The sequence below is a fragment of the Sphaerodactylus townsendi genome, linkage group LG11 (genome assembly GCF_021028975.2).
Source record: "Sphaerodactylus townsendi isolate TG3544 linkage group LG11, MPM_Stown_v2.3, whole genome shotgun sequence".
NCBI classification, from domain to species: Eukaryota; Metazoa; Chordata; class Lepidosauria; order Squamata; family Sphaerodactylidae; genus Sphaerodactylus; species Sphaerodactylus townsendi.
This window is the reverse complement of record NC_059435.1, coordinates 9,483,830-9,628,008: the sequence shown is the minus strand read 5'-3', so window position 1 is coordinate 9,628,008 and position 144,179 is coordinate 9,483,830. Positions and strand designations below refer to the sequence as shown.

Here is a 144,179-nt window from a genome sequence, read left to right as displayed (position 1 = left end):
TTCAGGATAGATTAGGAATTGCCTGCTGCATTTACATAACATTAAAATCACTGTCTAGATACGCAAAATAAAATGAATACCATCGTGATTCTCTGGCATGGGCTTGCATAAAAACCATTTTACCTTTCGGGTTTTTTAAAAAAAAATGCTAAAATCTGTCTGTCGCTCTTTCTCTTTATTTCCACGGTAGATTTAGGAAAAGACTTGTTGGTTGCGAGAGGGAGACAAACCATGCAGAACATCTGAACTGTAAAGTTTCAACGGCAGTCTCGTAGCGCACCCGTTAAAACAAATGCAGTGTTAAGTTTGAGGATGCAAAATAATTCCAGGAATCCTCTCTGATTCCCCCATAATTCCTTGCAACAGCAGAAGGATGTTTGTCCATCTTTCCAAACAATGTTCCCCTCCTGCCCTAAATTCTTTCGATGTGATTTTCCCCGTTTATATAATTCAGTGAGAAAAACAAATCTCAAAAGAGTGTGCGTAACACACTGATCACACGTTTATTTATTTATATCCCATCTTTCTCCTAAACCAGTGATCGCGAACCTTTTCAAGACCGAGTGCCCAAATTGCAACCCAAAACCCACTTATTTATTTACCACCTTTGGGGGAGGGCAGTATATAAATATGATAGATAGATAGATAGATAGATAGATAGATAGATAGATAGATAGATAGATAGATAGATAGATAGATAGATAGATAGATAGATAGATAGATAGATAGATAGATAGATAGATAGATAGATAGATAGATAGATAGATAGATAGATAGATAGATAGATAGATAGATAGATAGATAGATAGATATGGCAATTTAACCTGAATACTGAAGTTTCAGTTTAGAAAAAAACAGTTGGCTCCAAGGCGTGCGTTACTTGGGAGTAAGCTTGGTGGTAGTCGGTGGCTTTACTTTGAAGCAACCATGCAACTCTTCCAATGGGTGAATCATGACCCTAGGAGGGTTTACTCAGAAGCAAGCCCCATTGACAGCAACTGAGCTTACTCCCACGTAAAGGATCGCACTTTAGTCCTTTGCATGAAAATCAGTGGGGTTTAACAGCTCTTAACAGGGTTACCTACACTGCTTCCCCAAAACTAGGTTTTAGGAATAATAATCGAGCCCAGTGGCCCAGGCCAGCCTAGAAGTGTGGTTGTGTGTGTGGGGGGGGCGATTTCCCCCTCACATGACAAACTCTGTTTGCGCGTGCCCACAGAGAGGGCTCTGAGTGCCACCTCTGGCACCCGTGCCATAAGTTCGCCACCACTGCCCTAAACAGTGACCCGAAATGAATTACGTTCTTCTCCTCTTTCCCATGTTATCCTCACAACAAGCCTTTGAGATAAATTAATCTGAGAGTGTGTAACTGATCCAAGGTCCCCCAGCGAGCTTCAGAGGCATGAATGGGGTTTCAAACCCATATCTCTAAGATGCTAGCCCAACACTCTTAACCGCTACACCGCTGTAGTTACCTACCCTGTTTTGCCATTTGGTGATCCTTGCCAGCCAGGAAAATTGGGCCTGTCAAGAGCTGGTATGATGCAGTGATGCTTTGAATGAGAACTAAATTTAGCAGAATGGCTGAGAAGCTGGACTACCTGTTACACTTACACATACCATATGTAAATACAGGCTCTTGACCACTGAGACTCCTAAAGGACCCCATACAACAGGTCAAGAAGTTGGAGGGGAAGACGGGTATCTTAGGTTGCCTTTTCCTAGGAATTTGGAGCAGCAGGAAAAATAAACTGTTCCTGAGAGATAAGATAAGTATAAAGTAACAAGCTAGACAAAGAAAGATAACCAAAGGATCTGTGTTCCCCTCCAGCTTTTTCTCCAGAATTCAGAGTTTTCGGAATCCTCCGGAGTCAGAGTTTGGTTTCTCTGACAGCATTTGACAGGATGTAGACAAGTTCTAAAAGATCTTTCATCTGCCAGGAAATAGACTCTCCCTCAATCTTTAGTCTCAATCTGTAGGGGAAATACTAATTGCTTATTTACTTCATTTTTAACCCAACTTTTCTCCTCAGGAGAGCCGCCATGGTGTAGGGGTTAAGAGCAGGTGCGCTCTAATATGGAGAACCGGATTTGGTTCCGCACTCCTCCATATGAGCGGTGACTCTTATCTGTTTCCCCACTCCTGCGTTCCTGCTGGGTGATCTTGGGCGAGTCACAGTTCTCTCAGAACTCTCTCAGCCCCACCTACCTCACAAGGTGTCTGTTGTGGGGAGAAGAAGGGAAAGGAGTTTGTAAGCCCCTTTGAGTCTTCTTACAGGAGAAAAAATGGGGTATCGATCCAAACACTTCTCATCTTCCTCATTTGGGACCCCAAGTGCTTTATGACATAATTCTCCCCTCCTCCATTTTAACCTTGTAACAACCATCCTTTGAGGCTAAGAAAGAGTGACTAGCACAGGGTCACCTCACAAGCTTTCATGGCAGAGTAGGGGTTTGAATCAGAGACCCCTTCCGTGCACGCAAAATAATGTGTTTTCAAACCACTTTCACAACTGTTTGCAAGTGGATTTTGCTATTCCGCACAGCTTTAAAGAGCACTGAAAGCAGTTTGAAAGTGCATTATTCTGCATGTGTGGAATGAACCTGAGTCTCCCAGATCCTAGCCCCAAAACGTTGTATCCTATTGGATCCCATGACATACTATATGTATTTATTGATGTATTTGAAGCCCCTGGAATGCTTTAAAATGCTTCATAAATATACATACATTATAAAAACATTTTTATTTTTAATAAAAACACATACACAAAAATACATTACAGAAGACGCCCAAGCAGTGGTGGGATTCGGCCGGTTCGCACCACTTCGGCAGAACCGGTTGTTAAAATGGTGTTTGTAAACAACCAGTTGTTAAATTATTTGAATCCCACCACCGGAACTGGTTGTAAAATTTGTTCAATCCCACCACTGTGTCCAAGCAATATTTTACTATCAATAATATTCACATAAATGAACATATTAAGTACTGATAATTGTGGCAGTTAAAGATCAGAATTTAAATTCTGGCTCTGAGATAATGTACAAGCTGCAGCCACATCTATGATATTCCTCTATCAAGTTTTCCAGAAGTTTACTTGCTGCAATGTATGAATGTATCCCATCTTAAGTAGAGTTACATCTTGGGTAAGGTGACCAGATGGTCACCTTTGTGAACCGGGACAAGGGGTAGGCGGCCGTGCGCGTGCTCGTACATGTGCGCGCAGCCATGGGAGTGCACTGCCTTCTGGGGTGCTGCTGTTTCCCGCCCTGTGACAGGGCGGGAAATGGCAAGCCCCAGAAGGCCGTGCTCCTGTGGCCGCACATGCAGGAGGCTGCCGTACTGCCTTGCACCCCAGGAGGCAGTGTGGCAGCTTCCCAAAAATCGGGACAATTTAAATAACCCGTAGGACGCGGGACAAATTGTTTGAAGGTGGGACTGTCCCCGCCAAAAGCGGGACGTCTGGTCAGCCTGATCTTGCGGTCTTTGTCCACCCCTAACCCATCCCCAAATCTTCAGGAGTTTTCATGGCTACCCTACCCCCACCCCCACCCCCATCTCAACAATGGCTAGGGGGACCTGGAAACCCTACCAGTGGCTTAAAAGAGGGTAACTTTGCTTATCAACGCACTGTTACTGTGCAGGGAATTGCTAGCACATTATGCATCTTTGTGTCACCAAGTCTCAGGAACATGAGCACTCTGAACAAACAATAAAGAGGTACAGCTAATGACAAACTAGGAAGAGCAGACAGATAACACTGGTGCCCTCATGTTTTCTCCAGCCCCTCCCAGGCCTCCACCCTCCAGATACAAATGCCCAACTTTGGGCCCCTCCCACACATGCAGGATGCACTTTGCAGCTGGATTTTACTGAGCGGAATAGCAAAACCCACTTGTAAACAATTGTGAAAGTGGATTAAAAGTGCCTTATTTTGCATGGTGTCGTGCTTAAATAAAAGAAGACACAGTTGATTAACATTAAAAATAATACAACACAGAATAGAAAACAATATTAGATAAATGCATATATTATATATTTTACAATACCTAGATTAACACTTATTCCTAAAAACGTAAAGTTTCATAGCACCCTGAAGGAAACTAGCTACCTTCTCACATAAATCTGCGGAACGCAGTGGTAGGATCCAAACATTTTAGTAACAGGTTCCCCTGGTGGTGGGATTCAAACTGTGGCGTAGCGCCAATGGGGCTGGGCGGAACATGACGGGGGCGTGGCCGGGCATTCCGGGGGCGGGGCATTGCTGGGCGGGATGTGGCAAGGATGCAGCCGCTGCGCCGGTCCTCGGGCGGGAAACGAATGCACGCAGGCGCAGGCTGCCACGCACGCCGGTGCACCTCCTGCTAGACTGCTTCAAGTTCTGCGCGCTACTGCTGAGAGGAGGGGCGTAACTAAGGCAAAAATCACGTGGCAAAATCACCAATTCGTAACCCCCTCTCGGCACACACAAATAATTAGTAACCTACTCTCAGGAACCTGTGAGAACCTGCTGGATCCCACCTCTGGCGGAACGGCTATTTCATAAAAAGGACGTCAAAGCTGCAACAGAGGAGTCTGCTCTCAGTGCAAGAATAGGGGTTAAGAACTTAGCCCGAATCTCAGCATAGAGAGAGCAGAAGATAAAATACGTCGTACTGTTTCAAGAGTGCCTGAATCACAAGGGCAGAATCATTCTGCATGTGGTACTCTCTGGAATCTTCCAGAGGGTAGGGCAGGTGGCACAGCATTAAAGCACGCGAGAGAATAAACTCTGCGCTGAACAAATAATTTTTAAAGTGTTTTGAGGGGGCTTCACCATTTGAAATTATACTGATCCAAACGGAGGGGTAATGGTGCATCCTGGCTCAAATTGTTTGCTGCGAAAGGTATATTGGAACTATATGTAGGTCAGACTTTTGCTTCCAGTGTGTTTTGGACTTCTCTTCACAATTGGCCAGCTTTTGGAGCGAGTCACGGGGGAAGCTCAAGAACCATAGCAGAGAAGGATTTGGGCGTCTTAGTTGATAGTTCCATGGGAATGTCAACTCAACACATGGCAGCTGTGAAAAAGGCAAACTCTATGCTGGGGATAATTAGGAAAGGAGTTGATAATAAAACTGCAAGGATTGTCATGCCCTTATATAAAGCAGTGGTGCAACCGCACTTGGAGTACTGTGTCCAGTTCTGGTCACCACATCTCAAAAAGGATATTGAAGAGATAGAAAAAGTGCAGAGAAGGGCAACGAGGATGATTGAAGGATTGGAGCACCTTCCTTATGAGGAGATGCTGCAGCGTTTGGGACTCTTTAGTTTGGAGAGGAGACGTCTGAGGGGGGATACGATTGAAGTCTATAAAATTATGCATGGGGTAGAAAATGTTGACAGAGAGACATTTTTCTCTCTTTCTCACAATACTAGAACCAGGGGGACATTCATTGAAAATGCTGGGGGAAAGAATTAGGACTAATAAAAGGAAACACTTCTTCACGCAACATGCGATTGGTGTTTGGAATATGCTGCCACAGGAGGTGGTGATGGCCACTAACCTGGATAGCTTTAAAAGTGGCTTGGACAGATTTATGGAGGAGAAGTCGATTTATGGCTACCAATCTTGATCTGCCTTGATCTCAGATTGCAAATGCCTTAGCAGACCAGGTGCTCAGGAGCAGCAGCAGCAGAAGGCCATTGCTTTCACCTCCTGCATGTGAGCTCCCCAAGGCACCTGGTGGGCCACTGCAAGTAGCAGAGTGCTGGACTAGATGGACTCTGGTCTGAACCAGCAGGCTAGTTCTTATGTTCTTATGTTCTTATGTAGAAGCTTAGTCTACCAATACTGAAGGATGAAGTTGGAATGAATGATAGAACGGGCTGTGCCACTTGACATTAAGGCTGAAAATATCAAGTTTTTCACTGCTCTCTAAAAAAACAACAACAGTAGAAGCAGTGTAGGCAGGGTTGGAACATTTATCTCTGATGTGCTAAGTTTTCACTTGAAGGGCGCTCTTAAACAGGAGAATATTAAAGAAACAGCATCCCATGAAGTTGGTAGAGTACACTGTTTTTCTTCAGTGTTCTGTCATTTCATTATTTCGTGGGTATACCTACCAGAGAGCAAGAGAGAAGCTATAGTAGCTTTGTCGTGTGGACAAATACTTAATTAGCAGAGTTAACGTAATAATGAGGCAGAGACCAGTTGCTTTACTGAAATAAAGTTTACTTACTGCAGGGAAGGGAAACTTGGAAGAAAAACAATAAACATCTTTCTTACTAGCTAGCACCAACAGCCAGCTTGCTGCTTAGGCTATTACATGGCTACTACTATGGATCGACTGAACTGAACTGGAACTGACCACGTGCAGAGTGCAACACAAAGAAGATACATCTAAAGGCTACGTGCAGACCTGAATGTAGCCCACCCAACCAATAGGTATCAATTACCTGGTCACTGACTTCTGACCTCACTTACTAATTAGCATGCAACAATTAACTCCTTCATTACTGGACTGTGTGACTGGCACTTGCCAAATCCCATCAAGCTTTCTTCACATAACGGCTTAAGCCTTCACTAAACGTTGCAGGATAATAAAAGTACCAGCTTTTTTGCCCAGTTACTACAGTAGCAACTTCTCCCCTCCAGCATTCCTACTAGCATCCTAACAACTGGAATGCCATGTTGAACAATGAAACCAGAGCACAGTATGAGTAGCATTGTAGGACACACTGGATGTCAAAATACCCCAAACTCATTTTTGGAACGCTACTCAGAAACGAGCGATTGTGCGAAAACCATCTCCGGAAACAACCTGAGGACAAACACCTCTCAATATATATCTCTCCCTCTGGTTTCCTGGCTGTTATTTCGACAGGATGGCAGGAGACGGAGAGGTTTAAGACATACGGACATCTCAAACGCAAGCGTTTCCTCAGGATAATTATCTGATCCTGACAGCAGTGATTAAAATGTTGGCTTCCTGGCAGGAGGCTCTTCATGCCGTTGCTGTAGGGATGGGTTAGTTTTGGGGAAACCATAAAACACCTGGTTTTCTCAGGGCTGCCAAGAGCTATCAGAGGCCCTCAGACAAAGATCCTTACTCCCAACCTCCCTCCCTCCCTCCCTCCCTCCCTCCCTCCCTCCCTCACTCACTCACTCACTCACTCACTCACCAGTGGTGGTATCCAAAAATTTTAGTAACAGGTTCCCCTGGTGGTGGGATTCAAACTGTGGCGTAGCGCCAATGGGGCTGGGTGGGGCACGATGGGGGCGTGGCCGGGCATTCCGGGGGCAGGGCATTCCTGGGCGGGGCTGTGGCAAGGACGCAGCCGCTGCGCTGGTCCTTGGGTGGGAAACAAATGCATGCAGGCGCAGGCTGCCACTCACACCAGTGCACCTCCTGCTAGACTGCTTCAAGTTCTGCGTGCTACTGCCGAGAGGAGGGGCGTGACTAAGGCAAAAATCACGTGGCAAAATCACCCATTAGTCACCCCCTCTCGGCACACACAAATCATTAGTCACCTACTCTCGGGAACCTGTGAGAACCTGCTGGACCCCACCTCTGTCACTCACTCAGAAACATACACATACACACACCCCATCCGGACCTTACACCATCCGGACCTTACCCAAACATCAAAATTGCATCATTTCCCAGCTCCCAGAGCCCCAGATTGAGGGGAACTTTGGCCCCCTAGGCCGGTTTTCTTAGCAGCTCTGAGTTTCCTTGGTTCCAAGTTCTGGAAGAAACAACTGATATAATGGCTTGTGATCATATATCAAAACTTGCTAGAGCAGCGGCCGCTAGGCACCATGACCTTTTCCCTAGGTAGAGTTTTTGCCCAGCAAGGCTTCTGATGGGCCATTCAAGATTTGATTGGCTGTGCCCATTTTTAGAAAATGTTGTTTTGGCAGCAGCTGCCACCCCAACCCAAGGACCTTTGATGTGAGGCTGAAGGCAAGCAGTGGCAGCCATTTTGTGGCTGTCTTTGCCTCCTGTGGCAGCCATTTTGCCACAACTATTTTGTGGCGACTCCCACCCCTCTGTGATAGAATTCCAAAGGTCTCCACATGCTGCAAAAGGTTGGGGGACCCCTGTACAACTGAACAGTGTGCTCTCTAAATGAAGTCAGTACACCTTCAGACCCACCAAGCCAGTCTAGATGTGTACTTTGGGCGGTCTGGTCCTCAATAATGCCCAGATCTGTGAAGTATAGGTCTATCTGCAGCTATTAGCCATGGGTACTAAAGGGAACATCCATTTTCGGAGGCAGTAAACTTCAGAACAAGAATCTCAGAAGGCAATACCAAGGGAAAACTTCAACCTCCATGCCCTGCTGTTGGACCTCCGGAAGAACTGGTTGGCCACTGTGTGGGACAGGATGCCAGACTAGGGTCGATTCCGCACTTGGGTTATCGACCTAAGTTCGAGCTGCGTTCGACCTAAGTGCTCCGCACAACCACTGGGATCGAGGTGGTTTTGTACCAGCTTCGCCCCGTGTAACGGTCAAATTTCCGACTCCAGTTGGGAACTACTACTTTTTCAGGGAACCACGCTCGAACTCAGCTCAATTCCAGTAAAGTGCGGAATCTCTGGTGCCAGGAGTCCCCCATTCAGCCAATCACAGCTGAGTGTTTCAGGCACGCGTACAGCTGGCCAATCAAAAAACGCCACCTTCGTCCCTCCATTCCTGTGGCAGTTTTTTTATAACGTGTGTGGGGATAGACGGAACATGGCCGTAGAACAGTAGCCAATCGGAACGGAGTGGCGAAGAGGCACAGGATGATCCCGCCCTCCGAGCTGGGATCAAGCTGGTTGCAGTGGGGAACAACAATGGCTTCGACCTAGGTTAGTACCCTTCTCAGGGAACTGGGTCGAACCTATTTTACTTGTGTGTGGAATCGCCCTAGATGGACCTGATCCAGCAGGGATCTTCTTATGTTCTTAGGTGGCCTAACCTTAAAGGGTCTTCTACAAACCAAGAGCTTCAACACATCAACTGAATAGTCCGTTATGGGCTTCCATGTAAATTCCTCACAATGAATGAAACCTAACCCTCTAGAAAGGTGGTCTTAAAGGCAAAAGGTATCCCAGACTAAGATAACGCGTTGTTTGGGTGAGACATATAAAGAAGCAAAAAAAAAAATCCTGCTTTGTACTTCAAACCACAAACTGTCGTTTCAAACTTCTGGTGTGTGTGTGTTTTTTTATTATTATTATTATTCTATCTTGCACACAGGAAGATGAAGTCAGAGAAACAGGAGAAATAATTACTATTCACGACTCTTGAGATGAATAATATTTTTCACTGAATTCAGCTGTGGTCTGTCAAGAGGCATTTGTCAGCAAATACGGGGTGGGAAGGTAGCCTCGACGTTATTGGCTTGTCACAAGGTAAGTCCAGAATCTGACTAGCTTCATTCTCATGTGATTTATCCAGTCAGCCACGTGTAGTGTTCCTCTCATATAAATGGCACTGAAATAAGCCTGAATTATATAAACTAATTATAGTGTAATGGGGCAGTTGTGGTATACATATTTTTTTCCTGACATTTACTCTCTGTATTCTAATAGTCCTAACACTACATTACTCATTCTCGGGAGATTTTCTCTTTATGGCTAATTTCCTCTCTCACAACACCTATCTCCTCCATCTTAGATACATCTGAAGCTGTAGCCTTGTGGGAAAGGACACCCACAGGAACTCAAAACCGCCACTCCTCCGTGAGCTGCCAGGAACAGATATTTGTTCTTGATAGAATAAAGGTGCTTAGACTGTTTCCCCGAAAATAAGTCAAAGTAAAGTTTCCCCTTTCAGTCGTGGCCGACCCTGGGGTACCACTGCAAGCAGTGATTCCATAGGCAAGCCGTTTTTGTGGGGTAGTTTGCCATTGATTTCCCCGGCTATTCTTTACCCCCTAGCTATGTGCTAGGTACTCATTTACCGACCAAGGAACGGATGGCTGGCTGAGTTGACCATGAGCCAGCTGCCAGGATATCTGACCCACAGGGGGCTCGAACTCCTGACCGTGTGAGTGGCAGTGCAAGCACTTAACCACTACGCCACGCGGCTCCTCCGAAAATAAGACCTAACCTGAAAATAAGCCCTAGCATGACTTTTCAGGATTTTTGGAGCATGCTTGAAATATAAGCCCTACTCCAAAAATAAGCCCTAGTTACAGATTCCCAGGCGCAGCTGATCTGATCATGTGGGGAGCGCAAAATCATGGGGAAAAATAAGACATCCCCTGAAAATAAGCCCTAATGCATCTTTTGGACCAAAAATTAATATAAGACCCTGTCTTATTTTCAGGGAAACATGGTATTCACACTGATACTGTGGGCACTCACAGCCAGATTATCCACATGGGGGGGGGGGATTCGCTATGCTTTCCTGAGTATCCTCTCATGCTCACCTGCCCTCCCACACCCCATAACAACACTGGAGGGCTTTGTGTTGGCTTTTAAAAAACATATTGTGTATATAGTAGCTATAGTGCTTTAATGTACTATATAGCAAGTACTAATATTTCAAGAAGCTAGCAAAAAGAGTCATTCTAGGCCAGGGGTAGGGAACCTGCGGCTCTCCAGATGTTCAGGAACTACAATTCCCATCAGCCCCTACCAGCATGGCCAATTGGCCATGCTGACAGACTTTTGGGATAGGGCGGTATACGAAATCAAATAATAAATAAAATAAATAAATAAAATAATGATAATGATAATGATAATGATGGTGATGGTGATGGTGATATTCTTTCCTCTTTCTCCAAAAAATGTGAAAGTTTTGCCTCCCAGCCTCTGCATTTGGATCGACATTTCCCTTCTTGTGCCTGTTGTGTCTTTTGCACCGTTTCTCCCGCCCCCAGGCTGGAAACTGAAGCCTCCGCTGAGCTCCCCTCCCCCACTGGTGACACACTGAGGCTAAAACCCGTCAGAAACTCTTTCTCCTTCTGCAGGTGTTCTAAACGTCAATGGGGGGGGGGAAGCAGGGCGGGTGCAGATGGGGATTTCCTGTGGAACATTTTGCAGGGAGGAAGGGGTGGTGGAACGGCTGCGCAAAACTGTTGGGATGTGCACGTAGAGATACTTAATTAGCAGAGTTAGGAAATGCTAAGAAAAGAGCTACACGCTCTGAGTTGCTTTATTTAGACGTTTACTAGCTAGAAAGGGTAGGGTTGGAGATAAATACTGTAGTGCTCTGTTAGCATTTTTACAGTACTAACTATACACTTAAGACTACCTCTTGCCTACCCGTCCGACTTCTCTGCGTTCCTGTGCTCTAGTCTCTTCTGCTAGAAAAAAAGAAAACAAGTGAACTTTGTCACTCCTAATGCTAACATGTAAGCAAGGGCTATCTGACTGACCGGTAGAAACTAATGGGCCACAATCTGAGGTGAGGCTGTAGCTCAGGAGCAGAGAGCCTCCGCTTTGCATCCAGAAGGTCCCAGGTTCAATGCCCAGCATCACCAGTTAAAAGGACCAGGCAAGAGGAGATGCAAAAGATTTCAGCAAAAGACCTTGGGGAGCTGCTGCTAGTCTGAGCAGACAATATTGATTCGGATGGGCCAGTTGTCTGATTCCGCCCAAGGCAGCGTTATGCGTCTATGTCTTCGCAACCCCCTGGCCGGCTTCCCTGGGACTTACATCAATAGAACAGGATTTGCTCATTTCCTCCAACTGCAGCCCAAAACGATTACGGAAATGTTCTTCCTAAGGGGCAGAATGGAATGAGGGGGGATTCGGGGGTCCACAGAGACTGGCAAGAAAGCGCTTTCCCTTTCCACCAGAGGAAATGTTCCACAGGATCCAACCCTGTTGCTCAGGCTCCAAACGATGGGGCCTCCTCTAAAAATTAGCCCCCTCCTTCTGGGGTCAGCCTGCTGCTGGGGTAGCTCTGGCCTCCAGCAGCTATGCAAAGCACAACTGCACAGGAGTCAGGACCCTCATCCGGGAGACCCTACTGCAGTGATGGTGAACCTATGGCACAGGTGCCAGAAGTGGCTCTCGGAGCCCTCTCTGTGGGCACGTGCACACAGAGTTCGTTATGTGGGGGCGGAAAATCACACACACACCCACACACACATATCTAGGCTGGCCTGGGCAACTGAGCACGACGTGCACGCACCGCGGTGAGCAGGGAGGACTCGGCTGGCGGGCCTGGTGCCTGTGCTCCGGGTGGTTGCTGCCTGAGGGGGGGGGGTGGTGCAGAGGAGGCAGAGATGCCAGAGAGGCACAGAGCGGTGCACATGGGACGTGCTGGAGGCTTGAGCAGGCTGGCCCCTGCTCGAGCGGGTGGGGTGGAGGAAGAGGGAGCCAACCATTTTTTTCTAAACTAAAACCTCAGCATTCAGGTTAAATTGCTGGATTGACACTTTGTGATAAATAAGTGGGGTTTGGCTTGCAATTTCGGCACTCGGTCTCAAAAAGGTTCGCCATCACTGCCCTACTGCGTGCCGTTGCCATCTTAAAGCAGGGGTGTGAATCTGTTCTTGTCTCATCCCATTTCCAAAAAGAAAGCAGCCGGCGACACTCGTCAGCGTCCAGGTTTGCACGCTCTAAAGGTCAGGCCGTTTTACAAATAAAAAATTCTTTGCAGTGTGTAATGAGAATTCAGATGTCCCCGTCCTTACACAGTCGTTAGATGTGCGTTAATTTCCAATATCGCTGGATATATTGCAAGGCATAATGGAATTTCATGCAGTGGATCCTCCTCGTCCATTCTTTGGGCTAAGTTGTTGGTTCCACCTGACTTGGCAAGTTTTCTTATAAGTGAGGCCACTCTGCTGATTAATTTAAGATATATGAGGAGAAAACATTTCTGTTCCACCTCCTAGCAACTGCTCGAAATTGCCTCCCCTAAAGTGCATGCACAACCATGGCACAATAGTCCATATGAGATTTCAACATAGGAGTTCAAATTCTCTCTGAACCGTGACATGGCCTAGCCCAGTGATGGCGACCCTTTTAGAGACCGAGTGCCCAAATTGCAACCCAAACCCCACTTATTTATCACAAAGTGCCAACCCGGCAATTTAACCTGAATGCTGAGGTTTTAGTTTAGAAAAAAATGGTTGGCTTTCTCTTCCTCCGCCCCACCCGCTCGATCAGGGGCCAGCCTGCTGTAGGATCCAGCAAGTCCCATGCACACTGCTCTGTGCCTCTCTAGCATCTCTGCCCCCTCTGCCCCCCCAGGCAGCAGCCACCCAGAGCACTGGCACCAGGCCCGCCAGCCGAGTCCTCCCTGCTCACCGCAGTGCGTACACGTAGTGCTCAGTGGCCCAGGCCAGCTTAGATGGGTGTGTGTGTGTGTGGGGGGGTGATTTCCCCCCCACATGATGAACTCTATGTGTGCGTGCCCACAGAGAGGGCTCCGAGTGCCACCTTTGGCACCCGTGCCATAGGTTCGCCATCACTGTATTAGGGTCTGTATTTCAGATTCCTTGTGGTACTGCTGTATTATTTTGGTTTGGGAAACATGTTATAGTTGTAACAAAGAAGAAGAGATTGGATTTATACCCCCCCCCGTAGGAGTCTCAAAGGGGCTTACAATCTCCTTTCCCTTACCCCCTCCCCCCACAACAAACACCCTGTGAGGTGGGTGGGGCCGAGAAAACTCCGTAGAACTGTGACTAGCCCAAGGTCATCCAGCCAGTGTGTGCTGGAGTGCACAAGCTAATCTAGTTCCCCAGATAAGCCTCCACAGCTCAAGTGGCAGAGCGGGGAATCAAACCCAGTTCTCCAGATTAGAGTGCACCTGCTCTTAACCACTGCTGCTTCATTTGAAAGTAGGCAGCAATTGCTGCAAGCCCTCTTCAGTGTCATTTCTATTGGGTTGAACTGTGTGCACTGATCCCCACTTAATTCAAATAAGGAATCACCTGTCAGGACCGGGAGAACTGGGCGCAAGCCTTCTCTGTTTCCCGTTCTGAAGCCAGCCCCTCCCAACCCGACCGGGACCACAGCAAGTCAGGTGTGGGGGGCTGTGGGAGGGGTGACTGTCCCCCCAGGAGCACCTCAGATTCAGGCTTTTTCTGGAGTCCCCAAAAGCCACAACTTGCTCCGCAGATACTCACAAAGTGGGATGGACACGAGCTGTCAAGAGTCGTGGCCTCGCAAACCAGTAGATCTAGCAAGGCTTATTTTCCAGGCCCCAGCTTAAGTAGGATGCAGGGTGTGTGTGTAAATATACCCCAGCTGTATTGCCACCAGATGTTGGGGTTCCTCAGGCGACACTATATACTGGCCGAGAACCTGCAAGGACTCACCCTAAATGCTAGGATTGGCAGGTCCCCCTTGGCCACCAGCAGAGGATGGGAGGAGGGTACAGGTACCCCATCCAAGTTAGAAAACCTGGAGATTTGTGCTTGGAGCCTGCAGAGAATAAGGAGCACATTGGGACACTGGGATAAGTTTCATGGGACATTGTTTTAAAACGTAACTGTTTTAAATTGTATGTACGTTTTTATGTGTCATATTTTATATTGTTCACCGCCCTGAGCCCTTCGGGGATAGGGCGGTATATTAAATCCATCAAATATTAATAACAACAACAACAACAACAACAACAACAATAATGCCATAGAGCAGTGGTGGCAAACCTATGGCATGGGTACAGAGTTCGTCATGTGATAATAGTATAATTATTTCAGGGAGATTATTAGCATTAAACCCAAGACCTAGTTTTGGGGAAGCAGTGTAGGTAACCCTGTTAAGTGCTGTTAAACTCTACTGATTTTCATGGGAAGAATGAAAGTGTGATCCTTTACCTGGGAGTAAGCACGGTTGCTGGCATTGGGGTTTGCTTCTGAGTAAACCCTCCTAGGGTCGTGATTCACCCGTTTGAAGCGTTGCACAGTTGCTTCAAAGCAAAGCCACCGACTGCTCCTGAGTAACGCGCGCCTTGGAGCCAACCGTTTTTTCTATACTAAAAGTTCAGTATTCAGGTTAAATTGCCGTGTTGGCACTTTGCGATAAATAAGTGGGTTTTGGGTTGCAGTTTGGGCACTCTGTCTCAAAAAGGTTCGCCATCACTGCCATAGAGTCTGTGCTCTGAAGCATCCATTTTTCCCAGGGCAACCGATTTCTGGCCAAATCCCTGCTGAAAATTAAATACAGATACAACCAGGTTTCAAAATAAACTGCACCTTTTCATCAAGGTATCAACCTCCCCGCTGCAGCATGTTTCTAGTGAAGGCATTTATGCCGATCTCAGTTTCAAACAGTGTGACAATCCCCATTTACACACAATCGGCTTGGAGGGTCTATCTTGATTGGCTGTTGTGCTGTGTAGGGGCGGTTTTTTTTGTCGCAACAGTACATGGTAACATGAGCATGTAAACGCACACGCGCGATATGCAGCTTTTTTGACACATGTACCCACGTTTGACCGGTTCCCATTCTCTTGTGCCCACGTTAGAGCAGTTCTCGCTCCCTCGTGCCCACATTTCAACAATAGCCTCAGTCGAGCGAAACAGGAAAAGTCAAGTGAAACGAAAAAAGGCGGCGCGCACATCGCATACAGCCCGCCGCACGGAAATTAGACCACATTAGACCCCCCCCCCCCGAACCTCCCCACCAATCTGGATTGGAGACGTGTTTTTTTTAAGGTTCACATTCATGCAGGTTCGGGAAAACACGGGATGGGGGGGGGGGATGCCAGAACTGTGATGAATCTGTGTTTGGCGGTTCAGCTGTGGGAAGTTCTTCGTGAACCTGGATATTTCGGGTCAGTATCCCAGGATTAATCGGCAGTGGGGATATCGCCTGTACTCTGGAGGGGAACTATAATTTCAGGGGATCCTCAGGCTCCACCTGAGGGGATCCTCAGCACCTGCTGGCACCTGTACACTCAGGACACTGCTGCCCAGGTCAGCGTGGCATAGTGGTTAAGAGTGGTGGACTTTAGTCTGAAGAAGTGGGATTGAGTCCTCACAGGACTCTGTTCTGGTGAATTGGGTTTGTTTCATCTGGCATAGGAGCAGCAGTGGCGTAGGAGGTTAAGAGCTCGTGTATCTAATCTGGAGGAGCCGGGTTTGATTCCCAGCTCTGCCGCCTGAGCCGTGGAGGCTTATCTGGGGGATTCAGATTAGCCTGTACGCTCCCACACACGCCAGCTGGGTGACCTTGGGCTAGTCACAGCTTCTCAGAGCTCTCTCAGTCCCACCTACCTCACAGGGTGTTCGTTGTGAGTCTCCTGCAGGAGAGAAAGGGGGGATATAAATCCAAACTCTTCTTCTTCTCTTCATAGTTTGGGTATTTTTTTGCTAGCTTAGAAAAATGCAGGTAAGTGGAGATATGATAGAGCAGTGTTTCCCAACCTTTTCGACGTCACGGCACCCTTGACCTCGCTCTTCATATCTCAGGGAACCCTTGAGGTTCGTTTGATTTTTTTGATTTTTTGCATTTTAAGGGTTTTTTTCTGTTTCGGGCCTGTAGGTGGGGGGAGAGGCAAGCAGGGGGAGGAGGGAAAGCAGTGTTGACAGCCACATTGTTTGTTTGCCTAAATTCAGCATGGATTGGGGGGTAGATTTAAAGGGAGCTCTCCAAATTTAGGCAAATAAAACAATGCTGTTTTTCAGTGTTGTTTACAGGGAGCCCATGAGGCTCCCCCCCCTTCAAAATCCATTTGATTCTGGTGTGGGGGGAGGTATCTTGTCACTGTACCCCTGGGGCGTGCTCATGGCACCCCAGGGTACCACGGACCCCTGGTTGGGAATCACTGTGATAGAGGATTGTAAAATGAGGCATTAAGCAGGGGTGTCCAACTCTGGTGCTTCAGATGGCCAATTGGCCACACAGCAGGGGCTGATGGGAATTGTGGTCCATGAACATCTGAAGTGTCCGAGTTGGACACCTCTGGTGTAGAGGGAGCAGACTGAGAAGTTTTTTTGCCCCTTCTCTCATAATACTGGAACATGGAGACATCTGCTAAAGCTGAAGAATGAGAGAATCAAAACAGGCAAAAGGAAGTATTTCTTCACACAGCTTCAAAGAGCACTGAAAGCAGTTTGAAAGAGAATTATTCTGCATGTGCGGAATGAAGAAGAAGAAGAAGAAGAAGAAGAAGAAGAAGAAGAAGAAGAAGAAGAAGAAGAAGAAGAAGAAGAAGAAGAAGAAGAAGAAGAAGAAGAAGAAGAAGAAGAAGAAGAGCACTGAAAACAGTTTGAAGGGTATTCTGCATGTCTTGAGATAGAGAGAGAAGAGAAGAGAGAAGAAGAGAAGAGAAGAGAAGAGAGAGAAGAGAAGAGAAAGGAAAGAGAAAGAGAAAGAGAAGAGAAGAGAAGAGAGAGAGAGAAAGAGAGGAGAGAGAGAGGAAAGAGAAAGAGAGAAAGAGAAGAAGAAGAAGAAGAAGAAGAAGAAGAAGAGGAGGAGGAGGAGGAGGAGGAGGAGGAGGAGCAGCAGCAGCAGCAGCAGCAGCAGCAGCAGCAGCAGCAGCAGCAGCAGGAGGAGGAGGAGGAGGAAGAAGAGGAGGAGGAGGAGGAGTTTGGATTTATATCCCCCCTTTCTCTCCTGCAGGAGACTCAAAGGGGCCAACAATCTCCTTGCCCTTCCCCCCTCACAACAAACACCCTGTGAGGTGGGTGGGGCTGAGAAAGCTCCAAAAAGCTGTGACTAGCCCAAGGTCACCCAGCTGGCGTGTGTGGGAGTGTACAGATAAGCCTCCACAGCTCAGGTGGCAGAGCTGGGAATCAAACCCGGTTCCTCCAGATAAGATACACAAGCTCTTAACCTCCTACGCCACTGCTGCATAGTTAAATTGTGGAACTCCCTGCCCCTGGATGTGCTGATGGACACCAACTTGGAAGGCTTTAAGAGGTGAGTGGCAGTTTGTCTCAGAAAAAAAGATTTAAGTAGGGTTGTATATTCCTCCACCGCAGAAAGTAATGTGATGGACCTTCTTTGTTGCCTGGGTCCTAGTGCCTACCTAGGTCTGCTCCTCCTCCCAAAAGAGGCAAATGTTGGTGATAGTCATTAAATGAACTACAAATGCTCTTGTATCGAAGTACAGTGTTCAATAATGCACAAAATAATGGTTTTGACAGAGGCAGGGCACAAAAACAAATAATTCTCATATTTGTTTAGGACTATATTCTAATGCGGAAGCATACAATTTTCTGAACTGCTGCACCTCAACTGACTGTACTAATATACGTTTCTGAGACAGTTTCCAGTACCAGAGGAGCGTGCCAATTGTATTAGATCCTGTGGAACAGATAATTCTGTATTTGTTTGCGGACTTCCCAAAGGCAGCTGGTTGGCCACCGTGTGAACAGGATGCCGGACCTCATCGGTCTGATTTAGCATGGCGTTTCTTACACCCTTTTAAGTATTCTGTAATCTATACGCTTATGATGCCCAGCTCTGTATTTCTTTATTCAAATCAGCTGTTGATTCTGTAGAGTGTCAGGCTGACGAACGTGGAAATAACAGAGACCGTAGGAAAGTCCTAAAGCAGTTTATTTCTACAATGCGTACAGTAACAGAGAAAGCTGAATCTAAGCTCTCCCGCTTAGATCCAGCGAATATATCCTTCAATCCCCCCCCCCCATTTGTTTCCCACCAAATGTGTTACCAAAGTGTATACCATTTGCACTACAGAGCTTCAAGAGACCTGGGAACGTTCGCACCGTCCCGCAGGAGGGCCGGCGCCAGGGAATTGCCAGGGAGGGGAGAGGGAAACAGGAAAGCAGTTACAGGAAACATTTGCAATTCCCACACAGCAAGCCATCTAAGCACTGACAGGCATGGACCTGACATAGAGGTCCGTTGCTAAACCAGTCCATTGCTGTCTTCATTGAGTAAGGGCAAAAGCTGAAACTGAGAGAGGAAATGTTGGTTGGGAAGGCTGTGCTTCCATTTTTGATGGGGTCCAGCTCACCCTTACTGACTTAGTTAAGAGACTGGAGGTTGTTCTGATCTGCCATTGCAGCTGGAGAAGCAAGTAAGGTAAGCACGCACAAAAGAAGTGAGTTCTTCCACAGGGGCGTACCAGCCATGGGGACATGCGGGGCCTCATGTCCCTGGGCGCCAGCAATTTAGTCATGTGGGGGTGCAAAATCGCCCCCACGCCCCCTCCTTCCCCCGCTGCGCCCACCCCGACCGTCGCACGAAGCACGTGCCCTTGGGGCACTGGGTGGGCCCACGGCATGTCCCCACCAGTCTGCTCCTTCAGCCAGTAGAGCCTCCAAGGGGTGCACACCGAGGGGCACGTGGCAGGCCCGTGGCTGGCTCCTGGTCTGAAGGAGCAGCCAGGCAGGGCCGGACTGGGCAGAGGGGACACACGCCCCTTGGCTTGGCCTTGCTAGGCCCAGTTCCGCCAGACTGCCTGGGACCACCACCACTGGCTAAGGTAAGTGGGGCGCAGGGGCAGTGGGGGGTTGGGGTGGGAACCCGAAGCAGGTGTTGCCCTAAGCACTATTTTGCCCCAATGTGCCTTCGCCATCTTCATTTAGAAGATGGCTGCATGATCTGGCCACATGGTTATCTTGAGGCTGGACTACTGTTAAGGCACTCTACAAGGGTCTGCCCTTGAAGCTGAATAGGAAAGTCCTGTTGATACAGTATGCCTCTGCCCAGTTGTCAGGTCCATGCCTGTCAGTGCATAGATGTCTTGCTGTGTGGGAATTGCAAATGTTTCCTGTAAATGCTTTCCTGTTTCCCTCTCCCCTCCCTGGAAATTCCCTGGCGCCAGCCCTCCTGCGGGAAGGTGCGGACGTTCCCAGGTTTCTTGTAGCTCTGTAGTGCAAATGTTATACGCTTTGGTAACACATTTGGTGGGAAACAAATGGGTGGGGGGATTGAAGGATATAATCGCTGGATCTAAGCGGGAGAGCTTAGATTCAGCTTTCTCTGTTACTCTATGTGTTGTAGAAATAAACTGCTTTAGGACTTTCCTACGGTCTCTGTTATTTCCACGTTCGAGAGCCTGACACAGTTTCTGTGGGCACCAGACGGGATACGTATGACATGCCCATTGACCACTGGTTACCAATCAGGTATCAGGTTCAATTTAAGGTTTTAATTGTTGCCCTCAAAGCCCTTGATGTCCTTAGACCCACATGCCTGCAGGACGGCCTTTCCTGCTATTCTGCAAAATCTTTGTTTGCTTTGTCCATTGTCGCACCTGACCTATGGTGACCCCATAGGGTTTTCAAGGCAAGAGACATTCAGAGGTGGTTTGCCATTGCCTGCCTCTGCATAGCAACTCGGGGCTTCCTTGGTGGTCCCCCATTCAAATAGTAACCGGGGCTAACCCTGTTTAGCTTCTGAGATTTGACGAGATTGGGCTAATCTAGACCGTCTGGCAAGTACCTCTCTGCCATGTTGAAGCTTGTAATGGCCTCTATAGGTGAATTCTCTGTTATGAGCTGAACCTTGTGGAATGGCCAGCTGGAGGAAGGTCCCTCATTTCTATAATTTTGCAGAATGTGCAAAACAGAAATGATTAGAGGGAACACTGGTTGTGGTGGGCTTTCCGGGCTGGGTGGCCATGGTCTGGTAGATCTTGTTCCTAACGTTTCGCCTGCATCGATGGCTGGCATCTTCAAAGGTATCACCAGGTATCACCTCTGAAGATGCCAGCCACAGACCAATGGCGAAACGTCTTTGATCCAAGGCTAACTTCCAGAACCCGCGATTCCACAACCCGAGAAAGCAGCAGGCTAACTGGACAAAGAAACTGTGCCGAGGCTGACCTCTGTGTTTTCTGTCCCCCATGGCCCCCCCGCGCCCTCACTTACCTTATCCTGCAGGCTGCAGGTATAATGATGTGTGGGGGAGGCTGTGGCTGTGGCGCACGGGGACCCATGCGGGGGCAGGAAATGCAGAGGTCGCCATCCCCCTCTGCCCCACAGAGCGCCTTCTCCATGGGGCAGAGGGGGTTTCCATGCCCAGTGCTGCCAGCTCCCGTGGCGTGAGAGCCGGCGGCACTGAGTAGGCTGCAGCCGCCATCTCCTCCTCCAGGCACTTTTGGCTCCCTTGGCGAGCCCCTGCCTGAGGGGCCAGCTTTGCGCCTGTCAGGCAGAGGCGCGCCCTGCCTCTCAGGCGGGGGCCAGTTGAGGGGAGCCGGAGGAAGCGGCAGGATCGCCACCGTCTGCAGTTCAACCAGGGGTGTGCGAGGGCACAGGTGACCTGGCGGGAAAGCCCACAACAACCAGTTGAGTCAGGCTGTGAAAGCCTTTGACAGTACAGAGGGGACATTGTTTTAAAAGGAGTAGACCTGTAGCCTAATGGGATTGCTCAGAAGGTCACTTTTAGAAGGGAATAGGTCAGTGATGGCGAACCTTTTCGAGACCAAGTGTCCAAACTGCAACCCCAAACCCACTTATTTTTCGCAAAGTGCCAACACGGCAATTTTACCTGAATACTGAGGTTTTAGTTTAGAAAAAAATGGTTGGCTCAGAGGCGTGCATTACTCAGGAGTAAGCTTGGTGGTAGTCGGTGGCTTTGCTTTGAAGCAACCGTGCAACTGTTCCAACAGGTGAATCACGACCCTAGGAGGGTTTACTCAGAAGCAAGCCCCATTGCCAGCAACCGAGCTTACTCACAGGTAAAGGATTGCACTTTAGTTCTTCGCATGAAAATCAGTGGGGTTTAACAGCGCTTAACAGGGTTACCTACACTGCTTCCCCAAAACTAGGTCTTAGGTTTAATGCTAATAGAGCCCAGCGGTCCAAGCCAGCCTAGATGTGTGTGTGAGTGGGGGGGGGGACTCTGTTTGCGCGTGCCCACAGAGAGGGCTCTGAGTGCCACCTCTGGCACCCGTGCCATAGGTTCGCCATCACTGGAATAGGGCCATAATCTATGGCAATCTTCATTGCTGATATAATCTTGATTTCACTCCATTGACTTCTGTCTTTGCAAACCCACTTTCCACATTATGGTATGTCAGGCTTTAGACGTTTTGCTGGTTGGTTTGCATCATTTTCTTTTATTTATTTATTTATTTATTTGTTTGTTTATTTATTTCTAAGTTTTGTATACCGCCCTACCCCCAAAGGGCTCTGGGCGGTGAACAACATAAAGTTAAAACATATACAGTTAATCCTGTTGTCCTGGTCATTTTGCATTCTTGATTGGACGTCTTATGCCAACTGATAGAATTTTTCAAAAGTATTTCATCATCTGCTTTGAGTCTCAGTCAGGAAGGCCTGCTATAAAGGAAGTAAATAAATGAATATTCCCTATGGAGGAGTAGATTTGCATCTCCATCTGCAGCTCATGTCAAACACCGTCCTGTCCTGTGTATGTGCTCTTCAACTGGGAAGGCAGCAGCATCCAAATCAAGCAAGCTCAATGCAAATCTTCATCCACGTTCCTGCCAGCCCAAAGTACTTCTATCTCACTTTGATGGAGCTTCAAATGATGCGCCCTCAACTAGTTCATTTCTGTTTCCAAGCACTGTTTTAGGACATCTATAGTCCTACGAAAATTGAAGCAGTTGTGCTTAATTTGAAGAATGTAGATTCAGGATAACAGGACTAATTTACAGACACAAAAAAATGTTTAGGGTTTATTTATTTAATTCCTGTATAGCCTTTCTCACAAAGACTCAAGAATAGGGTTGTCGATTGTCGCTGTGGACCACTGCTGCTGGGAGAAACATTTTTTTTTTTTTAAAAAAAAACACACTGCCAGCCTCTGCATCGTACATCACTTTCAAGTACAACTCAGAAGTGACAATAGATAGTTCTAGGAATTGCTGGAAACGCTTTAGTTTTACCATAGAGTTTCCAGCACTTCCTAGAGCTACTTGTTGTCACTCCTGGGTCAAGAAATAGTGATGCGATTGATGTCCCAGGCCTTCTATTTCCCTATTCCTCAGATCTCTTGCTGGTTGCTGGGCACCTTAAACCTGGCAACCTTAAATCAAGAAAGGTTATAAAAGTTAAAACCGTGCGATAGCAGTCTAAAAAATTAGCTAGATCCTGTGGTGCAAACTGATTTTTTCTGCTAAAATTGGACCTTATCTCTATAACTTGATTAGCAAGTAAAACTTTATGAAGTACTGTAGTTTTGTTGCAGTGTTGGGCATGCCCTAGGTAAACTGCTTAGGGGGAGAAGCAGGATAGAAATCTACTCTACCTAGAGGAACTGGGTAGGCAAATAACCTAACTAGGGTGAATCTCACATGCTCAGTGCTAGCAAACCCTAGGGCAGTGATGGTGAACCTTTTTGAGGCCGAGTGCCCAAATTGCAACTCAAACCCCACTTATTTACCGCAAAGTGCCAACCCGGCAATTTAACCTGAATACTGAGGTTTTAGTTTAGAAAAAACGGTTGGCTCCGAGGCACGCGTTACTCAGGAGTAAGCTTGGTGATAGTCGGTGGCTTTGCTTTGAAGCAACTGTGCAACTCTTCGAACGGGTGAATCATGACCCTAGGAGGGTTTACTCAGAAGCAAGCCCCATTGCAAGCAACTGAGCTTACTCTCAGGTAAAGGATCGCGCTTTAGTTCTTCCCGTGAAAATCAGTGGGATTTAACAGTGCTTCCCCCCCCCATATGACGCACTCTGTGCACACGTGCCCACAGAAAGGGCTCTGAGTGCCACCTCTGGCACCTGTGCCATAGGTTCGCCACCACTGCCCTAGGGCAAAAGTGAAGAGGCATAGCAGTCATTCAAAAATCCAGAGTCAAGGATGTACAGGAAAATGTTCTTGGCTATCGGAAAACTCTCTCATATTGTATTGTAATGCAGCAAAGGATGTTAAGTCTGGCTGCATGTTACAGCTGTAACATTTCATGGCAAAAGGTTTCAGCATTAGTAAGTTCAAGACACTTTTCTACAGTTTTGCTGACCTTGTTTTCTGCTTCCAGGCAGCAGTGGGTTCTTCAAACATTGCCTCATGAGCCAAGAGTTTGCGTTAGGACCAAAGAGGAAAAAAAAAGATGTCTTTATTTTGTTGAAATCCCCCAAAAGTGAAACAGAAGAGGCCGTAACTGAGAGCATTTCCCCACTTACTCATAGCCCCCTATGCCGCGCGCTACTCTCAGCGCGCGTCATTTCTGGTGCGCGCCCGGGCTTCAGGGTCATCAAAAGGCGCCGTTTTGAAGAGCGCCAGGAATGGCCAGCCAGCTTGGCAGAAGCTGACAGCGGCACAGCGTCAGGGCAGCTAACTGGTTGTCACCGGTCCTGTAGTGGCAGAGGCGTACCTCCCATTGGGCAAAGTGGGCAGCTGCCCTGGGCGCCACAACTTGTGAATTCCAGGCGACAAAAATTGCAGGTTTGTGAGGGATTTTGTATTTTCAGTGTTTTTCCGTTTTTGGCCTGCAGGGGGCGCAGATTTTAGGCTAGCAGCACCAAAATTTCAGGGATTGTTTGGGAGACTCTCCTGATGATGTCACCCAGGTTTGGTGAGGTTTGGTTTAGGGAGTCCAAAGTTATGGACTCCCAAAGGGAGTGCCCCATCCCCCATTGTTTCCAATACAGGAGCATGGTAGGAGATGGGGGGCTACACCTTTGAGGGTCCATAACTTTGGACCCCCCTGAACTCAAACCTCACCCAAATCTGGTGTTGTCATCAGTAGGGTTCTCACGAAGACCTCTGAAATTTTGGTGGTGCATATCTTAATAATTGCACCCCTGACAACCGAGCACTGCCTAAATTTCCCCAGATTCTCTTTTTAAATTCACTCCCTTCCCACTGTCCTTGTTTTTTCTTTCTTTCTTTTAGTCTCTCAGTGCCTAATAGAGGTGGTGAGTGTGGTTGTTGTTGTTGTTGTTGTTAAATCCTACCCCCTTAGGCATGGATTTCAAAGGGAGAATCTGAGGTCCCCAGTTTAAACAACATTTAAAATGATGCTGTTTGGGGGTGGATTCCAGCATCACTTGTTTAAACCAGGGAGCCCAGATTCTCCTTTTAAATCCACCTTAAAGGGAGAGTCTGGGCCCCCCCAGTTTAAATAACATTGAAAGTGATGCTGTTTCCCCCAACTGGGGGGACTGGATACAACACCATAAAATGTTTTCATAGCATTTTGAAAATGTTTTCCAAATATTATTTCGGCTGTGTGGCATGGCCCATTGCTATGTTCAGATTTGTGAGTTGGGGGATGTTCTATAATGTGATGGTGACTTTGAAACGACCTGGTGGAAAAAATTATTGTTTGGTCATGGTGGGGGCCACCCGTGGGGGGGGGCATCAAACTCAGGTTTTGCCCAGGGCTCAAGTTTGCCTAGGTACGCCCCTGTGTAGTGGTGAGTGCCGGGGGACCCGGCGCTACTTGGGTACAGTAGCGCGGGGCAGAAGGTAAGTGGGAAAACGCCCTGAAACTCAGTAATGAGCCTGAATACTAAATTATAACAATGATTTTTGAGAGTCGGTGTGGTGTAATAGTTAAGAGCAGGTAGATCAGAGGTGTCCAACTCTGGCACTTCAGATGTTCATGGCCATGCCAGTAGGGGCTGATGGGAATTGTAGTCCATGAACATCTGAAGCCCCAGAGTTAGACCCCCCTGAGGTAGATTCTAATCTGGAGAGCTGGGTTTGATTCCCCACTCTTACACATGAGCAGCAGAGTCTTATCTGGTGAACTGGGTTTGTTTCCCTACTCTTACATATGAAGTCTGCTGGGTGATCTTGGACCAGGCATAGTTCTTTTAGGACTCTCTCAGCCCCACCTACCTCACAAGGGGTCTGTTGTGGAGAGGGGAAGAGACAGCGATTGTAACCCACTTTGACACCCCTCATTGTTGAGAAAAGTGAGGAATAAATGCAAACTCTCCCTCTCCTTTATACAATCAAGGAATTCAATACACAAGTTTATTTTTAAGGAACAAAAATCACAAAATGTTGATACAAAATAGAAGATTTTTAAAAACCAATGCCAGAACTTTGACAATGATTTTCTTAAGTTCAAAAGGTCTGAAAAACCCTCCTAAGCTTAAACACCATGAAGTCCATGGACTGGATCTAACGCAGTGATGGCGAACCTTTTTGAGACCGAGTGCCCAAATTGCAACCCAAACCCCACTTATTTATCGCAAAGGGCCAACCCGGCAATTTAACCGGAATGCTGAGGTTTTAGTTTAGAAAAAACCGGTTGGCTCCCTCTTCCTCCGCCCCACCCGTTCGAGCAGCGACCAGCCTGCTCTAGCCTCCAGCAAGTCCCGCGCGCACCACTCTGTGCCCCTCAAGCATCTCTGCCTCCTCTGCACCACCCGCCCCCCTCGGGCAGCAACCACCCAGAGCACAGGCACCAGGCACGCCAGCCAAGTCCTCCTTGCTCACCGCAATGCGTGCACGTCGTGCTCAGTGCCCCAGGCCAGCCTAGATATGTGTGTGTGTGTGTGGGTGATTTTCCACACCCACATAACTAACTCTGTGTGCGCGTGCCCACAGAGAGGGCTCCGAGTGCCACCTCTGGCACCCGTGCCATAGGTTCGCCATCACTGATCTAACATTTCAATGGATAAGACCCCAGGCAACATTGTAGGAAGGGTTTTTTTTTAATGCTCAAAACCACAGTTTCCGTAGGCAACTTGTTTCCATTGCCCAACTATTCTTGCAATTAGGACTTTTTCCTGATCTTCAACTTGAATCTTCCTTTCTGCAGCCTGAACCCAATTTCCTCTTGCTTTGTCCGCAGTGGCGAAGAGTGAAGAACGGCTTGTTACCTTCTTCTGAAGGCAGTTGCCCTATCTCCCCTGAACATGCTTTTGAAGAGTATAAATATGGCCGGTTTTTCAGCCTTTCCTCACGGGCTGTGTTTCTTTCAAAGTGGGTTCCCCACCTCTGAACATTTGCCAACTTGTTAACATCCTTCCTAAACTGTGGCAATCCAAGCCGCGCTCCGTTGCACAATTCTGCAATTTTCCTCAGAAGATTCCACGTTGCTGTGCAGCCGATGACTCAGAACATTTCGTAACCTCTGGGAGTGCCCCGGCCACAACAGAGCCCCGAACCAATGTTTACTCTAGAAGGTCCCAAAGATTAACCTCTGCTTACCTCACAAGGTCCCTGAAGGTCTCAGAAGTCCCTCCGGGCGGACTCAGTGCCACCTTTCCAGAGATTCAGGCTCCATATAAGTCACCCATCAGACATGCAGCCGAAGGGCAGATATTACCTTGAGCAAACAAGTGCCCAACAGAATGATACCAAGATGCATGTCAAAGTCAGGAGAAGTTTGGTGGCACACAGGGAGGAAATAACATCTGCAACGGGTTGCTCAGGAAAGGTTACAGAGAAACTAGGAGTTTTGCAATAGGCGTCAAATTGGCTCTGGATTCGGCAGACTTGCAGGACTTCGGAGGGTTTGTGAGCCTCTCTGATAAACCTCTCTTGTATTTCATTGTAGCGAGCCAGTATGGTGTAGTGGTTAACTCTAATCTAGAGAACCGGGTTTGATTCCCCATTCCTTCACATGAGCAGCGGACTTATCTGGTGAACTGGATTTGTTTCCTCGTTCCTACACATAAAGCCTGTTGGGTGACATTGGGCTAGTCCTTGGTCTCTCAGAATTCTCTCAGCCCCACCTACCACACAAGGGGCCTGTTGTGGGGAGAGGAAGGGAAAGGAGTGTGTACCTGCCTTGAGTCTCCTTAAAGGAGTGAAAGGCGGGATATAAATCTGACTCTTTTTCTTATTTCCATCTTCCCTACCAGTCCTGATACAGGGAACTTGTCCCAAATCTGGAGCAGTCCTGGGATCCAAATCTGGAGCCGTTTACAGCTTTCTCTTTCTGCCAGTGGGCATCTTATTCTGCTCTAAGATCCCATTGCCCGTATCCCATGAAGGCAGAAATATGTACATGAGTGCGTACTTCCGGTCAGGAACAGGTGCATTCCCCTTATAATAAATCTTATTATGTATCTTGAAGTAAAGGAGCAGCAGTGGCGTAGGAGGTTAAGAGCTCGTGTATCTAATCTGGAGTAACCGGGTTTGATTCCCAGCTCGGCCGCCTGAGCTGTGGAGGCTTATCTGGGGAATTCAGATGAGCCTGTACACTCCCACACACGCCAGCTGGGTGACCTTGGGCTAGTCACAGCTTCTCGGAGCTCTCTCAGCCCCACCTACCTCACAGGGTGTTTGTTGTGAGGGGGGAAGGGCAAGGAGATTGTAAGCCCCTTTGAGAGTCTCCTGCAGGAGAGAAAGGGGGGATATCAATCCAAACTCTTCTTCTTCTAAATAAAAATGAATTCATTGCACACATTTGGGTGTGCGCATCAGCACATAAAAAAAATAAAAATAAACCCCAAACGCCCTGTTCTTCAATACAGTTATTTATGAGAGTGTGTTCACAGATTCTTCTTTAGATTGTAGCACACTTTAGATGGTGAGACATTTAAGAGAGTGTTGCAACTGGTTATTTATTTTACAAAGTTAATACCCTGCCTCTCTGCCCTCTTAGGGGCCACCAGCAGCTCCCAAATCAAAACCTGCGTGACAAAACCGCACTTGAAAAACCGTTAAAGCCGACAAAAGCATCAAAACAATCAAAGCCGCAGCTAAAATACACACAAAAACAAAAAAACCACAATGACAAAATAGGGTGTTGTGAGATCACGAAGGGAATGCCGAACGAAACGAAAATGAAGTCTCCGCCATCGGGCAGAAGGCGGAAGCCATATCTAGGGCCCAAGTCAGCTAACAACATCAGGTGAAGTTAACAAGAAATTCAGAGTAGATTTCAGGATTGGGGGGGGGTGTTCCCTGGGTGTCCGCACCCCCTCTGCTCACCCCAGGGCTTCTTCTCACCCCCTCCTTCTCGCCCACCTATCTGCAAGCCTCCTACTAGCCGTGTGTCCTTCCCCTGATCACCAGAGAGCTCTCTTATCTCCAGGGCTCAGAGTGTCTTGCTCTGCCTGTAGCCCAGCGGTTTTCAACCTGTGGGTCGCGACCCCTTTGGGGCAGTGGTTCCCATGGTGGTGGGATTCAAACAGTGGCGTAGCGCCAATAGGGCTGGGCAGGGCACGACGAGGGCGTGGCCGGGCATTCCGGGGGCGGGGCATTAATAATTTCTCTGTTACTGTAAAAAAAACTCTTACTGTAAAAAAAAAGTTCCTAATTTCCAGCTGGTATCTTTCTGTCCATAATTTAAACTCATTATAGCAAGTCCTATCGTCTACTGCCAACAGAAACAACTACTTCTCCTCTTAGTGACTGCCTGTCAAATGCTGAATACTTTCAAATACTTAATTTTGTTTCTAGAAATCAAAAGAAGGAGACTTTCCTTAAACAAGGAACTTGACCATATTTCTAAAACATGTTTTTAAAACAGCCCAACAGGGAGAATTATCCCGTTTTCTACCTTCGCTAACCAGCCACATAGGAAACAACAGGACTTTATGATTTTTGGACCTAATGGGATTTCTAACGGAAAAGCAGACCCAATTAGTAACCCCCTCTCGGCACACACAAATAACTAGTAACCCACTCTTGGGAACTGGTGAGAACCTGCTGGATCCCACCTCTGCTTTGGGGGTCAAACGACCTTTTCACAGGGGTCGCCTAAGACTCTCTGCATCAGTGTTCTCCATCTGTAAAATGGATAAGGGTTGTAACTGTAAAATGTTAGGCTTGGGGGTCACCACAACATGAGGAACTGTATTAAAGGGTCGCGGCATTAGGAAGGTTGAGAACCACTGCTGTAGCCCCTTCCTCAGTGGCATTACCAATAAGAGAATCTGCTGAAGTGTAGCAAGGAAGGAGGGGTTACAATAGCAGGTCTTGCTGGCCAGCCAGAGAGCCAGCATGATGTAGTAATTAAGAGCAGTTGATCCGGAGAACTGAGTTTGATTCCCTACTCCTCCACCTGAGTGGCAGACTCTTATCTGGTGAACTGGGTTTGCTTCCCCACTCCTACATTCTTGCTGGATGACCTTGGGCTAGTCTCAGAACTCTCTCAGCCCCACCTACCTCACAAGGTGTCTGTTGTTGGGAGAGGAAGGGACAGGAGTTTGTAAGCCAACTGGAGGGAAAGATGAGGTATCAATCTAAACTCCTCCTCCTCCTCTTCTTCTGAAGCCCTGGGCCATGATATCTGCCCTACCTCTGTGCTAGCACTAAAGCAACTCCATTTAAGAAACCCCATGTCCGCTTCACTGGTACTACAAAACCCTCGCATCCACCACACTAGCATGAACCAAGGCAGAAATTGATGTCAGATGAAGACAAACACGCTACAAGGGTCAGTGCTATCAGTCACAGACCAGGAAAGGGATTTGGGCGTCTTAGTGGATAGTTCCATGGGAATGTCAACTCAACGCATGGCAGCTGTGAAAAAGGCAAACTCTATGCTGGGGATCATTAGGAAAGGAATTGAGAATAAAGGCACTGCAAAGATTGTGTCATGCCTCTTATATAAAAGCAGTGCAGTGAATTCGACAGCATGGAGTTACTGAAATGTGTTCAGTTCTGAGTTCGCCACATCTCAAAAAGGATATCGAGAAGAGAGATAGAAAAAAGTTCTGCAAGAAAGAAGGGCAACGAGGATGATTGAAGGATTGGAGCACCTTCCTTATGAGGAGAGGCTGCAGTGTTTGGGACTCTTTAGTTTGGAGAGGAGACGTCTGAGGGGGGATATGATTGAAGTCTATAAAATTATGCATGGGGTAGAAAATGTTGACACAGATAAATTTTTCTCTCTTTCTCACAATACTTGAACCAGGGGGCATTCATTGAAAATGCTGGGGGGAAGAATTAGGACTAATAAAAGGAAACACTTCTTCCATAGCGATGTACGATTGGTGTTTGGAATATGCTGCCACAGGAGGTGGTGATGGCCACTAACCTGGATAGCTTTAAAAAGGGCTTGGACAGATTTATGGAGGAGAAGTCGATCTATGGCTACCAATCTTGATCCACCTTGATCTCAGAGTGCAAAAGCCTTAGCTGACCAGGTGCTCGGGAGCAGCAACAGCCGCAGAAGGCCATTGCTTTCACCTCCTGCACGTGAGCTCCCAAAGGCACCTGGTGGGCCACTGCGAGTAGCAGAGTGCTGGACTAGATGGACTCTGGTCTGATCCAGCAGGCTAGTTCTTATGTTCTTAAGACATGTCTGGAACTGGGCTAGAAATCAGCCTATGATGTTTCTTGTCTGTTATGTTCATGCAGGAGCATCTGTAACCCAGGATTTTGCAAAACGATCACTAGTTTCACGGTTTTTGAAAAACCCAGGTTGAGAGGAATATAACAGGCTTAAGTTGTTTTGGGGGAGAGACCTGTGCGAAGTTCTTCCCCCAATGTCTTCTGATGGCTTAGCATTTTACTGAAAAGCCGTCTCAGAGGCTACAAATGAGGTCATATGTTGCTTAACCCTTTCATTTTCTGTTATTTGTCCAGTTTGAATCCCAGTCTCTTTGCCTCCACGCACACAAGCACAATGTTTTTGTGGGCTTTCCGGGCAGTGCAGCTGTGGTCTGGCAGATCTTGTTCCTAACGTTTCCCTGCATCTGTGGCTGGCATATTCAGAGGTATATCACAGAGAGAAGTATGCTCTTCTCTCTGTGATATACCTCTAAAGATGCCAGTCACAGATGCAGGGAAACATTAGGAACAAGATCTACCAGACCACAGCTGCACTGCCCGGAAAGCCCAGAACAATCAGTTGAGTCCGGCCGTGAAAGCCTTTGAGGGCGATTCCGCACACGAGTAAAATAGGTTTGACCCAGTTCCCTGAGAAGGGTACTGACCTAGGTCGAAGCCATTGTTGTTCCCCACTGCAACCAGCTTGATCCCAGCTCGGAGGGCGGAATCATCCTGTGCCTCTTCGCCGCTCCATTCCGATTGGCTACTGTTCTACGGCCATGTTCCGTCTATCCCCACGCACATTATAAAAAAAAACTGCCACAGGAATGGAGGGACGAAGGTGGCATTTTTTGATTGGCCAGCTGTACGCATGCCCGAAACACTCAGCTGTGATTGGCTGAATGGGGGACTCCTGGCACAGGAGATTCCGCACTTTACTGGAATCGAGCTGAGTTCGAGCGTGGTTCCCTGAAAAAGTAGTAGTTCCCAACTGGAGTCGGAAATTTGACCGTTACACGGGGCAAAGCTGGTACAAAACCACGTCGATCCCAGTGGCTGTGCGGAGCACTTAGGTCGAACGCAGCTCGAACTTAGGTCGATAACGCAAGTGCGGAATCGACTTGACAATACACAGAGTTTTCCCATGCATGACGGGTGGGGATAAAAGGCCATTCCTCTATCTTTCCTCTGCGAGGAAAAAAATAACCGTCTGACTCTAACTTGCTTCCACAGCTTGAACCAACTGTTGCTCAGTATAGACTCTGCTCTCTATTTGCCTGGTCTGGAGGCCCACCGGCTCCCATAGGTGATCACAGAAAACGTTTCCTCAGAAACAGTATTGTGCAGGCTTTCTTTCACAGCTCCCTCGCCTCACTAGACTCCCTTCGGCAGCTTGGCCCATCCACATTCCTTAATCCGCTCCACCAGCTTGTTCCGGTTTGGTACAAGATGGTAACTTTCCATCGAAGCGTCACCTGACGCGCCATCTTAAATGAACCTGTGAGCCTCTTCCGAGGTGAAGGATCTGAGGAACTTCAAGAAACACCTGAAAAAGTGAACGCAGTCGCAGAATTTCCTCGGGCAACCTTAAAGCAGTTGCAGGATTTTGCCAAAAGTGACTTTTGGGGGAAGGAACCTCTTGAGTGAAATTTCTGGAGAATGTCAAGAGAAGTAAAAACAAACCAACAAACTGTGATTTGTGCTATTAAAATTGTACAGAGGGGACAATTATTCCTAGGCATTGGCAGAGGCCTTTAATTGCCAAAGACAAGCTGGGTCTTTCCTTCCTTGTAGCTTTCAAACCAGACTTGAACAAGACTTTCGACTGTCGATCCAAACAGAAGGTCGGAAGGCTTTGTCCAAATGCTTCCGGTGCACATATTATCCTTGTGTTTTGGGCCCTGTGGTGAATTAGTGCATTTGTTTCACTCTTGGATGAAAACCAGTGGAAAAGGGGTGTGTGTTGGGGGAGAACCAGAGGCGGGATGCAGCCTATTCGCACCTATTCGGTAGAACCGGTTACTAAAATGTTCTCAGTTCGGAGAACCGGTTATTAATGATTAACTCCAGTAGGGGCAAGGGGACAATCTCTGTCCCTGGGTACAACAAATCTCATCAAGTGGGGGATGCAAAATTGCCCCCAGGGCCCCTGCCCCCCCCATGGCACACACCCCCCACACATGTGTATGATCTGTATGAAATAATACAATATATAGTAATTCTGTTTTTTTTGTTCATTGGTATAAAGGTTGGGAAAGTATTATAGGTAAAGATTTTTCATTTTCTTTTTTTGTCCCTTGAAATTTATATTGGAAAGAGAGGAGTTTAAACTACTCTTTTAGATTAAGGATTTTGGATCTCTCTCCCCGTCGTGCCCCGCCCAGCCCCATTGGCACTACGCCACTGTTTGAATCCCACCACCATCGGAACCTGTTACTAAAATTTTTAAATCCCACCACTGGGGAGAACGCTCTGTGTTGGGGCGTTTGTTTTTATAAGCTCGGCGTTGTGGCCCTGTCCCTAAGGTTATAAAAGCAAAGGTCCCAGCCCGGAGCCTTCCCGTTGCTTCTGTCCTCCCCCGAAGGGAGGTAGAAGGGACTGCCGGCTGCCGACTTGGATCCAGCAGCCGGGAGGGGGCGGGGCTCGGGGTGGGGCCGGGGTGGGCCCCGCCCCAGGCATGGCGGGGGGCACCCAGAAAACGGATGTCTCCTGGAGCCGTTTTCCCCCATACGCCTCTGGCCTTTTGCACTACAGTTCGCTTGCGCTGGTGGAAAAGCTAATCGGACAGACTTCACAATTACGGAAGCCTCCCAGCGACCGAGCCGTCTGCTCCAGGCGCTTGTAGGAACTTTTTTCTTTGGTCGATTCCCCAACCACCATTAGATGCGCGCTCCTCATGGCAAACACCCCGGGGTCCTGCAGCACTCCCCACTACACCAGCAGCGACAACGCAGCGACAACGCGGTCACCCCGATTCACCCCGATTCCCACCCCGCAGTGCGCGTCATTTCGGATCCTGGTCGGAAGTACACCTTTTTGAAACCGTGCGCCGAACACGGAGCGGGGGTCCCCTCCACGTTCTCTTTTGAAGTGGGGAAAAGCCCTTTGAGGTATTTAAGAAAAATCTGGACCGGCAATTGTGACAGGATGCTTCAGAGAAAGGACACCCTATTTTAGGTAAAGGACACCCTATTTTACTGATGAAGTCAAAACAGGACTACAGCTGAACATCAAGAAGGCTACTGGGGAATTACGCAGCATTGAGGCTGACATAAAGATGCACGCTCCTCACGGCAAACAACCCGGGGTCCTGCAGTACTCCCCACTACACCAGCAGCGACAACGCAGTCACCCCGATTCCCCCCCCCCTCAGCGCACATCATTTCGGATCCTGGTCGGAAGTACACCTTTTTGAAACCGCGCGCCGACCACAGAGCGGGGGTGCCCCCCACTTTCACTTTTGAAGTGAGGAAAAGCCCTTTGAGGTATTTAAGAAAAGTCTGGACCGGCAACTGTGAAGCGATGCTTCAGAGAAAGGACACCCTATCTTAGATAAAGGACACCCTATTTTACTGATGAAGTCAAAACAGGACTACAGCTGAACATCAAGAAGGCTACTGGGCAATTACACAGCGTTGAGGCTGACATAAAGACACTGAAATAGCTAGTAAATGAAACTGAAATGGACCAACCGAAACAGAAAGTGACCAACCAATTACTCTGAGGGTCAACAGCAGGGCATAGAGGCACAAAGTGTTCCCCGGATGTTGCCCCTGGAACTGGGCTAGAGAGGTTGACTGCCTCTGAATATGGAGGCTTTCATTAGTCACCATGGATAGCAGTCACTGATAGATCTATCACACACGTATTTCTCTGCATGGGCGTGAGGTGTGTGTCCACTAGTGAGGTACAGCTAATTGCAGCCTCTTACCCGATGAGTAGTAGTGTGTGCACCGTAAACACACGCATGCATAAGCTCACCAGCTTTGACAGCCTACGCATGGTTTTGACAGTTATTCCTAAACAGGAAGTCCTGCCACGTTGGCATTCTATATCTCAGGAACTGACACTTAAGTCGTACAGGTCCAGATCCCACCTAGTCAGAATGGATCAGGGACCAGATCCAAATCATAGCGCTTAATAGCGCTACATCACTTCCAAGTAAAGACACTTTGGATCAGGATCCCAGCAGGTGAAGGAAAGGAAGACCAGATGAATTGTTTTGACCAAGGAGGCTCCGTCCACTCTATCCCTGCAGGAAAACGTACGCATCTTGAATTACTATTATTTTAAAACACGCCTAAAACTTGTCCCATCCCATGGGAAGCCTGCCATCCCTGCAAGGCACACCTGTGACTTGAGGGCAAAAAAAGTCACTGTCAGGTACACTGCCTGGAACCAAGGAGGCTCTGTCCGCTCTATTCCCTGCAGGAAAACGTATGCACCTGGAATTACTGTTATTTGAAATCCCCCCTGACACCTGTCCCATCCCGTGGCAAGCCAGGCTCCCCTTCCCCCTTTCCAAGGAATAGCTGTAACTTAAGGGCAAAAAAGTCACTGTCAGGTACACACCTAATACCTGACTCATCCCATGGGTCCCAAAAAGTCACTGTCAGTTATATTGCCTCGGACCAAGGAGGCTCTGTCCGCTTTATCCCTGATGGAAACCTTACCCCCTTTGAATGACCATTCTTTGAAATCCCACCTGATACCTGTCCCCTCCCAAGCCTGCCATCCATCCAAGGCGCAGCTGTGACCTGAGGGCTCCCCTTCCCCCTTTTTAAGGAATAGCTGTAATTTAAGCGCAAAAAAGTCACCTAATACTTGACCCATCCCATGGGAAGCCCTCCACCCCTTCAAGGAGCAGCTGCGACTCGAGGGCACAAAAAGTCACCATCAGGTACACTGCCTCTGACCAAGGAGGCTCCGTCCGCTCCACGTCACCCGGCAACCTCCTCCCCTTTGCATTATTCTCCTTGGAAACCCCACCTGACACCTGTCCCCTCCCGTGCAGCCGGGCTCCCCTTCCCCCCCTCTTGCCGGGAGGGGGTGTCGCCGCCCCCCCCCCCCCCCCGTCATCTGACCGCGGCGGCCAGTCGGCCGGCTCGCCGGGGCTCTCTCCCGCCCTCCCCCCCCACCCCCCCCGTCGCCCGGCTCCGGTGCGCGCCTGCAAAAGCGGCGCGTAAAGGTGCGCGGGGCCGAGCTGCGGTGCGGAGCGTCCGGCGACGATGTTGCACTGGAATGAGGAAGTGGGGCGGCCGGGGGAGGTCCTGCCGCCCGCCGCCGCCGCCGCCTTCGCGCTCCTGGGCCGGGGAGCAGCCGCCGCCGCCGCCGCCGCCGCCGCGGCACATGGAGCTGGCCAGCAGTGGCGCCCCGACCTCCACCCCGCGACCGCCCGACCAGGTACCGCCGCCCGCCCGTCCCCCGCCGGCACCTGCCGCTGCTGCTGCTGCTGGCGCCCCGCCGGCAAACTTCCCCGCGAGTTCTGACGCTGCGCCTCCCAGCCAGTGGCCGGGAGTTCCGCCGTCTCTTCTGGCCCGGGGGGGTCCTCTCGGCCAAAACCCGCCCTCCAGACCCAGAAAGACCCTCTTCCTGAATCCAATTGCACAGATCATATTTGCGGGGGGGGGGGGGCAGGGGAAGCGGGGGTTTTGGCGCGCCCAACTTCAGGCTGGGCATTATTGTTATTTTAAATGGTGTCTGGTTTGCTACTTTTTTAAAGTTATTTTTACTGGCTTTATTGACTTATTGACTTATTGACTTATTTATTTATTTATTTATTTATTTAGTTAGTTAGTTAGTTAGTTAGTTAGTTAGTTAGTTAGTTAGTTCTTTAATTGATGCACTTTTATTTACTTTACCCCCACCCCCCCACCCCCCCAAAAAACTCCACCTCTAGGGAATTGCTGTCTTGGGATCTGTAAAAAGGGGCCTGGGGAGTTTTTTGTCTTCTTCTTCTGCTGCTGCTGCTGCTGTTTCAGGATTTGGGAAGGCGTGAGGCGTCTCCAAGTGCGTGCAGGTTGAAAAAGTTGAAGGGAAACTAGAAGGAACTGTAAACAAGCATAAAACTGGACTGGGGGGTGGGGGAGGGAGGTGGAGGATGAGAAGGGAATACATTTCAGGAAGCTGCGACAGAAGACGAGGAAGCAACTCCTTTAGGTTGCAGTTGAAGGTAATGTCACCATGGTTTCTAAATACTTTTGAAAAACAAAAGTTAGGCTGAATGAAAAAAAAGAGAGGCTGAGATGGAAGATTGTCCCGTGCATTTTCGGGAACCTCAGAAAGAAAGAAAAAAGTGGACGTTTTGCAAAAGGGAAAGAGGTCCTCAAAAGATCCCAAATAGTTCATCCGGAGAAGCATGCAAAACTGGGTGGGCAGTTTGGAGCAAATGCCAAAGAGACCTGTGGCGTCCCAAAGGCTGACATGTTTCTGATGGCATGCATGTATGTAGGCAAGAGCCTGCTTTTGCTAAGCGCATGGTGCTTGGGAAGGCTCATATCACAGGGGGGCGGGGGGGGGGATGGGACACCCATAGCCATGTTCCTTCTGTGAATTGTGGCATATCCGCCCAGAATCCAACTTCTCCAGAATCACACTTTGAAACTTGGAGCATTCAAGAGCGTGGTGGTCAGGGCTGAGCAGACCAGTTTTTGCGTTGGACGTCCTGGCAGGTGTCCGGATGAGCTTGCTTTGAACAGCTGTGCTTGAATCTTCCAGGTAGAGTTTTAAGTTTTGTTGTTGTGTTTGAAGAACTATGGCAAGTTAGCCTGATCCCGAATACGTCCTGCAGAGGCAGAGCAAGGCGGTTATCATGAGAGAAAATGATCTCTGTTCCGTTTCAGGGGATAGACCCGTGGGTCTGCAGTAGAACAGGTAGAGTGGAGCTTTAGTAGCCCCTCCATCAAAAAATTCAGGCTGGGAGCTTTCCAGAGGCCGAGATCCCTTCATCAGACAGGGAGCTTCGACCCCCAAGCTTTTACCCTGAAAATCTTGTTCCATTTCTAAGGTGATATTAGATTCCAATCTAACTGATCTTCTCTGGCGTCTCCAGCAAGTTTGTGTCTTGTTAGCCTTTTCCGGTTGCGAAGTTAATGCTCATTATGGTAGATGCCGTGAGGTTGATAAGCCGGGGGGGGGGGGGCCTGCTATGGAGGGGGTAGCTTTGAAATTGTATGAACTACGCAAAAAGAACCCCACAACCCTGCTTGGGAAGGCTGAAAGTTTTCTCCTTTTTTTGCTGTTGTTGCCGTTCTCTCTGTTGTGCCAAAAAGCAGTCTTATTGTGTGCTGCACAATACGGTGCTGCAGATCTTTTTTTCCGATAAGTTTATGTGTGGAAACGGAAAGGAAGAATGAGGAAATCCATTTCGCTTGTCAACAAGATACCCAGTGCTGTATCATTAACTGCGTGCCACATGGGTTTACTTCCACGGGGTAAACCTTGTAAAAAAATCAAAGAGTGGGGAAAATGCATTTGGGGGCCAGTCAAAATCTAAAAGCCAGCTAGCCTTGAGCACGCAGATAGGGAAAGATTTAAACTAGATCCTGGCCGACGTTTCTTAAAACTGACCCTGTTTTTTTTTAATCTTTTTTTATAGCAATGCATCTATTTCAATCCACAGTGACCATGCAGGTGATCTAAACTATTTTATTCTTGCAATAGGTATTTGGGGAAATTAAATAATCATCAGGTAAACTAAGGACATGCCTGCTCAGCAATAAGTCTCATGATCTCAGTAGGACATTTCCAAGTAAATATACTCAGAATTGGGTAGCACAATGAAGACCACACACTTAGGTTGCAATCCTAAAAGCAGTGTTCTGGGACTCAACGGAATTTTTCATGCAGTCGTGTCAATTAAAATCAGCGTGGCGTGGTGTCCATAATGCTCATGAGGGTGCCGAAGGGATTTGGATTTTCTTTTTTGTAACAACTGTGAGTGTTCCGGCCACAGTTAAGTTTGATTACAGATCCCAAGGCGAAGTGTTAAAGCCGGGTCTGAAATCTTCCATCGGTCAACTGAACTGAAGGCTACAACAGGAAACAAACTATTGGAAGCGAATCCCATCAAGATGGGAAGTTACTTCTGATTCAACATGCGTGAGATCAGGTTGTAAGCATGTCAGACTAAAGCAAATCTGACCAAAAAAAAAAAAGATTTAAAATGTTGCCTAGTTTTGGTTCAAATGAAATGAGGAAGTTCTAGCAAATGTAGGAACCCCGGTGTACATCCTTGAGCTACAGTATTAAAACGATCTCTTTTTTGTGAAGAAATATCATTTGCTATACAAAACAATGTAAACCAAAATTGAAGCGATCCCATTACAAACACCCCCACCAAGTACTTGGCAGGCACATATATTTATTCATTATCATATGTGTATGATATAATTATTACATTAAATAGGGGAAATCAATGCATTCAACAGGGTTTTTATTGGTTCCTCTGTTTCTGGTCCTGGACTCAGAATATTTTGCTTCATGAAGAGCGAAGATTCTTAAGAAGTAAGGTTAAAAACTTTGCGGGTCATTCATACTTTCAAATTGAGATACATATGTGGGAAAATAGAAAAGTATTTGTTTTAGGTCAGGGTGCCTTTCAAATTAAACTGTAGGCACAAATGTTTATTTCAAGCGAAGTATAACATGTAAGGTAGTGGACAGTGCTTTCAAAATAGCATTCATGAATGTTAGACGTGTGGGTTGAAAACTAATCTCAAATACTATACATATTTCAGAAAAAACCACAATTCACCTTAGCATATGCTATTAGGGGAAGACTTAGGTCTTTTGGAAAATATTTGTGTGTTGTTTAGTAACAACAGTTTCTAGTTGTATAGTATTTAACATTTAGAGTGAGCTGGCTACATATTAACTTCCAGTAATGCTTTTGGTAATTTTAATTTTAACAGAAACTTGATTTTTAATCCAACTATTTTCAATAAAGCTTTCAAATGTCAATATTTAATCAACATGTAAAGTTATTTTTTAAATCCCCAAACTAGAATGAACCATTTTTATATTGTTTGAGAGCCGGGTCAAAGTCGGCAACCTAAACTGATACAATATAATATTGTCTGGAGCTACATACTTAAATTATCCGGGGTAGGACCTGCTGTTTCTGTCAATCTATCCGGTGCGTATACCAACATGATTTCTACATTTTGAGGATTATTGACTAGTTTAATAATATCTAGTTGGTTAATGATCTCTTCCAGTTATTTTTAAATAAATGTTCATTCCACTAGCATTTCATAGCTATTTGGGATACTAAAGAATTTGGAAAAACAAAAAGGTTTTATTATGATTCGTTGTTGGAAGGGAAAAAATATTTTTTTTTGCAATTCCTAGTACAGTAACACACCAGAACCAAAATAAGCTTTAAAAATAACCAACAATTACCTTAGAAGCTCAGCCCTTCCCCTTAAAATTGTCTCACACTTGTTAGAATCAGCACTCGTGATTGATTGGATCCACCAATTTAATGCATTTAAACTTGCAACTCTAGATATGTTTAGAAGTGTAAATCAACAGTATGTATTTTAACCTGAGCAGTGCGGGAATATTTACTGGGAAAGCTCACCAAAAGCTCACCAAAAGGTCTGACTTCTTTTGGGGATGTTTGTGAAGTGCCAGTGTGACAAATAAAGTTGCATAGTTTAGCGACTTCACAAGAAGACAGTAAAACAGGCATTGAAATACTTTATTCTTGCTCGGAAGTTTTGAAATCAAGGGTGGGAGGCTCTTTTAATGAACTATTTCTAGAAGTGGAGCAACCGTCCCTCTCTTTATGCAGAAAAATGGCAGGGGATTCAAGATCTGAGATTGATCTTACTATTGGTTTACTTGAGAATTCTGCAAAGTTGCTGTGTACCCCAAGGTATTATCGAAAGAACATACAGAAACTTGCCTTTTCGTTACTCGTCTTTAAAATCTCGTGCTTCACAGTGAAATGTGCAGTGACAATTTGATTTTTGTGTGGAGGTAGTTTTGGATTATTTCTCCATCAATCGAAAAACAAAACAAAAAAATAGCCACTGATTCAAAGGCATGTTGATAGAGAAAATCATACATATGAACTCCTTTGCAAGCTGGAATAGATGTGGTCAGTTTTTTCACTCTGGGAAGATGGATCTCTAGATTCTAAAAAGTGAGAAATTGGATACACGTCATATTAAGGCAAGGGTGGCCAACCTATGGTGCTCCAGATGCTCATGGACTACAATTCCCATCAGCCCCTGCCAGCACGGTCAATTGGGTTGGCCACCCGAATAGTAAGGTTACTTCCTGTTATTTGGAGGCATTGCATTTATTAATACATGCAAGCTGTATGTTATGCATAATCCACACAATTCCAAATGAGCCTTTAGCTACACAACAGTACTGTGAGATAGTCTAGGCTGACAGAACATGATTGACCATTGAAGATAAAGAAGGACTCTGATTATTTAGACAAGGAATCCATTCATTTTGGCTAATGGCCACTGGGCAGTATGACTCTGGGACTTTATTGTGATGTCCCACACAGAAATCTGTTGCTGTAGTTCTGATACACCCCTGGCTGTTTGAATGGATAGCCACAAAGTGAAAACTTTGTTTTTCGTGACAGGATTATGGAATAATTGATGAATGATCCCTACAATTTACACACGAGTAGAAGTTTGACCCAAAGGCACCACGTTATCCTTGCATAAAGAGCATGAAGTCCTCAGGAGTAATTTTAGAGTCAGGTTTTTTTCCCCCAAAAAATTTCTCATCCATTTGGAATATTCTCATACTGGTAAAGTAATGTGAAGCTGCGTTTCAGATTATCAATCGTAATTAAACCATGCATGACTGCATTTCTGTAAATTGAACCTGACCTTGTTTGGGAAGGGGGGGAGGGGTAAAAAATTCTAATAAATAAATAAACAAACGCCAGGTGAATTCTAGTTGAGGTCTATGACCTGATGTTAAGTTATGAAGAAGAAGAAGGAGGAGGAGGAGGAGGAGGAGGAGGAGCCCCCATTCTCTCCCATAGGAGACTCAAAGGGGCTTACAATCTCCTTGCCCTTCCCCCCTCACAACAAACACCCTGTGAGGTAGGTGGGGCTGAGAGAGCTCCGAAGAACCGTGACTAGCCCAAGGTCACAGCTGGCGTGTGTGGGAGTGTACAGGCTAATCTGAATTCCCCAGATAAGCCTCCACAGCTCAGGCGGCAGAGCTGGGAATCAAACCCGGTTCCTCCAGATTAGATACACGAGCTCTTAACCTCCTATACCACTAACTGGACAGAGTTGCCAGTTTTGAGTAGCTTGTGGATCATGCCAATGCTGATATTTAGCAATGAACAACGCTTAGCATTTGGTAAGCTTGGCACTAAATAAAGACCTTACTGATAAGAGTAATTATATGATGTAGGTCTCTATGGATTCTTTTTATCCTATAGTAAAGTCAAGCCTGCCTCTGAAAGATTGCGTGACAGGGAAAAACCCAGAGTTTCCTCATTTTGCTTCCCATTGGTATATCGGCAACAGCAAGGAGCGTTATTTGTTGTGTCCAAGTTTGTGTGGAAGCAAATCAGATTGGGCAGAGCCACTGTTTGTGACCCTCCGTTGCCTGATCTAAAATATGGCTGCCATTAAAGAATAGGCAGGATCTATTTTGTCCCATGGGTGACCAGTTCCTTATAAGGGACATCAGGTAACTTTCCACACAACCATCCCTGACCTCAGGGACAAAAAAGGAAGAACAAAGGCACAGTTGGACAACTATAATTATTGCATATGATGGAATGCAATAACGCTTTAGCTTGCTTTCCATTGTGACAAAATTCCTAGAACAGCTGCTGGAACTTTTTAGCTCTCTTCTTTAACACATGCAACGTGGGTTTCCTCCCCCTCCTTCCTATTGGTCAATGGAATAATTATATATAAACGCCTTTTAAGTGTTTTCTTTACTTTGTCTCTAGGGGAAAAAAATGTTGAAAATACCTCCCATAGTAACCATCAGTTCCAAATCAAAACCAGTCGGGGGCTGTTATTTGCTTAAGGGTCCCAGATCACCAGTCTTCTTGGATGTGGGTTGAGTAGTCTCCAAAGAAAAAACAGAAAACCCACCAAAAACCCACGTTTTTCTAACCCTGACTTGGCAACACTTCCCATTACTACCACTAGAATTGATCACTCAAACTAAGGGGTCAGGTGGTGTGTTCGGCCCCGTTATTTATCCCTTCAGAGTGTCATTAATATCTTAAGTTCATACTGTTGGCACTCAGCAAAGGCCCTGATCTGTCTGATCTGGTCACTTCCTGAAACAGACAAGGAGGTGGAACGCAAGGGAAATTCTCCTTCCCAGTTTTTGAGTCATCGGTCCTTTGAATGAGTTCTAATGACACAAGGCTGCTTGGGGCTTAGCCAGAGGTGAGTAAAAGGGGTTGATCCACAAGCAAACGTCAACAGTCACAGCATCGCTCATTCACGCCACAACCTCGGCAGTCACGTTGCGTTTTGACCGTAGCTCGCTGGAGCGGGACTGCAATGGGTGTGACATGAAGGGCTTTAGAAGACACATGTTTGTGTTCAGGGCGGCCTTGTCAAAAACAAAACGAAACCTGAAAAGTTACTGGCCTGCCGGAAAAAAAATACTGCTTCCTGGTATATTTGTATGTTGGCTTAAAAGACAGATGATATAAACAGAAAGGCAAATAAAGGCAAGATTTCCTTGTCTGTTTGGAGGAAATTCTTTCCTCGGGTGACCAGTGGCTGTTTTTTTAAGTGTGTGTGTTTTGCGTGTGGTGGCTGTGGGCAACCAAAAGTGTGTTGTTTTATGTTGTTGGGTCGTTTTGGCAGGTGTTCTATGGATATGGCTCTGTTCTCTGGGGTTTTACAGATAACTGGCCGATATAAGTGTATGTATTTATTTATCCCCCACTTTTCTCCTCAGTGATGATCCAAAGCGACTTACAATATGGCTCTCATCTTTTCCATTGTATCCTTTCAATAATAACCCTGTAAAATGTATTTTTCTTTTATGTACACTGAGAGCATATGCACCGGAGACAAATTCCTTGTGTGTCCAATCACACTTGGCCAATAAAGATTCTATTCTATTCTATTCTATTCTATTCTATTCTAAAGTATGTTAGCTCTCAGGGAAAGTGACTTACCTGAAGTCACCCAGTCCGTTCCCATGGCAGAGTGGGAATTTGAACCTGAAGAGCCAGCATTCTGTAGTGAAGAGCGGTAGACTCTCATCTCGAGAACCTGGTTTGATTCCCCACTCCTCCACATGGGTCATTCCGCACATGCAGAATAATGCCCTTTCAAACTGCTTTCAGTGCTCTTTGAAGCTGTGCGGAATGGCAAAATCCACTTGCAAACCGTTGTGAAAGTGGTTTGAAAACGCATTCTTTTGCGTGCGCGGAAGGGGCCCGTGAGTGGTGGACTCTTATCTGGTGAACTGGATTTTTCCCCCTGTTCTTACACATGATGCCTGCTGGGTGACCTTGGGCCCTTCACAGTTCTCTCAGAACTCTATAAGCCCCACCTACCTCACAAGGTGTCTGTTGTGGAGAAGGGAACAGAAGGGTGTTTGTAAGCTGCTTTGAGACTCCTTATGGTTGGAAAAAGAGGGGTATAAAATCCAAACTCCTCTTTTTCTTCTTTATGGTTCAAAACTCTGTTTATTGCAGTGTCTGGGCTAGAACTTTGAAATTGAGGTTTGCTGGGTATTCTTCAGCACCTGAGTATCCAGAAATATTTGGCTCTAATAACCTCTTTGTTGGTCCTGGCCCGCTCACCTTGAGATACTTACTACGATCGGCCTTCAGACAAGCCTCCTTTATCTCATCCACAACACCCATTCCTGCTAACCAAGTGGAAAACAACTCACACAATATTTGTAGCAGGAAGGTGACCATTGATTGCCTCTGTGTTTGCCACATATCTCCCCCATTCCAATATTCACATTGATACTCTACCTTTACCCCAAGGAGCTCAGCCTGTGTCGATGACCTTTCCCCACTTATTCTATGACATAGGTTAGTCTGAGGTACTCTTTCTGGCCCAAAATCACAATTCCGCCTTCCTTAAGGTGATTAACTTCCAGGTGAGACCAGGAGGGCTTGCAGAATTCAATTGATCTCCAGATGACAGTTACCCTGGAGTAAACAACAACTTTGGAAGGTGGGCTCTCTGAGCTTCCTCCTCTCCCCAGGCCTCACCTCCCCAAATATACCCACAGTTCTGCAGGAATTCCCTAGCTCAATGCTGGCAACCCTATTCCTCAATAAAAAAGTTGGGAATTTATGGGTGAACACTAGGGGCACTACGCTCAGCTCTCTGGACCCCTGTGGTGAGCAAGAACTCTTCTTTCCCCTCCACCTTGGACAGCTGCCCTGGTTACAGGCAAATTATGGCTCCTAAACCTGTTGTTGCCTGCAGGCAGGTACGTAGAATTTGGTTCACTTGAGTGTTTCAAGAGCCCCCGAAGAAGAAGAAGAAGAAGAAGAAGAAGAAGAAGAAGAAGAAGAAGAAGAAGAAGAAGAAGAAGAAGAAGAAGAAGAAGAAGAAGAAGAAGGAGAAGGAGGAGAAGAAGAAGAAGAAGAAGAAGAAGGAGAAGGAGGAGAAGAAGAAGAAGAAGAAGAAGAAGAAGAAGAAGAAGAAGAAGGAGAAGGAGGAGAAGAAGAAGAAGAAGAAGAAGAAGAAGAAGGAGAAGAAGAAGAAGAAGGAGAAGGAGGAGAAGAGAAGGAGGAGCAGAAGAAGAAGAAGAGGAGGAGAGAGAAGGAGGGAGGGAGGGAGGAGAAGAAGAAGAAGAAGGAGAAGGAGGAGGAGAAGAAGAAGAAGAAGAAGAAGAAGAAGAAGAAGAAGGAGAAGGAGGAGGAGAAGAAGAAGAAGAAGAAGAAGAAGAAGAAGAAGAAGAAGAAGAAGAAGAAGAAGAAGAAGAAGAAGAAGAAGAAGAAGAAGAAGAAGAAGAAGAAGAAGAAGAAGAAGAAGAAGAAAGAAGAGCCTTTCATTTGATGATTGTTTTTAAGGGGGGGAAAAGGGGTCCTTATAATTTTTTTTGCCTCCTTCGTTTGTCTTACAACAAAATCATTCAAAGCAAAACAGGAGCCTCATGCTTTACAAGTTTCCTCAGCTACCCAAGGGTTGAAGCTGCTTAACTTTTATGTTGGGAAAAAAAAGATAATAAAATAGCCAAGGCCTCTCTCCCTTTCCTTTTCAATTGTGAACTCCCTCTGCTGAAAACTAAACAAACCGGTTAATTGAAATAGTGCAACGAGTTGTCGGTGTAACAAACCAGGTCAGGGGACAACTGCATTAATCATTTTAATCTGCCCCATTGAAATTAATGGGATGTCAGTTGTTGAAAACGGGCACCGGCGGGCAGGTAAAGAAGGCCTGTCAGATGCTCCGGGAAGCAGGCTGAGGCGGCGGCCGGAGTCGTTTGAGAAATCCCTGTTTGAGGCACAAAAACGTGTCTGGCATTTCAGGTTGACGGGCTCCCTTTATGATCTGAAATGCCTTCAGTAACCCCAGATAAATTAGGAAGCTGAACACTTGAACACAAGTTTCGGAAATGGCAGAGAATAAAAAAAAACTAAATGGACTCCTGGGGATTCTTATTCTTCTTTGGGGGTTTTTTTACGTCGGGTTCTGTTTTGCATGCTCTGTAAAAGTATATGCGTGTTTGATCACACTTCAGGGCCAAATTTGGCCTTTTCACGTGGGCAGGATCTCCACACCTGGTACTCTCTCTCCACTAGTACGATATGTAGGTTTCCTCGATCCAGACACGAGGAGGATTTGCTCAAGATATGACTCCTTCCTGTCTTTGGCAAAAATTTGAAGGTTTTTTAAAATGTGAGACAAGACTGCCAAAATGGTACCTTTCCACCAAGTATAGAAAGACTTCAGATTTTCCACCAATCCTTTGGTTTCTTTATTGGGAGGCGAGTTCAGTGGGATGCCGGTATGTCTGGGTTGTTAGCTTGTGATAAATCAATTTGCCGGGCAAAAGGCAGGAAAACAGAAGAGAAATACAAGGACGAGCTTTACTCGGTATCCGGATTCCTTGCGTTGATTTTTTTTTTATTTTATGGTATGCATATAACTGAATGATTAATTCCTGTAAGTGGATAGAGGCTGTGACTAAAGTTTCTCTGGATTCTATAGAAAAGTTCCTTATAGATGTGTAGACAGAGAAGAGGCGGAAATGAATTGATCTTAATTATACAGTTTGTTTCATACTCATCTTGATAGTCCTGGGGTTTGAGGGGTGGGGACATAGCTGAATGGAGATTCGAGAAAGCCTAGTTCGCGTCTCCCGTTTTTTGTTTCTAGGATAGACTTTTTTTGTTAGTTATTATTTGTCGTGTGCTGAAGAGGAAATTAAAAATAGAATTAAAATGGTTCTAAAGTAGAGTCTTTCATAGGGATTGAGAGGTCTACTTTATTAAATTCAAATAATAAAGTTAATTATCAGTTGCTGGAAGAGATATTGAACACTTTTAATTAAAGCTAGTTTGCAATTCTGGACAAGATTTCCAAGACATCTATCCATAAGAAACTTTTTTTTTTCAGTTCAAGGAAAAATGGTACTCTGTATATTTTAAAAAAATTATCTCCAGTTAAATGTTGGTTTGGACCAAAGTTCCATCTAATCTGCCAATCTGGGCTTTTCATTAGAGTCGCTAATCCCTCTTTCCCTATCAGAAGCATATAGCTGCTTGAAAACTAAGCTATTAGAACAAGAGTATGGGGATATGATAATGGCTGCAAGGAATACGTGTTCCCCCCCCTGACCATGCTTATTCCAATTGAACAAGGACACATGGCCAATTATTTGCATTGGATCACCAACCCTAAATTAAGTAGAGCCTTAACACTGGCCAGATTCAATCTAATGCCTTCTATGCTGCTCTATGGCAGATATCAACAAATTGATAAACAGAGGAGGCTATGTCCATGCAATATGGGTCAGGTGGAGACACTCGATCATACCCTCTTTCATTGTGTAAGGTTTGCAAAAATCAGAATGTTGCAATCTGCACTTATCCCATTTCTGTATAACAATCTAACCGATGCTCTTAAGATACCTATGCTTTTGAACAACATGGATCCCACAGTGTGCGAGAATGTAGCAAAATTTCTGCAAACGATAATAGACGTAAGTCTAGATGAATACCAATCAATGTCTATGTATTATGACCACATATAGCCAGCTTCTGTCAGTATCCGATGACGTTTAAGTGAGTCAACTTAGCTGAAGGAATGTCCTATAGTTACAGAAGGACCATGTATATATTTTAGTTCCAGTGCCTATAATTGTGAGCAATAATGGGCAAATTTTGTATGCTTATTTTGTATGTTTATTTTTATGCCAATAAAGGCTTGTTACTGTTACTGTTAATCTGCCAATCTGTGTCCAGCACTGACCGGAAGTCACTTCTAAGTGACCCACAGATGGGAATGTAAGCAATAGACCACAATTGTTGTAGGTCTGTCTTCAGAGGTACACTGCCCCTGAAAATGGTATTTCCATTTCCCCATCCAGTAGTCCCACAAAGAGTTTGTCTATTTCTTTTAAAAAGCCATCTAAATAGATGGGCATTTCCTGAATTTCGTGACTCCCATTGCCATCAATTAACAATGCGCGTGTGAAATAGTATTTTGGTCAAGCTAGAGAGTACTGCTGGTCAGTTTCATTGAGTGCCTTGTTGGCTTGGTCTTAGCCTTGACCTTTCCAAGTGAAGAGGACACAACTCAGAACAGTTTTTTATTTCATGAACCAATGAAGTTATAGTTCTCTAAGGGTATGCTAACTGCAAAACTTTTCTTCCTTCTGCAATAACCCGTGTATCTAGGAGGCAAAACTGTGAACTGACAATAAAAGGCAGAAACTAATATTATTCATTAGCAAGTATTTGCTACTTGTTTTCAGTTTGAACAGCCCTGGTTAAGGGAAATTTTGCCCAATTTTCTGATTAAGGAGCTACTTGTTTTCGGTTTGAACAGCCCTGGTTAAGGGAAATTTTGCCCAATTTTCTGATTAAGGAGCTAACCTTTGGCTGGTATCCATGTACCATGTTTCCCCGAAAATAAGACAGTGTCTTATATTAATTTTTGCTCCCAAAGATGCGCTACGTCTTATTTTCAGGGGATGTCTTATTTTTCTGTGTTCTGCTCGTCGGGCATGCTTCCAAACAAAAACTTTGCTACGTCTTACTTTCGGGGGATGCCTTATATTTCGCACTTCAGCAAAACCTCTACTGCGTCTTATTTTCAGGGGATGTCTTATATTCGGGGAAACAGGGTAGCAGATACTGCATTTTTTAAAAAAAGCTTATAAGGATGCAGTCCTATGTGGAGTTGACTGTAGGTGGGCTCCATTAAGACACTTGAGTGTCCACGTAGCTTGGATTGGGATTTGGAAGTAACTTTCACTGAAATTCAGGCGGTGGAGGATGCAGAGGCCTCACCTGCCCTGGTACAAGCCCAAATTTAAACCTCTCTCTCTAAAACCCATGGCCTTTATATTGCTTGACTTTGTCCAGATATGAAAAGATTGGTGCTTGAAATTGCGTCTTGCTAACTAGTCTTTCCTCATTGAGCCCCCCAAAATGCTTCCTTCAAAATTATTAGCGCTCAAACAATGTACTGCTGCCCGAGGGTGGATCACTTCTTGTGCGAGACCCCTCTATAATGACACACATCACACCATTGCTGGGGTAATAAATTGGCCATAGCCATTTTATTGGGCAGAAGCGTGAGGCTAAGCATGGGTCTGGATCTGGTCATGGGGGTACGTGCCACAGCTCAGCAGGGCGGGTGCCCGGTCCCGAGCTTCGATCTACTGTGGGGCTCTGCCGGGCGGCCCCTCCTGGCCAGAGATGTTCCCCCTTTCAGCCCGGTTCAACAGGGCGGTCGCCTCTTGTCGCTGTTGCCATTCCCAAGAGGAAGGCGCGGCTCCCTAGCCCCCTTCCCCTTGCCCTTCCAGATCGATACCCATGCGCCAAACCGCCGCGAGCTAGGCTATGACATAACAGCAGGCATTAACATATAAAAGTAGGGTGAGGTGGGCGGGCAAATCGTCGGCCGGAGAGCACATGGCCTGAACAAAGGAGGGCAAGCCCCTTTAAAGCCTCGGCTCGCTCCTCCTTTCATCCGGTGACGCTGCCCCTTCCCACGGTGGCTCCCTTTCCAGTTCCGCCCTTGCCTGGGCAGTGCCAGCTGGGCTCGTTCCAATCCCCCACCCCGATCAGCAACTCCGCCTCGTGGTTATTCACAGGCGCCTTTTAAAGCAATCAAAGCAGTAAATGATGGGATATTCTACAACAGAAATGGCAGCTGGCGTATATAAACACCTTTTGCCATAAATAAAATTGTTATGGTCCTCCTAAAAGCCAGCTTAGCAGAGCTCCTGTGGACCTCCAAAGAGAATTGGTTCTACAGTGGTGAAAAAGTCTCAGAAATGGTTGGTGGTGGGCCGCCCCACTCGTAGAGGGTGCCCTTAATCAGGAATTTTATCAGTTGTTTAGAAGAGAAGAATAATTGAGACGGTAGGAAAACAAAACAGACCTTTTCGTAATTATAGCTTCCTGGGGTAGTGGAATGGCCCAGGGAGGAACAAAGCCCCGAAGCAGGTTTTATCACCAAATTCCACCAGAGTAAATAAAAACAAGATGAGTTCATAGGTGCCAGGTAAATTTCCTTTCTGGGATCCTGCTTTGCCTCAGCTCATCTAATTCCCCCTGATAGAAAGAACAGGTGGAGATACCTGGTCAAAGGGTGCAGAAATCTGTAGCGAGTGGTAATCAGTATAGGGCATGCTTCAGTCAGTTGAGCGATGGAGGATAATCCTAAATGGGCCTACTCAAAGGTAAGTTCCATTTTATTCGTAGGAGGTTAAGCGCTCACGTATCTAATCTGGAAGAACCGGGTTTGATTCCCCGCTCTGCTGCCTGAGCTGTGGAGGCTTATCTGGGGAATTCAGATTAGCCTGTACACTCCCACACACGCCAGCTGGGTGACGTTGGGCTAGTCACAGCTTCTTGGAGCTCTCTCAGCCCCACCTACCTCACAGGGTGTTTGTTGTGAGGGGGGAAGGGCAAGGAGATTGTCAGCCCCTTTGAGTCTCCTGCAGGAGAGAAAGGGGGGATATAAATCCAAATTCCTCCTCCTCCTCCTCCTCCTCCTCCTCCTCCTCCTCCTCCTCCTTCTTCTTCTTCTTCTTCTTCTTCTTCTTCTTCTTCTTCTTCTTCTTCTTCTTCTTCTTCTTCTTCTTCTTCTTCTTCTTCTTCTTCTTCTTCAGCGGGGTTTACTTCCAGGAATGTGTTTTTAGGGCTGTAACCTTTAAGTCCCCTTTATTGATTAGTGGTACCTAATGTCACATGTCACATGTCACATGGAATATACTTCCTTCCTGTTTCAGTCTTCCCTCAATAGTGATATGTGTGAAGAGGGGAACTTTGCCAATGGGGCCAGTTACATGGGTCTTTCCAACCCAATCATCAGCCAACTAGGGGGAGGATAATTATCCAGCAAGAGATGTCACATAGTCGTCATAGTCTAGGTGGCCACTGTAATGTATTTAGAGTGTACTGTATTTTTCTTGTAATGCAGAACATTCCTTGTAATGCAGAGTTAAGTCACTGCCTTAGTTGTGGTCTATTTACTGCATTTGAAGAGCATTAGATGCAGGATTGGTCTCATAATTAATAATAAACTATCCACAAGGTTCTGATGGGCACAAAAACAGTAGCTTTGTTTCCATTGGTTGGTAGTCTTAGGGCTTCCATGTTTGGCTGACTGACGATTCCTGTCAGTTGGTGTGGTTTTCTTTATTTTTACAATTGTATCTTTCTTTGCACTGAGCTGGGTAACCCAGGCTAGCCTGATCTCATCAGATCTTGGAAGCTAAATAGGATGAGCCCTGGTTAGGACTTGGATGGGAGGCCACCAAGGAGGTTGCAATGCAATGCATTCAATGACAAACCACCTATCTTCATCCCTTGCCTTGAAAACCCTGTGTGGTTGCCTTAAACTGGTTACAACTTCACGCCACTTTCTGCCACCACCTTTCCTATCTCCCACCATGGAACGGATGGTTATTTGCATAGAACATAAGAACATAAGAACAAGCCAGCTGGATCAGACCAGAGTCCATCTAGTCCAGCTCTCTGCTACTTGCAGTGGCCCACCAGGTGCCTTTGGGAGCTCACGTGCAGGATGTGAAAGCAATGGCCTTCTGCGGCTGCTGCTCCTGAGCACCTGGTCTGCTAAGGCATTTGCAATCTCAGATCAAAGAGGATCAAGATTGGTAGCCAGAGATCGACTTCTCCTCCATAAATCTGTCCAAGCTCCTTTTAAAGCTATCCAGGTTAGTGGCCATCACCACCTCCTGTGGTAGCATATTCCAAACACCAATCACACGTTGTGTGAAGAAGTGTTTCCTTTTATTAGTCCTAATTCTTCCCCCCAGCATTTTCAATGTATGCCCCCTGGTTCTAGTATTGTGAGAAAGAGAGAAAAATTTCTCTGTCCACATTTTCTACCCCATGCATAATTTTATAGACTTCAATCATATCCCCCCTCAGCTGTCTCCTCTCCAAACTAAAGAGTCCCAAACGCTGCAGCCTCTCCTCCTAAGGAAGGTGCTCCAATTCCTCAATCATCCTCGTTGCCCTTCTCTGCACTTTTTCTATCTCTTCGATATCCTTTTTGAGATGTGGCGACCAGAACTGGTTCCCATCTGGTTTCCCACTGAAGATCAAAACAAATCCAGACCTGATCGACTTCAGGAAGACTTTCCTCTAACCGTGACTTGATTGGTTGGGTTAAATGCTCCTCTGTTGACCTCCGTTTCCTATCTGTGAAATGGGTATCACCAGGACCTACTTAACAAGAATTGATTTTGAGGGTGTACGAAGGAAGGAAATGTTGTCACGGGTCATACTGCAGCAATAGGGTAGGCAGCAATAGGGTAAGTTGTTTTTTGCCCAGGTCAATACTTTTGTCAATGGATGTGTTGGTGGACTGAACCATAAATATGTGAGATTTTGATAGCTTATTCTAACTTTAGCACCATTTCCTCCTTAATCTGAATTTAGTAGATATGTTTTTCTATCTACTGCTGTGAAATAGTGTTTCCAGATCTTCTGATGATCAGATCCTAAAACACGGGGACATTGGCTCACAGCTAAAGGATGACTTACGGTAGATCGGGGGATGGAGCTTAGTGGATTCAGAAGGTAGTACGTGGGAAATACCGTCAGCATGCCTGGAGCCTCAGGGTGGAGTTTGAGGGAATTTTTAGGAACAAGGGTGTACGTGTATGTGAAGCAGCCAGCAAAAGCAGTTGTGCAGCTATGTACATGCTCCCTAAACCCTACTCCAGACACATAACTGGAGCAAAACAGTGTGGCAGCTACAATCTTTTATCTGCCAGTTTTATTCTTTCCTTAGGTCTTGTATCCTTTTAATATTTTTATGGCTACCAATCTTGATCCTCCTTGATCGGAGATTGCAAATGCCTTAGCAGACCAGGTGCTCGGGAGCAGCAGCCGCAGAAGGCCATTGCTTTCACCTCCTGCACGTGAGCTCCCAAAGGCACCTGGTGGGCCACTGCGAGTAGCAGAGAGCTGGACTAGATCCGTGGTGGCGAACCTTTGGCACTCCAGATGTTATGGACCACAATTCCCATCAGCCCCTGCTAGCATGGCCAATTGGCCATGCTGGCAGGGGCTGATGGGAATTGTAGTCCATAACATCTGGAGTGCCAAAGGTTCGCCACCACTGGACTAGATGGACTCTGGTCTGATCCAGCAGGCTCATTCTTACGTTCTGATGTTCTTACGTGTGTATCCGTCCCATGTAGGTTCCCATACCTTTTTTTGCATTCCCAGTTTTCTTCTGCCAGTAGATCCTTTCAGATATATATTTATAGTTTTAATATATTATAACCTTTTAAATTGTATGTTATCTACCTTATGCTATGACCATAATAAAGATTGATTGACTGATTGTGGAAGAGACAGAGATAGCTCAGGCCCATGAGCTTTGTAGCTGGGGACTCAACCTGGGTTTTTGGCACCCAGATTCAATTCATTAGCCAAGACCTCATGTCTTGCCACGTGCTTGACAGATTCTCCCCTTCTGCTCTCCTGGGAAATATCAGGCAATAGGATGAGGCGTATTGCTTTCAGGAGGGCTACCACATATGGCTAGCAAACTGTGCAGGAGCAGCAGTTGCGTAGGAGGTTAAGAGCTCGTGTATCTAATCTGGAGGAACCGGGTTTGATTCCCAGCTCTGCCGCCTGAGCTGTGGAGGCTTATCTGGGGAATTCAGATTAGCCTGTGCACTCCCACACATGCCAGCTGGGTGGCCTTGGGCTAGTCACAGCTTCTCGGAGCTCTCTCAGCCCCATCTACCTCACAGGGTGTTTGTTGTGAGGGGGGAAGGGCAAGGAGATTGTAAGCCCCTTTGAGTCTCCTGCAGGAGAGAAAGGGGGGATATAAATCCAACCTCCTCCTCCTCCTCCTCCTCCTCCTCCTCTTCTTCTTCTTCTTCTTCTTCTTCTTCTTCTTCTTCTTCTTCTTCTTCTTCTTCTTCTTCTTCTTCTTCTTCTTCTGTTTCTCGAGAATTAGACTGGGCCGATTATTCTGACAACACAGTGTTGGGAAATACTCTCTGCCGAGTCCCGTGTTTCCTTCTCCTTTATCCAGAGCTATTTGTGGCAACTTTAGAAATTCCACAAAGTTTAGGCGGCTGCGGGAGTTGCCTCAAGCAAGGAACCTGTTCTGAGCGGCTTCTCCTACAGGCAGGTTACCAGAGTTGCCCACACCATACTGAGAGTTCATTGTCGGGGCGTGCTGAGAATACCTGTGTTTGCAAGGCATTTATTATCCAAAGAGCCACCAGATGTTCCCCCCAGAGGCCCGTAAACTTGCTGTCCAAGCACAAGGGTTGGACTTTTTATTTCTACCCCACTAAACTGCCGGCACGCAGTTCTCCCTTGTGCTCGTGGTCAGTTGGCACCTTTCGCCTCCGAAACGCGGCGTCTCGCAACAGCAGGCCGAGCGGCTTCCCAGTAATCGTTACAAATCTTTGGAGCTAGAACATCTGCCAGCAAAACAGGAAGGCCCGAGTTCCCTTCCTCTCCAGGGCCCTGTTTGCTATTTTGGGGGGGTGCCTCTCCTCCCCGCGTCGAGGCAAGGTGGCGTGGTTGGAAGCCCAGGCCTCCCTGGCCAGAGAGGGCCGTCAGACTGAAGCGGCTGTTTTGCCCATCTGCCACGACTTGAGGTGTATTCATTATTAATGGAGGTAGTGGCAGTCGCTGTTCAGATATGCAGGCCTGCCTGGGTAAATGAGACATTCTTCAGCAAATTGCTTCGTTTTTTGATTGCTGATTGTACGCGTGTCACCAAACTGACTCACGGTTCATCGATGCATGCTCAGTAAATTAGAAAGAACATAACTATGGATCAGCCAAGAGAATGAATTCTTTGCCTACAATGACCCAGGGCCATTTAATTTTCTGCTTAATTTTGTTGCAGTCGGTTTGCATTTTGGGTTATTATGCAGTAGGAAATTAACAATAAATAACAAATTTGGTCCTCCTATGCTTGTAATGATATTTTTTTTTATAAATCTTTGTAATGCTCTTTTTAAAAGGATCAAGGTCTGCAGCAGCCCGATACCCCCACAAGTGTGCAGGACGGGAAAGAAAGAGAGGGGAAAAAATGCATTAGTCCTGCCAGATAATCTCATAGTTAAATAGCAAAGATATTTTTTCTCTCCCTTTCTCCCTCTGTTTCTTTTCCTCTCCATCTCTCTCTCTCTCTCTCTTTGGTGATTTTCTATTTCTTATTAAAGTTCAGGCGTTTCTTTTGCTCTCTTTCAGATAACTTGGGGAAAATGGAAACAGACGAGGCTCAAGATATGTCCCAAGTTTCAGGTGAGATCGTTAAAGGATATGACTTAGAAATGAAGGGGTGTGTGGGTGGAAAGGAACCCCAACCTAAAATCCATCGAGTTCTCTTCATCAGAACACAGTGTTGTTATTATTGACATTGTCATTGCTTTGGGTCTTTCGTATTGCCAGAATGGAAATCGGGATATAACGAACATTTTTCACTTCGTGCAAAATTCAGTGGAGCATGGATTTCTTTTTAAGTACATTTAGCAGGCTAGAGCTGGTTAGCGGGTGTCAGTTTGCAGAGCTCTGACAGCAGTTCGCATCTGTGGCTGGCGCCTGATATCAGATCCTCTGAAGATGCCAGCCACAGATGCAGGCGAAACGTCAGGAGAAAATGCTATTGGAACACGGCTGTACAGCCCGGAAATTACACAACAGCCCAGTGATTCTGGCTGTGAAAGCCTTTGACAATACGTTGAACATTTAAATTTTCTTTAAAAAATCACGGTGCCCAAGGAGAGGTGTGCGTTTGAGACAGATCAGTCGTTCTGTAGATTTGGGAATGAGTTCTGCGCTTGCCAAAGACAATTAGGACCTTTGTACACTTACTTTTTGCAGCGTGATGGTTTGCTTCGTAGCGTGGTTTTCCCGTGGTTTTCTGTTTGCTGGGGAAGTCTCCTGCTACTAAGTGTCCCTGGTTGTACTCATCCAAGCGGCCATTTTGCCAACCCAGCACTTCCTTTTCAGTCCCGTGCAGACTCCTTCTGGAGAGGTTGCCTGCTGGTTTTGTTTGTTTGTTTGTTTGTTTGTTTGGTGCCAACTTGGGTCTATCGATAATGCAATTGACCAGCGGTGGCGAACCTATGGCACGGGTGCCAGAGGCGGCACTCAGAGCCCTTTCTGTGGGCACGCGTGCACAGAGTTCATCATGTGGGGGGGGGCAGAAAATCACCCCCCACACACACACACACACCCCTAGGCTGCCTGGGCATGATCCTTTACCTGAGAGTAAGCTCAGTTACTGGCAATGGGGCTTGCTTCTGAGTAAACCCTCCTAGGGTCGTAATTCACCCATTCGAAGCATTGCACGGTTGCTTCACCAAGCTTACTCTCGCGTAACGTGCACCTCGGAGTCAGCTGTTTTTTCTAAACGAAAACCTCAGTATTCAGGTTAAATTGCCATGTTGGCACTTTGAGATAAATAAGTGGGTTTTGGGTTGCAATTTGGGGCACCTCGGTCTCTGAAAAGGTTCGCCATCACCGCAATAGACCATGGCAATTTCAATTCGGTCTATTGTAGTGTGAACAGCAGGAAGCAGGGAGGTTAAGGTTATGAGCTCGCTTTATCTAATCTGGAAGGAACCGGGTTTGGATTCCCAGCTCTGCCACCTGAGCTGTGGAGGCTTATCTGTACACTCCCACACACGCCAGCTGGGTGACCTTGGGCAGACGGGGGTGCGTTCAGATGCACCTCTGGGTCAGCATCATGTGAAGTTGACCATTGTGCCTTGGAAGTTAGGTTCTTTCAAAATTCATATGGCCCCTCAGACAGGATACATAAGAATTCCCATCAACCCCTGCCAGCATGGCCAAGTGGCAGGGCTGATGGGAATTGTAGTTCATGAACATCTGGGGGGCCATAGTTTGAAGTCCCCTGTAGGATACAGTTCTTATTCAAGGACAGATTGGGACCTATGTTGGTCTCCTAGTACAGTGGGTCCTCAGAAGCACAAGGCAGGTTGAAAGGGAGCATTCCATTGGCCAAGATCCTAAGTTGTTGGGACTTCTCCACAGCTTTAACTTTTAGGACACCAATCTAAGATTCACTCCACAGGTTGCCATGCCACCAGTTCACGGGGCACGTTCTGATGTTCACCTCAGTACCTCTCATAGCACAGCCAGCCACTTTTTCTGGTGGGCAGAAATGTTCAGCAAGTAGTGGATCTGGCACATCTGGAGCAGATGTGAGAAAAACTGGGAAAGAAAAGACTGTACTATCTGAGACTTTTAAGGAAACAACAACTGAATGGAAAACTCCTGGTGTCCTTTTACCACTGTGCTATAGAGAGTGTCTTAACCTACTGCATCTGTGTATGGTTCTCCAGTTGCACAGTGGCGGATAGGAAGGCGCTCCAAAGGGTGATCACTACTGCACAGAGGATTATCGGCTGCCCTCTCCCCTCCTTGGAAGAACTCTATAATTCCCGAAGCCTAAAGAAAGCCCAAAATATTCTGAGAGACCCATCTCATCCAGCACACTCTCTTTTTGAACTGTTACCATCCGGCAGACGATACAGGTCTATCAAAACTAGGACAAAGAGGCTTAGAGACAGCTTCTACTCTAGAGCTGTGGCGATGCTAAACTTCGTGTTGATGTGTTTGGGGCTGTGTAGGGATGGGTGGAGGAAGGGGAAAGTGAGGATGGGGGATGAGTCTGAAATTGTGTGCATCGAGGAATGCTGCTGTAAATTTCGTTGTGCGTGCACAAGGACAATCAAATGCTTATGCTTAAAAAAGAGCCAGTGCGTGGTGGGGGTGCCTTGTCTGTATTCTGGGTGATGAGGAAGAGTGGGGTATGAGGACTGATGCACAACACTCGGGCTTTATCCAAAGAAGCGCAATCAGTAACTGGCTATGCTCCTTCCATCGCCAAGGATCGCATGAATCTGGGCCTACAGGTGGTAGCTGTAGATCTCCTGCTATTACAGCTGATCTCCAGGTGACAGTTCAACTGGAGAATGTAGCCACTTTGGAAGGTGAGCTCTCTGCCATTCATTCATTCATTCATTCATTCATTCATTCATTCATTCATTCATTCATTCATTCATTCATTCATTCATTCATTCATTATGTATGTATGTATGTATGTATGTATGTATGTATGTATGTATGTATGTATGTATGTATGTATGTATTTATTTATTTATTTATTTATTTATTTATTAATTTGTGAGGTCACTTTCCATCCTCGACGTGGGTTCTCGGCAGAGTTCTAAATCGGCTGTTCCCCGACAGCAAATAATACAACATAAAAGTTAAACCATTAAAACTCAGCAGCAATCAATAAATACAGTAAAAACAACCAGATTGTGTAAACGCATATATACACAGGCGCCCGATCTAAGGCCAAGGAAAAAGAAAAGGAAAAAGAAGGGGAGGGGAGGGGAGGGGAGGGGATAGGCAGGGCCCATGGTGGACTTTGGGCCCCACCAGGTGGTCCAGGCTGGCAGTTTTGATTTTTTAATGGGGAGCGGTGGAACTGCAGCCGGCCCCTCCAAAAGCCCGGTGGAATAGCTCTGTCTTACAGGCCCTGTGGAACTCACCAAGGGCCCGCAGGGCCCGGACAGCTGGAGGTAGAGCATTCCACCAGGCAGGTTGAAATGCCTCTCTTCCCAAACCCTGCCCTCCACAGGCTCCACCCCCAGAATTCCCAGCTATTTCCCAACCTGTTCCAAGTACCTGAGTTGACTTCAAGAGTCTTAAAAGGGCGTAAATGTGCCGAAGCCGGTACTGTGGGAAGTTTGAGTCCATTGTTGGTGCCTCTGCTGCACAGGCTTCTAGTGCTGTATTGAAAGAGCGGGCAGATGGAGTCACCTCCAGGGGGAAAGTGGACCCACCTAGCTGATGCTTCTTGTCCCAGTTCGAATGGCCAGGTTAAGATCTTTAACATACTGCAGATTTGGGGAATCCTATTACGACGCAGCAAGCGTGAGGGCATAGTTCAGCTCTCTGATCCTAGAAGTGCCAGTTGGATTTACGGAATAAGTTTAACATTGTAAGGGGAGAGCAGTGGCGTATCTGCCAGAGGGACTTGCGGGGTCACATGACCTCGGGTGCCACTCTTTTGATCACGTGGGGAGGCACAAAATTGCCCCCTCCGGCAGAAGCCGCTGGGAGGATTGCACTGCCTGTCCTCTTGGGTGGAGGACGTCCCCCTGCACTGGGCTGGGCATCCAGGACTCCTACCCATGAGCTCCACGCTGGGTTGGACAGCCCGGGATGGCTCCAGTGGCCACAAGGGGGGAGGGGAGGGGAGGCGACCGGCAGACTGGGTGCCTGGGTGCAGCAGGTGGCGTCGAAGCAGCAGCAGCAGGAGCAGGTTTGCCCTCCCGGATTTCTCCACCTCCAAGCTTCCCTTATCCAGGCAACAAGGCAACTCATGGAGCCAGGCAGGGAGGGCGCAAGGGGGTGGGTGCAAAGGGAACGGGGGGAACAGGGGGGTTCCCTGGGTGCCATTTATGACTGTGGGGGAGAGCTGCCAAATTAGACCAGCAGTCTGTCATCTCCAACATCCCTTTTCACAGAGTAACCAACCAATTATCTTCGAGGCCCAACAACCATGACATAGAGACCAAACCCTACTCGTGATGTTACTTCCTGGCACTGGTATTCAGCGACGTATTCCCTCCGTCACCAAATCTAACACAGAACTATAACGGTGCAACTTTGTAAAATCTCCTTCATTCCAGATCTTCTTTTTACTTTGCTCTGGATAAAGAGATACATCTACTAGGATTACCAGCCTCAAGTGGCTGACCCTTGGGAGCAGCTGAGGGGTGGGGACAGGTATGCTGGCCTGCAATGTCACTTCTAGTTTGGCCCTTCCCACATCATCACACAAGCAGTGACGGTATAGGATTTGCCTAGAGCAATATATCCTACATCTTAGTCGCAGGGTTAACCTTATATCTCCAGATTTCCCGCCAGCATGGCCAATTGGCCATGCTGGCAGGGGCTGATGGGAATTGTAGTCCATAACATCTGAAGTGCCAAAAGTTTGCCACCACTGTCCTATAGCATCATCCCTGGAGGGCCACAATATATTTAGGGGGACCACCAAGTGCAGTAAATCTCCTGCTTGCCGCTGGAATTGCTTGAGCATGCAGCTGCTACTTGGCAACCATCAGCCCTCGGTGTACGGCTAGCAGGCTGCGGCTGGCTTGTCGCCTTGCCAGTTGTACCGGCTTCTCCTCACTCCCAGTTTCGTGTGCGTTTAAAAAGAGTTGCCGAACGTTTGAGCGAAACTTCTGTCAGGCTGCAGGCCTTCGCCCGAGTGGCGAATCCCACTAAAACCAAACCGAAGAGAAGATGAAGTGCCATTTTTGCAGTATTTCCTCTTGCTTGTGGGTTTCCTGTAAAGACACCTGCGTGAGAGGGAGCGGGTGGGGATTGGGGTGAGTGTTTGTGTATGTGGGATGAGAGTTAGTTTTCATGTTAGGAGAGGAAGTGCCTTCTAATCGTAGTTCATGTGCTAGGCCTTAATCTCAGGAGACTGTCAGTAATTCATGTGAGCTTTTAAAATGGCTGCTGCGGATGAAAACGTGGCACTGGAATAGGTGGACAGTTGGTCAAATTCAGCAGGGCCTTAAGAATTGGCTGGTCATCATCACCATAACAACTATATGTGCTGTAGCCTAAATTCTTAGGAGAGAGTTAAATCTTTGACTCATGAGCAGGCCCATAGCCAGACATTTTTTTATTGGTGCCGGAGGCATCCGTCCCTATTTACTATATTTATGGATCCAGTTACTACTTGAGACTGAAGGTGAATTACATGGGATATAAAGCAATGTAACAAAATAGCACGAGAGATCTCTAAAGCAAAGCAATGGGACTGGGGTTACAAAAATTCAAAAAGGGCAAAAACAGTATCAGACGTGTTATGTCAAGCAATGCAAAAAATGGAGTCACAATAGATTAATTGTAGCCCGGTACCTTTATTTCCTGGTTGAGGCTTGTAACATTGAGCAGATCGATGCATTAGCTAGGTGTGTAATGCCCTGCCTTCTTCCTTTAGCCTTGGACGCCAACTTGGAATTCCACATAGAAAGGAAATGCCCGTGTGGCATGGGTTCTGTGGGAAACAGTTATCTCATATGCCAGTTGAATTGTCCTTTTTTTATAGGAGATAGATAGGAAGAAGCTACATACATCCCCTTCCGCAATGGAAGTGGAAGGCATTGGCAGATGAACAGAAGGTTATATATCTGCTTTTAAACAGCCACAAATACGAGCTGTTGGAAGCGGTGGCTAAATTTTTAAATGGTGTTATTTTAACTCGTCAGAAGTTGTAAAGAGTCACAAAAAATGGAAACGATGTTGTAAGATCATGATGGAATAGCATACATTGTGGCGTAGACTGCAGTCCTGTTCTCCATTAGCTTTACAGAACTGCTCTCCCAAACAACTATTTGACATAGCTTGCAGAATTTAAAGAAGCATGGGAGCCTTTCTTCCGGTTATTGACCCCTGAAATGGCCAATCCAACCTTCTTTTCTCCATACATTTTCTGCAAAGGAAACAGAAATCTCGGTCACTCGAAACAGAGTTTTCAAAACACCTATCCCAACATCTGTAGCTAGCTGTTCAGCGTTCTAATTTTGTTTCAAGCCACTTTGGGGCTTGTGACTCGAGGTTGTAATTTCTTTCATACCGAAGTCCGGAGAACAAATTAATTTGTTTCCCATCCAGTGCTGAGGGGTTCAAATCCTCTCTTGGGAGCGGCGCACTGCTGCGCTGGCGGATTTGCCATCCCTGGGCACTTATACAGCAGAGGGGCTGTTCCTGCAGAGGGGCTGCTACCGCACTCCCCCCCCCCCGTGCTGGAACGTGGTGCTGAATGCATCCTAGGGACCCCGTCATCACTGCCGCACTGGTGGCTTTGTGTCCTGGCCTTTGCTGGCATTATGCCGGCGGGCTGCACTTAAGACTTGAACCACCAAAACGGTGGCCTAGATAGGTCTATTGTGGCCCATAGGGGCTTCTTAGTGTAGGGGAGGGTTTTGCATTTTTCAAGCCTCCCCATGCCGTCGGGAAACACTGGGGCCTGGGAATGTCCCAGTATTTCAACTCCTCTCCAGACTATAGAGATCAGTTCTCTTGGAAAAAAATGGCACTGTAGCTCACTGCGGACTCTTTCCTCCTCAAGTCCCACCCTCTAGATCCCCAGGAGATTCCCAACCTAGATCAACCTTGTACCCCATCTTCTGCCAATGGCCAGGGGGGACCTGGCAATGCTAGCTTTCACACTGTTCTAGGATAAGGTGTAATCCAGATTTGGTCACCTTTGCCCCAGCCCGATCCGGGGAGCCCGGGGAAGCGCCACTTGTCAAGATTTAAAGTCAAGATGCCTTCTGGGGCTTGCCGTTTGCAGTCACCCTTCCGTCACAGAGCAGAGCAAACGGCAAGCCCCAGAAGGCTCCTCATGCGCTCCCCTGCGCTGTGGCACACCTGAGGAGGCTGCCGCACTGCCTTGCGCCCCAGAAGGCAGTGCAGCAGCCTCCCAAAAATCGGGACAATTTGCAGAACCCGCGGAACGCGGGACAAATTGTTTAAAGGCATGACGGTCCCGCCAAAAGCGGGACGGCTGGTCAGCCTATTCTAGGATTCAGCAGAAACGCTAAATCATAGCATTTCTGCTGAACGCTAGAGGTGTGGTGCCAGTTCTGAGTTCTCCTTAAAAATGATTTCACACCATCAACTCTGGAAATTTTTTTCTGTATTCTGCACCACCACCGCCCCACACACTAGCTACCAAGCAGCTGAAGGTTTCCGGTGGGAGACCTCCCAGTAAAAGGGGAGACTTGGCAACCCGACCGACCAGTATCCTGAACTGAATGAACTCCATGTGCAGTTATTCCTTTTTCTCCATTGGGGAATAAAGGCAGTTCTTGATGTGTTTTGAAGGCCTCATGTTTACACTGGGTGTGAGGTGCTACTCCCAGGCATTATGACAATGTGATTCTACTTTGTTGAAAGGAAGGCCTGTTTGTTGGGCAATATATTTGGCTACCACCTAAATTATGAAGAATTTCAACCCACAAAAATGAGACTAGATTAATACAATTGGCTCTTGTGTAAAGTAGAGCCAAAATAAGCTGCTGAGGTTGTAGAAAGGAAATCCTGGAAGCCATGTTGAGACCATCTGGATAAAAATTAAGGCAGAGAAAAACAGCAGTGGTGTCATTGTGGGGGGTCTACTAGAGACCCCGAAGCCAGACTGAAGAGTTGGATGAAGACTTCCTGGAACAGATGACCAAACTTTCAGAAAGGAAAGAAGTAGTAGTAATGGGAGCCAAATTTGTTGGGAGTCAAACTCTGCCAAGACTATCAGGTCCAACAGATTTCTCACTTGCCTTGCAGACAATTTCATGGTCCAGAAGGTGGAAGAAGCAACAAAGGGAATGGCTATTTTAGATCTGCTTCTAACCGATAATGATGACCTGATTAGTGGAGTGGAAGTGGTAGGAGCCTTAGGTGGGAGTGATCATGTTCTCCTGGACCCATGCAGCAGAGTTTGGAAATGAGAATTGGTAGCCAGAGGGTGTGTAACCTTTTCCCTATCTACCAGTTCTCCCCCTTGCCAATGACTTCCATGCAGTTTTCTTCCCAGCTGGTATCCAAACCAACCCGGCCAAGGGAAAATTGGCCGTTCCAGTGTGCGTTTGTCCAAGAACCGAGGAAGCTGATTTCCAATCCTCCCCTGCAAAGGCCCCCCAACCCTGTTCTTCTGCATTCTTCTCATCTCTCCAAGCACCGGCTTAGAAACATGCATTTGCCAGGAGGAGAACGGCAGCTCTCTTGGAGTTTGCTGATCTGTAAAAGGAAAGGAAGCTCCAGCTCGCAGACAGGTGCTTTCACTTAATGGATGTCCCCATTCCACACCAAAATAAACGCTACCCCTTCCAGCTGGATGCAACCGCAAAGGGAAATAGAACCCAGGACAGGGAAATGTCCCTTCCTTAAATTGCCAGTGGAGGGGTGGAGGTGGGGAGTTAATTTTGCTTCTCCACAGTGTCCTGTTTGCAGTTCCTCATCACTCAGCTGTAGTTTCTCTGTCCTTTAAGCTTGGGGTGGGGGGTTGACTTTGGCGGCCCAGGCTCCTCCTGGAAAACGAAGGAAACTGGAAAACATCCTGCCCTCTGGTTCTGGTGGGTTTTCCGGGTTGTGTGGCCGTGGTCTGGTGGATCTTGTTCCTAACGTTTCGCCTGCATCTGGGGCTGGCATCTGGGGCTGGCATCTTGGACACAGCGTGTAACAGACTTCCCTCTGTGATACACCTCTGAAGATGCCAGCCACAGATGCAGGCGAAACGTTAGGAACAAGATCCACCAGACCACGGCCACCCATCCCGGAAAACCCACCAGAACTAGTTGAAACCGGCCGTGAAAGCCTTCGACAATATTCTGCCCTCTGTTTCTCTTCCATTTGCAAAGGACAGCCCGCACCTTCCCGAATCCTTGTTGTGTGGTAGGTGCTTAGGGGGACATGCCATTTGAAGGTTTGCAGATTGCAGACCTAAGAAGCAAACCGATCTGAGAACAGCCTTCTTGGTTTTCAGAAGTTGTAATTTTTGAAGAAGTTGTAATTCTGGCAAGAATTTAAACAGCGTGGAAAACAAATCGATAGCATCAAATCAGGGATTATGTTGAGATCCGAACTGATCTGGGGGTTACAACAGATTCAGATTCAAGCTTGCTTTGAAGAAGCGGACCAGAGGCTGTCCATGAGAGCAGGGCAGCGTTAACCAGACAGCTGTCCCCGTTCCTTGGAATGTGGCCACTCCCCAATCCTGAAGGAATCCTAACATACATGATAAGCGTAGAGTTCACACTTCTGTCCCCGCGCCCCAGCAATATTTTATGAGAGAAGTCATACCCATGCTAAGCTGGAGATGCAGAGCAGGTGCCGACATGGAAGGACCAGAGATTTTATCCAGCATGTTTTCCCCACTGCTTCCCCCCCCCCCCCCACTTTGCATTTCAGGATTGGCTATGCTCAGCACACAGAGAGAGACAGAGACAGAGAGAGACAGAGAGAGAGAGACAGAGAGAGAGACAGAGAGAATGAATGAATGAATGAATGAATGAATGAATGAATGAATGAATGAATGAATGAATGAATGAATGAATGAATGAATGAATGAATGAATGAATGAATATAGGTATGTTTCATGAATGCTTACCCAGGATGCATTACAGTGAACCCCAAAAATAAAAAAAAAATCCCTGTGTCTGTGGCAGTGGCGTGGGTGGGGGGGGGGGGAATGGTGCCTGGGGCAAAATGGTGCCCATTCCCCCCACAGTGCCCCACCCATGTTCCCATTTACCTGAGTTCAGTGGGCTGCAAAAAGCAGCTGGCTGGAAAACTAGCCTGGTGGGAACTACATTTCCCAGGAGACCTTGTGAGCCTGGGCTCGCAAGGTCTGCTAGAAGGTGTAGTTCCCATCAGGCTACTTTTTCAGTCGGCTGCTTTTTGCAGCCCACTAAACTCTGGTAAATGGGGAGGTGTGGGAAGGTGCCATGGGAGGGGGGGGGCTGAGGTTTAGCCACTTCCAGGAACGTGGAGGCCGTGGCTGGGCTCAGCGCGGCGTGCGCACACTGCCTGGCCAGGCCTTGTCTGGGGCGGTGCGTGCACATCGTGTTGAGGCCCAGCCATGCCCCTCCTCCTTCCCAGAAGAGTGGAGGGTGATTTTTCCGGGGGGGGGGGTCATGTGATGAACAAGAGCGCCCGGGGCAGTTGTCCCCAGATGTTCCTGTGGCAGCCACGCCACTGGTCTGTGGTTCAGTTTAAATGGGCACATGCCACTTAAAAGTGGCCTTCAGCTGCTCTCCCACAACTGGTGAGCTTGTAGGGTTTTTTTAAACAAACAAAAAACTCTGCAGAAGCTGTTAAATGAGTGTGGATCAGGCTTCTGACAGGTGAAAAACAAGTGGTTTTATATGCTTGTACTGACTTTGGGGAGTTTTGAATGGACATTTAGGCAAACCAGTGACTCCCCCCTCCCCCAAGATACCCAGCTGTACCTTCTCCCAAGCTTCATGGTATAGTCCTGTTGTCGATCCTTTTTATGAGGTTAAGAGGTAGGGTTTCCAGTTCTGGATTGGGAAATACTTGGAGGGTTTGGGGTGGAATTTGAGGAGGGTGTGGTTTATGAAGGGGAGGGACTTTGTGTGGTATAATACCACAGAGTCCACCCTCCAAAGCACCCATTTTCTTCAGGGGAACTGATGGTGGTTGCCAGAGATCAGGTGTAATCCCAGGAGGCCACCAACCATCATCTGGAGCAGCCATACTCAACCAGGATTCCGTGGTACCCTGGGGTACCGTGAGCATGTCCCAGGGGTACCACGGCAACACTACCGCCCCCCCTCTCATTGTTGTGGTGTCTCCCACCGGTGCCAACAAGGACATGGAGCTCACCCATGGGGCAGGGCCTGCCTCAAGGTCAGCAGCCACCCCCCCCCCCCGTGCTTCCCTTCACCCTAGGAGGGGAAGGTGGGGGGGTGGCAAGCAGGAGCAATGGGGGGAAGGTGGGGGGTGGCGGCAGGGGTATCGTGAGATATGAAGAGTGAGGTCAAGGGTACCCTGACCTCGAAAAGGTTGGGAAACACTGATCTGGAGGTTGCCAACCTTGTCTGGGACTATCCTTACTGTCTCCTCGAGTGTCACTTTTTCTCTCTCGGCAGCCTGGTGCCAAATGGGGCCGTTTGGCAGAAAGAGGGACCAAAAGAAATGAGGAGTAGGGGAAAACCCCAGTAGCCTGAAGTGGTCTTTTGCAAAGCCTTTCTGGGAAACACAGGCTGCTTACCAGTAACCGTTTGCAATGGAAAACTATTTTCCACCATGCTCTTGTGAGCTAGCTGTGAACCCGTGTCTCACGCTTTGCCTGGCAGAACTCCTAGGAAGCCAAGCAGGGCTTCGGTTCATCTGCAGCTATTTTTATGTTGTGGTTGGGCATGATCTAACTCAAGTTTTAAGTGCTATCTTCAAGCAGGGGAGATTTGAGTGCACCCTTAGCTTTCCCACCGAGATCAGTAACGGGACTTAAAGGCGGTTGATTCTTGCTGGATTAATTCATGTCCAGAGCTTTCTAATGTTTTGTTTTTTATTGTGTTTTACCCTCTAAAGTGGCCTAAAGTTTCTTTTAAAAGGCACGGATAAATTCTCCTGGTTTAGTTAGTCTGGGTTTTTGCACTGGCGATGATACGTTTTCACCGTTACATTCCATTAAACTGAGCTACGAAGCAGAAAGTCCCAGGGTTCGATCTTACCATGGTAAACTCACTGCAAACTATTGTGTCATAGCCAATATAGGAAAAATAACACCGTCCAATCTTACGGTGTCATTATAAAGTCATATGTCCCTCTGCGGAGGCCAATCTGCTGGTCATCCCCGCCCCCTCTATGATGCGGCTGGCCTCCACCAGGACCAGGGCTTTTACGGCCCTGGCCCCTGCCTGGTGGAATGCTCTCCCTCCAGCTGTCCGGGCCCTGTGGGACTTTAATGAGTTCCGCAGGGCCTGTAAGACTGAGCTATTCCACCGGGCCTTTGGGGAGACCAGCTGCTGATGTGGGTGCCCAAAACATTTTGAGAAACACTCTGAGACCCACTGTCCCTCTTTCTAAGAAGAGTTTTAATAGCTGGATGCCATCTATTTTAAATCTGAATTAGTTTTGATAATTGAATGTTGCATTTTAAGTCTTAATTTAACTTTGTATGTTGTTTTTATGGTTTGTTGATGTTGTACACCGCCCTTAGCCTTTCGGGGGAGGGGGGTATTAAAATGAAATAATAAATAAATAAATAAATTTATACATACATACATACATACATACATACATACATACATACATACATACATACATAAGGATGGCTGAGACACCCCGCGGGGGTGGGCGGTCTATGAAATCCATATTAAATCCTCTGTGTGTGTGTGTGTGTGTGTGTGTGTGTGTGCTGCTTTAAATATTCTAAATGCAAGTGCAGAGTACTATTATACACTTCCACATTTTAGATATTCAGTTATTTCTTCTTACCTGACGCCACTGGGACCCTGATCGAACTACAGTGAGTTGCAATGAAGTCTACCAAATGGAATAAGTTAGCTGTGATTCACTTAAATCCCACAGCTTCCGATAGTTTATTCCGTTTAGTTTATTCAGTTTATATCCCGCTTCCCCTCATGGGCTCAGAGTGATTTCCAACGTGGAACAATAAAATCATACTTAGAAACAATTGAAAACATAGAAACCAGGCTCCTTTCCGGGGCAACATCTAGGGACCGGATTACGCCGGTCCTATACCAACTGCACTGGCTGCCAATCGAGTACCGGGTCATGTTTATAGTTTTGGTATTGACCTTTAAAGCCATTCGCGGCCTTGACCCTGCTTATCTGAGGGACCGTCTCTCCCTATATCGCCCTTCTAGACCCCTCCGCTCATCGGAGGCGGACCTACTGGTGACCCCTGGCCCGAAGGCGATCCGGCTGGCCTCTACAAGGGCCAGGGCCTTGACGGCTCTGGCCCCTACCTGGTGGAACAGGCTTCCAGGTTAGATCAGGGCCCTGCGGGACTTACAGAGTTTCCGCAGGGCCTGTAAAACGGACCTGTTCCGCCAGGCATTCAACTTCGCCATAAAAAGAACATCTGGCCTCCGTGGGTACACAAAGGGGGAAGGGAGGGGTTGAAGCCATCTGCAAGTTTTAGTATTTTATGTATTATTATCTGTTTTAAATTGTTTTATGATTGATGGACACCGCCCTGAGCCTTTGAGGGAGGGCGGTATATAAATATGGTAAATAAATAAATATAAATAATAAATACTAAAATTCCAAAAACATGTTACAGCTACATCTCAATCAAAACCACAAAAAGAAGGAGTGGAAGGGAAGAGACGGAAGCCATTTTGATGGCAAAAGAGTCGTAGCTTCCTCAACCGAAAGTCTGGTCAAACAGCTCTGGTGGATTCTGCACCGCAAATTTATAACAGGTTGCAGTCGTTATAAAGGAAGCCATTTTCCTTTTGCCCGTTAACATGCATTCCATTCAGGCAGCAATTGGAGCCCATGGAAATAATCCAGGTCAAAGACGTAGGTGGGGGGGGGGGTTCCTCGGGTTCAACTCCTCCCCATTGCATGTCCGAAGCTCCGCCCTCCGTTTGTGGGCTTTTTGTATTTTTTAGTATTTTTCGGTTTGTAGTCTGTAGGGGACGCAGTTTTTAGTCTAGCAGCACCAAAACTTCAGTGATTGTTTGGGAGACTCTCCTGATGATACTACCCAGGTTTGGTGAGGTTTGGTTTAGGGAGTCCAAAGTTATGTACTCTCAAAGGGGGTGCCCCCATCCCTCATTGTTTCCAATGGGAGCTAATAGAAAATGGGGGCTACACCTTTGAGGGTCCATAACGTTGGACCTCTTGAACCAAACTTCACCAAACCTGGGTGATATCATCAGAAGAGTCTCTTACTGACATCATCCAGGTTTGGTGAAGTTTGGTCCAGGGGGTCCAAAGCTATGGACTCCCAAATGGGGTGCCCCATCCCCCATTGTTTCCAATGGGAGCTAATAGAAGATGGGGGCTACCCCTTTGAGGGTCCATAACTTTGGACCCCCTAAACCAAACTTCACCAAACCTGGGATGTATCATCAGCAGAGTCTCCTAAAGATACCCTGAAGGTTTGGTGCTGCTAGCTTAATAATTGCACCCCTGACAGCAGGCACCCCCAAAATTTCCCCAGATTCCCCAGAAGGGGCTGCCGGCTGCCGGCTGGGAGCCCAGCTGGTGGGGAGGCAGGGGAGGGCAGGGCAGAGGAGTCTGCTGTCCCCGGCCTCAGAGAGCTGCTTTTATAAGCACGGGGGCGGGGCTTGGGAAGGCTTGGCCATGCCCCACAGGCAGGTGGGGGCGTGGCCCCACCCCCAAACCCTCCCCATAAAAAATCTATACCTACGTCCCTGATCCAGGTTGCTTTCGTGCTTTTGCATGGAGACACTTCTCTCTTTTTTTAAAGTTCCTTCAACACATGCATAGCTGCGCAGGCATACAGAAATGAAACCCTTCAGCCATTTCCATCGTCCCACACAGAGGTCCTTCCTGCAATCGCAGGAAATAGGGACCTTCCTGCAATGGCAGGACAATAGTGAACGTGTTGCTGTAGATGAGTCATACTCTCACTGCCACGGGGAGAAAATGCGCTTGGGGGACATTGTACCCTCAGAGAATCCCTCAGAGAATCTGCCTACAACATTTTGGGTGACTTGCACGGAAGGGCGGGAGGGTGGATTATCCCTGGCAATGGATAGCACGGAACTTACAGTGAACAGGTGGAAGCAAGAGAAATAAAGTGCCTAGCCATTCATATGGGAGCAGCTCCAACCTGGGATTTTTCAAAAGAATATCTGGTTTAGTGATTTTCAAAAATGTCGCGTTTGGGGAAATGAAACAGGGCAAGCTTGTTCTGGGGATGGGGCTTGTGCGAAGACCCTCCCTAAGAGTTTGTACTGTGCCTCACACCCATTTTATTTGCCTTGTTCGGAATCCACCTCTGTTTTGCAGGCCCTGCGGACTAATTTACAACTAACTTTAGTACGAATCGAGACCCATGTGCTGCCCATCCATGCTGATTCCTGTATAGCCTAGTATGATCAGGCTGACCAGATGTCCCGCTTTTGGTGGGACAGTCCCGCCTTCAAGCAATTTGTCCCGCGTCTCGCGGGTTATTGAAATTGTCCCGATTTTTGGGAGGCTGCCGCACTGCCTTCTGGGGCGCAAGGCAGTGGGGCAGCCTCCTGTGCGTGCGGCCGCAGGAGCACGGCCTTCTGGGGCTTGCTGTTTCCCGCCCTGTCACAGAAAGGTGACCATCTGGTCACCTTAAGTATGATAGAACTAACCCTCCATCTTTCATTATATTATCAGTTTCCCGAATGCATGTTTGTATACATCTGCTATAAACTGCTTCATTAAATCAAAGAGTTCGCCAACAATTTACGGTGCAGTCCTAAACAGAGCTGTATCCCTTTAAACCCAATGAAGTAAGCTGACTTTTAGAAGGACATAACTCTGTTTAGGATTGTGCCACTGACGTTTATCTAAAGACGACATGAAGATACTGGAGATCTATGATTGTATCTCCAGATATCTACATTTTCTTTAAAAACAGCCGTGGGTGGGGGGCAAGTGATTTGGGCAGGGAATATGGTGTTGAGAGGGGAGGAGTCTTCCTTCTCTGAACAAAAAGGTCTCTAAATATTATGGTCTAGAGTAGACCAAAATCTCCAGTGTGGTCCCTGGGAGTATCATGTTGCTTTCCAACACCTTTTTTGGAACGCAGCAAGTGTTTTTAGAAAGTTGGCGGGGCGGCGTGGAGCTCTTGGCCAGCAGGGTTCTGATTTGCTATTTTGCCTTCCTTCTGATTAGCCATTTTGCCACTGAGGATCTGATTGGCTGTGAAGATTAAAATAACATTGGTTCAGTGGTGGCTGCAACCACAATGTTTCTTTTATTCTCTCTTACCACTCATTCCAATGTTTTTCCAAAATTAAGCATCAGCCTTGGGCTTCCTCCGTGTATGTGGCTCTGTCTTCTGTGTTGCCATGTTGTAGGGTCAGGGGTCTGCAACCTGCAGCTCTCCAGATGTTCATGGACTACAATTCCCATCAGCCCCTGCCAGCATGGCCAATTGGCTGATGAGATTTGTAGTCCATGAACATCTGGAGAGCTGCAGATTGCAGACCCCTGTTGTAGGTGTACCACCCACACTGTGTAAGAATTGCAGAAGTGGCCACAGGCTTAAAAAGGTTGAGGATTTGAGGACTAGACGGGGACAATGAACGAATTCACATGTGTTGTGTTGGTGTTTTTGAACAGCCCAAATAGGAGTTTGGGACTCAGAACTTTTGGATGACGTTTTAACATTTTCGACCTCGTATTTTCTCCTCCGTTTGCAATGGCTCACCATGCCGTTAGTTAATATTCCAGACACGTCTCCTAGAAATTAAATGGCGAGTGGCTGTTTTTCTCCCCACTTTGAAAGTCATCTGCTAGAAAATGTTAGAGTGGTTATATATCTATAAAATTGGCCATGCAGTCGTGAACTTATCAGGCTATAACTGAGATGCAGTTAAGGCATGAAATAGGAAATATCATGCCCTGGCATCTGAAAGGGGAGGAGCAGACCAGTATTCAGCCCCCTGTTCTCAAAAGGAAGACTGCACTGAGGGATGTGCAAGATGAAGAAACAAACTTAGTTGATTTCACGGTGGGTATTAAGGCCCAGGCTAATCCCATCGCATAAAATCTCGGAAGTTAAGCAGGGTAGACCAGTGGTGGGATCCAAAATTATTATTATTTTTAATTATTAATATTATTGTTGTTGTTGTTGTTATTGTTATTATTGTTATCATCATCATCATTATTATCATTATTATCATCATTATCATTATTATTTATTAAATTTAGTATACCGCCCTATCCCCGAAGGGCTCAGGGCGGTGTAACAGGTTCCCATTTTATTATTATTATTATTGTTATTGTTATTGTTATTGTTATTATTATCATCATCATCATCATCATCATCATCATCATCATTATCATTATCATTATTATCATTATTTATTAAATTTAGTATACCGCCCTATCCCCGAAGGGCTCAGAGCGGTGTAACAGGTTCCCTTTATTATTATTATTATTATTATTATTATTATTATTATTATTATTATTATTATTATTATTATTATTATTATTATTATTATTGTCGTCGTCGTCGTCATCATTATCATTATTTATTAAATTTAGTATACCGCCCTATCCCCGAAGGGCTCAGGGCGGTGTAACAGGTTCCCATGGTGTAACAAGTTCCCATGGCGTTTCAGCAGCGCCGCCTGTGTGAACGGCGCCTTAGGGACGGTGCCTTAGGGACGTCATATTTGGCCCGTGCGGAAGGGGCCTTTGTTTCTGAACAAAGAATTGAATGGTCTAAGTGATTATTTATGTTTAGTTATAAGATTGGAAGACTTATGCTGTATCTTTAAGAACTTTGTCAGAGAAATAAGGAAATGTAAATACAAATAGAAGTGTTAAGTTGTTTAATTATATGTAAGATCAATATATAAGACTGGACACAGCCAGAGTGCAACGTGTGTAGACTTGCTAGAACCATATCATCCTCATGCAAATTTGCACAGGCTCAGGAACTAGAACCTCCTTAACTTAATAAAGATGTTCCCTTTATTTGCAGGGAAAGAAAGCCCCCCATTAAGTGATGTCCCAGACGATGGTGATGATTCCATGCCGGTGCCGGAAGATCTTTCGACCAGCACAGGAGGACAGCAGAATTCTAGGAATGAGAGGATTTTGGGTAAGAGCACTGATATCTGTCCACTGACTGTTGCCCTTGAAATGATGCTTCTGATGCACCTGCGTTTATTGCTGTTTGTTTCTCCTTCTGTTTTAAAGATAACTGACTCATTCACTTTTAAAGAACTATCCAGTCAACTCTGTAGCTTTAAAATATGAGATCCCACCAAAGATCCCTTCTCATTCTGCATTCAGATAGTTGCCCAGTTGAGAACGCATAAAACATGTGATTATGGGGAATGGAAAAGTCAGTTTGCCGCATCCTTTTCTTTTAGATTTCCAAGAAATGACTTGGCTGTTTGAAAGTACAGTATCTCTGTTTCAAAGCAGATTGACACAACGTATGTGAAGCATCAGTAAATATCTGAAATCCCAGTCGCTTATTTGTTTATGCATATCCCACCTCATACCTGCAATCTCTAGGTGGCTTACACAGGCTAAAAACAGTGAAAACCACAATAAAATATCATAAATAAAATATAACAATTAAAACAACAATTAAAATAACATTAAAATAATCCCCACCCTCCAGATCAGCAGCTGTAGAAAGGGTTTCCAGGAATGGCTAACCCAATGCTTATAATTCCCAGGCATCTACATTTTTGAGTGATACCTTCTGACCCACAACTGTTGATGCTCTAGACCCGTGGTGGCAAACCTTTGGCACTCCAGATGTTATGGACTACAATTCCCATCAGCCCCTGCCAGCATGGCCAATTGGCCTTGCTGGCAGGGGCTGAGAGGAATTGTAGTCCATAACATCTGGAGTGCCAAAGGTTCGCCACCACGGCTCTAGACCATAGGTGTCAAACTCGTGGCCCTCCAGATGTTATGGACTACAGTTCCCATCATCCCCTGCCAGCATGCTGCTGGCAGGGGATGATGGGAACTGTAGTCCATAACATCTGGAGGGCCGTGACTTTGACACCCCTGCTCTAGACCCAGGTGAATTGTCAGTGTGGTCTGGCTACTAGCATGATTTTATTTTTGTTTTATTTCTGATTTTTTTTGTTTTTTATCAGAGCACCTGATCTATTTTTTTTCCTGCTTTACTTACAACATTCCAGCAGCCTAGCAAAGCAACTGATGGAGGTTTTTGGCGAGCAAAGGCAGATTTGTATGACATAGGCCCCGCCAGCTGTTATGTTTCCTGAATTGGGTTGAGGGAGATACTCTAATCCTCAGAGCATTAGTCCAAAGACCGGACACCCTCATACAGTGGAATGAGGAGGTAAAAAGCTGAGGGTGTAGAAAGGACCGTACCACTTCGGGGTTCAGGGGGAGGATCCCTTTTCAGAAAGATTCACTGTGCCAAAAAGTCCCTACTCACCAAAAAATTGGGTGCAAGAGAACAAAGAGTGGGAAGTTGGAGATTTTTTGCCTATCGTTCCACTTTCCCATTTTGGGGGGATTACGCAACAGTCAAATCTGGAATCCACCAACCACCATCCAAAGTGGTACTTTCCATTGCTCTGCCTCAGAATTCTGTGCCAGTTGCCTCATTCTCTAGCAAACCAAAATCCTAGGGGTTGGAACACTCTAGGGGTCAAACTCACGGCCCTCCAGATGTTACGGACTACAGTTCTCATCATCCCCTGCCAGCATCATGCTGACAGGACATGATGATGGGAACTCTAGTCCGTAACATCTGGAGGTCCATAGGTTCGCCACCATGGCTCTAGGCCAGGGGTAGGGAACCTGCGGCTCTCCAGATGTTCAGGAACTACAATTCCCATCAGCCTCTATCACCATGGCCAATTGGCCATGCTGGTAGGGGCTGATGGGAATTGTAGTTCCTGAACATCTGGAGAGCCGCAGGTTTCCTACCCCTGCTCTAGGCCCTTATAATGTGGTCATGTTCTCAAGATAAAGCTCAGTATGCGGGTGCCCACCGTTTTTGATTCTCAGGCACCTTTGGAATTCTGACGGTGTGGTGGGTGGAGCCACAAAATGTCTGCCAGGAAATGCCACAAGAGGCGGAGCCAGCCACAAAATGATTGCCACAGCTTAACTCCAATCACGTAGTGAAGATCCTTGAGCGGCTGCCAAACAACTTTCCAGAGATCAGTTCATCTGGAGGAAATGGGTGGACCCTCGGCTCTTTATGCCCATTGAAGCCCCTCCCCTCCCTGAATCCTGCCCTTCTGAGGCTCCACCCACAAAATCTCCAGGTGTTTCCCAACCTCAAGCCGACAACCCTGTCCTTGGAGTGATCTTGAGGCAGGATTTCAGTTATAATTCCAGGAGAACTCCAGGCCTAACTTGGAGATTGGTTTACTGGTGGTGAAATGGAACCTCCATGAACAGAGGCAGTGTAGCAGAGCTGAATACCTGGTGGAACAGCTGACGCAGACGGAAACAAAATGTTGGACTGCGTGGGCATTGATCAGGTTGAGCAAAGCGATAGAATCCTGTTCTATCTTGGCTTTCAGTACAGTTCTGGAATAATGGTCAAAAGAGAAGCCCATTGAAGCCGAGGCCGCCTTGCAGACATAGGCGAGAAGGTTGTCAGGAGAGAAAGGAAACAAGAAAAAAAAAGTCTGAGTGGCTCGAGGGGAAAGCGGAAGTGCTCCACCCCAGATTGCGAAACACAATCCACTTGTACGGGACAGAATGCTGTTTCTCTAGCCGCTGTCAGTAAAGGATTATTATTTACTTCATTTAGACCAGCCATTCTCAACCAGGGTTCCGTGGTACCTTGGGGTGCCGTGAGCATGTCCCAGGGGTACCGCGGCAACACTACCACCACCACCCCTCATTTTTGTGGTGTCTCCCACTGGCGCCAGCAAGGACATGGAGCTGGCCCATGGGGCAGGGCCTGCCACAAGGTCAGCAGCCACCCCCACCCCCAGTGCTACCCTTCACCCTGGGAGGGGAATCTGTGGGGTGTGGCAAGCAGGGGCAATGGGAGGGGAAGGTGGAGGGTGGCGGCAGGGGTACCGTGAGATATGAAGAGTGAGGTCAAGGGTACCCTCACCTCGAAAAGGTTGGGAAACACAGATTTAGACCCTGCCCTGCTTCCCAGTGGGTACCCAAAGGGGCTTTAATCATTTTCTGTTTCTCCCATTTGACTCCCATAACAGTCCTGTGAAATAGGTTCGGTTGAAGGAGTGTGACTGGCCCCAGGTTACCCAGAGAGCTTCCATGGCAGAACAGAGATTCGAATCCAAGTTCCCCAGGTCCTAGTCTGACAATCTAACCACATGCACCACGCCCGGTGTCCTGGAAGATGTACAGAACTAGTTACCAGTTCAGAGGGGCAGGGAACTTTGCTTCTGAGAGCGCTTCTGCCAGTTTCCTAATGCTTTTGGTGCAGTGTGTTGTCGAAGGCTTTCGCGGCTGGAATCAACCGGCTGTTGTGGGTTTTCTGAGCTGTGTAGCCGCCTGCATCTACACCTGGCACCTTCAGAGACTTGTCAACGCGAGATGTGTGGTTCCTCTTTGTGGTCCCTCTGAACATTCCAGACACAGAGAGGGTGAAATGTTAGAGCAAAAATTACTAGGCCCCAGCCACACAGCCCAGAAAATCCACAACAGCTAGCTTTTGGGACATTTGGGGACATTTGAGCGGTGGGCAATAGTCCCTCTAATTGTTCCCCAGGTTCCATGCGCAACTTCGAAACCAGTGTGGAACTGAGCTGCTCAGGAGAGCTATCCCTCTTTTCTGAGCAGCACCCGGGCAACTTACAGGGAACGTTGATCCTGGGCAGTGGTGGGATCCACAAATTTTAGTAACAGGTTCCCATGGTGGTGGGATTCAAACTGTGGCGTAGCGCCAATGGGGCTGGGCGGGGCACGACGGGGGCGTGGCCAGGCATTCCGGGGGCGGGGCTGTGGCAAGGACGCAGCCGCTGCGCCGGTCCTTGGGCGGGAAACGAATGCACGCAGGCGCAGGCTGCCACGCACGCCGGTGCACCTCCTGCTAGGCTGCTTCATGTTCTGCGCGCTACTGCTGAGAGGAGGGGCGTAACTGAGGCAAAAATCACGTGGCAAAACCACCCATTAGTCACCCCCTCTCGGCACACACAAATAATGAGTCACCTACTCTCGGGAACCTGTGAGAACCTGCTGGATCCCACCTCTGACCATGGCCACACAGCCCAGAAAGCCCACAAAAACATTGTGCTTGTGTGTGTGGAGGGGAAGAGACTGGGATTCAAACTGGACAAGTAGCAGAAAATGAAAGGGTTAAACAACATAGTGCCAATGGAGCTGGGTGGGGCACAATGGGGGCGTGGCCGGGCATTCTGGGTGTGGGGCTGTGACAAGGACGCAGCCGCTGCTGCTGTCCTTGGGCAGGAAACGAATGCACGCAGGCGCAGGCTGCCACGCACGCCGGTGCACCTCCTGCTAGACTGCTTCAAGTTCTGCGCGCTACTGCTGAGAGGAGGGGCGTAACTAAGGCAAAAATCCCGTGGCAAAATCACCAATTAGTAACCCCCTCTCGGCACACACCAATAATGAGTCACCTACTCTCGGGAACCTGTGAGAACCTGCTGGATCCCACCTCTGGTCCTGGGATTGAACTACTGTGGGATGTGGATCTGAGACTGTGTGGTGTGTTTGATGCTTCCCTACCTCACACATGAAACTGCCTTATACTGAATCAAGCCCTTGGTGCCCTAAAGTCCCTGTTGTTTCCCAGTGGCGTAGCACTCAGGGGGTAGAGAGGGCATCTTGTACCAGGCACGGGGCGGGAGGGGGGTGTTCCAGGGCATGGCAGGGGTGGGCTGGGTGAGGCAGGGGCGCAGTTCCCCTTCGCTACATCTTCTGTCTCCTCAGACTTGCATCAGCTCTCCAAGGTCTCCCACCGAGGCCTTTCACATCTCCTCCAGCCTGCTCCTTTTAACTGGAGACACCCGGGATTGAACTGGGCATCTTCCACATGCAGAGGAGAGGCTCTTCCACTGAGCCCCAGCCCCCTCCCCTTCTTATCTATGAAAGGGGAGCATGTGAAGCCAAAGGGATCAAAGCTGAGCATTCTGTCAGATATGTTGGCGTGGTATGTACTTTTCCACCCAGTGTGAACATACAGTCCTGTGAACTTTGCCTGGATTGTCCTAATTCCACCTTGGGCCCTGCCTATCTCCTCCCCTTCCTTCTTCTTCCTTTTCTTTCTTCTTTGGCCTTAGATCGGGCGCCTATGTGTATATATGTGTTTTACCCAATCTGGTTGTTTTAATTTATTTATTAATTGCTGCGGAGTTTTAATGGCTTAACTTGTATGTTGTATTAATTTGCTGTTGGAAACAGCCGTGTTGTGAGCCGCCTCAAGCCCTTCGGGGATGAGGCGGCCTATAAATTTAATAAATAAATAAATATAAATAAATTGTCTCAACCAGGGCGGGGGGGGGGGGCGGGGTGGTCAGCCAACCTGGTGGAACTCTCTGTCGAGGGAAACCCGGGTCTTGTGGGACCTGGCGCAGTTCTGTGGGGCCTGAAAGACAGAGCTGTGCCACTGGGCTTATGGTTGGGGCACCTCCGGTTCTTAGCATCTCAATGACCTCCACCTTTCCTTCCCCACTTTTTTACTGCCTCCTATATTCTGGTTTTCTATTGTAATTTAATTCGGGTTCTAGAAATGTCCGATGTTCATTATTTTTATTTTATCAGATTTAACACGCCGCCCCTCGCCTGTTGGTCTTGGGGCGGCTCACAGCTTATCATCAGGATGTACATTTTCTTTTAAATTGGTACTATATTTATACTTAAATGTTTGGAAGCCACCCCTGAGCCCATAAGAGGAAGGACAGCATATAAAACCAATAAATGGAATGGAACGAAACTTTTACCTACGTTCTAAGATAGTACAGCCCAATTTACCTTTTCCGTGAGATTTCTTTTACGAGCGTAGCTCCCAAAACAATCGGTTACCAGAGTTACCAAAATCTTAATCTTAAATTTGAAGGATTTAAGATTGTTACCAAAGTTACCAAAACAATCTTAAATCCTTGAGCTGTGTCTGTTCTAAATAGATCAGGGTTTTAAGAGAGAACTCAAGCGAGTTTTATTCCAAGATTCAGTTGTATGATGAAGTGGCTTGAATGTGCAGAGAAGGGCAATGAGGATGATTGAAGGATTGGAACACCTTCCTTATGAGGAGAGGCTGCAGTGTTTGGGACTCTTTAGTTTGGAGAGGAGACGTCTGAGGGGGGTCATGATCGAAGTCTACAAAATTATGCATGGGGTAGAAAATGTTGACAGAGAGAAATTTTTCTCTCTTTCTCACAATACTAGAACCAGGGGGCATACATTGAAAATGCTGGGGGTAAGAATTAGGACTGATAAAAGGAAACACTTCTTCACGCAACGTTTGATCGGTGTTTGGAATATGCTGCCACAGGAGGTGGTGATGGCCACTAACCTGGATAGCTTTAAAAGGGGCTTGGACAGATTTATGGAGGAGAAATCGATTTATGGCTACCAATCTTGATCCTCTTTGATCTGAGATTGCAAATGCCTTAACAGACCAGGTGCTCGGGAGCAACAGCCACAGAAGGCCATTGCTTTCGCATCCTGCACGTGAGCTCCCGAAGGCACCTGGTGGGCCACTGTGAGTAGCAGAGAGCTGGACTAGATGGACTCTGGTCTGATCCAGCTGGCTTATTCTAAAAAAAAAATTGTCCGATTAGAATTTGGGAGACCCAAATGTCCAAATGCCCACTCTGCTGTGGAATTGGTTGGGTGATCTTTGACCAGTCATTCTCCCTTGGCCTAACCTACCTTGCAAGGTTGCCATAGAGGAGAACCACATAGCCGAGGGGTGTCCGATTGGCCGTGCCAGCAGGGGCTGATGGGAACTGTAGTCCATGAACATCTGAAGTGCCAGAGTTGGACACCCCTGACATAGCCCTTTTAAAGAACAGTAGGATTAAAATGTTCTTCTTGAAACAAATGGAGAGATCGGTTGATGAGGACCGCCTCTCTCGAGAAAGAAAGAAACTTTCTGAGCTTTCGGTACTTGGGTCAAAGGAAAGGGCTTGGCTGAGCAGGAGATATGAAAACATGAGCTTTGCTCTGTGGCTTTTTCTGTTCGGATAGTGAGGCTGATGATCTTATCTGCAAGGGAGGAAGTCGGTTTTATCTAAGAAGCTGATCTCTCCCTTTCCGGTAAGTTCCACATTAGCTGGGGAGTTAAATTATCTGGTAGGATCACTGGCTCGAGAGCAGGTGCGTAGAGCTGTCAAAGGCTCGTTTTTAAACCAGGAGAACTATTTTGGACTGAGGAGCAGAACCTTGCTTAGCCTTCAGTAATTTCGAGAGAGTTCGGTGCATGGGAGATCTCTGCCGGTCTCCCTTTGGAGACCTGAATGAGCATAAATCCCACCCCTTAGCTGTGTCTTGACGTGGCCAAGTTATGGTGCACTCCCACCGGTGTTTTGCTTCAAATCCTGGAAGGAAAAGGGGGTGCTGTTCACACCAAATCCTGTATTTTGCCGGTGGCCCATCTTTTGGACTTGGTGTGTCAAAAATTTTGAAAATGCCTAGCCTGACTATCCTGCTGTGTTACCACCACCACCCCCCACAACAAAAGAGAAACAATTATTTACATATTTATTCAAAAAATCCCACAGTCCAATCGTGTCTGGCACTGTGTATTATATCATAGAATCATAGAGTTGGAAGAGACCACAGGGGCCATCAAGTCCAACCCCCTGCAATGCAGGAACACCCAATCAAAGCACTCCTGACAGGTGGCCATCCAGCCTCTCTTTAAAAACCTCCAAAGAAGGAGACTCCACCACACTCCGAGGTAGTCCATTCCACTGTCGGACAGCCCTTACTGTCAGGAAGTTCTTCCTGATGTGTAGGTGGAATCTCTTTTCCTTCACCTTGAACCCATTTCTCCTGGTGCCAGTCTCTGGAGCAGCAGGAAACAAGCTTGCTCCCTCACCAACACGGCATCCCTCGTACCTTTGGGACCGCATTACCCCATATGTCCCGGTTCGACCTCTACGTTCTGCAGAGGCAAATTTACTGGAGATCCCTGGCCCCTCAATGACGCGGCTGGCCTCCACACAGGCCAGGGCCTTTATGGCTCTGGCGCCGGCCTGGTGGAACACTTTGCCACCAGCTGTCCGGGCCCTGCGGGACCTTGGAGAATTCCGCTGGGCCTGTAAGACCGAGTTGTTCCACCGGGCCTTTGGAGAGACCAGCCGCTGATAGTGCCTCCACCCCCCCCCCCTCTGTTTATGGGACCCCTCTGTTTATGGGACCCTCTCTGTTCACAGAGCCTAAACATCATTGGGCCCCATTCCTTTTCTGGGGAGGGTTGTATTTGGACTTCGTGGGGCTACTGTTTTAGATGTAATTATTTTATATTATGTTTTATATGATTTTATGTTGTTCACTGCCCTGAGCCCTTCGGGGATAGGGCGGTATACCAAATTCAATCAATCAATCAATCAATCAATCAATCAATAAAATATCTAAAGTAACGTCAAATATATAAAGTAAGTCAGATTATTACAAAAATGACTCAAACTCAAACAGGGAGAATAGAGGTGGTTGGGTGCTGGTTATTTCAGGACAAACTAGGACCCAGAAAGTGAAAGGAGCTAGAGAAAGAAGTGGAATTAGAAAAGTGCTAGTGTAGACATGCCTCACATTTAGGGTTTCCTGCTCCAAGTTGGGAAATACCTCAGAGCGAGGTAGGCGTGACCTCCACTCTAATGGAGGAGGGGGGCAGCGGCAGCCAGCGCCAGGTCCCAGCAACTTGGGTAAGTGGGGCACGGACAGTGGCGGCGCCAGAGCAGATGTTGCCCCGGGCGCCATTTTCCGCTCTGCCTTCCACATGCCAAGCATGAGGCAGAGTCTCACATCACTTACCGCCTGGTCTTTTTAACTGTTCCTTCCTCCTCCACTGAGCCACTGCCCTTTCCTGACCGCTACATTACGCAGGCGGATGTAGAAAGGCCTAGTTGTTCTGGGAAAATAATGAGAATTTCTGTTGCCTGTTGGTATATACAACCACCGAGAAATGAAATTAAGAAATGTTAATTCACGAAGGGGGGATTTTGTTGGCTTCGGAGGCCGCCGAACACAGAAAGGCAGGACTCGCCATGATAATGAGGTATTAACTGCGCCTGCAGTCCATTTCCTTAATTTTATCTCAGCGTTGCTAATAGATCCCGTTGAAATTGGTAGCTTGTCCTGGGCTTAACGTTGATGGCAAATGGAATTTCTTATACTACCTTCAAAATTATTACTGGGGCAGGGGGACCTCGTGCTGTTTATTCTTTCCATGTACAAGAATCTGTCGGTTTGATTTTATTGCTCAATGCCACAAACGTTCTCAGTGTGCTTCATATTCCAACCATTTTATCCTTGTGGGCCCGGGCCGTTTATTTATTTTAGGATATGGATAGAAAGATCCGTAACGTGGTGCATTTTGGTTTAACTCAAATAGCATTATCTTTCCCAAAAAAGTTCTGCGCCATCTGATTCACTGTGATCTACAAAGCAATCTTAAGAGCACTTTCCTGGGAGTAAGCCCAATAATTAGACTTGGATAGGATTCTGAGTAGAACTGGATAGAATTGTTCTCTAGTCTATGTTTTATAATACAGCACAGTTTATGTATCAACAGTGCAAGCCTAAACATTAGTGCAAGCCTAAATGTTAGTATTAAATTTCCAAGTTTATTACCCACATTTAGTTTTGCTCACATATTTTGTAGCCTGGGCATAGCGTGTGGTTTTTTTTTTTTGGGGGGGGGGTCTCTTTTCCCTTGTTTGTCTGATCAGAACAATATCCCTGCTTTTTGGTTTGACGCGTCTGAAGATGCCAGTCATAGATGTGGTTGAAACGTTAGGAACAAAAGCTACCAGAACACAGCAACACAGCCTGGGAAACCCACAACAGGCTGTCAACCGTGAAAACCTTTGACAATACGTTGGATATTGACTCTCGAAAGCTCACATCTTGAAAATGTTGTTGAATCCTAAGGTGGTACTGGACTTGAATCTAGCTAAATTGTCCCTCAAGTGTATCCATAGAATAGAATCATAGAGCTGGAAGGGGGCATCCATTCCGACTCCATGTTCGATGCAGGATTAGCCTAAAGCATCCCTGACAAGTGTTCCTCTAGTCAGAGCCATAGTGAGGGGGAACTGCGCCTGCGCCCCCGCCACACCATGCCCCAGAACAGCCCCAGAACTCCCCCGCACTGGCGCACGCCCAGGGCAAGACACCCCACCCCTCCCCCTGGCAGCTACGTATCTGCTTGAAGACTGCCAGGGAGGCAAACCTCATCCCCTCCCTTGGAGGTTGATTCCATTGCTGAATTTCTCTTACTGTAAATCGTTTCCCCTTCATCTCCAGATGGTACCTTTCAGTCCATAATTTATACCCATTAGTGCAAGTCCTTTCCTCTTCTTCCAACAGGAACAGCTCCCTACCCTCTTTTACATGGTCACCTTTCAAATGCTCCAAGGTCGATTCCGCACTTCCATTATCGACCTAAGTTCGAGCTGCATTCGACCTAAGTGCTCCGCGCAACCACTGGGATCGACGTGGTTTTGTACCAGCTTCGCCCCGTGTAACGGTCAAATTTCCGACTCCAGTTGGGAACTACTACTTTTTCAGGGAACCACACTCGAACTCAGCTCGATTCCAGTAAAGTGCGGAACCTCTGATGCCAGGAGTCCCCCATTCAGCCAATCACAGCTGAGTGTTTCGGCCATGCGTACAGCTGGCCAATCAAAAAACGCCACCTTCGTCCCTCCATTCCTGTGGCAGTTTTTTTTAATAACGTGTGTGGGGATAGACGGAACATGGCCGTAGAACAGTAGCCAATCGGAACGGAGCGGCGAAGAAGCACAGGATGATTCCGCCCTCTGAGCTGGGATCAAGCTGGTTGCAGTGGGGAACAACAATGGCTTCGACCTAGGTTAGTACCCTTCTCAGGGAACTGGGTCGAACCTATTTTACTTGTGTGCGGAATCGCCCCAAGAGAGCAATCATGTCCCCCTTCAACCTCTTCTCCAGACTGAACATTCCCAAGTCCCTCAGCCTTGCCTTGTAAGACTTGGTCTCCAGCTGTATTTGTTTAGGCATTTATCAACCGCCTTTAACCACAGTGGCCCAAAGGAAAATCTAAGTCCCAGGTGATAATTGAAATCAGAGAAGGAAGTCACAGCTATAAAACTTTTCCCCAAAATAATACACAGCGCATTCGTATGAGGAGGCGCTTATTTCACACCCATCTACCTGGGAAGAAGGCTCCAAGTCAAGCAACAATTCAGAGAGTAGCAGCCACCCGTTTTTGAGCAACCTTTGTGGACCACAAGCAGAGCTGGGCCGGGAATTGCCAAGCATCACAACGAATCTTTTGGCCTGCCCCTGAGGCCTCTGCTTGGTTTTTAAAGCCCAGTGCAAACCTAAGCAGGGTTATATGTTTCCAGGTCCAGAAGTTAAGAAGGAGGAGGAAGAGGGAGGATAAGAACATAAGAACATGAGAACATAAGAACGAGCCTGTTGGATCAGACCAGAGTCCATCTAGTCCAGCTCTCTGCTACTCGCAGTGGCCTACCAGGTGCCTTGGGGAGCTCACATGGAGGATGTGAAGGCAATGGCCTTGTGCTGCTGCTGCTGCTCCCGAGCACCTGGTCTGCTAAGGCATTTGCAACCTGAGATCAAGGAGGATCAAGATTGGTAGCCATAGATCGACTTCTCCTCCATAAATCTGTCCAAGCCCCTTTTAAAGCTATCCAGGTGAGTGGCCATCACCACCTCCTGTGGCAGCATATTCCAAACACCAATCACACGTTGCGTGAAGAAGTGTTTCCTTTTATTAGTCCCAATTCTTCCCCCCAGCATTTTCAATGAATGCCCCCTGGTTCTAGTATTGTGAGAAAGAGATAAAAATGTCTCTCTGTCGACAGTTTCTACCCCATGCATCATTTTATAGACTTCAATCATATCCCCCCTCAGACGTCTCCGCTCCAAACTAAAGAGTCCCAAGGAAGATGGTCCAATAGATTCATCCCTCTCCTGTATGGAGTCTCAACGTGGCTTACAAACTCCTTCCCTTCCCCACAACAGACACTTTGAGGGGTAGGTGGGGCTGAGAGAGTTCTGAGAGAACTGTGACTAGCCCAAGGTCACCCAGCAGGCTTCGTGTAGAGGAGCAGGGAAACAAAACCAGTTCACCAGATCAGAGTCTGCTGCTCAGGTGGAGGAGTGGGGAATCAAACCCTGTTCTCCAGATTCAAGTCCACCTGCTCTTAACCACTGTACCACAGTGATAACAATTAACCCTGGGGGTACTTCTAGAATCCATACAAGGTCACAATTAATCTACCTATCAGCCTTCCCTATCCAAATCAGCTAATGCATTTGAGTCCATGGTGTACCCCCTAGCCCAGTGATGGCGAACCTTTTCGAGACCGAGTGCCCAAATTGCAACCCAAAACCCACTTATTTATTGCAAAGTGCCAACACGGCAATTTAACCTGAATACTGAGGTTTTAGTTTAGAAAAAATGGTTGGCTCCGAGGAGTGCGTTACTCAGGAGTAAGCTTGGTGGTAGTCGGTGGCTTTGCTTTGAAGCAACCATGCATCTCTTGCAACGGGTGAATCACGACCCTAGGAGGGTTTACTCAGAAGCAAGCCCCATTGCCAGCAGCTGAGCTTACTCCCAGGTAAAGGATTGCGCTTTAGTTCTTTGCATGAAAATCAGTGGGGTTTAACCGCTTAACAGGGTTACCTACACTGCTTCCCGAAAACTAGGCCTTAGGTTTAATGCTAATAATCGAGCCCAGCGGCCCAGGCCAGCCTAGATGTGTGTGTGGGGGCGACTCTGCGCGTGCCCACAGAGAGGGCTCTGAGTGCCACCTCTGGCACCCATGCCATAGGTTCGCCACCACTGCCCTAGCCGAAAACAGCAGCAGTGTTGCAGAGAAAAGGGTTCCTTCGGAAGAAACAGCTCGAAACTATGTCAGGCCCCATCCTAGAAAACCCCATTCTTCCTGTGTGAATGCTGGTGTTGGCTCTGCAAACTCCTTTCTCCCCTCCCCCCCCCCCCCCCGCCCTGCCTTTTAAAATAACCTCCAAGGTTTAGATTCTCAGATACTTGCGCACTTCCTGAGAACAGACTGATCCACACATTTTGACTTGTGGCTTTGGCTTGTGTTTTTCATGCGGAGGCGCTGGATGGGATCAGCCATCAGATAGGCGAGCAAAAAGAGCGCGTTTGCACATCAGCGGCGCCCAAAGCACGCAGGAAAGGTTTGCCACAAGACACGGTGGAGTTAAAGGGACCCGGCACATTTATCTGACGACACTGCTGGTTAGGAACCGGGAACACAAATCTTTTTCCTTGTCGTGCTTCATTTCTCTGCATCGGTGTTTACTGGCAACCGGATGCGTTCTCTTGGTCAGTGGTTTTGCGAGGGATCGTTTCCACTGTGGGCTGCATTACACAATTGCCTGCAGTCGATCTTGCTCGCACACATAAACCAAGATGGAGGCCTCATGTGTAAAGCTGTGTGCATGTAGGCCCGTTCGATGCAATTCTTCTCCTTTGAATAAAAAAAGAAGTAGCCTTCACATTGCATATTAGCAGTGGTGGGATCCAAAAATTTTAGTAACAGGTTCCCATGGTGGTGGGATTAAAACTGTGCGTAGCGCCAATGGGGCTAAGCGGGGCACGACGGGGGCGAGGCCTGGCATTCTGGGGGCGGGGCATTCCTGGGCGGGGCTGTGGCAAGGACGGTCCTTGGACGGGAAACGAATGCACGCAGAAGCATGAGCTTCTGCATGCGGCTGATTGCACCTCCCTGCTGAACTACTTCAAGAGTTCTGTGCGCTACTACCCGGAGGAGGCATTGACTAAGGCAAAAATCACGTGGCAAAATCATCCATTAGTAACCCCCGCTCGGCACACACAAATAATTAGTAACCTACTCTCGGGAACCTGTGAGAACCTGCTGGATCTTATCTCTGCATATTAGTATATACAAGGGAGGGATTAGGTTTGCCAGGATGCAGCCTGAAATTCCTGGGAGCATTGGGGGGTGGGGGGGGCAAGCATGCCGACATCACTCCAGAGTGCAGTGTCACTTCCTGCGAAAACTAGATGTGATGTTACAATGAAGGGGCACTCTCACTCTATTATTAAACCATAGAGGTATTAGCAAGTCCTAGAGTGACGTCCCCTCAGGGTCATGACATCACTTCCAGTTTTAGCCAGAATTAAAGTTGTATGCTGGCACGAGGTTGGCCTAACCCCCCTCCTTCCATTTGCTTCCATTTTTCTTCCACCCACCTTTCAGGTGCAGGCAGCTAACAACAGGAATGGCCCTCCAAAAATAATCAGTGGTGGGATGAGTGTATGAAGTGGCTCGTTGTTTTATGCTCTAAAGAGCCCCTAAGTGTCTGCGGTGGGATCCTCGTGTTCTGTAGAGGATGTAGAAGTCCTAACATGCCCCTTTCAACCAAGTATTCATCTAGCACAGACCTGGGCATTATACGGCCCGCGGGCCACATCCGGCCCACTGGATGACCCTGACTGGCCCCTCTGTCGTGCTGGGGAGCGAGGCGTCTTTGAAAGCCCCGCAGAAGCTGGTTGCCTTGGCTGCCGGCTTCTGTGGGGCTTTCAAAAGCGCCTCGCCCCCCTGCCTTTTGGCCCGGCCCTCCATAATATTTTTGTTTCTTATGCGGCCCCATGGAAACAATAATTGCCCACCCCTGATCTAGCATGTTAGTTCTGCCCACGATTCCTTGTGAACTGGCTAGCACACACCCAGTGCTCGCCCATTGCTTTAAGCCATAAGGGTGGCAGGGCACAATGCAAGGATACCTATGCTAATTTTTTAGGTTACCAGTCCATGCTGACAAACAGGAGGAGCTCACGGGGACGGGAGAGACAGTAACATGGAGGGCACTGTATCACATGCACCATAATATCACTTTTTTTTGGGGGGGGGGAATGGACACTGTGCAACCCATCATGGGTTTTTCAAGGCAAGAGATGCTCGGAGGTGTTTTGCCATTGCCTGCCTCTGCGTATAGTCTGGACTTCCTTGGGGGTCTCCCATCCAAATACTAGCCAGGGCCAATTCTGCTTGGCTTGAGATGAGGCTAGCTTGGGCCATGCAGGCCATTTAGCCAGATAGCCCCAACTAATTCAGCCCAATCACTGATATGCTCTTTGTCACCCTGTGTCTACCTGAGGGTACAGAACATGAATAACACCTATGAAAAAACCCAGAACCTTGAGGTCTTTCCTCAAATTTTAAAGACGATAATTCTAAAATAATTTAAAGGCAATAATTAAGATGGATTTTTTTTAAAAAAAATTAGCTATGAGCCGCCACAAGGAAAAAAAAAACCTTGATGAAGTTGATACAGACTTCTTTAGATAGCTTTAAAGATATCTTTTAGCAATGGACTTAAAATATTTTGGGGTGGATCCATCCAGCCTTCTGGTAAAAAAGGAGGAGGAATCCAATCTGATCATTAAAAAGGTGTGTTGTCATTTATACAGTAATAGACTCCTTCACATTGAGCGTACATTCCCTTCGGGTTGGATTCTCTGTAGCGCACTTGTTTTCCCTTCTCCTGACTCACTACGCCTCAGATCAGAGAATCTCGACAGTTGACCAAATCTCCAAAAGCACAACCTTTCCTCTCCCTTTGCAGGGAAAACCAAGGGAGATGGTATGCGCTTGGCTGCATCGGGTTTTCTTGCTCCTCTTTGTCTTCCCCCTTCAAATCAACAGCAGATCCTCGTGTATCTAATCTGGAGGAACCGGGTTTGATTCCCAGCTCTGTCGCCTGAGCTGTGGAGGCTTATCTGGGGAATTCAGATTAGCCTGTGCGCTCCCACACACGCCAGCTGGGTGACCTTGGGCTAGTCACAGCTTCTCGGAGCTCTCTCAGCCCCACCCACCTCACAGGGTGTTTGTTGTGAGGGGGGAAGGGCAAGGAGATTGTAAGCCCCCTTGAGTCTCCTGCAGGAGAGAAAGGGGGGATATAAATCCTACTACTACTACTACTACTACTACTACTACTACTACTACTACTACTACTACTACTACTACTACTACTACTACTTCTCCTTCTCCTTCTCCTCCTTCTCCTCCTCCTCCTCCTCCTCCTCCTCCTCCTTCTTCTTCTTCTTCTTCTTCTTCTCCTCCTCCTCTTCTTCAGGACAGCAATTGAGAGCAATTGGAAGAGCTTGCTTTTTTTCTTTTAACACTGCTGGTCTATCACTGGTGCAGCAGACTGGTGAAATCTACATGAAATGTACATGGTCTAACAAAACAGAGAGCAACCTTCCAAGTTGGAGGTTGGGTGGATTCCACACTGTCAAGGAGATGCTATCTAGGGTGATTGAGATACATTCCTGGAACAGGGCAACTGCTTAAGATAACAAATTGCTGCTTCTAGAAAGATGTTTTTAACCAGCCTGCTATATGTATCCACTGCCATCTTTCCTTGATCTTCACTTTATGGCTTCACAAGCTTTGTAGACAGTTAGGCTCCCCCTGGCACTCCAATCCCATGAGAACTGCGTTACATCTGTTATCTTGTAGGGCAGGAAGACAGGCAGCTTTCTCTTGCTATCTGCCTTAGCTCCAAAGACTTTGGGGCGCCTTAGCTCCAAAGACTGTTTTTCAAAAACTCTTGGAGAAATGGGAGGGGGGGGGTCTCTACGGGAGATAAAGGGGACTGTGAATGCCAGTGCAAATATAGTACAAATATAATGGGTGTACAATGATAATGGGTACAAATATAATGGGTACAAATATAATGTACAGTACAAATATAATGGGTGTAGGGCCGTGGTGGCGAACCTTTGGCACTCCAGATGTTATGGACTACAATTCCCATCAGCCCCTGCCAGCATGGCCAATTGGTATATTATTATAATGCTGGCAGGGGCTGATGGGAATTGTAGTCCATAACATCTGAAGTGCCACAGGTTCGCCACCACTGGTGTAGGGTGAAATACAAACCGGGGTTTTGGAGCGGGGGATTTCACTCAGGTCTCATCCCCAAAACAAATCTGCCCCCATTTTAATCCTCCCAACTCAGGATTTTCAAAAATCTAAACCAGGGGCCTGCAACCTGCGGCTCTCCAGATGTCCATGGACTACAATTCCCATCAGCCCCTGCCACCATGGCCAATTGCTTTCTCTTGCTATCTGCCTTAGCTCCAAAGACCTTGGGGTGCCTTAGCTCCAAAGACTGTTTTTCACAAACTCTTGGAAAAATGGGAGGGGGGCCAATTGGCCATGGTGGCAGGGGCTGATGGGAACTGTAGTCCATGAACATCTGGAGAGCCACAGGTTGCAGACCTCTGAGCTAAACCAATTATCCTTTTGCCAAATCCCAGGTTGGAGCTACTCCCATGTAAATGGCCAAAGGAGGTACTTTATTTCCCTCTCTTCTGCTATGTCAGGAAGAATCCCCCTGCCGCAGCAACATGGTCATTGTTGTCCTGCCATTGCAGAGAAGCCCTTTTTTATTTTTTTTTATTTTGCGTGTAACACGTGCACGGCTACACAGGTGCAGCTTTGTGGGACGATCGGCATGGCTGCGGGGGACGATTGCTGTGCGCCTGAGCAGCTACGCATGTGCTGCGGGAAATAAAAAGAAAAGAGAAGCGTCCCCGTACCAAAGTATGAAAGCAGCCCAGATGTTTTTCCAGTGGTTCCAATCGCTGCCTGCAAGGCACGCATGTGAGTGGGAAAAAGGAAAGGGGGTTCCTTTATAATGACTGCAACCCGTTATACATTTGCTGGGCAGAATTGACCTTGTATGGAGAGAACGGGTGGGTGAAATGGTGGATCAGCTTGGCTAAGGACATTTCGCAGCAGGGGAATCCCATTTTTTTTAAAAGCAGGAAAAAAACTATAGCATAAGCATTTTATTGTCATTGTGCACGCACCACGAAATGTACAGCAGCCTTCCTCGATGCACACAATTCCAGACTCATACCCCATCCTCACTTTCCCCTCCCTCCACCCATCCCTACACAGCCCCAAACACATCAACACGAAGCCGCAGAGTTTAGCATAGCCACAGCTCTAGAGTAGAAGCTGTCTCTAAGCCTCTTTGTCCTAGTTTTGATAGACCTGTATCGTCTGCCGGATGGTAACAGTTCAAAATTGCTGGATGAGACGGGTCTCTCAGAATATTTTGGGCTTTCTTTAGGCTTCGGGAATTGTAGAGTTCTTCCAAGGAGGGGAGAGGGCAGCCGATAATCCTCTGTGCAGTAGTGATCACCCTTTGAGCGCCTTCCTATCTGCCACTGTGCAACTGGAGAACCATACACAGATGCAGTAGGTGAAGACACTCTCTATAGCACAGCGGTAAAAGGACACCAGGAGTTTTCCATTCAGTTGTTGTTTCCTTAAAAGTCTCAGATAGTACAGTCTTTGCTGGGCCTTCTTAACGATCACGGCAGTCTGTACGCCCCAGGTCAAGTCCTCTTTAATCATGACGCCCAGATCGGACAACTGCAGGATAAACATTGCATGCATAAAGGGCGGGTGCAAAGAATCATGGGAGCTGCATGTACAAACGTCATCTGGGATGGGGTTTGTAGCAGGCCGCAGGGTTGCATAAGATTGAGTGATGAAGCTGGCCAGATCCAAGCCACTGACTTTTATTTTATTTTATTTCGGTTTAACATTGTACAGGCCCAACAAAAGGTTTTATTCCACTGTATTTCCTTTCCTGTGCTGGGGGGGAAAAAAGAGAAGAGAAAACACTTAGCACCAACGTTTCAGCTGTTCCTGCTGCACGGAAGTTTCATTCTGAAGTTGCAGGATATCGAATGTCGCAACCTCTTTGGAAAGAGTCTCCATAGTTGCCTCCATGAGTTGGCAGTAACAGTGCAAGACTGCAACACGTGCCCTGCATTCTTTATTATGTGTTCAGGTCAGAGGTGGGATTCAGCAGGTTCTCACCAGTTCCCAAGAGTGGGTTACTAATTGTTTGTGTGTGCCGAGAAGGGGTTACTAACTGGGTCTGCTTTTCCGTTAGAAATTCCATTAGGTCCAAAAATCATCAAGTCCTGTTGTTTCCTATGTGGCTGGTTAGCGAAGGTAGAAAACGGGACAATTCTCCCTGTTGGGCTGTTTTAAAAACATGTTTTCGAAATATGGTAAAGTTCCTTATTTAAGGAAAGTCTCCTTCTTTTGATTTCTAGAAACAAAATTAAGTATTTGAAAGTATTAAGTATTTGACAGGCAGTCAATTAGAGGAGAAGTAGTTGTTTCTGTTGGCAGTAGACGATAGGACTTGCTATAATGAATTTAAATTATGGACAGAAAGATACCAACTGGAAATTAGGAACTTTTTTTTTACAGTAAGAGTCCTTTACAGTAACAGAGAAATTATTAATGCCCCGCCCCTGGAATGCCCGGCCACGCCCCCGTCATGCCCCGCCCAGCCCCATTGGCGCTACGCCACTGTTTGAATCCCACCACCCTGGGAACCTGTTACTAAAATTTTTGGATTCCACCACTGGTTCAGGTGTTACATTTTGTAATGAGCAGTGCGGTAGGTTATCACAGGATTATGTACGCTAAATGCCCCCATCCCATGTGGCTTTTGTCCTCGGAAGTCCCATGATTCTCAGAACAGCCATTGCTGGTGGCCAAAGAGGACGCCCCTTTCCTTTTCCATCAGCAGAGAAGCTGATTGGAACCAAACCACATTGTTTTGTAAATTGCTCCCCAGTTGGCTGGAGTTGTCTAGCCGGGCTGCAGTGGAGCTCAGCCAGCATTGCGGGATATCTGGGGTTTAGGTCACCATTGTGGGTTACAAAAGTTTCGCTGCAGTTGTGTATGGGTTTCTGAGAAGTTGTGAGGAGCAACTGGCAGCAGAGGCAGCTGTGACAAAAGAAGAAGTGTTTGGATTTATATCCCCCCTTTCTCTCCTGTAAGGAGACTCAAAGGGGCTTACAATCATCTCCTTTCCCTTTCCCCCTTACAACAAACAACCTGTGAGATAGGTGGGGCTGAGAGAGCTCTGAAGAACTGTGACTAGCCCAAGGTCACCCAGCTGGCGTGTGTTGGAGTGCACAAGCTAATCTAGTTCACCAGATAAGCCTCCACAGATCAAGTGACAGAGCAGGGAATCAAACCCTGTTCTTCAGATTAGAGCGCACCTGCTCATAACCAGTACACCACGCTGGCTATCTCGGCCAAGCAAGGACCCCTTGCTTGGCTGAGATGGAATATGTAGGCTTAAAACAGGCATAACATCTGGCCTGATGTTTAGTCATGGTTTTCCTGAGCTGACTGTGATCTTTGCACAGCCAAATATGTGCCCTGGAAACTGAAGTTTCCAAGTGCACAATGGCCTAATTTGCCATAGTCCTAAAATACAAAAGAAGGAGAAGCTGCAGTCTTTTGGGACCTCACAGAAGTCTTATTTGATTCATACCAGTTGTAGCATCTAGCTTAGACCTTAGAACAGGCTTGCTGGGGAAACATCATTTTCTGTCTTTTTCCCACCAGCAGTTGCTGTCAGAGGCGGAGCTACCAGGGGGCGGGGGGCGCATTGCACTCGGCACGTGCCTGGGAGGCAGAAAATCGCCCCTGTGACACACCCACACCCCTTACCTTAGTGAGAAAGTGCAGGCTGGAGAAGTGGCCTGTTCTCTTCAGGCTGAAAATGGCCTGGTGGGAACTACACTTCCTGGGATACCTTGCGAGTCCCAGGGTCTCATGGGAAGTGTAGTTCCCACCAGGCCGTTTTCAGCCTGAAAAGAACAGGCCGCTTTTCCAGGCTGAATTAAGGTAAAGGGAGGGGAACGGAGGGGCAGCGTGTCATGGGGGGGGGGGGCGGAAAACACAGAGTGCACACCGGGCGCACTCTGGCCCAGCTACGCCTCTGGTTGCCATTTCTCATTCAGTGCTTTGCTCTTTTTTAGAGCCAACCCATTGCACCAGTTTTAATACTGATTCAGAAAGACTTGGTTGCCCAACTTTGTTCTTAAGAACCTGAGGTTTCTTGGAAGAGGATCGGGTGTTTTTTCAGCACTAACGGCAGATCGGTTTTCCTGAAAGACTCTTTCCCCTTTGACCCGTCCTCTCTCTCAATGGGTATGCCACAGAGTGTTGGATAAACAACATGTTTACATGGGGCATCATGTCTGTTAGGTCTGGTTCCAGAAGTAGACCAGTCCTTTAACATCATTTCCTGGTGAACAGCTTTCCTGGAGGGTGGTGAGAAGCCAACTCTGCCAGAGTGCCCCTTCCAGTATTGGCTGTTCCCTGGTGTGAGTCTAGGACAGTGGTGGCGAACCTTTGGCACTCCAGATGTGATGGACTACAATTCCCATCAGCCCCAATTGGCCATGCTGGCAGGGGTTGATGGGAATTGTAGTCCATCACATCTGGAGTGCCAAAGGTTCGCCACCACGGGTCTAGGATTTCAACTCTGGGTTTCGAAATTCCTGGAGGTTTGGGGTTCAGCCAGGGCGAACAGGATTTGGGGTGAGGAAGTACCTCAACACGGGACAGTGTCACCAAGTCCACATGCCAAAACAGCCATTTTCTTTGGGGGAGCTGACCTGTCAGCTGGAGATGAATTGTAATTCTAGAAGGTCTCCAAGCTCCACCTAGACTGGCAACACTATCTGAGTCCCAGCACGATAGGATGCCCCTTGGCTAGCTTTGCCAATCTCCCCACGTCGCCTGGAATTACAGGGGCCCCACCCACCCCCGGACAGCCACGATCATAGCGACAGGAGACAACAGTAGTTTGGGAGGGTGGCGTCTATGATCTCCTACTCCACTGAGGTTCCTCCTGATTCCAAACTCTACCCCCCAGATCTTCAGGAATTTGCAACCTGGAATTTTGAGCCCTACCTTTGGCTTCACTTGCATCAAGAGTGTTTTAACATACGCATCTGTCATAGCTAGCCACCTGCCCACATGGACTGTGTGCATTACAACATTCCTCAGAGACTCACCGTCAAAGGATGAGGTGGAGAGGTTTCCCGAGACAGTGAAACATGGGCTCTAGGCCCAGGAGGCCATTTTGCATATTGGGGAAAACTTTCTGGTAGCTCGTAGAGCAGTGATGGCGAACCTTTTCGAGACCGAGTGCCCAAATTGCAACCCAAAACCCACTTAGTTATCGCAAAGTGCCAACACGGCAATTTAACCCGAGTGCTGATGTTTTAGTTTAGAAAAAACGATTGCCTCCAAGGCGCGCGTTACTCAGCTTGGTGGTAGTCAGTGGCTCTGCTTTGAAGCAACCGTGCAACTCTTCCAATGGGTGAATCATGACCGTAGGAGGGTTTACTCAGATGCAAGCCCCCTTGCCAGCAGCTGAGCTTACTCCCAGGTAAAGGATCGCGCTTTAGTTCTTTGCATGAAAATCAGTGGGGTTTAACAGCACTTAACAGGGTTACCTACACTGCTTCCCCAAAACTAGGTCTTAGGTTTAATGCTAATAATTGAGCCCAGTGGCCCAGGCCAGCCTATATATGGGGGGGCACTCAGTTTGCGCATGCCCACAGAGAGGGCTCTGAGTGCCACCTCTGGCACCCGTGCCATAGGTTCGCCACCACTGTCGTAGAGCATGAAAAACTAGAATTGTGACACGAAAGGTTCGTTTGAGTCAAAAGAGGGCCCCTTTTTCCTCCTGAGTTTTGTTGCTTTGTTCTATTTTCTTCTCAGCTAAGCCACCAAGTGCAATTCCTGGTGCGGGCTTCCCTTTCTGTCACTTCTCCATAATTCTTAGTATTTCGGTTGGGCTTTCAGCCGCCTGCTGTTTCCTCTTTTTCCCTCAATCCTATATTTCATTATTTGCAGCTTCTTCCTCTTCAAAGCGCTTTTTTTCCCCCAGCACCGTGAAGAGGGTGTGGAAACCCAGTTACATGAGGGGCAGTAACTTGAGAACCCGAAAGGATCTTCCTAAGCAGAGCTGCCTCTTTTCTAAATCCTGTGCAGTGGGCTAGAAAGGTGTTGCCTGCTTAGGTGCGCAAGCAAGTTTCTTTTTGTATAATTTCAGAAGATAGCCATGTTGTTCTGCAGTCAAGCAGCCAGGTATGGTCCCAGTAGCACCTTGAAGGCCTACAAGATTTTGGAAGTATGAGCTTTCTGCTCTGTTGGAATCGTATGTAGTTGTTATACCTCTTGGAGTGGGTGTATGTGAAAATGTATGCGTATGTTTACTCAGAGGCAGTGGAACCCAGGTGGAGGGCTCTGGTGGCGTAGGAGGTTAAGAGCTCGTGTATCTAATCTGGAGGAACCGGGTTTGATTCCCCGCTCTGCCGCCTGAGCTGTGGAGGCTTATCTGGGGAATTCAGATTAGTCTGTACACTCCCACACACGCCAGCTGGGTGACCTTGGGCTAGTCACAGCTTTTCGGAGCTCTCTCAGCCCGACCTACCTCACAAGGTGTTTGTTGTGAGGGGGGAAGGGCTAGGACAGGGGTAGGGAACCTGCGGCTCTCCAGATGTTCAGGAACTACAATTCCCATCAGCCCCTACCAGCATGGCCAATTGGCCATGCTGGTAGGGGCTGATAGTCGAAATTCTCAGTTCCTGAACATCTGAGAGTCACACAGGTTCCCTACCCTGGGCTAGAGATTGTAAGCTCCTTGAGGTCTCCTGCAGGAGAGAAAGGGGGGATATAAATCAAACTCCTCCTCTCCCTTCCTCCTCCTCCCTCCCTCCTTCCCTCCTCCCCTCTTCTTCTTCTTCTTCTTCTTCTTCTTCTTCTTCTTCTTCTTCTTCTTCTTCTTCTTCTTCTTCTTCTTCTTCTTCTTCTTCTTCTTCTGTTGCCGAAAGGCACAGACCATAATTCAGTGGGACATTCTTTTGCACAAGCCCTGTGTGTCCAAACAGGAGATGTGGAAAAGCAGTTACTTTTGTATATTCTGATACTTCTCCCTTTTGTATCTATGGGAGCTGCACAGAAGAACATCCAGGGATGCTGTGCACAAGGTGTACAAACTACACCCACTCACCCCACACACACACATTGAACTGGATCCCCAAACAAATATAGCAACAAGGGATTAAGGCTTCGGCCCTGTCGTCTGAGGGCCTGTCAGAGCACAAGAGAAATGAGAGATTATAATCCGAGGTTTCCAACTCTGGCGCTTCAGATGTTCATGGGCTACAATTCCCATCAGACCCTGCTGGCATGGCCAATTAGCCATGCCTGCAGGGGCTGATGGGAGCTGTAGTCCATGAACATCTGAAGCGCCAGAGTTGGACATGCCTGTTATAGGTCATGGCTAAACGGAGATATTTTTGGCCTGGATATTTTTGCCTTGGATGCTTTGAAACATCGATTCCCAAAAATTTTTGGACTATTGTCCCCTTGACTCCTGAGCCACATTCCTAGCGCCCCCACCGTCACGTAGGAACACGCACAAATAAAAATAAACCAATTTATAAGGCTGTTTTAGCCATATGAAAGAGGGAACAAAGCTAGGAAGGAATGTTCTGGCTTCTACCCAGAGAGTTCAAGATTGGTGGTAACTTCTTTGCAGGGGGAGAAGACCATCTGTGGCTTGTCATCAGGGGCATATCTACAGAAAATGGGGTTCAGGGTCAGGCACTGAAATTGCAGCCCCCAACATCTGACCCCCTAAACCAGAAGGCAGCAGAGGTACAGGGGGCCGTATCACTTCAGCCTTGTTCCATCTAGAAAGGCCGAGGTAGTCCCCTATGCCAGTGATGGTGAACCTTTTAGAGACTGAGTGCCCAAATTGCAACCCAAAACCCAATTATTTATCGGAAAGTGCCAAAATGGCAATTTAGAAGAAGAAGAAGAAGAAGAAGAAGAAGAAGAAGAAGAAGAAGAAGAAGAAGAAGAAGAAGAAGAAGAAGAAGAAGAAGAAGAAGAAGAAGAAGAAGAAGAAGAAGAAGAAGAGGAGGAGGAGGAGGAGGAGGAGGAGGAGGAGGAGGAGGAGTTTGGATTTATATCCCCCCTTTCTCTCCTGTAGGAGACTCAAAGGGGCTGACAATCTCCTTTCCTTTCCCCCCCACAACAAACACCCTGTGAGGTAGGTGGGGCTGAGAGAGCTCAGAGAAGCTGTGACTAGCCCAAGGTCAGCCAGCTGGCGTGTGTGGGAGTGCACAGGCTAATCTGAATTCCCCAGATAAGCCTCCACGGGCTCAATGGCAGAGCTGGGAATCAAACCCGGTTCCTCCAGATTAGATACACGAGTTCTTAACCTCTTACGCCACTGCTGCTCCTGAATTTAACCTGAATACTGAGGTTTTCGTTTAGAAAAAACGGTTTGCTCAGAGGCGCGCGTTACTCGGGAGTAAGCTTGGTGAAGCAACCGTGCAATGCTTCGAACGGGTGTATCACGACCCTAGGAGGGTTTACTCAGAAGCAAAGCCAGCCTAGATGTGTGTGTGGGGGCAATTTTCCACTCCCCCCACATGACAAACTCGATGCGTGCATGCCTACAGAGAGGGCTCTGAGTGCCACCTCTGGCACGTGTGCCATAGATTCGCCCTATGCAATCACCAGGTGATTATTGACCCATGGGGTGATGTTTACTAGGCAAACTGTTTACGGGGTGGTTTGCCATTATCTTCCCCAGTCGTCTTTAATGTTTGCTGCATGGGGAACCCTGAATTGAGTGGAGAGGAGGTTCAGAAATGGCTAAAATGAATATAAGGAAGTTACGTCACTACAATTCCCGGTTATTGGGCTATCTTTACTGGACAAATGGGAGGATGGGATACTCTGATAGGGGAGGAAGGGGAAGAAGAAGAAGAGGAAGAAGAAGAATGCGTTACAGACTATTAATAAACCAGTTCTTTCTTTCTTTTTTCTCCCAGAGTCTGGTTCATGTTTTTAATAATCCAACTGGTTGAAATGCATCCATGGATACTGCCTTACCCCTGTCCCAAAACAGGCAAAACCAGAGGTGGGATCCAGCAGGTTCTCACAGGTTCCCGAGAGTAGGTTACTAATTAGTTGTGTGTGCCCAGAGGGGGTTACTAATGGGTGGTTTTGCCACGTGATTTTTTTGCCTTAAGATTCACGCCCCTCCTCTCAGCAGTAGCCCGTCGCCAGAACTTGAAGCAGTCTAGCAGGAGAGTGCACCGGCGTGTGTGTGGCAGCCTGGCTAGCCTCTGCGTGCATTAGAGTTCACAGCCAAGGACGTGCTTGGCGACTCGTCCTTGCCACAGCCCGCTTACCAGGAATGCCCAGCCCCAAATGCTTGAACCAGACACGCCTCTGTCGTGCCCTGCCCAACCCCATTGGTGCTTTCACATACAGTTTGAATTCCCACCTCACCATGGGAACCTGTTACTAAAATTTTTGGATCTCACCTCTTGGTGTACTGGTTATCAGCAGGTGAACTCTAATCTGAAGAACAGGGTTTGATTCCCTGCTCTGTCACTTGATCTGTGGAGGCTTATCTGGTGAACTAGATTAGCTTGTGCACTCCAAGACATGCCCCGCCCAGGAATGCCCCACCCCCGGAATGCCCGGTCATGTCCCTGTCGTGCCCCGCCCACCCCATTGGCGCCACGCCACAGTTTGAATCCCACCACCATGGGAACCTGTTACTAAAATTTTTGGATCCCACCACTGGGCAAAACCCTTGCCCACTCCAGTACTCAGACATAATCTCTGGCTTTCATGACAATGTTGCATGAATTTAGAAATCAATAGTAATATCAGGCAGAAATCAATTAATACATTGAACCCTGCCTGGCTGACCACAAAAACAGTGGCAGGGGATGGAGAAAGACATCAGATCCCCAGAACGGTTTGTGCCTGGACCTAGAGAGGAACGACCGATGGAGGTTTCCTGTTAAACCAGACAGGGGGAAGCGTAATATGCTGTCTCAGCTATGCTATCCCCGTTCCCTAGGGAACTCAGCGCTTTCGCCTTTCACCTCAGAAAGGCCCCTTTGGCTTACTGCTCACGAAAGAGATCTCCAGCACCAGTTTCTGTTGTTATTGCAATTTGTTTCCCGCCCTCAGGGTGGGTTACAATAAAAAGCCAGATAAAATCCTAATTCTAAACTTCCCACGGCAGAGTGTGCAGGACACCTTGAGGCCAACCCCCACCCAGTGGTGGGATCCAAAAATTTTAGTAACAGGTTCCCATAGTGGTGGGATTCAAACTGTGGCGTAGCGCCAATGGGGCTGGGCGGGGCCCCAGCCCAGGGGGGGGGTGTGGCGGGCATTCTGGGGAAGCGAGGGCATTCCCTGGGGCGGGGCTGGTGGCAGGGCCAGGAGACTCAAAGGGGCTTACAGTCTCCTTACCCTTCCCCCCTCACAACAAACACCCTGTGAGGTAGGTGGGGCTGAGAGAGCTCCGAGAAGCTGTGACTAGCCCAAGGTCACCCAGCTGGCGTGTGTGGGAGTGCCCAGGCTAATCTGAATTCCCCAGATAAGCCTCCACAGCTCAGGCGGCAGAGCTGGGAATCAAACCCTGTTCCTCCAGATTAGATACACGAGCTCTTAACCTCCTACGCCACTGCTGGAATAAAGAAGGCACAAAGCAACCTCCCAATGAATAATGCGCAGGTCTTCCAGCATGAACATTTTACCTGGAAGATAACAACTGGAAGATAAGAACCACACTTTTGTGATATCAGAATAATGTATTTAACGTGTATCAGAATAATTTATTGACGATCAACGACCAGGATAAAAACCCATCTTACAGTCAACCATCACCGTCAATACAGTATTTACATTAATTAATACATAGATTAAAAGTTAATCACCGTTGTAAGAAGTAGTTGTAAAACCCCACTTAAAACTCTACTCAAAGCCCTACTTTCTGCAAATTAAGCTAGACGTTAAAACTGTATCATGTTTAAGAGGCATCTCATCCCTTACCAGCCGAATGCCAGGTGTCTCTTTCTATATTTACACACTGATGCACAGAAGTGAACCGTTACACTTGTAATTTTGTGATCATTGCCAGTTAGCATATAGTCCAGTGATGGCGAACCTTTTCGAGACCAAGTGCCGAAACGGCAACCCAAAACGCACTTATTTATCGCAAAGTGCCAACACGGCAATTTAACCTGAATACTGAGGTTTAAGTTTGAAAAAATGGTTGGCTCGGGGGCATGCATTACATCAAGAGTAAGCTTGGTGGTAGTCGGAATTGTTTCTGTTGCTTTGTATAACCATGCAACTCTTTGAGCGGGTGAATCGACTCTAATTCTAGGAGGGTTTACTCAGGAAGCAAGCCCCCCCATTGCCCAGCAACCGAAGCTTACTCCCAGGTAAAGGATCACACTTTAGTTCTCTTGCATGAAAATCCAGTGGGGTTTAACGGCGTAGCTTTAACAGGGTTACTCTATGCTGCTTCCCACAAAACTATTAGGTCTTAAGGTTTAATGCTAATGTCGAGGAGCCCAGCAGCCCAGGCCAGCCTAGATGTGGGGGGGGCAATCCCCCCCACATGATGAACTCTCTTTGTGCGTGCCCACAGAGAGGTCTCTGAGTGCCATTTCTGGCACCCGTGCCATAGGTTCGCCGTCACTGATATAGTCCAATATATCTTTGTCATTCAAGCCAATCAGCATCCTGCCAGCACTGGACTGCAAGGATTCCCTTCTGAGACTTTTTCATAAATGTCGACATCTAAAAAAAGTAATATGCTCTCTGCAGATCTGAGGGAATCTATTTCATTAAGAGGGGAGGCAGGGGCAAAGCCTCTTTTCATATGGGATTTTCTTGTATTTGTAGTATCAAGCGTGTGTATCTTGCCCGCTGCTTGTATTCCTTTTCGCTTTCTTGTGAATATAGACTAGGGAACTAACCACTAACCTCTGGAGATGGGTGGAGCTCTTTTCCCTGGTTGCTCAGAGAGAGATAGCTTATCTCTGGGATGCTGCTTTGCGCTTATGACTAATATTTACTTGGAAGTCAAACTCCCAAGCCAGGGATGGAACTCACGTGCCAAGCTGATAGGGGAGTTCTTGAGCCAGTAAGTGGAACTCACTGCTGTCTGGGACGGTTGATCAGAATTTGACGGCGTTTTGCACAACAAAGTCTTTGCCTGAGCAGAGGTCTCTGGCGCTGGAGAACATAAAAGCATGGCTTAATAGTCATTCATTTTCCCCAGGAATCTTGGAAAATGCAGTTTTGGAAAGAGGGGTCTGCAACCTGTGGCTCTCCAGATGTTCATAGACTACAATTCCCATCAGCCACCAATTGGCCATGCTGGCCGGGGCTGAAGGGAATTGTAGTCTATGAACATCTGGAGAGCCACAGGTTGCAGACCCCTGAATCACACCTGGCACTTTCACACATTCTGAATCATGCACTTTCCTTCCACTTTCAACATACTTTAGCGCACAGGTGTCAAACTTGCGGCCCTCCAGATGTTCATGAACTACAGTTCCCATCAGCCCTTGCCAGTATAGCCAATGCTCATGTTGGGAGGGACTGATGGGAATTGTAGTTCATGAACATCTGGAGGGCCGCAAGTTTGACACCCCTGCTTTAGCGAGTCTGTTCAAGAAGAAGAAGACTTTATTTACAGTCAATGACCAGATATATTACAAATCTCCGAAATATCTACAACAAAACAAGAATGCAGATCTCTCTCCCGTATTCCAGCACTATCCATCTATATATCATTATACTTTGTAGACACACCAAACAGCATAAAATTACTAGACAAAACAGAAATATCTAAGGGGGATGCCATATTCCGATCATTTTTTTCTTTTTCATAATGAATAGACAGAATTTTGCCACCCATTTAGTGATATTCTCCTTCTTATCTTGTAATAGTTTTTCACAACAAACTTTATCAGAACAATATGTCATTTTGTGTAGTAGATGTGAGCGAGTCTGTTGTTAGTGGATCGTATTCTTTGACACAATAAAAGCCAGTAGCAAAATGCATTTGAAAGAGGATTGGAAGTGCATTATTCGGCGCATTCGGAAGCACAGTCTTCTCAGTACCCACACCACAGTATAGTTCCCTGTATGCTTCAGACGAAACATGTGAGGTATCTGTGCAAAACAACTAATCTAATCTAAGTTCATGGTGTTGATATTAGGAATATGCCTTTGGATATTAACTGATCAAGACTCTTTCTTGGCTCATCTATTTATTGTAACTGAGCCAAGTTGAAATTAGCCTTAGTAGTTCATGTAGTTATTGCAACTAAGCTGAATTGGTGACAGTTGGCAGCAGATGTGACTGTAGTCTTTGGTCGAATCCCCACTACCGTCTTAGCCAGGTTTCAGAACACAAACTAACCCGGTTTGAGGGACGACCTCCCCTGTCGAATCCCCACTACCGTCTTAGCCAGGTTTCAGAACACAAACGACCTCAAACCTGGTTAGTTTGTGTTCTGAAACCCGGCTAAGACGGTAGTGGGGATTCAACCTTTAATACTCATAGGGGAGCAAGTGATTCTGCAAATATATTTCTGACAGGGACATTTTCCAATCAGCAAAGTCCAAAGCATTATAAAAATGGTGCATAGTGGGGTTTGATTCTATATCAAAGGTGAGGGGGGGTGGGGCAGCCCAGAGAAATCTAATCTGGAGAACCGGTTTAATTCCCCGCTCTGCCACTTGAACTGTGGAGGCTTATCTGGTGAACTAGATTAGTTTATGCATTCCAACACACGCCAGCTGGGTGACCTTGAGCTAGTCACAGCTTTTCGGAGCTCTCTCAGCCCCACCCACCTCACAGGGTGTTTGTTGTGAGGGAAGGAAGGGAAAGGAGTTTGTAAGCCCCTTTGAGTCTCCTTATGGGAAAGAAAGGGGGGATATAAATCCAACTCCTTCTTCTTCTCTTCGGTGGTCCCTACACTATAGAATACCCAGTATCCAGAGGTTTGCCAGGTGGCTAATCTCTTGCCGTTTCTGTACCTGGTGAATACTGTCTTCTTCACCTGGGCATCTGGCTTGCTCCCACTGCTGGGAGGTGGGCTCCAAGATGTCCATTCACCTCTGCATTTTTGTGGGTGGGTGGGGGGAGTGCATTGAGTTTTTTGGATGGAATTTTATTGTGATTTTACTGTTGGTGGATTTTTACTGTTGTATGGTTTTTATTGTAACCCACCCTGAGACCACGATAAAGGGCAGGGAATACATGTCAATAAATAGAGGAAAATAAACTAGGGTTGCCAACCTCCAGGTAGGGCCTGGAGTTCTCCTGGAATTTCTGTTGATCTCTGTCTGCATAGATAAGATCATAAGAACAAGCCTGCTGGATCAGACCAGAGTCCACCTACTCCAGCACTCTGCTACTCGCAGTGGCCCACCAGGTGCCTTCGGGAGCTCACGTGCAGGATGTGAAAGCAATGGCCTTCTGCTGCTGCTGCTGCTGCTCCCGAGCACCTGGTCTGTTCCTCTGGAGAAAACAGCAGAATTGGAGAGAGGACTTTGTGGCACCACATCACTGCCAAGTTCCCTCACCTTTCCAGATTCCACCAGCCCTAGCTGTGCCTCCAAATCCTCAGAAATTTGCCAGCCCAGCTTTGCCAACATTATCTTGTGTGCTACATATATGCAAGGTGACCAGACATCCCACTTTTGGTGGGACAGTCCCGCCTTAAACCAATTTGTCCCTCGTCCCGTGGGTTTTTTTTTTTACTGACCCGATTTTTGGAAGGCTGCCGCACTGCCTTCTGGGGCGGTCCCCTTTTCCCGCCCTGTCACAGGACGGGAAACAGGGGAGCGCCCCAGAAGGCAATGCGGCAGCCTCCTGCGCACGCGGCCGCAGGAGCACACTGCCTTTGGGGCGCTCCCCGGTTTCGGGGAGTGCCCCAAAAGGCAATGCGCTCCTGCGTCCCCGTGCGTGCGCCCACCGTGGTCCCGGTTTAAAAATATATATGCCCTTAATATATACCCTTAATATATGCCCTTAAGGTTGATTTATTGACCTGTGTTGAAAGCATCGCTAATGCTATTTTCAGAAGACAACCAGCATCGATGCTTGTTTGTTTTGTTTTCCGATTCAATATATCTAATCATGGCTTTCAAAAGCGTTCTGAGAACACCTCCACCGCAAAACCTGAAATGGTGCCCATGCTACAGTGGCACCATTTTGAGTGAGTTTTTAATTGGCGTTTCTTTTAATGCATGTTTTGGATAGCTTTGTGTTGCTACTTTAGTTGTAAGCCACCTCCAGCTGACTCTGGGAGAGGCAGCAGATAAATAGGCTAAATTAGTGCCTCTCGTTGTATAGATCACAGAGAGCCACATTTGGAATTGTTATCACCTTAAAACAGCCCCATTTACTTCCACATAGGATTGCCAACTCTGGGTTAGTTAATTCCTGGGGTTTGGGGACGGGGAGGGACCCCCAAGACATCTATTTTACTCCTGAGGAGATGAGCTCTAGTGTGTACATCAGTTGTTATTCTGAGAGATCTACAGTTCTCACCTGGAGGCTGGCAACCCTACCCTATCCCTGTTATGACACATGCACCTCAGAGAGGTGGGTAGCTTACCTGTTCTTCTGGCGGCAGCTATTTCAAGGCAGGAACCACCTGCCAAGCACAAGTCCCACATTCCTGAAAAACAAGGCAGGTTCTAGAAGAGCCACCTAGGGGCTTTCCCCACTGATAGAGTTGAACTGGTTTCTACCTAGGTTCGCCTCAGTGAATCCCCACTGCCACTGAGCTCAACATTGTTTTGTCTCAGTTCCCCCCTCCCCTCAGAACTGCGACATCCTTGTCGCAGTTATGAACTACACTTTTCTACCGGAACAAGGTCCGATGCAGCCCGCTTCGAAGCTTCGAAGTGGGGAAGCATCGAAACGACACCTCATCCATTCAACCAATCACAAGCCGCTTTTGTGGCATGCGCAGAACAGGGAGAGTCATGGCGGGCAGAAAGTGCATGTAACTGTGAACTGTAAAAACTGGGGGGGGGGAAGAACGCTCCCGTTTCCCGCCGTAACACAAGCACCACGATCACGATCGAGGAGCGAAACAGGCACCAAGATGATCCCGCCCACTTAGCTCAGTTCCAGGGGGCCAACTCAGTTGCTGTGGGGACAGCCTGGAATTGCCCTCCACTGAAGGGAACCGAGTCGACCTTAGCTCCCTTCTGTAGTGGGGAAAGCCTCCTAGTGAGTTTCAACAGTGCAAAACGAATGCGTACATTAGAAACACTAGAACACAGGTGGGCCTCTGGCTGGCTGGCTTTTTCCTTTGTCTTTTCCTTTCTGCGCCTCCACTGCTCACGGTCCCGTCTCTTTCCTGCAAGCAGCCTCTTCTGTGACCATCTGACAACCTAGTCTCTTCTTTGACTTCTCTGTTTGCAGCTGCGTATGGGGTGGAAAGCTTTAGGGATTTTCATGCCATCCTACCAAAATCCTTTTCCCGTAAGTATACTGCGCATGTGTTGTCTGTGTACTGCCCAGCTTTCCGTTTTCTCATCTCACCCATTTGCTAGCTTATCACTTCCCATGTGCTCCTTTGCCTGCGTTGTGCAGCATGTGAGTGGATGTATTTCCTTTTCTAGTTGTCTGCTTTCAGCTTGAATTGTTTTGTTACCATTGTTACACGTGTCTTAAAGAGGAGGCTTCATTTTCTGTTAGTGTTAAATGATAGCCAGGTGAAAGGGGACGGCCTGGTTTACGCTGCCAAGATGTAGCCTCTTCTCAAAAATCGCCATAATGAGATCCTTAGCCAATGTTTGCAAAAGGCTACTGAAGTTAAAATGTTTTTACTTCCTATTAAGGTAAGGTGACCAGATTTTCACCTTTTTAACACGTCTTGCGGGGTTTTTTAATTCTCCCGATTTTTGGAAGGCTGCTGCACTGCCTTCTGGGGCGCTCCACTGTTTCCCACCCTGTGACAGGGCGGAAAAGGGGAGCATCCCAGAAGGCAGTGCGGCAGCCTTCCAAAAATCAGGAGAATTAAAAAAACCACGCAGGACAAATTGCTCAAAAGCGTGACTGTTCCGCCAAAAGCGGGACGTCTGGTCACCTTGTATTAAGGACACTGGGAAGTTTAAGTGTATGCCCCCGTATTTCTCAGAATTCAACGGAATTTAGAAGCGGGATGTTGTGTGGTTTCTGGGCTGTGTGGCCTGCATCTGTGGCCGGCATCTTCAGGATTTATACCCTGCTTTTCTCAACAATAAGGAGTCTCAAAGCAGCTGACAAACTCCTTCCCTTCCTCTCTCCCCTGCAGACGCCTTGGGAGGTAGATGGGGCTGAACGAGTTCTGAGAGAACTGTGACTCACCCAAGCTCATGTGTAGGACTGGGGAAACAATCCTGGTTCACCAGATTAAGGTCGGCCATTAGTGCGGAGGAGTGGGGAATCGAGCCCGGTTCTCTAGGTTAGAGCCCTCCGTTCCTAACCACTACACCACACTGGCTCTTACAAGTCAGGGCAAGATTAGACATTTCCACAAACAGCCACCCTCATTTAGCCTCTATTGCGGCCAGAGGTGCAAGAAGTTATCCCATCTGTGCATTAGGCCCCCATACACTAAGGTGACCAGATGGTCACCTTTGTGAACCGGGACGGGGGGGTAGGCGGCCGCACGCGCGCAGCCGCAGGAGCGCACTGCCTTCTGGGGCTTGCTGTTTCCTGCCCTGTCACAGGGTGGCAAACGGAAAGCCCCAGAAGGCCGTGCTCCTGCGGCCGCGCGCACGGGAGGCTGCCTCACTGCCTTGCGCCTCAGAAGACAGTGTGGCAGCCTCCCAAAAATCGGGACAATTTGAAGAACCCGCGGGACGCGGGACAAATTGTTTAAAGGCGGGACTGTCCCGCCAAAAGCGGGACGTCTGGTCAGCCTACCATACACTGTGGCCTTAACAATGCTTGATATCCCCTTGTTTTTGCATGTCACGTGGGACTTCCAAATACAGATCAGAGTCTTAGAGTTATCCCTGCAGTAATCATTGCTTAACGTTTCTTGTTGCTTTTTGCAAGAATGCCTTTGCACCCTTAGAAATGTTTTAATTCCATGCTGCCGAGCGGCGCGTTCACGGTCATTTTTTCCCCTGCGCCGCTCTGTTTTTTTTTATTGTCTTTCAAAAGCGCCATCCACTGAGCGGCCCCTTCCTCTGTTGTTTCTTTCAGCCAGTAATGTTAAAATAGAGACACAGAGTGATGAAGAGAATGGGCGTGCCTGTGAAATGAATGGGGAAGAATGTGTCGAGGATTTACGAATGCTTGATGCCTCGGGAGAGAAAATGAATGGCTCGCACAGTGGCGCCAAAGCCATGTCAGGTGTTGGGGGCATTCGGCTCCCCAACGGAAAGCTAAAGTGTGATATCTGTGGGATAATTTGCATCGGTCCCAATGTTCTTATGGTTCACAAGAGGAGCCACACCGGTAAGGCCCGGCCAAGTTTCTTTTGTTTTTCCTGTAGTCTCGGCAAAAATTGCTACCGCAGGAGGAAGAGATTTGTTTATGCGTGTCCTGCGAGCATGTTAAGTTTTTGCCTGATATGTGGGTATTTGTTGTGTTACATCTCACGCAAAAGGGTGCTTCTTCCACAATGACATCAAACTGGTTCCATGGGCACCTTCATTCAGTAAGGGCAGGCTGACCAGACGTCCCGCTTTTGGTGGGACAGTCCCGCCTTCCAACAATTTGTCCCGCGTCCCGCAGGATATTTAAATTGTCCCGATTTTTGGGAGGCTGCCGCACTGCCTTCTGGGGCGCAGGGCGGGAAACAGCAAGCCCCAGAAGGCAGTGCGCTCCTGCGGCTGCGCGCACATGCGGCTGCACGCACAGCCGCCTACCCCCCCCATCCTGGTTCACAAAGGTGACCATCTGGTCACCTTAAGTAAGTGAGACAGTAGTCTGGCGGAAACTTCTACACATATTGTTGGATCCAAGCAGTTTTTTCCTTGGAAGAAAAGGGAGGAGGAGCTCTCCTTTGACTCCTCCCCCAGGTATAATGGGAAATACCTGGACAAAGCCACGTGAGATAGGGCACGCGTGAGACTGAGGTGAAAAGCTGGCTGGATCCAAGCCATAGATTCCCTTGTTTGACCAGATGCATGCGCCTGCACACACCAGATGCGGATCTTGATCTGCATTGTCCGTGTTTGGGCATGCCGCATGCGCTGTGGCATGAATTCACGGTATCATAGAAATATACCTTGATATCAGAATTGCAAGCTAAATGGTAACACAGTCTCCCAAACATGACCTCTACAGATCACCTTTAGACGAGACGCACAATTTTACTAATTCTACTAATAACTTTGACAGTAATCGTAAACAATGTGTATACCTTCATGTTTTCCCATTTCCCAGCTAAGCTCGTTCTAAAAACCTCTAAAAATGAACTGAAAGCAATGTATCTTTGCCATGCTTTCTTTTATTTAAAAGTTTATTTAAAGAGATAGTTGATTTTTTTACTTGTTTCCAAAAATATCGGTTTTACAATGCAGTCCTCACTTCTAAACTCAGTGGCTATTTATCTATTTTATCTATATTTATCTATTTAACTAATCCGTTCGTTTATACTCAGCCTTTCTTCCCAGTGGGGCCCCAAGGCAACTTACATCATTCCCCTCTCCTCCATTTTATCCTTACAACAACCCTTTGAGGTAGGTTAGGCTGAGAGGGTGTGACTAACCCAAGGTCACCCAGTGAGATCCCATGGTAAAACAGGGATTCAAACCTGGCTCTCCCAGATACAGGGGCCAACTCTCTTGACATCTACACCTCACTGGCGCGCAAATGAAAGATGCGTAACAATGTTATAACAATTTTATAACAGCAAAACAGATACTCTGCCACTGTTTATACACATAGAAGAGTTTAACTCTGTTTAGGATAGCACTGTTAATGATCTCTTTCATATGGGAAATGCCTTATTTGTATGTTCCTTTTTTTTTTCATTTCATTTCACTTTATATTTATACCCCGCCCTATCCCCAAAGGGCTCAGGGCGGCTAACAACATAATAAACAGACACATTATACCAATATAACAATGATAAATTACATGGAACTAAAATAGAACCAGATTACAGATGGCAACCTAACATTTTGAACTAAACAATTTCAGAGAACAATAACAGCAGCATCTGCAGCACATCAATGTATACCACTAAATCCATAATATCCACGACATTAATCGTAAGTCAATACATTAGCAATAATGCATAACTACAAACATCAGAATAACAGTATATAACAATTAAATCCAAATATATTGATATATTTTGTTGAGTTTTCTCTCCATTGTCCCTCCCACTGATTTATGGCGACCCCAAAGAGTTGTCAAGGCAAGAGATTAAGCAGAGATGTCAGTCAAGTCATAGACCAGCATAAGGTAAATCAGAAGTGTACCGGGGGAAGATGCTGCCACAGGAGGTGGTGATGGCCACTAACCTGGATAGCTTTAAAAAGGGCGTGGACAGATTTATGGAGGAGAAGTCGATCTACGTGGTTCTCAACCTGGGGGTCGGGACCACTGCGAGTAGCAGAGTGCTGGACTAGATGGACTCTGGTCTGATCCAGCAGGCTCGTTCTTATGTTCTTATGTTCTTAAAATGATTATTGAATGGACTCACTATATGAATGAGGAAATTCTAAAATAAGTGGGATGATCTGGGAATAAATATTAATTAGTATGAGAATCAAAATGACCTCATCTGCCAAAACAGTGAATGATTTTTAAAAAAAAAAATTACACAAGAGTAATTGTTGAATGAATTAACTGTAAAAGTTGAATATGTGGGCAATAAAGTCCAGAGAAAAAATCTGGATAATGTGAAGTGGGCCTGAGAGAATTAGTAAAGGGAGTCGTTTGCTATCATGGAATGTCAAATAACTTTTAAAATTAGGTTGGTAAGCAGAATAAACTAGGGGTTCAGGTAGAAACCCTAATATATTGGTGTTATAAATATGTCAGAAACCTTTTTTCCCCCAAAGCTTGTTAATGATGGTTTAATGGCATATACCGTGCATACAGTATGGCAGAAATTTGATGAGTGATCAATCCTGACATGGTTAAAAAGAACAGCTGATTTTTATACCCCACTTTTCTCTACCTTAAGGAATCTTAAAGCAGCTTACAATTGCCTTCCCTTTCTCTTCCTCCCCCCCCCCCATAGACACCTTGTGAGGTTGGTGGGGCTGGGAGAGTTCTGAAAGAACTGTGACTAGCCCAAGGTCACCCAGCAGGTATGAGCAGGGAAACAAATCCAGTTCTTCAGATAAGATTCCACCACTCAACGCTGAAGAGTGGGGAATCAAACCCAGGTCTCCAGATTATAGTCTGCCGCTCTTAACCATTACACCACACTTGTTAAAGAGGCTTGTTAAAAGAGTTCACCTCTATATTGCAAAAGAAAAGAAATTATTATTATTATTATTATTATTATTATTATTATTATTATTATTATTATTATTATTATTATTATTATTATTATTATTATTGTAGATTTCACAGCTGCCAGATCTTTAGCTAGTTGTTGGCCTTCATTACAATTCGAGCCTCACCCAGAGGCCTAGGAAGTTGTAATGTATCGGCGTAGTATTCGTGCGGATCCCAGCAGGGCTGCCTTCTATTATTATTATTATTATTATTATTATTATTATTATTATTATTATTATTATTATTATTATTATTATTATTATTATTATTATTATTATTATCGCAGCTGACAGTTCTTTAGCTGGTTGCTGGCCTTCCATTGCAATTCGAATCCCACCCAGAGGCCTAGGACGTTGCAATGTATCAGTGTAGTATTCATGCGGATCCCAGCAGGGCTGCCTTCTGAATCCAACAGATGTTAATTTTGTCAATTTGGAGTTGTTTCCAGTGTTTTTCTAATGGTGCCCAGGGTGCCGATTACCACTGGGGATGACCTCAACTGGTTTGTGCCAGAGTCGCTGAATCTCTATCTTCAAATTGTGATATTTAGTGTCCTTCTTGTTGTTGTTGTTGCTGCTGCTGTTGACTTACATATCGCTCTTCCCACAAACAGGCTCAGAGCTGTGAACAAACATGTATGAAGTTTCCCCTTAAAGTATTTTCCTGACAATATAGTTTATATTGTACTCTGTAGTGTGAGTGCAACCACTGTGCCTTTAAGTCACAGCTGACTTCTGGCAACGCAAGAAGGGGGTTTTCGGGCAAGTGGGAAGCTGAGATAGTTTGCCAATGCCCAGGGGCATAGCTGGAAAAATGGAGCCTGGGTCAGGACTTCGAGTTTTCCACACACACCTCCATGGGTCCCCCTGCACCCCACTTACTTTAGCTGGTAGCAGGCTGGGGCCGGGGCGGGCAGAGGCGCGCACATTTGCCTCCGGCAGGCCTAGCCAGGCAAGGCTGGCCTGGCAGCGGTCTCTGCCAGGCCTGGCGGGGAGAGGAAGGAAGGAGGAAGGGTGTGGGGTGATTTTCCACCCCCCACGTGACCCCAGTGTTGTCCGCCTGGGGTGCCTGTCCCCACCCCTCCCTGTGGTAGCTACGCCACTGCCAGTGCCTTCGTCTGCAGAGTCTCCTTTGGAGGTCTCCTTACTGAGTACCAGTTCTAATGAGATGGGAGTATACCATGCCACCTGCCCTCCCTTGCACTCTGGAGCTAGGCGGTGTTTATATTTTGCAATATTTTGCTGCGGAAGTTTGGTTAAATTGAGCCTTGATTTATAATTAATATTGTTATGTCGTCTTTTTGGATGGTTACTTCTATTATATATTCTTTGTCTAATTTTGAACAGTCCTACACTGGTCTCCTTGAACATAAATCCAGTTTTGTTCATTGGGTTTACTCTAAGGTGACCAGATGGTCACCTTTGTGAACCGGGATGGGGGGGTAGACGGCTGCGCAGCTGCAGGAGCACACTGCCTTCTGGGGCTTGTGCCGTCCTGTGACAATGCGGGAAACGGCAAGCCCCAGAAGGCCGTGCTCCTGAGGCCACGCGCGCGGGAGGCTGCCGCACTGCCTTGCCCCCCAGAAGGCAGTGCGGCAGCCTCCCAAAAATCGGGACAATTTAAATGACCCGCGGGACGCGGGACAAATTGTTTGAAGGCGGGACTGTCCCGCCAAAAGCGGGACGTCTGGTCAGCCTGGTTTACTCCCAGAAAAGTGCTTTTAGGATATGGGTCTTTCTATCAGTAGCAGTATTGTCATTTTGGCTTGAACAGGTGACTGGTCTTTTGTGGTATGCCATAACCACCTTGTATTTTTATTGTTTTTAATTTCAAAATCATAGAGCTGAAAGAGATCTCAAGGCCCAATCCCATGCAACACTGGAAATTCACAACTGCTCCCTCATTCCCCCAGTGACTCCTGCTCTATGCGCATCTTAAAATAAAAAATCCCTGCCACCTTTTGATTCAATTGAGTTTCAACCAGGGGAGCCCCTAGTAAACAAAACATAACTATTGCACATGATTTACAATGGATGCATGTTGACATAGACTTTTTTTGAATCCAGTGACTCCAGACATTGAGAGTGGGGAGTTGTTTTTATCAATAAATCAGATTTTTAATCCCTCTACAATTTATTTTGAAGAAGCGTGCGCAAATGTGCACCCATGATTATGCACAATGATGTGGGCCTCGGTGGAGCGTTTAGTGTAGGGGTGGCCAACCTGTGGTTCTCCAGATGTTCATGGACTACAATTCCCATCAGCCCCTGACAGCATGACCAATTGGCCAAGCTGGCAGGGGCTGATGGGAAATGTAGTCCATGAACATCTGGAGCATCATAGATTGGCCACCCCTAGTTTAGTGGAAGGGCAGGGAGCCAGGACAGGGTCTCCTGATGTTCCTAGTTTTGGAATTGTTAAAACCCATGCCTTCCCTTCTGCCTTGTGGAGCAGAGTCCTACCATAAGACAGAGACTCTTTGAATGGGAGATTTTCCAGATCATTGTCATTGTGCGGCACCAGCAGCTGCAACTAAGAAATACTGTGAATGTGCGAAATAGGCATTAAAATGACAAAAAATGGCGGGGGTGGGGTGGGGATGTTAAGGGAATATTTTGATTCCCCTTTCCCCTGAAAATGTTCACTTAACAAACATTCGGCATAGTCCCAAGCTTATCGAGAATGATGGTGAAATGTTTAGTTCCTTCGCCCCTTTAACTTGTTCTGTGGGAAGTTACCCTAGATTAGTGGTTCTCAACCTGGGGGTCGGGACCCCTTTGGGGGTCGAACGGCCCTTTCACAGGGGTCGCCTAAGACTCTCTGCATCAGTGTTCTCCATCTGTAAAATGGATAAATGTTAGGGTCGGGGGTCACCACAACATGAGGAACTGTATTAAAGGGTTGCGGCATTAGGAAGGTTGAGAACCACTAGTGACATCCTCAGTTATTTCTTACTTGGTAGCAACTTTTTAAAGTATTTCCTTTGAAATGTCAAATGCATGCTTTGCAGAACTTGGGGCATTTATAGGTGTCAATACCAATTTTCAATATTGTCAATTTTCAGTGTTGTTTTCTTCATCTCCTTCCTTCCTTCCTTCCTTCCTTCCTTCCTTCCTTCCTTCCTTCCTTCCTTCCTTCCTTCCTTCCTTCCTTCCTTCCTTCATTCATTCATTCATTCATTCATTCATTCATTTTGTCTGTCTGTGTTCAGCATGCAACCTAAAAATGAAAGTGGCAGGTAATCGAGAGCTTTTCCTTACTCTGCATGAACATCCTTTTTTAAGTTCCACTTGAACAACCCCCAAACAACGTTCATGTTCTAATCGGCTTCTTCTGTGTTTGCTACCTGTACAGACTTAGGCCCCTTCCGCACACGCAAAATAATGTGTTTTCAAACCACTTTCACAACTGTTTGCAAGTGGATTTTGCTATTCCGCACAGCTTCAAAGAGCACTGAAGGCAGTTTGAAAGTGCATTATTCTGCATGTGCGGAATGAGCCATAGATATATTTTCAAGGAGGGGGCCTGTCACATAGATTATCTCTCCTGGGGCATTTTGAGGTGGTACAGTCCCATAAAGAATGTACCATGTGCTTTGGGTAAATCTAGTGTGGGTTTGGATCAGGTCTCAATCGAAGGGTTAGTACTGGGCCCATCCCTTTAAATCTGCAGCAAATCCCAAGTGGTGTTATTTGATTTCACGGCATGTCTCAACTGCCCATTTCCACATATGGAACCTATATTAAAGGAGCAGCATATTTGCCTCCCTGGCCAATTGACAACCTTAAAATACGAGCACAAACTTTCTAGTCCCTGGTTGTTGTGGGGTTTTCAGGCTGTGTGGCCGTGGTCTGGTAGATCTCGTTCCTAACGTTTCGCCAGCATCTAACACCTGCGTTAGGAACAAGATCTACCAGAACACGGTCACACAATCCGGAAAACCCACGACAACTAGTTGAATCCGGCCGTGAAAGCCTTTGCCGATACATTTCTAATCCCTATTTGCTGAATTTTTTCCCCCTGGATCTTCTTCTGTGCCCTCACAAGTAAAGCCAGTCATGTAAGAGTTTAGTAGAGGAAGATTTTCCTGGCATTAAAATCCATGAGAGGAAAAGTCCCCCAGCTTATCTCTGTGGGAATGGTTTCTTCACTAGCCATTTTTACCAGCACTGACAGTTCATTCTCGCATTTATTCCTGCAAAGACTCCTGATGTTCATCCCTCGCGTCTGAATTCTTGGGTTATCCCTTCCATCCTCCTGCTTTTTTCGAGCATGGATTTCGGAGCCCAAACACGATTATTTGGGAGGCTGTCTCGTTTAACCATGTTGCCGTTCTAATGGACCAAAAAAAATGAAAAGTTATCCTGAATATGGGGTGCTGTGTGGTTTCCGGGCTGTATGGCCGTGTTCTGGCAGCATTCTCTCCTGACGTTTCGCCTTCAGATCCTCTGAAGATGCCAGCCACAGATGCAGGCGAAACGTCAGGAGAGAATGCTGCTAGAACACGGCCATACAGCCCGGAAACCACACAGCACCCCAGTGATTCCGGCCGTGAAAGCCTTCGACATTATCCTGAATATTTTATTAAGACAGGTGGTGCCTGATATTTTAAGCCATCTCATAAGTTTAAAAAGGAGTCTAGGTTGAGTTTGGGCCAGCATGCAAATGTGTTTGTAATTTATCGATAGAATAACCTGACAATTAGTGAAGGACCTGGCAAGAAATCGGTAAAAGAAAAATAGTTCGATTTAGAAATCTTCACGTTGCCGATCGGACTGGTCAAAGTCTGCCAGTTTACACAGACAGTTCTGGATTTGTATTTCTCTTAAAAGTCAATGAATCCATGCAGGAGTCTTGTTAGACCCACACGAGAAAGGGATAATAGGGCTGCATCGTCCGCAAATAACAGGAGAGGGACATGCTTTGGGCCAATCTTAGGGCTGTGCCCATCCACTCGGGCCAGGGCTATGGGGAGGTCATGTAAGAAGATGTTAAATAATAAGGGTGCTAGTACACAGCCTTGTTTGACTCCCTTTTTTACCTGGACCGGGTTTGACAAAAATCCCCTGTGGTCTTTTACCTGGCATGAGTTGTGGGTGTGCAGTTGTTTTATCAGAAAAAGAAGTCTTGGATCGATATTAAGGGCAGCAAGTTTTCCCCAGAGTTTTTCTCTGTTCACAGAGTCAAATGCCCCCTTAAGATCCAAAAAGGCCACACTTCATTTGGTAGAGCTGTTTTTGGAGTATTTCTCTTAAAAGAAAGAGAAACAAAACACACTCATGCGGTGCCTGTGTCAATAATATTCTGTATACAAGGAGGGCCGGGATACTGGCTGGAAGAAATAGTTTCCTTTGCACTGTCAACTTCTCTTTTTAGCCCCCCCCCCTCCTCTTTTTTTTCTTCTCTGTCTCTTTCCTGATTTGGCTGCTTAGGGACAGCCAGGTAATGGAGAAGAAATTGAAAGGGAAAATACAGGGAAAATGTAAATGAAAAGAAGTTATTATAACTGTTATAATGAAGTGCCTTTCATTTAAATATAAGAATGTAACGCTGAAATGAACTTGTGATCCTGAAATGCATTTTTAATGAGTTTCCTTTTTATTTTGCTGCTTCAGTGGCATATTTTAAAGACCCTTTGAAAAAAAGCCACATTAAGAAAAAAAAGAACTCTCCACCAAATGCCACAACATGCAAAATTGGATATTGGTTTATTCCAAAACTGCTGATCAGGAAGAGTGGCTCTTCAACACAAAATGTTGCAGTCACTTTATTTAAATGAGTTTGAATTTGCATTGTGATGTGCCATTCTGATTTAGAGAAAAAAAAATTAGATTTTCAGATCAAATTGACCCAGCCACTGAAGCGTTAAGCGGCTGGCAGGTTTAGTTTGAAAAGCTCGTGTTATATCAAACCTGCAGCCGGTGGGAGTCAGAGAGCGCCCGTCGGGAAACAACTTTTCTCGGTGAAATCCTCCTCCTGTTACAATGTCAGAGTTTTGTTCTCACCATATTTTTTTCTCCCCTCTCCTTCTCCCTGTAGGCGAACGCCCCTTCCAGTGTAGTCAGTGCGGGGCGTCCTTTACTCAAAAAGGCAACTTACTCCGCCACATCAAGTTGCATTCTGGGGAAAAGCCGTTCAAGTGCCACTTGTGTAACTATGCGTGTCGCCGGAGAGATGCTCTGACGGGCCACCTGAGGACCCATTCTGGTAGGTGGGCGAGCCAGAACATTCCAGAAGGGCCATCTCCAACATGGTTCCTGCGAACGCGGTTGCCTGGCTGGCACCTTTCTTGGTGTTGCCTGGCAGAGGTGGGATCCAGCAGGTTCTCACCAGTTCCCGAGAGTGGGGTACTAATTACTTGCGTGTGCCGAGAGGGGGTTACTAATTGAATCCACTTTTCCGTTAGAAATTCCATTAGGTCCAAAAATCATGAAGTCCTGTTGTTTCCAATGTGGCTGGTTAGCGAAGGTAGAAAACGGGATAATTCTCCCTGTTGGGCTGTTTTCAAAACATGTTTTAGAAATATGGTAAAGTTCCTTGTGTAAGGAAAGTCTCCTTCTTTTGATTTCTAGAAGCAAAATCAAGTATTTGAAAGCATTAAGTATTTGACAGGCAGTCAATTAGAGGAGAAGTCGTTGTTTCTGTTGGCAGTAGACGATAGGACTTGCTATAATGAGTTTAAATTATGGACAGAAAGATACCAGCTGGAAATTAGGAACTTTTTTTTTACAGTAAGAGTTTTTTACAGTCACAGAGAAATTATTAATGCCCCGCCCCCGGAATGCCCGGCCACGCCCCCGGAATGCCCCGCCCAGCCCCATTGGCGCTACGCCACTGTTTGAATCCCACCACCATGGGAACCTGTTACTAAAATTTTTGGATCCCACCACTGTTTCCTGGTGTTTTTAGAAAGTTGGTGGGGACCAGGAGGGTCTTCTTTCTAGGAAGTCCTCTGTTCAACTGTGCAGATTTTTTTTTTTTTTAGAAAGTTGCTTTGGCAGCAGCTGCTACCACAACACAAGGATCTTTCCTGGGCTGCTGAGGGTAAGCTGCGGTAGCCATTTTGTAGATGAGTCTGCCTCCTCTAGCAGTCAGCATGTGATTGTTCCAGAATCCCAAAGGTGACTGTGCCAGAATCCCAAAGGCTCAAAAAGGATAGGTTCCCTGGGTTAGACTAGGATCTTGGAGGCACGAGATCAAATCCTTCCTCAGCTGTGGGCGCTTGCTGGAGTCACCAGTCACTCCGTCTCAGCCGAACCTACCTCACAGGTTTATTCTTGACAAAACTGAGGAGAAGAGCGTGAGGTTGAAAGCTGGTTTGGGTACCCAGTGGGAAGAAAGGTGGGGGGCACAAGCTAAACACGGATGGTTTGTCAATTGACATCTTCTGGGTCAGGGGTCGGCAACCTTTACCACCCAAAGAGCCATTTGGACCCATTTTCCACGGCCCCGAAGATCTACTGAGCCAGAGAGGCAGCTCTTCAGAGAGCCGCCTCCAGTTCGGCCCCTCCGTTCACCTTTCCTTCCAGCCTGGGCAGCCAGCTCCGTGGGGCAAAGGGATGGCATCTGTAGGGATGGCAGAGGGGGGTGATAGCTGCTCTGGAGGGACATTCCCACACTACCCTCCGACCTCCAGGGGTCGGAGGGCAGCATGGACGTGTCCCTCCAGCCCTCCAAAGCAGCGCTGGAAGGAGAGGTGAGTGGAGGGGACGCGAAAAGTGGCGCTCTCATGCACGAAGCCGCCTCCGGTTCAGCCCCCCCCCCCCACTCACCTTTCTTTCCAGTACTGCTCTGGAGGGCTGGAGGGACACGCCCATGCTACCCTCCAACCTCCAGGCCACACGGAGCCGCAGTATAAGGCTGAAAGAGCCGAATGTGGCTCCGGAGCCGCGGGTTGCAGACCCCTGTTCTGGGTGGACTATTAAGTCTAAGTGCTTGCATCCACTTGGTTCACAGTTATTATCAGTCTAGTGTCACCCAGCAGATAATCACATCTTGAATTCCCTTTCCTTCCTTCCAGTTGGCAAGCCCCACAAATGTGGATATTGCGGTCGGAGCTATAAGCAACGGAGCTCTTTGGAAGAACACAAGGAGCGCTGCCACAACTATTTGCAAACCATGAACCTCTCGGGCGGCCTTTATCCTGGTAAGAGAGCTAAACAGAAAGATACCATGAAGTGTTGCCGTGTCGTGCCCTTTGCCATAATCAGCCAGATCGGTCCTAGTATGTGAGCAATCTGATCCTTGGCACATCAATAGTTTTAGGATCCCTGATGCTACAGTTCCTTCTTTGTCTCAGAAGACGACAAAGATGTCACCAGAGATACTTGGACACTGGGTATACTCTGAAGCGCTCACTAAGAACATAAGAACAAGCCAGCTGGATCAGACCAGAGTCCATCTAGTCCAGCACTCTGCTACTCGCAGTGGCCCACCAGGTGCCTTTGGGAGCTCACGTGCAGGAGGTGAAAGCAATGGCCTTCTGCGGCTGCTGCTCCTGAGCACCTGGTCTGCTAAGGCATTTGCAATTTCAGATCAAGGAGGATCAAGATTGGGAGCCATAGATCGACTTCTCCTCCATAAATCTGTCCAAGCCCTTTTTAAAGCTATCCAGGTGAGTGGCCATCACCACCTCCTGTGGCAGCATATTCCACTGTCTTCCTTTCCTCCACTCAGACTTGAAGTCTGCTTAAGGGTGGTTTAAGCCTTGTGCATTTTGTACATGCCCAGAACAAGGAGCTAGAGTATTGAAATGGTAGAATGGACTGTAGTGGTGTAGAATGGTAGCGTGGTGAAGTGGTTAAGAGCAGGTGGATTCTCATCTGGAGAACGGAGTTTGATTCCCTCTCCTCCACCTGAGTGGCAGAGGCTTATCTGGTGAACCGGATGTGTTTCCGCATTCCTACATTCCTGCTGGGTGACCTGGGGCTAGTCACAGTTCTTCAGGGCTCTCTCAGTCCCACCTACCTCACAAGGTGTCTGTTGTGGGGAGAGGAAGGGACAGGAGCTTGTAAGCCGCCTTGAGTCTCCTTACAGGTGAGAAAGGTGGGATTTATTGGGATATAAATCCAAACTCTTCTCCTCCTCCTCCTTCGACTGTGTGGGAAAGGTTGTATTTGTCAGAGATATCCAGTCAGAACTGGGGTGTTTTCGGCCTCCCGCTCCCCTCTAACTGCTCCCTTACTGGTCTTTCACATCACCCACAATTTAGTCCTTTTCACTGAATATGCCGGAGACTGAAGCTGGGAGCTTCTGCGTGCCAAGAAGATGCTCGACCACTGAGCCGTGACACCTCCATTATGGGTCTGTGTTGGCTTCAAGAACTCACGGAAAGTCATAACCAGGTACACCGACCCAACCCACCAGAAGTAGTTGCTGCTAAAGCAGAAGAAGAGTTTGGATTTATATCCCACCTTTCTCTCCTGTGAGGAGACTGAAAGGGATTGACAAACTCCTTTTCCTTCCTCTCCCCACAACAGACACCTTGTGAGGTAGGTGGGGCTGAGAGAGCTCCAAAAAGCTACAACTAGCCCAAGGTCACCCAGCAGGAATGTAGGAGTGCAGAAACACATCTGGTTCACCAGAGAAGCCTCTGCCACTAGAATCCACCTGCTCTTAACCACTACAACACGCTGGCTCTCAGTAAAGCCCCAGTAAAAGGAACGCAACAGAAGGGTCTTAAGAGTGTCTCGTTTAAGTACAGATTGCATCTGACTAATTCAGGGTTCATAGCTCTCCAGATGTTCAAAGATGACAAATCCCATTGGCCCCTGCCATGGTGGCAGGGGCTGATGGGAATTGTAGTCCACGGTGGCAGGGGCTGATGGGAATTGTAGTCCATGAACATCTGGAGAGCCACAGGTTGCAGACCCCTGAACTAGTTAGACCCAACTTGGCCACTGTAGAATGCTTCCGTGCTAGTAATGGGGAGCTGAGTGAGTAAAGTTTTTCTGTTCTGTTTGTTGGCTCCTCCCACACCGGTCCTCCCATTCCTGCCGGTTCCACCTGGGCCACGACTCCACTGCCATGCCAGGTATAATTGGGCTAGACTAGGGGTGGCCAACCTATGGTGCTCCATATGTTCATGGACTACCATTCCCATCAGCCCCTGCCAGGAATTGTAGTCCATGAACATATGGAGCACCATAGGTTGGCCACTCCTGGGCTAGACTGAGACAAGGAAACCTGAGGTTTCTGTGGGGAGTGGGGAGGGAGAGGGAAGGAAGCAGTGGGGGCATGTGGGGGGCTTCCCCTTTACATCCATCTTATAGCATGGCATAGGGCAGGAAAGGGAAGTGGGCAACAGCTAGACAGCTGTGACAGTGAGAAAAGAGGATAAGTGTGGCTATTTATTCATTCAGTACAATTTTGTCGCACTGCCTTGGGGACCCTAAGGGTCAAAGTAGATGATACTGTATCCCCGAGTCTGCCACTGGGGCACGACACCGTTTTAGAGCCTGGGTTTTGTTGTAGGGGCTCGATCCTGCTGGGTATCTCAACACGAGGGCAAGAGACCTCCTGTCTCTTCCCACCCAGGCCATTTTCAAGAGCCGAAATGGCACATCTCTTTCAGCTCTTGAAAAGGGCATGGGGGGGGGGGGGGCGCAGAGGCAGGAACTCCTCGACCTTCCCCCACCATGCCGCAGTCTCCGGGGTCAGGTCCCGGTATTGCCTCATTTGCCCCAATGGTGGGTGTAAAGGCAGCTTAAAATGTTTCAGATCTCGATAAAACATCGCAGGCACCCTATTCCCACCCACCCTCAGCTCTGCCTCCCATTGAAAAGTCGTCCTCCATCACCCGAGACATACGGACGTGTGTATTGAGGGTGCAGTGGGAAGGGTGCCTTCCAGAACTCAGCCAGTCATGACAATGAGCTCTTATGCAGAACTCCGCCGGTGTTGGTCATCCTCCGTGCGGCTAAAAAAGCTCCTTCTGTTTTAGTAGGAAATTTAAGTTTTTAAAGATGTTGAATGGTGGTGGTGGTTATTTTAGAACAAGGACTGCAGGAGGCGAGTGTGGGTTTTCCCTATAAATGGCTGAACTGGAGAGCAGCAGTGGCGTAGGAGGTTAAGAGCTCATGTATCTAATCTGGAGGAACCGGGTTTGATTCCCAGCTCTGCCACCTGAGCTGTGGAGGCTTATCTGGAGAGTTCAGATTAGCTTGTACACTCCCACACACGCCAGCTGGGTGACCTTGGGCTAGTCACAGCTCTTCGGAGCTCTCTCAGCCCCACCCACCTCACAGGGTGTTTGTTGTGAGGGGGGAAGGGCAAGGAGATTGTAAGCCCCTTTGAGTCTCCTGCAGGAGAGAAAGGGGGGATATAAATCCAAACTCTTCTTCTTCTTTTTCCTCTTCTTCTTCTTCTTCTTCTTCTTCCAGCCATGTGCTTAGCTGAGTATCTAAATGAGCATTACTGTGGTGCAACTTGGCTTTGAATCAAAATCATTCTGCCACCGTCTCACGTGGAAGCCACGGGTGCAGAGAGAATCGTGACAGCTCTCCGTTGCCTGCAGATGCAGGATAAGGAGAGCCGGCAGCTCATCTGGGAGATAAAATGAGCCAACTTTATTTCGTTTTGTTGATCCAAGGGGATCTGCGACGCCCGCAGGCCAAACTCCATTCCGCGCCCATTTGCGGTACAGGCAATCGATGGGACGCAAAAGAGTCCGGCCTCCTCTTGTTGGCGCTTCCCAGAAGTTATGGGGAAGGCCACCCCGGCTCTGAAGACGAGAAGAAGAAGAAGAGTTTGGATTTATATCCCCCCTTTCTCTCCTGCAGGAGACTCAAAGGGGCTGACAATCTCCTTGCCCTTCCCCCCTCACAACAAACACCCTGTGAGGTAGGTGGGGCTGAGAGAGCTCCAAGAAGCTGTGACTAGCCCAAGGTCACCCAGCTGGCGTGTGTGGGAGTGTACAGGCTAATCTGAATTCCCCAGATAAGCCTCCACAGCTCAGGCGGCAGAGCGGAGAATCAAACCCGTTTCCTTCAGATTAGATACACGAGCTCTTAACCTCCTACGCCACTGCTGCTCTTAACCTCCTACGCCACTGAGCCTTAAGAAGTCACCTGTCTCAAGCTTGCCAAGTCTTTGTGATGCTTGAGGGAGAAGTGCCACTTCCTTGCCCCCAACCACATGGATCATGACACGGCTCACTGGCAGCAGGTCCACGAAGGCTCAAAGACCCCAGGCCTGGTCTGAAGGTTGATCGACCCTTCACCATCCAAATGATGTCCCAGGATGCTCACCAGAGGTGTAGGGGGTGGGGGGATAGCATATGGATCAAAACCTGCTTCAGGCACCACCCCTGCACCCCCCACTTCTTGTGCCCCACTTGGACAGGCCAGAGCCCCTCAGCCTCACACTGCCAGGTTGCTCCTTCAGCCGGCGGAGGCTCCACCAGCTAAAGGAGCAGCCTGGTGGGGCCAAGGGGAGAGGTGTGGGGGCGATTCTCTGCCCCCCGCATGACCAGCTGGCTTGTGCCCAGGGGACATGTGACCCCCACATGTCCCCATGAGCGCTCTGCCTCTGATGCTCACCTATGTTGTATTGCATACCATTCAAGTCACTTGACCTGTGCTGTGATCACTTTGCATCAAAGTTAATTCCGCTAGTGCATAGGTGTCAAATTCGCGGCCCTCCAGATGTTATGGACTGCAGTTCCCATCATCCCCCGCCAGCATCATGCTGGCAGTGGATGATGGGAACTGTAGTCCATAACATTTGGAGGGCCGCGAGTTTGACACCTGTGCGCTAGTGTCTTACATGGTAGCGATGGCTGCAGAGAAAATAGTTACCTCGTCCTATTGGGGAGGCCATAGCACTCTGCCCATGTTCAGAGTCCCTTTCTCTTTTACAGAGTGTTGCAAACCATGCTGGTCCTTCTTTGTTCTAATATGTAAACCAAATTTTCACTATGTTTCCAATATTAGGTCTTCTTTGTACAGAAAGAATCCATACTTTTTTTAAAAAAAATGTATTCGTTGTGCTGTTTTTCATATGTATATTTATTCTCAAGGTGTGAAGGAATCCATACATTTTTTTTTGAAAATGTCTCTAGTGTGCTGTTTTCCATATGTTTATTTATTCCCAAGCTGTGAAAGACAGGGGGAGGAGAACAGCCGGTTCGATTACGTCCTTTCCCCGCTGACACCGACGCCGGGTGTCCAAAACTGCTTCTCCTTTTTGTCAAGAATACCAGCCCGTAGACTGTGTCTCAGCAAAGTCTCGCCCCAGGGCAGACTGTCAGCCTAATAAGCTGTCTCGTGTCCTTTAACTTTCAGGCATGAAAGAGGAAATAAGCCAGAGCGAAATGGCCGAAGACCTGTGCAAAATGGGATCTGAGAGATCCCTCGTGCTGGACAGACTCGCGAGTAACGTCGCCAAACGTAAGAGTTCTATGCCTCAGAAATTTGTGGGTAAGAGTTGAATGTTTGCTGCCTCCTATATCTAGTTGGATTCTTTTTTTCTGTGACTTGTGTTTTTCATTGCAACTGGACAGGCAAAGTAATTACCCCCTGCGCACAGATACACAGCCGTATTAGCCCTTCCTAGCTCTGGTGAAGTTAGTGATAGGTGAAGGTTTTGCGCGGATCCTTGACTAACTTGTTTACAATACGTCTTTTGTCCGAGCAGAATAAACCAGGTAAACAACAAACAAAAACCATGGACCGGACTTTCGTTATGGAATCACAGATTTGGGCAGTTTAGATCACGGCGAGCTGCGTGCAAATCAACCGGTGGACGGCCAACGAGCAGGACGTGCATGTCTTTCCTGTGCTTTTAAAGTCTTCCTCGGCCGCCCCTCCTGCCCATCCCACAGCCTTGGCAAGCAAGCGGCCTCCAGCCGGCAGGTCTCCAGCCAAGCTGTGCTCTTGCACTGCTGGGTGATGGGGCAGAAAACATTTGAGGGGGTGACTCCCCTGTCAGCTCCCCCTCTCGTGCAGAGCTGTAGCGAGGTGGAATTGTGCCCTGGGCACGTGTGTGCACTGCGTCCCTGCCACACCCCTGCCCCAGAACACCCCCACACCGCACCCCCCTGCCACAACCCCGCCCCAGAACACCCCCGCCCCATCCCAGCACCTGACACCCCCTATCCCCTGGGCACTACGCCACTGCTCTCATGACTACAGACTTGCTCAGGTGTAGAGGTCACTGACTAAAGACAGCAGTGGCGTAGAAGGTTAAGAGCTCGTGTATCTAATCTGGAGGAACCGGGTTTGGTTCCCAGCTCTGCTGCCTGAGCTATGGAGGCTTATCTGGGGAATTCAGATTAGCCTGTACACTCCCACACACGCCAGCTGGGTGACCTTGGGCTAGTCACAGCTTTTCGGAGCTCTCTCAGCCCCACCCACCTCACAGGGTGTTTGTTGTGAGGGGGGAAGGGCAAGGAGATTGTAAGCCCCTTTGAGTCTCCTGCAGGAGAGAAAGGGGGAATATAAATCCAAACTCTTCTTCTTCTAAACCCACACCGGCTTAATTTCAGCACTACAGGATCAAGCGCTCTCTGATTGATTACTGTATTCCCTGCACCGCCTCGCATTTCCCTGCAAAAGGGTTTCCCCATTTCTGGTTCTCCTCGCAAAGCATCATCTGTGGTCCGGCGCTTTGCTTTCATGGCTCAATAGTCTTGTGGTCTCTGCAAAAAAAAAAAGCAAAAAAAAGCAAGTGATGAGATATGCAGCATTTTCAGCTAGACATACAAATTAATTGCATTTACATATGTGCGTTTATTTCTAGAATGTCACTTGAAAACAGAAATAAGAGCGGCCCTTTGTGTGCACAGGTTGATAGGGGTTGGCCGTATCAGCTTTGGGGGGGGGGGGGGGGGGGAGCAATGTTGTTTGCCGAAATTACGATATTTAATTCCGTTCATTCTTTATTCCATTTCTGCTTTACTTCCTGTCAGAACCCTCAATACGAAACAAAAAGGCCTGCAATTCCATCCCTATGTTGTAAAAAAATTAAAAATATATCCGTATGCCTAACAAAATCAAGCGCTGAGCTAGATGGCTCAGGATAGTCCGATCTCATTTGCTCTCAGAAACTAATTGGAGTCGGCCCTGGTTAGGTCTTGAGTGGGAGACCACAAGGGAAATTGAGAGTTGCTACCCAGCAGTGGCAAACGAGGGGTACCTGGGATAAATGGCGCCCAGAGACAAATTGTCTCCAGGACACTCCCAAGGCTCTGCCCCCCACCCCAGCTCCACCCCTGATGCCCCCAGGCTCCACCCCCACTGCCCTCGACCCCGCCCATGTCACCATGTGGCCACCTCCCCCCCAGACTCCCCCTGCCGGCTAGGCTCCCAGCCAACAGCCTGTAGTCTCTTCTGACCTCCCCTCTGGGCAGGCCAGAAGAGACTGCAGTCTTAGCCTCAGAGACCTGCTTTTATAAGCACTGAGGTCGGGGGTGGGGCTTGGGAAGCAGGAAGGGGTGGGAAACCCTGCTCCCCAAGCCCCACCCCCCCAGCCTCAGTGCTTATAAAAGCAGGTCTCCGAGGCCGGGACTGCAGTCTCTTCTGACCTGCCCAGAGGGGAGGTCAGAAGAGACTGTAGGCTGCTGGCTGGGAGCCCAGCCGGGGGGGGAGGAAGGGAGGGGGAGTCCAGGGTGGGGTTGAGGGCACTTGGAAACAGCAGGGAGTCCTACTGCCTTGTTTTTGCGTGCCTTGACTGACATGGACAGGGTCAATGCACGCGAAAACGATGAGGCAGCAGGACTTCCTGGTCACACGGGGGGCCGATTTTGCACCCCCCACGTGACCAGAAGAGTGGCGCCCGGGGACAAGGGGTACCCCTTGTCCCTAGGTAGATACGCCACTGCTGTTCATCTCTTGACTTGAAAACCCTACGGCAGGGGTGGCCAACCTATGGTGCTCCAGATGTTCATGGACTGCAATTCCCATCATCCCCTGCCAGCATGGCCACGCTGGCAGGGGATGATGGGAATTGTAGTCCATGAACATCTGGAGCACCATAGGTTGGCCACCCCTGCCCTACGGGGTTACCATAAGTCAGCGACAATGTGGCTTTTCACAGGCTGATTTCGCCTGGGCCAAAAACAGTGGTGTGAAAACGATGTGAAAACGGTGTAAATCCTTTTGCATCGTTTTAAACCCTTTTGCACCGTTTTCACACCACTGTTTTTGGCCCGTGCGGAATCTGCCACACATACAAAACGATATCATAAAGCCACAGTCACATTTCAGAGGACAGATTTATGCTCCAGGTGTTATCGTATGAAAGCAAATACCCGGCCAAACAAGACAGGCATTACTAATCGCCTAAGAGGAGAATTAAATGATCGGAAGGGCGTCTGCGGGCATGACATGCCAGAGGCGAGCTTCCTATAACGGCGCTCCCGTTCCAGCAGTGCCTCCTCAGTAGATGGAATGGGGCACAAAGAAAATATGAATGAAGGGTTTTCCTAAAAGGGGGGGTGGTCGTCTTCTTCACATTCAAAAAGGTTCCCTTTATTCCCATTCTTTATTCCCAGAACTTGTTTTTCACAACCTCTGGTGTTTTAATTGGTATTTATTTCTAGTGACTGCTGCTTAAGTTTTTAATGGGTTGAAATTATATTTTTATACTGATCTGCTGTCTTAGAGAACAGCCATATTGTGAGCCGCCCCGAGCCCTTCGGGGGTGAGGCGGCCTATAAATCCAACAAATGAATAAATAAAAATGGTTGTCGGAGAATGGCAAAAGTTTATAGTCATGTCTGCGCAGCAAGCGCGCTAGAAAGAAAGGGGGATCCGTCAAGCAAATTAGGAGGGTTTTTGGGCGAAGAGTGTGTTCTCCACTTGGAATAGGTGCAAACTCTAATTTCGTGCTCTTACTTCCTGCCCTCATGGGAAGGGAAGGTTCAAAAACCTGCCGGAGAGGAGGCCCGAAAGGGTAGCGTTTCCTGTCAGTTATTCAGAGCATGGTGCAAAAACATCCCAGGATGACAGATCGAGACGAAACTTCAGAAGGTGGGAGTCTTATCGGAGTGGCATCAAGATGCCCCAGATTTCCTCCTTCTGGCAGCTTCGGCTCGGCTTCCTCCCAAAAGCAGAATTATCTTTTCCAGTTATCGTCCTTTGGATTATCATAAATGGTCACCGCAGAGCAGTGTGGTGATTTGCTTAACATCTACAGCCACAGATGCAGAGGCTTAAATATTTCCAGAAACTGTGCAGCCTAATTCTCATGGGAGAAAGAGCTTCCTCAATATGCTTGGGGTTTTTTTTAATCTGGTTTTGATCACCCCCTTCTTTCCATTCCTGTCTGCAGGAAATGTCTACTCTGCCTTTTGGCTTCTAGAAGCTCTACACCACAGGTGTCAAACTCGCGGCCCTCCAGATGTGATGGACTACAGTTCCCATCATCCCCTGCCAGCATGATGCTGGTAGGGGGTGATGGGAACTGTAGTCCATAACATCTGGAGGTCCACGAGTTTGACACCTATGCTCTACACCTGACGGCTCAGGTGACACTCTGGCTGCCCACTGATGTTCTTTGCATTGCTAAGACACTGGTTGGCTCTGAGGAAGCCTCTCCCAACTTTTTTCTCCACTTTCCACCACTAGTCGCCAAAGCAGTGGCGTATCTACCTAGGGACAAGGGGTACCCCTTGTCCCCGGGTGCCACTCTTCTGGTCACGTGGCGGGCGCAAAATCGGCCCCCCATGTGACCAGGAAGTCCTGCTGCTGCGTTGTTTTCACAGGCTTCGACCTCATCTGTGTCAGTCGAGGTATGCAAAAACGGCGAGGCAGCAGGACTTCCTGCTGCCTCCAAGTGCCCTCAACCCCACCCTGGACTACCGCCTCCCCCCCCCCCCCCCCCCCGCCGGCTGGGCTCCCAGCCGGCAGCCTGCGGTCTCTTCTGACCTCCCCTCTGGGCAGGCCAGAAGAGACTGCAGTCCCGGCCTCGGAGCCCTGCTTTTATAAACACTGAGGCTGGGTCCCCACCCCCTGGCAGGAGTCTGGGGGAGGAGGTGGGTACCCTAGACCTTGCGCATGTCCATGGTGACATGGGTGGGTCGAGGGCAGTGTGGGGTGGAGTCTGGGGGCATCAGGGGGTGGAGCCGGGGTGGTGGGGGGCAGAGCCTGGGGGGGCGTCCTGGACACAATTTGTCTCCGGGCGCCATTTACCCCCAGTACGCCTCTGCGTCAAAGAGTTCCTTCACAGCCTCTGTGACTGTACAGAGCGCAAATCCGAACGTTATCCTTTGGGGCTACAAACGTTGGCATTAGTCCTAGGCATTTCACCAGCAGGTGTAGCTCCGTTTAAAATTGCACGATTTATTACCAATCGATGTGGGAAAGATACTTAATCAGCGTCACGTGTATCTGTTTCAACAGCTGACTCCTGCCAACAGTTTCATGCCATTTTTTAAAATACAAATAACACACTGACTTTGGTATTTAGTATTGATTAAGCTTCCTTTTGGCCAACAACGGACATTAAAATGGCTTACGACGATCAAGCAATGTCAGTTAGACAACTGAAATGTTTGGCTGCTGTCCATCATACAGTACTGCTGTGTCATTCTTGCCATCTTGATTTGCAGGGGAGAAATGCCTATCTGATGTTCCTTACGATGCCACCATCAGTTACGAGAAGGAGAACGATATGATGCAAACCCACGTCATGGACCAGGCGATCAACAACGCCATCAGCTACCTAGGGGCAGAATCGTTGCGCCCCCTGGTGCAAACCCCACCGGGCGGCGCCGAAGTTCTGCCCGTGATCAGCCCAATGTATCAGCTCCACAAACCCCCTGGAGACAACCACGCCCGTTCCAATCACGCTGCTCAGGACAGTGCCGTCGAAAACTTGCTCTTGCTGTCGAAAGTCAAATCGATCTCGTCGGAAAGGGACCCGTCGCCCAGCAACAGCGGCCACGACTCCACCGACACGGAGAGCAATAACGAGGAACGCAGCGGTTTAATTTACCTAACAAATCACATAGCGCCGCATGCGCGCAACGGCCTCTCTGTGAAGGAAGAACATCGGCAATACGACGTCATGAGAGCAGGCAGCGACAGCTCTCAGGATGCTTTCAAAGTCATCAACGGCAACGGAGAGCAAGTGAAAGTTTACGTCTGTGAACATTGTAGAGTCTTGTTCTTAGATCATGTCATGTACACCATCCACATGGGCTGCCATGGGTTCCGTGATCCGTTTGAATGCAACATGTGTGGCTATCACAGCCAGGACAGGTATGAGTTCTCTTCTCACATAACCCGAGGCGAACACCGTTTCCGCATGAGTTAAAACTGCACAAAACAAAATATGAACGGCAACAGGGAAACATCTAATTCGAATCAAAAGGTTGGGCCCCCACACATGGACTCCTCTCGATAGTACGCACACATAGTTCAGCTTTATGCTATTAATATCAATGCTTTTGCTGCCAAAAGATATAAGCCATCCAAAACATTAGTAAAGCAAGTAAAAGGTTTTTTAAGTTAGGTGGAAGAAACCCGTTCTTGTTAGCAATTCTTTTCATCCGCTCCTCCCCGCCTCTTCATCTGAGGCCGTTAACGGCACACTCATATCCAAATCTGATTGAAAACAAGAAAGACCGAATTAACACTGACCTTTACTCTGTCGATGGTCTAAAAAGAACTGAAAAGGCACTATATATTGATACAGTGTTGTAATAATATTATAAGAAGGTTCTCTTCGTTCCCAGTTTTCATTTTTTAAAAAGCAAATCTCCGTCTCATTTGCAAAGGTATAAGGAAAGAAGCATATGTTTGTAAGGCACCTACTATTTTGAAAAAAAGAAAGAAAGCTGAAAATTCAGAGACCACTCTGCAATACAGTGCACTCTGAGCATACAATACCTTTGAGTTTTGGTGGTTCGTACATTTTCCCCACTCCTGAACTCACTACTCAGCAGATCAGAGAATGTCCATGGTTTCTGAAAGCAAGTAAAATGGGACATTTAAGAACATAAGAACAGGCCAGCTGGATCAGACCAGAGTCCATCTAGTCCAGCTCTCTGCTACTCGCAGTGGCCCACCGGGTGCCTTTGGGAGCTCACATGCAGGATGTGAAAGCAATGGCCTTCTGCGGCTGTTGCTCCTGAGCACCTGGACTGTTAAGGCATTTGCAATCTGAGATCAAAGAGGATCAAGATTGGTAGCCATAGATCGACTTCTCCATAAATCTGTCCAAGCCCCTTTTCAAGCTATCCAGGTGAGTGGCCATCACCACCTCCTGTGGCAGCAGATTCCAAACACCAATCACACGTTGCGTGAAGAAAGTGTTTCCTTTTATTAGTTCTAATTGTTCCCCCCAGCATTTTCAGTGTATGCCCCCTGGTTCTAGTATTGTGAGAAAGAGAGAAAAAATTCAGGGGGAGGTGGGGAGGAAAGCAAAGGAGTTGGCCATACATTACTCTCTCCTTGGGTTTTCTCGTTCCTCCCCACCTTCCCCCACAAAGTCAACAGTTTTTTTGACTTTGCTGTTCTTTTTAATTTCATGTTGCTGGTTTACCAATAATTCAATAGACTGGGGAAATTGACATGGTCTACTGAGTTATCGATAAACCAAAGACAGCACATCAAAAAAAAAACCGTGGCAGGCGACCTCCGTATAGGGAAATTAGAGGAGGGAGAAGAAGAGTTTGGGATTAATATCCCACCTCCCTCTCCTGTCAGGAGACTCAAGCCGGATTACAAACTCCTTTCCCTCCCTCTCCCCACAACAGACACCTTATGACAGTGATGGCGAACCTTTTCGAGACCGAGTGCCCAAATTGCAACCCAAAACCCACTTATTTATCGCAAAGTGCCAACACAGCAGTTTAACCTGAATACTGAGGTTTTAGTTTAGAAAAAACGGTTGGCTTTGAGGTGTGCGTTACTCAGGAGTAAGCTTGGTGGTAGTTGGTGGCTTTGCTTTGAAGCAACCATGCCACTCTTCCAATGGGTTAATCACGACCCTAGGAGGGTTTACTCAGAAGCAAACCCCATTGCCAGCAACCGATCTTACTTCCAGGTAAAGGATCGCACTTTAGTTCTTCGCCTGAAAATCAGTGGGGTTTAACAGTGCTTAACAGGGTTACCTACACTGCTTCCCCAAAACTAGGTCTTAGGCTTAATGCTAATAATCGAGCCCAGCGGCCCAAGCCAGCCTAGATGGGGGGGGGGACTCTGTTTGCGCGTGCCCACAGAGAGGGCTCTGAGTGCCACCTCTTGCACCCGTGCCATAGGTTCGCCACCACTGCCTTATGAGGTAGGTGAGGCTGAGAAAGTTCTGAGAGAACTGTGACTACCCCAAGGTCACCCAGCAGGAATGCAGGAGTGGGGAAACCAACCTGGTTCACCAGATAACAGTCCACCACTCGTGTGGAGAAGTGGGAAATCAAACCCGATTCTCCAGATTAGAGTCCACCTGATCTTCACCACTTCACCACGTTGGCAGATCAGATTGGCACAGCTGGAAGCATTCCGTCTCAGGAGACTCCCTTTGTAAATGGAAAATCACAGGAAAACCTTGCAGTCCAATAACTGAAAAGTAGGCGGGAGTGGGCAGGACAAAGGAAACCCAAAGAAACATTATGCACATGGGGAAAAAATGCCAAAATCAGCTTCTCAAAAAAGATGAAGGTAAAAGTGGTCTCAAAGAGCGAGAGAAAAACCCGCTAAAACTAAAGGCACAAAACACACACACACAAATCAGGGGATAAACCCCCCAAAAACCATGTGGAAAAGCTCCCAAACTCACTGAAATAAGTCGAGAAGAGAGGGACTCATATCTACTTTTGGCCTATTGTAAAGCCCTGACTTTGGCGCGAATTCCTATTTAAACTCCGCTGAAGTTCACAAAGAAGCTTCCAATGCTGTGAGGGTGAGCTACTATTCAACAAAAAATAAATTGATCCCCCACTGCACGTGTGCAAACTTTTGCGTGTGCCGGTATGCACAACTTTATTCTGAAAAATGACAGCAGTACCTACATGAGAAAGGCTATAAAACAAAATCAGTGTTTGCCAATATATGCTGTCCAGCGTGCCTGTTTGGGTTCATCCAGAGGTGGGATCCAGCAGGTTCTCACAGGTTCCCGAGAGTAGGTTACTAATTATTTGTGTGTGCCAAGAGGGGGTTACTAATGGGTGATTTTGCCACGTGATTTTTGCCTTAGTTACGCCCCTCCTCTCAGCAGTAGCGCGCAGAACTTGAAGCAGTCTAGCAGGAGGGGCACCGGTGTGCGTGGCAGCCTGCGCCTGCGTGCATTCGTTTCCCTCCCAAGGACCGGCACAGCGGCTGCGTCCTTGCCACAGCCCCGCCCAGGAATGCCCCGCCCCAGAATGCCCGGCCATGCCCTCGTCGTGCCCCACCCAGCCCCATTGGCACTACGCCACAGTTTGAATCCCACCACCATGGGAACCTGTTACTAAAATTTTTGGATCCCACTACTGGTTCATCTGCAACAGATCAGCTTTTTTTCAAGCACTTGAGCAGTTCTAGTGCGACACAAACACTCTGACTTGGGATTGCGCGTTTTCAGTGGATGGATTTGACCCCTGGTTGAAAAACTCTCCATCTGCCTCAGCAAACAATCAGCCACTTTTTAAAATCAAAGGGAGACTTTCTGTAAAACATTCACTGAGCGTCAGGGAAAGGACATTGGCAGGAGTGATTTTGTTGCCTTATTATTCATTCTTGCTTTGGGAGTAATCGAACACATTCAGTCATGAGGCTGTATCGCATGTGCAAACTCACCCATTTAACACTGGAAAACGCCTCTTTTGATATAAATCTTCTTCTTTTACTTTTACACACACATTAAAAATCCACAATTCCCAAAGCCAGAAGCTCCCTTCCCTATTTTTTTTTCAAGCTTTTCCCCTTATGGGCTCCTTTCCCCACTTTCTACTCGTGAGTTGCGGCTATCTCTCAGCGCGAGTCATTTTCTTGGCACGTGGGGTGCGTGTTCCCCACTGTCCACGCTAGCTCTGCTGGCGAGCTGAGTCATCAAAGGTGCCATTTTTTCAGGGGCCAGAAAATGACCTTTGGCGGCCGCTGAGGGGACAGATGGAGGGGAGCGGCAGAGTCGGGGCGGCTGCGTTGTCGCCACCCGGACTTGTGAGGAGCGCCGCTGGACCCCACGCTATTTGGGGAGAGTAGCGTGCAGCGAACAGTAAGTGGGGAAAGGGCCATAGTGGGCTTGTAGCTGATACTGGTTATACCACAAGAAAACCCAGATTATCTCCCGTAGAGAGTTGCAACCAGTCTTTGACTTGCAAACATAACTGAGCGCCTCTTTGTCATGGCAACACTGATTTCTTTAAGGTGCACACTTAATTTTTCGGCTGGCACTTAAAAGTGTACTACGTGAAAAGACCATAATAGTTGATGCCACTGAGGGAGCAGAGTAGCTCAAAGCTATACCGATGTGCCCTATTTCTTTCTACTCTCTTTGGTATGAATCCAATTTGTAGCAGTAGTGAATCTGGCCATTACAATTGGAAAATAAAAGGCTTTAAACATGTACAATTTCTAACTCATCACGTGACCTGGACACCACTGAAAACTTCTCACGCCTATCCAGCAGTTTTGTATGTTTTTGTTGTCCCCCCAAATATCGCTGTTCGCACCACATGCACCATTCAGTTCATTGGAGGAAGAGCCATCCCTTTCCACATAGAATTCTTTTTCCATTAAATTAAATGGGTAGCCCATGCATTCATTTAGAGCAGGGGTCTGCAACCTGTGGCTCTCCAGATGTTCATGGACTACAATTCCCATCAGCCCCTGCCAGATTGGCCGTGCTGGCAGGGGCTGATGGGAATTGTAGTCCATGAACATCTGGAGAGCCTCAGGAAGCCATCAGAACACACAAACACACACTCAGTGCTCTGGATTGGAGCCTCTATATGCAGGTTCATATAGTTGTTGACACCTCCCAGATATCCACATGTACACACAAAAGTGTGCAGCAGGGGGGGGGCGGGGGAGAGAAACTTAACATCCAAACCAGTACTGTCTCTCATGGGGAGGGAACGCTTGAAACAAAAGATTGGAAGACGGCTTTCTTAAGAGTGTTTCTTGCCGGCTTGTACCGACTTACCTTCATCCCAGTATGTGGTTTTATATATATCATAGCTATACTTGTATAAATATTGCGTAAGTCATCATCAGAGTGATTTCATCTCTTGGTTCTAGGTTTTCCTATTTATGTTGTAACACAAGTACATGGGTAGTGAAAGCACATACAGTTGAGTGATTTAGCGTATTAGTAACTGGCACTGTTATCAGAAAGCATCGTCTGTGGATTACGGGGGGCCGTTGCCCCATCTCCACGAAGCTCACAGGATGGGTCTTGTTTTATTTGAAAATAAAAATGTACTACTGGTTTTATTTTAATTTATGATTCAGGGAAATGGGACCACTGTCTGGACAACGTAGAGGGGTGAAGCGGATGAATTCTTTTCCCTTGAGATGTATTATTAAATAATATTTCACAGCTGTAAATAGCAACAGAATAAGAAAATGCTTTTTCACAACTCACACCCCATCCCTGGCTCGGCACTGCCTTTTTTATACTTGTACTAAACACATTTTTGTTGTGGTTTTATATTGTAACCTCAGTTATCTTTCCGACCATTGTACGAGTTTTTTTTTTTTTAAAGGAAGCAAATGTCATGAAAAAATCAGAATGTATGTAACGTTTTCTTTGAAAGTGGAAGAATATCTTTTTGTAACAAAGCATACTTGGAACCTTTTCTTCGAATGAAAAACTTTCAAGACCTTTGGGATTGTGGCTGACTAGATAAGACAGAGAATACTGAAAAGACGACGAGGAAACAGATATCCAAAGCAGAGGCTGAGATTGACAGTCACATTCACAACTCATTCCAAAGTATTTTGATTTAAGTCGGTTTAATCCCATATGTAGGATGCGAAACTATGCAAACAGAAGACTCATGTGATATCACTACAGAGGTTAGGGTTGCATAGTTGAATGGCTTCCCCACATTCATCAAAAGAAGAGAAGAGTTTGGATTTATATCCCCCCTTTCTCTCCTGCAGGAGACTCAAAGGGGCTGACAATCTCCTTGCCCTTCCCCCCTCACAACAAACACCCTGTGAGGTGGGTGGGGCTGAGAGAGCTCCGAGAAGCTGTGACTAGCCCAAGGTCACCCAGCTGGCGTGTGTGGGAGTGCACAGGCTAATCTGAATTCCCCAGATAAGCCTCCACAGCTCAGGAGGCAGAGTGGAAAATCAAACCCAGTTCCTCCAGATAAGATACACGAGCTCTTAACCTCCTACGCCACTGCTGCTCCACTGCTGCTCCCAATGCTTCCTGTACAAAGAAAGCTAGCCTGTCAGGAAGAAGAGCCAGCGTGGTGTAGTGGTTAAGAGCAGGTGCACTCTAATCTAGAGAACCAGGTTTGATTCCCCACTCTGCCACTTGAGCTGTGGAGGTTTATCTGGTGAACTAGATTAGCCTGTGCACTCCAACACATGCCAGCTGGGTGACCTTGGGCTAGTCACAGTTCTTCCGAGCTCTCTCAGCCCCACCTACCTCACAGGGTGTTTGTTGTGAGGGGGGAAGGGCAAGGAGTTTGTCAGCCCCTTTGAGTCTCCTTACAGGAGAGAAAGGGGGGGGGGATATAAAGCCGACTCTTCTTCCTCTTACCCAGACACACAATGCGCTGTTTTTCTCTGTGCAAGAAGTTGTTTCTTAATGCAGGAATCTATTGAAACACAGATCACCCTGACCTGCGATCTGGCAATTCAAGCCCTGGAAACCTAGGAGATTTCTCCACCTTAATTCGGAAAGCAGAAAGTCCATTCAGTGTCAGTTCTATTTCAAGATATTGGTCCCGGGGTTTTACACTCAAGGCCCAGAGAGACCTCTCTCTGATTATCTTGTTTCTTATGGGATGCATCACTTACCAGAGATGCATGATTTCAACTATTTGACTGAGTTAAAGTAACTGTTTCTGTGCATCTGTTATATGACTCAGGGTATGTTGTGCGCAGAAGATCCAGCCAACCTTCTAATTTGACCTTGCCCAATAATAATCCTTATTACAGCCTCTGTCCATGCAGGTCTCATAATCCCTAACTGAATCTTTTTTTGGGGGGGGGGGGTCCCTTTTTTTAACTGGTTGGATTCAACCCAGTATTCTTTGGGTGACTCTAGAGCAGTGGTGGGGAACCTTTGGCACTCCAGATGTTGTAGACTACAATTCCCATCAGCCCCTGCCAGCATGGCCAATTGGCCATACTGGAAGGGGCTGATGGGAATTTTAGTCCATAACATCTGGAGTGCCAAAGATTCGCCACCACGGCTCTAGAGCAAGGTTGTCCAACTGGTAGGGGCTGGTGGGAATCGTCCATGCACATCTGGAGGCCAAAGTTGGAAATCCCTGCTCTCGAAAATCATGTCTTGAGGCTAATTAGATGAAGAAGAAGAGTTTGGATTTATATCCCCCCTTTCTCTCCTGCAGGAGACTCTAAAGGGCTTACAATCTCCTTGCCCTTCCCCCACACACAACAAACACCCTATGAGGTGGGTGGGGCTGAGAGAGCTCCGAGAAGCTGTGACTAGCCCAAGGTCACCCAGCTGGCGTGTGTGGGAGTGCACAGGCTAATCTGAATTCCCCAGATAAGCCTCCACAGCTCAGGCGGCAGAGCTGGGAATCAAACCCAGTTCCTCCAGATTAGATACACGAGCTCTTAACCTCCTACGCCACTGCTGCTCCTTGGCACATAAGCTCAGAGGCAAAGTTCTCCTTCAACAATATGCATAAAATTTGGATAACCAGATTGAGAGCCATGATTCTGTAAAACTGCTCTAAATGTTTACATTATTTAATGCCTAAAATATGAATTACGTGGCTTAGTGCCTGGTTAATGCTAGCCTGCTGCCTTAGGAGCCACTACTTCATTCCTGAAGTAGTTATGATACTGAGTAAGATCACTTTACACGCGCTCTGAGTCATGTGTTATATTTTCACATCACTCAAGCTGAGCCTCTCACAAGTTCTACACTGAATTAAAATGAAGTGTAGGAATCCCAAGTTTCACGGCAATCGTGGTGATTTAATTCGGGTTCAACACTGTAATCGCCACGTGTGCTCTGTGTGCATAAAGAAATAATTATTTACTGGGAGGAGTTCGGCAGGCTGTAGCTCGATCTTGTCGAACCTCAGAAGCTAAGCGGCATTTGGATGGGAGACCACCCTGCATTTGGATGGGAAACCACTCCTGCTTTCCACTTGCCTTGGAAGCTCCTTGGCTGGGGCCGCTGTAAGTTGTAGTGGTTAAGAGCAGGTGCACTCGAATCTGGAGGAACCGGGTTTGATTCCCCGCTCTGCCACCTGAGCTGTGGAGGCTTATCTGGGGAATTCAGATTAGCCTGGGCACTCCCACACACGCCAGCTGGGTGACCTTGGGCTAGTCACAGTTCTTTGGAGCTCTCTCACCCCCACCTGCCTCACAGGGTGTTTGTTGTGACGGGGGAAGGGCAAGGAGATTGGGTTTTTCCCTGTCACGCAATCTTTCAGAGGCAGGCTTGACTTTACTATAGGATAAAAAGAATCCATAGAGACCTACATAATATAATTACTCTTATCAGTAAGGTCTTTATTTAGTGCCAAGCTTACCAAATGCTAAGCGTTGTTCATTACTAAATATCAGCATTGGCATGATCCACAAACTACTCAAAACTGGCAACTCTGTCCAGTTAGTGGCGTAGGAGGTTAAGAGCTCGTGTATCTAATCTGGAGGAACCGGGTTTGATTCCCTGCTCTGCCGCCTGAGCTGTGGAGGCTTATCTGGGGAATTCAGATTAGCCTGGGCACTCCCACACACGCCAGCTGGCTGACCTTGGGCTAGTCACGGTTCTTCGGAGCTCTCTCAGCCCCACCTACCTCACAGGGTGTTTGTTGTGAGGGGAGAAGGGCAAGGAGATTGTCAGCCCCTTTGAGTCTCCTGCAGGAGGGAAAGGGGGGATATACATCCAAACTCCTCTACTTCTTCTTCTTCTTCTTCTTCTTCTTCTTCTTCTTCTTCTTCTTCTTCTTCTTCTTCTTCTTCTTCTTCTTCTTCTTCTTCTTCTTCTTCTTCTTCTTCTTCTTCTTCTTACCAAGGGCACGTGTCCCTGACTTTGCCATCCAGGATCTCACAGCCAAAGGCCCTCTGAGAGATAGGAAGTTATCCTAGGCTTTGTTGGTTTGTTAAAAAATTATCTGTCCCTGCCATATGGAGAGCGTGTGGGTTTCCAAGAGCAGCTGCCAACGCCGGCCCTGCTGGAAATCACACGACCAACACCTTCCAATCCCTTGGGAGAAAAGTGAAGGTTCTGGTTTGTAAGCAGTTCGGGGGGGAGGGAGGGGAAGTGCCATCGACACCTTGCAGAAGCGGCTGGGGTTTGGCCCGGCTGGGTGAGGAAGTTAATCAGCAAGGCGTAGGCTGTTCGGGATGAGGCCACACAGATGTCGAGACTCTGAAATGGCAAAACGGGAAGCAGATGTAGCCGCCGCTGCTCCCCATGCATAACTGGGAACCGGCCGGTTGGGGAGGAAATTTGCATAGCAGGGATAATTTGGTACCAAAACTAACCCCCTTGAAGCGATCTGCATGGATCAGGGCGCAGTTGGCTGTTTTCACTTCTTGTTTCCCAGTCTCTGCACTGGGCAAGATTGAACAGTAGGCCTCAGAGCATTTCCCGACAGCACGTTTGCTCAGGGAAGCAAACCGGCCCAAGTCAGGAGCCGCAACTGAAGTGTCACGACAAAAGTCGCATTCAAAGTTAGAGACCAACAGATGGAATGGAGCGTTTCCAGTGGTGGGATCCAAAAATTTTAGTAACAGGTTCCCATGGTGGTGGGATTCAAACTGTGGCGTAGGACCAATGGGGCTGGGCGAGGCACAGCGGGGGCGGGCATTCCGGGGGGGGCTGTGGCAAGGACGCAGCCGCTGCGCCGGTCCTTGGGCGGGGAAGGAATGCACGTAGGCGCAGGCTGCCATGCATGGTGGTGCACCTCCTGCTAGACTGCTTCAAGTTCTGCGCACTACTGCTGAGAGGAGGGGCGTAACTAAGGCAAAAATCATGTGGCAAAATCACCCATTAGTAACCCCCTCTTGGCACACACAAATAATGAGTCACCTACTCTCGGGAACCTGTGAGAACCTGCTGGATCCCACCTCTGAGCGTTTCCCCCTTCTTAGAAGGGCGAGGGAGTAGAAAGGTGGATCACGTAGACCAGTGTTTCCCAACCTTTTCAACATCACGGTACCCTTGACCTCACTCTTCATATCTCATGGTACCCCTGCCATCCCCCACCTTCCCCTCCCAGTGCCCCTGTTTGCCACCCGTCCACCTTCCCCTCCCAGGGTGAAGGGAAGCACCGGGGGGGGGGGGCGGGAATTGGCTGCTGACCTTGCGGCAGGCCCTGCCTCCTGGGCCAGCTCCATGTCCTTGCTGGCGTCGGCGGGAGACACCACAAAAGTGAGGGGGGGCGGTAGTGTTGTCACTGTACCCCTGGGACATGCTCATGGCACCCCAGGGTACCACGGAACCCTGGTTGGGAATCACTGATGTAGACCTTCAACATGCTTTCGGGCAGGGGGACTGGTGATAAGGGCAGTGGTGGGATCCAAAAAATTTAGTAACAGGTTCCCATGGTGATGGGATTCAAACTGTGGCGTAGTGCCAATGGGGCTGGGCGGGGTACGACGGGGGCGTGACCGGGCATTCTGGGGGCGGGGCTGTGGCAAGGACGCAGCCGCTGCGCCGGTCCTTGGGTGGGAAACAAATGCATGCAGGCGCAGGCTGCCATGCACGCCGGTGCACCTCCTGCTAGACTCCTGCTCCCTGCTCTGTGGTCTTGAGTTTGCTGCCTCCATACATCTGCCTCACTATATTCCAAGGTTTGTTCAGAGAATCCCCACTCATTGTCCCAGCCCCTGGGACCCTCCCAAAGCCAGTCTGCTCTTTTGCTTTTAATGGGAAGCTTGGAGGTAAACATCATCTGCTCATCTGAGCTGCTGTTAAAGGCATATCTACACTCAGACTGTAAGAACATAAGAACATAAGAACAAGCCAGCTGGATCAGACCAGAGTCTGTCTAGTCCGGCTCTCTGCTACTCGCAGTGGCCCACCAGGTGCCTTTGGGAGCTCACATGCAGGAGGTGAAAGCAATGGCCTTCTGCGGCTGTTGCTCCCGAGCACCTGGACTGTTAAGGCATTTGCAACCTCAGATCAAAGAGGATCAAGATTGGTAGCCATAGATCGACTTCTCCTCCATAAATCTGTCCAAGCCCCTTTTAAAGCTATCCAGATTAGTGGCCATCACCACCTCCTGTGGCAGCATATTCCAAACACCAATCACACGTTGTGTGAAGAAATGTTTCCTTTTATTAGTCCTCATTCTTCCCCCCAGCATTTTCAATGGATGCCCCCTGGTTCGAGTATTGTGAGAAAGAGAGAAAAATGTCTCTCTGTCAACATTTTCTACCCCATGCATAATTTTATAGACTTCGATCATATCCCCCCCTCAGACGTCTCCTTTCCAAACTAAAGAGTCCCAAACACTGCAGCCTCTCCTCATAAGGAAGGTGCTCCAATCCTTCAATCATCCTCGTTGCCCTTCTCTGCACTTTTTCTATCTCCTCGATATCCTTTTTGAGATGTGGCGTACCTAGAATTGAACCACAGTTAGCACTCCAAGTGCTGAGTCGCATCTACTCAGAGTTAATGCTCTATCACAATGGCAACAAAGATGTCGTGGAAAGGTGCACGTTGTGCAGATAGGCAAGCAAGTGAGGATGCCCCAGCAGTTCCTGAAACCACCTTCATAATGGGTTAGATTTTTTCAAGATGTGCACCCCCAGCCCTCGATGCATCCCCCAACCGCAATCCAGATGGCATTCTTGTGCTTTCCCCTACAGCCGTGGTGGCGAACCTTTGGCACTCCAGATGTTATGGACTACAATTCCCATCAGCCCCTGCCAGCCTGGCCAATTGGCCATGCTGGCAGGGGCTGATGGGAATTGTAGTCCATAACATCTGGAGTGCCAAAGGTTGCCACCACTGCCCTACGGTTTGGCAACCGAGTTGACAAAATGATGGCATGTTTACGGTACAGAGGCCATGCAGGAAGCCGTATCCCAAGTGTATTGCCCCCAGAGGGAGGGACGGTTGTCATGGTAACAAACACACAACTTATTGAAATAAACACAGACACTTTATTTGTGGTAATAAAATTGGCCATAGCCACGGCGTTTATTGGCAGAAAGGACAGAAGAGCGTGGCGCGGCATGGGGGTCTGATCTGATAGCTGGGCAGCCAGGGAGGCTGACCCAAAGCAGCTTTCCTCAAACCCGCTGTTTGAGGAAAATGAACTCACCCTTGAGTTTAAAAGGAGGGCAGCAATGGAAGGGGGAATTCCAGACAGGCGGTGGGCCGCATTCTGAGGAATCCCCCATTTGCTGAGGGGGGTGCAAGCGGTTTCAACCAAGCAGGGCTGCCAGACCCCAGGCTTGCTCCACCCCTACCTCATAGGGAGGTTCCCAAAGGGGGCAAGCAAGCAGCTTACCCCAGGCAAGATCAGTCCCCCATGCGCAAATCGCCAATGGTTATGACAAGGAAAAAGCAGGAACAATAGCCTCTGTACCCCTGAAAAGAAAGGGGAGAGGTGGGTGGGACGATCTCAGCGGCGGGGCGAAAGAGGGGCCGCATGTGGCCCGTCCCCGGTTTAAATGGGGAAGGGGCGGTCTGGGAGGCTGATGCCAGGGCTCTGCGACATGACGTCACCCCCAGCCAATCAGCAAGCGAGGTCACTGGAGGACGGGCCCGCCCCCACCCAGCCAGAAGAGACGGAGGAGCATGATGCCGCCCCCCTCCCCTGGCGGCAAATGGCGGCTGCGGTAACATGGTATGTCATGGTAACAAACACACAACTTATTATGGTACAGAGGCC

At 47.7% G+C, this 144,179-nt stretch overlaps 1 protein-coding gene across 4 annotated transcripts; it reads left to right on the top strand.

Moving 5' to 3' along the window:
- Window positions 1–36,234: 36,234 nt before the first annotated feature.
- IKZF1 (IKAROS family zinc finger 1) lies at window positions 36,235–132,234 on the top strand. Of its 4 annotated transcripts, none has more exons than XM_048511902.1 (8): window positions 36,235–36,363; window positions 55,844–55,897; window positions 73,872–73,991; window positions 108,986–109,240; window positions 118,286–118,453; window positions 120,267–120,392; window positions 125,530–125,634; window positions 130,797–132,234. In XM_048511902.1, exons 2-8 carry the CDS (start codon window positions 55,858–55,860, stop codon window positions 131,501–131,503), a joined length of 1,521 nt encoding a protein of 506 aa, XP_048367859.1. In that variant the 5' UTR covers window positions 36,235–36,363; window positions 55,844–55,857; the 3' UTR covers window positions 131,504–132,234. The 4 variants fall into 4 exon arrangements, with proteins under 4 accessions (XP_048367859.1, XP_048367858.1, XP_048367861.1 ...); XM_048511901.1 differs by having other exon boundaries at window positions 125,530–125,664; XM_048511904.1 differs by lacking the exon at window positions 108,986–109,240.
- The last annotated feature ends 11,945 nt before the right edge of the window (window positions 132,235–144,179 follow it).

What these genes read in the sequence shown, in the direction of transcription:
- IKZF1 (XM_048511901.1), top strand. Translation starts at nt 55,858, where the DNA reads ATGGAAACAGACGAGGCTCAAGATATGTCCCAAGTTTCAG. An exon ending in AGATATGTCCCAAGTTTCAG is followed by an intron (nt 55,898 to 73,871) that starts GTGAGATCGTTA and finishes CTTTATTTGCAG; the next exon opens with GGAAAGAAAGCCCCCCATTA. An exon ending in TCACAAGAGGAGCCACACCG is followed by an intron (nt 109,241 to 118,285) that starts GTAAGGCCCGGC and finishes TTCTCCCTGTAG; the next exon opens with GCGAACGCCCCTTCCAGTGT.